This window comes from Cucumis sativus, chromosome 4 (assembly GCF_000004075.3).
Source record: "Cucumis sativus cultivar 9930 chromosome 4, Cucumber_9930_V3, whole genome shotgun sequence".
NCBI classification, from domain to species: Eukaryota; Viridiplantae; Streptophyta; class Magnoliopsida; order Cucurbitales; family Cucurbitaceae; genus Cucumis; species Cucumis sativus.
In genome coordinates this window covers 18,407,193-18,523,483 of record NC_026658.2, presented here as the reverse complement: position 1 = coordinate 18,523,483, position 116,291 = coordinate 18,407,193, and the positions used below count along the sequence as shown (strand labels likewise).

Below are 116,291 nucleotides of genomic sequence, written 5' to 3'. Positions count from 1 at the left end.
AAATAGATAAGATTTGGAAAGAATGGAGATGGTAATCTTATAAGAAATTTTCACTACAAAAATTCAAACATATTGAATTTTGGTGTTAATTATGTTCATCTAAACGTCGAGATTCACATAATTCTTTTAAAATCAATTGTAGCGACTTAGATGTCTTATAGTTTGGATACGTGGAAGTTCATAATTTAGGATTTGAAATTTGGAATTTAAAAACTTTTAAATTAGAATAAAGATTTAGAAAATTTATAAAATTTTGATATAATATTTGATAGAGATAGTCAAATAAAAAATTTTTAGAGGATTTGAAAAATTAGTTAAGATATATATGTTATATATTATTTGGAATAATCATGTAAAATTTTAGAAAAGTTATAGAATCTTGCTAATACTTGACGAAATTTCAACCAAACCAATTAATAAATTGAAAATGTCAAAATTTTCACTAAATTTTGGTGGTTGATCTGGAGTGAGATGTATTGAGAACAACTATTATTACAAGTTGAAAAAATGGTGCAAGTTTTTTAAGATAAAAACTTATGTCTTATTTCTTACAATTCTCCCTCGTTTGGTACTTCATTTCGATAAGTTAAAAGGAGTGTTATCAGTGAATCACAACCAAATTATTGAGTCAGACAGATGATGACCCAAAAATTAAAAAGAAAAAAAATAAATGATTATGTTTTGTAGAAAAATGTCAACAATCTTTTGTTAACATCAAACTTGAGTAAAATTATCAAAATGTACGTGTACACGAAAAAAGAAGCATACTCTCGCTCTCACTTATTTCACTCTATTATCTCTCGTTCTCTTTTGCTCTCTCTACCTCTCTCACACTTCACTAGAGTTGGTCTCATTGAAGTTGCTCATGTGAGCTGGTCGTGCTGGAGTAGAAGAAGACACAAAGGAAGAAAAAAAGAGCATAGGAAGAAAGACATGCATGCACAAATAAGAGGAATCGCTTTTTTTTCTGTAAAAAAAAGTGAGTCATTTGTCATTTTAGGCCTTTAAAATAGATCTTTTGAACAATTATTTTTGTTTGTCGATTTCTTCATTTCTTATTTTTCATTTAGTAAGAAATTGACTTTATTAGTCTCATGTTTTCGTTTCAATATGTATTTTGCTTCCTTGAATAACCATTACGAGGATGTTTGGAATAAAGTGTTGGTTATTCTAATAATAATCTTAGATTATTATGGTTGAACGGTAATAGTTTATGTTTAAGAAGTGAATTATTATATAAATATTTAAGTAGAAACCACAATGTCTTAGTACACAACTTTTCTAATTTGGCCTACAAAATACTACTTTGATCCAATATTGACTTAGGTGTTAGAATGTCTAGGGAATAAGCATCACATAGATAGATCAAGTATTTGACATAGAAGTGTTTATCACAAAGATGCAATCATACACATTCTAATGGAGCAATATTTGGCCTCAAAATTGTCCAATCAATACAAATTAAACCGCTTGTATGAGATTAGAGTTGGAATTGATTAAAATATAATATTAAACACCGTTTAGGGCAAATATTAATTATCTAGGACTATAATAACTACCTTTTGTCATTTGTTATAGTAAATACTATTTATAAATCTTAGCTAAACACTATTTCAAAGCACTCAATTTGCTACAATGTTTACCATTTATTATAGTTTTTACTATTTGACATTCATCATTCTTTTATTCTTTGTTACCGTCTTTACTATTTTCTTATCAAACCAAAAATAGTATATTACTATAACCTAAACTAAAATAATTTACACTTCAAATACAAACTATTCTAATCAAACTAAACTAAAATAATTTACACCTCAAGTACAAACTATTCTTACAATCACATTTTTCCAATTATAAGAACCTTTGACGGCCATTGTATGGTTGCACGCTCTCATACCACCACTAGTAGCCAATCACAACAACCATTTGTTTTAAACTTTTAATTCATTGCAACTTATTTTTGTAATTAGATATTAATAAAAGTACATTTACTGTATAACAAATCAAATAAACTTGTAATAAAAACACCATCGCTAAAAGATTTGCCAAACACTAAAAAGAATTTTATTTTAAACCATTTTTTTATCCAAAGCATTCCAATTAAAAATATTTTTTTTTCTAAAGTAATCCAAACAAACCCTAATTAACATGTTTAGAGTATTTATGAGTTTAATTCAGTGAGATTAAAATGATTGAAAGTGAACATGATAACACAGAAAAATCGAATTGATAGTCGGACAGAGATAAGAAAGAGTTTGAGTGGTGTCAGCTTGGAGAAAATATAAACCAACAACATTTTTTAAAACTTTCAAACTCTTAGTCCTCTGGTTAGGGTTTTTGCCGTTCAATTTGTCTTAATAGCAATATTTGTATGTTGCCTTGCTATTTTCACTTGTATTAGAAGAAGGGAACATTACATGTATTGGAGACATAGTCCATTCTTTTTATTATTGTGCATTGTGATTTATTGAGAATGAATTCTCTAAACTTGGAGAGCCTAAATTTATCTACAAGATATTAACAGTTTCAATTTGTGTACCATATTAGGACGGGAGATGAAAATATTTATGCAAAGTGGAGTAGACGACTGGAACTATTTTGGCAAAGAGAATACAGAGAGATAGAAAATGTGGTTAGAGAAAATCTAGTTTAAATTTTTTTAATATAAGGTAAATAATTTTGATTTTGCTTATTATTATGTTTTTAATAGGATAAAATTTTAATACATTTTCTAACCCATACATTTTTTTTCATGTAATTAAATGAATTGGACATATTATTGTATGGACCATTTACAATCATTTTATAAACTCGGGGACGATAACATTCTGTTAGGTGAAAGTTAGGTCAGAGACTATTTATAATCATTTTATAAATATGGAACTAAAGTGTATGTTTTGAAACCTTATAAGCCGTTTGGGGGAAGCAAAGAAATAAATGAGAAAAAGAATATAGAAAGAAGAAAAGATTAAGTGGAGGAAAAGATTATTATAATCTTTGTTTGGGAAATGATTACGAGAAGATTATATTATTATAATACTTGTTTGGTGGAAGGATTATGTACGCGTGATTATGACCAAAAGATTTTATTGTTTTTTTTTCATTTGTGTAAACTTTTTTTGCACCTAACTCCAATTGAGAAAAAAATTGAATTAATTTTTTTTCATGGATATGAAATTGTTGTTTGTTTTTTTTTACTATGTAAACCCAATACAAACTAGAAAATGTGATAATATTTTTTGTATTTGTGTAAACTTCTTTCTTTTGTTTGTATAGGAAAGCCAATATAATAAAAACGGTAATAAAATCACATTTTTATTTAATTTGTACCGTAACCCTAATACACACAAAAAAAAAATATGTATTAATTTTTTTTTGTTGATTTTGTATAAATATTTTTTTTATTTGTACTGTGAGCCTAATCTATAATAAAAGTGAAATATTATTTTTTTTGTCATTTGTACATAAGTTTTTTTTTTTGTTTTTTGTTTTTATTAAATCCAATACACAAATAAATTCTATTATTATTATTATTTTTATTATTTGTTTAAAATATATTTCTCAAATTTGTATCGTTTTTTTTTTTAATTTATAGGAAAACATGTTCAATTAGTTTTCGTAAATACGATGTCAATTTTGAACGTTTTGTATGCAAACTTCCTGTGCCAGTAAATTAATTGATGCTTTACGTGTGAAAGAAATTATATCTATTGTTTTAAAAATTGATGTTGTAAGTGCAATATCGAGATTTTTTTTTTTTTTTAAATTCGTACTCTTGTATTTGTTTTTAAAAAATTGTATTGTAGATCCAATACACAAATATTCGTATTTTTAATTTATCAAAATTTAAAATTTTTATCGAAAAACATGTTTCATTAGTTTTCTTAAATACGAGGTCAATTTTGATCGTTTTGTAGGCAAGCTTTCTATTCCAATAAATTAATTGATGCATTACGTGCGAAAGAAATTATATCAATTTTTTTAAAATTGATGTTGTAAGTCCAATATCAAAAATTATTATTATTTAAATTCGTACTTTTGGATTTTTTTTTTTCTAAATTCGTATTGTAGATCCAATACACAAATATTCATATTTTTAATTTACTGAAATTTAAATTTTTTATCAAAAAACATGTTTCATTAGTTTTCGTTTGGGGTGTAATCAGGTTGCGTTGGGTTGGAGGACATTTTCAACCCAACCTATATTTTTGGGCTATTTGGGTTGGCAACTTGAATAACCAGAATTTAGTTTCCAACCCAACCCATAAAATATGGGTTGGATTAGGTTGAATTGTTATTTTTTTTTTCGTTTATGCTTTCTAACGGGAAAGATGAGATTTGACGGAGACGACGAAGATGATCAAAGAAGATTGAAGAGGGAGAGAGGAAACGACGAAGATAAAATCTAATGATGAAGAAGACTGAAGAAGACCGAAGAGGAGTCGTAAATGGAAATTGTGAGTGAGAAGATGGGGGAATGAGGTGAGAGTGAGATGGAAGAGAAAAATCAAGAAGGAAAGGTGGACCTAATTTTTTATTTTATTTTATTAAATAAATATTATATTATATTATATAATTCAGATTGAGTTGGGTTGAACAGAATTTTTCAACCTTGCAATCCAACAGAAAAAATTCAATTTTTTTTAACCCAACCCTTATAATATAGCTTGGTAGTCCGGATTATACGAGTTCAACCCATATTCTTACACCTCTAGTTTTCGTAAATACGATGTTAATTTTGAAAGGTTTATATGCAAGCTTTTCGTGTCAATGAATTTATTAATGTGTTACATGTGAAAGAAATTATATCAATTTTTTAAAGTTGATATTGTAAGTATAATATTGAAGATAATAACATTGAAACAAATTAAAATAGGGAGAAAAAAAAGTTATTGGAAATGGAGTTAAAGTGTGAAGGTCAATTATTATTAATAAGAAGGATTGAGAGGAAAAAAGAGGGAGATTAAGTGGAAGAAAGATAAGGATGAAGAAGAATAAGGAAAAATAAATTGATAATCTTATGAAGACATAGAATCGTTGTCGCGAAAAGAATAGGAAGAGAGAGAATTTGATAGGGGTCACTTGGGCAGTGGTTACTATGCGAAGCTTTGTCAGAGAAGACGACAATGGCGAACCCTAGAAGGAACTCCATTTCATTCTCATCTTCCACCAATCCTCAAAGCTTAGAGAGTCCATTTCACAGCCAATCCCAAGCCCGAAGCCTTTCGCTCTCGTTAGCCTTATCATTCTCGCATCTGAAGAACTTTCTGAAGAAGCCTCACGCCTTCCCTTTCCTTCTCTCTGTTTTCCTCTTACTCACTTGGATTTTTCTTAGAATTCAGCACTCTTCTTCTCAATTCTCCTCTCGGTATCACCAGGCTACTGATTCCTGGAGCAGGGACGATGATCTCAAGGCCAACCTCGTTCGTTTCAATTCTGGATTTCCTTCCCCGATTGCCAAGGACAACAGGGGCTGGCTACTCGACCCTATTTCTCTCGCTCTTGGTTCTGGCATTACTGGTACTTCCATCGTCCTTGCTTATGATTTTAGTTCATAAATATTTCATTTAGTTTGCGCTGAATTCGGCTATTATGACTTATCTGAGTTTTAAATTATACGCCTCTGTTCATTTCTTTGAGCTTGAAACCGCATGCAATTCTACCCGCTGCTACTAAATCTCAAACCCAGTTGTTTATTAATCCTATAAGTGCTTCATACTCAATCAGTTATCGAATTCCAATTTCTTGTTTTACGGCATTGTGATTTCCAAGTGAAGCCCACGTTCATTACAGTGATCATTTCGTTATTCTTGTAGGTGGAGCAGTGACCTGTGCTTCTGTTCATATTGGAGAAATTCAACCTGGTGCTATGAGGGGAAACCACAGGCATCATACATGTAACGAGACATTTGTCCTTTGGGGGGCTAGAACAAAATTCAGGGTAAGCTAAGGACTACAAGATTGGAAATCATTTGCTTATTTTATCTCTTTTGTTTCACGCATTTTGTGGATGTGGCATAAAGTTGGGAACTCTTTCCTTGAATAAAAAATGCTAGGTTTCAGAATTAAATATGCCTAAGTTGATTCGTTGTCTTACCCTGTTGGCTGTTGCTAATTTGGATTATGTGTCTCCTTATGTACCCTATGTAGTTGGAGAACAACAACGTAGGTGATAAAGGATATGCTGAGGTGATAATTGGTGCGGATGAGGTTGCTATTGCAGCAAGTCCAAGAGGAACAGCCCATGCATTGATAAACATGGATCCCGTACGGACTACATTATTTCTGGGGTGTCAAGATGGTAGCATAAACTATAACAGTTCAACTTCAGATTTTAAAGTTTGGAAAGATCTTTAGTTGCAATACAATAAATAGCCTCTCTTAACTCAGCAACTAAAGGTCTTGACAAGAATGTTATTTGGCTTTTCTTCTTCCCTTCTATTTCCCTTTTCCTAACCTGTGGGATTTTTGCTAGGTTGAGGGGATATCATTGTACTTTCAAATCTAGGGAATTTGTGAGCCAAGTGGTGATGAGATGCGATAAACTCTTCGTATACAGTATTCTTTTTATACAGTGTGAAACTCACTGAAGTCTAAAGCACAATCGCAATCTGAATCTTTATTGTGAAGTGGAAAAATAGTGAGACCTTCAATTAGACTAAGTGTATAATAAATAAAATATAAATGCATAATTATACATAATATTAGTAACCAGTATCAATCATGAGATTGAGAAATGAAAGTTTAAGTATTGCTAAACTTTCAACCTCTACAAAATCCTAAAAGTACCTTACCAAATTACTTGGCAAATATTTAAAAAAATTAGAAGTTTTCATAACATTACAGGACTTTATCTCTGCTTCCTCCCATCATTAGACTTATCCCCTTCACATTCTCTTCTTCTAGTACAATTTTTATGTGCCTCCACAATTATTGGAGGGAGGGAGAGAGATTCGAGAGAGAGAATGTCAGATGGAGAAGATGAATCAGCAGTTCTTGTTTAAGCTTTTCATTCATTCATTTATTTATTACCTGTAGCTGCTATTGTACTTTTTGAAAAATTTGCCCTGGAGCGGTCATGTTCAAGCAATGCTTGTTGGAGCCTAGGTGTATACATTTTAAGGTTTTTAAAACAGTATATGTACATAAGGTTTCAGTTGTAAACTTTACAAAGCTTGTACAATTAGTGCAGTTGAAGATCAAACTTCTCTAATTCTCTCTTCTTCTTTTTTTATACAAGCATCTTCTTTCATAAATTGAACAGAGTAAAGGAGAGTTTGACATCTGAGTTTCTGGTCACTGAACTGAATTTGTGGCATATTTCTTGCAAGTTCTTTTCGTTTTAGCATCACAATGTTGTACAAAAATCTTGCAATTTCTCACATTCCCATGTCATATTCATATTTTTAACACCTCAATGTAGTTCTCCATCTTTCTTCTGGCACACGGAAGTGCTCATGTTCTGAAATTTTATTGTTAGTGTTTTCAGAATTCTTTCTGTTGTAGAAATGTTGAATCAGCCAGCTATCTTTTTTGGGATTATATTTTTACTCAAAAGCGACCTTGGTTGAAACTGTTCAGGGTTTGAAGTGCGATCAAGTTTCTCTAAGGATGTTAAAATTGCCATCTTGTGAGACATTGGTGCCCCTTGGAAGGATTTTCCAGTAAGTTGGCTCACAATTACCTGGAGAAGCATTGATCTTTTGCGGAAATTTGGTTGAAAAAAGAATAGAAGAAATTTGCAGAATGTCATAAGACAGACAGTGGGAAGGCATCTGGAATCTTACAGTTCTTTGTTGCTTCTTCCTCGTGAAATTTAAATTATTCATATAAATTTTAATCACGTATCTTCTTATTTATCAGCTACGTGGAAAGGTTTTATGTAATCCTTTTGCTTAGGACCTTTATCTACAGAGTGTCTTCCTCTCGTCCTCTATTGCTTCCAACTTTTCTATGAGAAAAAAAAGTCTATTGAAAATGCTTTTTTAGTTTCTTGTTTGATGAAAATACTCGAGTAGTGAAAAGGTTTTAGCAGGCACAAGCATGAATGAATGTTTTACCAAGATTAGCTGTGTAGAACTGTAGATTGGGAAGGTTCTATTATGCATGGAACTAATAGAACCTTTTATCTAATTGTCGTCTTCAAAGCTTTCCATTAGTGGTGAACTTTCAAACCTTTTATAAGTCAACGCCCGGCTTGAAAGTAAAGTGGCTTAAGTTTAGAACACCTGTTTCATTGGGACTTTACTTGTACGTATGTGAAATGTGCTGATGGTTAAGCTTGAAAGCTAACTAAAGCAAGGGAGCAAGCAAAAAGATTGCTTGTATGAGAATGCAAGTTAGACATTAAGATATAGTTGTTTTTGCATGTGTATAAAATAAAGCTAGATTCTGAAGCACATCATATCAAACTAGTGTGAGAAAGAGAGAGGAGAGAGAGATATTGGTGCAGCAATGGAGGTAAAGAAGAGAATGGCAGTTTTGGTGGGGTGCAATTACCGTAATACCAAGTATGAGTTACATGGCTGCATAAATGACGTGATGGCCATGCGAGAGAAGCTAATGAGCAGGTTCGGTTTCAAAGAGAGCAATATTCAGGTGCTGACTGATGAGCCAGGCTCGTTGCTGATGCCAACTGGTGCCAACATCAAACGTGCGCTGGGGCGAATGGTCGGTAAGGCAGAGTCAGGAGACGTGCTGTTCTTTCACTACAGTGGACATGGAACCAGAGTTCCATCTATGAAACATGGAAACTTCCTTGGGCAAGATGAGGCCATTGTGCCTTGTGACTTCAATCTCATTACAGGTAATTTGTTTATCTGTTGATTATTTAAAATTTTAGATTAGGAAACATAATTCTTGAAGTTGCAGTAATTTTAGCTGAAATCTTTGTTGTGTTTGCAGATATCGATTTTCGTCATCTTGTAAACCGCATTCCTAAGGGAGCAAGCTTCACCATGATTTCAGACTCGTGCCATAGCGGAGGTCTGATCGACAAAGAGAAGGAGCAGATTGGACCGTCTACCATCGTCAACGGTGAAAAGCTCTCACTCCCATCTATGCCAAACACTGCAAAGGAAAAAACCATCCCCTTCCAATCAGTTCTACATCATCTATCATCACTTACGAACATCAACACAACAGACATCGGCACCCACTTGCTCGAATCCTTCGGAGAAGATGCCAGTCTCAAGTTTCAGCTGCACCCACGTGAACTCGACACGGTGGACTTGCTGAAGCCTGATGCAGGGATTCTATTGAGTGGATGCCAAGCAAATGAGAGTTCAGCAGACATGAACCCGGATAGTGCAGGTGGGAAAGCATATGGTGCATTTAGCAATGCGATCGAGAACGTGCTCGAGAAGAACCCTACTGCGCTTTCGAACAAGCAGGTGGTGGTGATGGCCAGAGAGAGGTTGAAGCAGCAAGGCTTGGGGCAGCAGCATCCTTGCTTGTATTGCAGCGATGAGAATGCTGAGGCAGTGTTCTTGCGCCAGCACCCTTGAGCTAGGCTCAACTCAACCCATCATAACAGACTTGTGATAAAATAAATGAAATCAAATGAACTATGATTACTTTTACTAATTTTTAAACTTGATTGGTTTATTCAATAAAAGGGAAACTATACATAATGTTCTAAGATTTTTATTAACAAAAAGTATTTCATTGTAATCTGGTGTAGCAGTTCTTATTTTGATATATATCTATATATATGAAGTTTAAATTATTGGAAGCTTCTAAACTGACTAAATTCTAATGTTATGGTCACATAGTTTTTAAGAATATAAACAATTGAGGAAGCTAAATACGATCAAGTTTGTACTTAATTGGTAATGTTAAACGTTGTTCATAAACTTCTAAACTCTCAATTACTTTTGCTTTTAATAGGTTATAAAACTTTAAAATGTCTAATATTTTATTAAACTTTTCAATTAGTGTAGTTTTTATTGTATTCAAATTTTCTAAAAATTAATTGATACAAGTGATATATTCTAATGAAACTCTACACTTAAAATTCTATGGTGCTAATTGAACTTAATTTTAATAGATACAACATTGAATGTTCAAGAATTTTATAGGTACTTTTTTAAATATAGGAAACAAATAGATACGAAATATTGAAAATCCAGAAGTTAAGCTTGTCAATTATTACGTGTAAGCTTAGGGTCTGTTAAAAGACCAATTTCTAATGATTGACTTTAAAATTAACTTCATTCATAATTTTGGTTAAGTTATTGATTTAATGGACAGAATTTGAATGACTTTTGCTAAAAGGAAGTGTTTTTTTTTTTTTTTTTTAAGTGTTTTCATAAGTTACTTTTTTTTGTTATCGAACAAGTATTAAGAAAATTAAAGAGCAATTTTTAACATTTGACCAACTAAAATTGCCATCAATATATGATATATAGACATTCCAATTAATAATTTAATAATTTTAAATAGCTAGCCTTTCATATCATAACTACCTCTTGAGTTTTCCACTAATCTTTTTTCGATGCATATATATATTTGTCATGTAATGTAATATTTTTCTTAAATTTCATTTTCCTTAATTTTCCATTTCATAAATTTGTTCTTAAATCGTTAGTTTTCACCACTTTTTTTTTTTGTCGTACACATGTGATGGAAAACATGTAAACACAAACCGCTATTATTAAAATTAGTTTTCACCACTTTTTCACCGCTATTTTTTGTCGTACACATAGAGATCTCTGGATCGTTTCCATCATCAGTGGTAAATCCCTCGTACCCTCCAGACACATTCGATCTCACATTGGCAAATGTCTTTGTGCCTGCTCCTGTAGCACGATCTTTACCAAAAAACGTAACACATATCGTTGTAATAGGAAAATAATTTGTTTAGGAGGCCCTTGGCGGTAGGATGACTCTATGCAAATGTTTAAATAAATTGTCAGTTTTTTCCAATTATAAACGCATAGCGGTTGACATAGTGAATAACCTACCTTCATCCAATTGTCGAACAATTCTTTCTTAGCGACAATGCACTTGAGTCCATTATTCCAACCAAACCTACTGCACGATGGATCTTACATTTCTGGTATGACTTGGAACATTCTCTTGAGGGTCTTTATTCGATAGTCAATAGTTGGGGAACCCTGGATGTTGCATCCTGGCAGCTTCTATGCCACCATTCTTTGTAACTATGTTAGGTAACCAAGTCTAAAGATCCCGTTGTCTGACTTCCAGCAACCGATAGAGACCAACTCCACCAAGCACCCAACTAGGATGGACTCTTCCTCTTTCATCTAGATGTGTTTAGGGGTCCAGAAAGATCTTGCCATACTAGTAAATAAACATAAACATGTTAATTAAGTGAGTTACACAAGTCATAAACACATCCAACATATAATTCATCGTTGTTCAAGTGATTTGACAGTATTTCATTGATGTCACACCCCATCCGAGCACCTGCTTGCTTGGCTCAAGATGTGGTGTGATATCATCTAAAGTCGTCTACCTTCGAAACAACTTAAACTGATACATGACATGAACACTTGCAAAACTTTTAAACAGCAAAAGTCTTTCAATAAAATAAACATTTAAATTATACTTTGAAATTCGTAGTGCAGCCGAAATGAAATCTTTATAAAATGTATCATGGGAAATGAACAAAACATGAAGATATAAGTATTTGAACAATCACATTACTATTTGGAAACAAAACAATGTCCTTGCATCATAAAAACTAAGCTCACCTTGCAGTAGTAAGTTCAGAATACGGAGATCCACAATCTTCACCTGGAAAGATGGAAAACATTTTTGAAAGGGTAAGTCAAAAAACTTAGTGAACAATGATTTTATAAAACAAATTTTGATAAATATTTTAGTGTAAAATCGAAGCTTAAATACGTTTATCAGTAAACAGTCATAACATGAAACTTGAAATATTTGCATAGTTTTTCGAATACAGTCCTTCATAGCCACGAGCAGTATTTACCTCTTAGCCCGAAAACGGAATAGTCAATAGGTAGCTAACCCTCCTCCTTTCAGGCATAAAAAATATACTCTTCCTGATGGCCCATAAATTATAGGCTCGTCAACCCTACAATCAGTACGGACTTAACCACATGTATACAATAGGTCTCATGAAATATTCGGGCATGGATAAAAACATTTGAAAACATGAAATATTTTCTTGAAAGTATTGAAACATTTCCTTGAATTATGAAATCACAACGTTGTTGGATTTTATGTCTTAGAACTCGTACATAGTAAAATACAATTCATTGACTGTTATTATTTAATAAAATGTTCTAATTATTATTTCAATAAGCGTTACTGGTATTATTAGCTTTGTCTTAATAACCTAAATCTAATAAACTAACATCCTAAGTTGTTTGATGAGTCTTGAATAGTGTGTAGAAATATACATGGATCAATGTTCGAGATCAACTTAAAGGGTCTATAGTATAGGGATAAGGCTGGATAACTTATCTTGGTAACACTATGGATACGACTTACTTTGTATTTGATACAAACACAATGATCCAGCGTGTTTGTGTAGGTGACATACGAGTGAAAGTATCCTATGCAATGAGTTTGCATAAGATCAGACCACAAAATTGTAACTACTAGATGTAAGTACGTTGACTAGTTGTGTTTCTATTTTATTAAGATGACCTAGGTAACTAGTTTTAATCTTGACTGTATTATGAACTTCTGTTCATGAGGGATTGTCTTTTGATTTGTACGGGTGTGAGTGGCTAGATTGCGGACTCAATATGTTTTTAATTTTGGAGACAATACCGAGTGAGGAGCTGGAAACATAAACACACAAGATGTAATTCGCTCATTTCCGATTTTATAGTGAGTAGATGAGCGTTCCCTTAAATGGTGTCTCTGGGACTTGAACAAAGAGCCCTACCCTTTCTATGGCACGAGAGAGGTTTCTGTTTAGTGGTTGGACCATAAACAGCACTGGTATTTAAGGACTAGAAGTAACCTAGGGTAAAACGATAATTTGACCCACAAGATGTAATGAAGATGAATGTATTTTGTTTGTTAGAGCCCCACATTATATATATTATTTTTGTATATCAATGTACTTATATTATATGTATTAGTTGATTGATATACTTGCTACATGATTTTCATAAAAATGGGCTTTCTTGATGTTTGTTGTTTTAATTACTTGACGTTTTTTGGAAAAAAAACGTCAAGAAATGGGTTATTCCAAAGATAAAACGTCAAGAATTGTTATGAAAAGGCGGAGGTAGGCCAATTTTAAACTTTCTTGACGTTTTTTAAACGTCAAGTAATATGCATTTTTTCTTGACGTTTTAAAAACGTCAAATAATACCTATTAAATTCTTGACGGTTTTAAAACGTAAAAAATATTTATAAATTCGACATTCTTGACGTTTTTTAAACGTCAAGTGATAGGTACTTTTCTTTATGTTTTTAAAACGTCAAGTATTATCAGATGTCAAGTATTATCAGATGTCAAGATTTTTATGAAAATTCGTAATAGAGGTCATTTTTTGAATTTCTTGGCATTTTTTAAACATCAAGTGAGATAATTTTTCTTCACATTTTAAAAATATCAAGTTTTATTAAATAATATAATTAAAAAAGAAAAAAGAAAACGCATGGAATATTGGTTTTCTAAAAGGCCCTAAGACGCTTCAGCAGTATCCTTCAAAAACGAAATCCTTCCATTCGAAATCCCTTCACTTCCGTCCTTTGAAAACGTAGCCTCTAATCCGCTGTCCCTAACACTTCCGATGACCATTACAATTTCTCCTTTAATGATGAAGCTCCATGACTGACAGCGAACATCGACCACGATGACGAATACGAGTTCCCAGTGGTTCTCCCTTCTACAACTGACGACGACCCACAAATCCACCATTGCAAGAACAGATCGCCTCCAACGATTTTTCCCTTCTTTGGTCTTATGCTCTAACGCCCAGCTGTGGCAAGCCAGCACTCCGAAAATCTCACTCTTCGTCTGTCGATTAGGACTTCAAGGCGTGAAAAGCGATCTTGTCAGATCTCATCCTGTTGAATCCCTTTATAAAAATGTAATTTTCCTCTCTCAATGAGTAGAGTAGGAGCACTCGATTTCTTCTACAAAGAGGCTCAATGCCTTGGCTATGTTGCAAGATTGTCCTTCAAGGTATAACCCTACTTCCCCTCTTTGTTTTTCCTCCTTCAAGCCCTCATCAATCCTGTTTTTCTTCAGTTGCTTTAGATTCAGAACTAATTCAAATTGTGAAATTTGATCTCTTGTGAAATTTGGTAAATATATTTAAAGGTTACTTTTGTTTCAAGTTCTTGAGATATTGGAATTGTATATACAGATATATGAAGAATACCTGACGGTTCTTGTTATCAAGGGCAAGAAGAGTAAGATGGAGAAGTTTAATTTGTTGGCAGTCTTTACACCACAAGCGTTGAGGTATAAGTTGACTAAATGCTATGACTATTTTAGATTACATTGTATAAAACAATTTCATCATATGTGATATCGGGCATTTATCCAAAACACGGGTTGTGGAATTTAGGGTGCTACTTCACATTATTTGATCAAAATTTTGCAAAAATGTTAGAAATAAACTTTGAAAATGAAAAGAGGGAGAAAGCTATGGTCGAGCAAAAGTTTGGATTTGGTTTAAGTTTGAAAAGTTTTGATGGAAATATTTCCATTTGGACGTCAGCTTGTAGAGCCAAGTCATCATCAGTCTCCTTTTATTGTTGCTTGATTTTTCTACTATTTCTCTATAAAACCAGTTGTTTTGACTATATTTAGAAATTGAATGGGTTTAGTTTAAAAATCTGTCTACCATGTAATAAATTGTAGATTTGTTTTCTTTTGATATTCAGTTCCTATTTTCATGTATTAGATTAAGTTTAGATATTTTATTTTTTTATTTTTGTGAATTTGATTAACTACTCCTAAATACAAATCTTCGATGTGCTTTATTACAATATTTTATATAGTGGAAGGTAATACATTCTTTCTTAAACTCTAGTTTTAAAGGCTTGGATTATTAGATCAAGTGTTGAAGTGTTATGATTATCGTGTAGTTATAATAATTATATATAATCTTAATACATTGATAGTTAATTAATTAGTCAATTTACTTTTAAATTATCACATAACACATTTTAATGATGAGGGTGAAAGACAAGGGAAGAGGTTGATAAAGCTAAATATAGTTTGATGGGTAGAGCAATTTTAGGTACTTCTTTTGCTTAATTAAATGTGATATTGACTTGAGTATGAACAAACATAAGAGTGAATTATTATTAGTTAAATGTTGTATGAAAACGTTATAATTGACTGCGTGCTTTGTTTTTCTTATTTTATTATTAGTTAACTTTCTTTGCCTAGCTAATACACATGTTCTTGGCCTAAGTTTACCGGTCCATCAACTACTACTCAAGGTCAATTTTATCTACCTTTCTTCCTTTTGTTTCTGTTTTTTTTTCTTTTTTTTTTTCTCTTTTTTTCTCATATATAACCCATAAAACTCTTGAAGTATCTCTTTTAAAGGATTTGTAATGGTATAACCCATAAAAGGTATGAATCATTTAATTCGTTGAGACTTGAGTTAATTGATCTTTTTGGATTATAAGTTAATTCATTTATTTTGCATGTTTATTGGTATATAGATTGACACACGAAGATCATACTTATCGATCGAGTTGGACGGGGTGCAAGTTGAGCTGGTTGACCTTTTGGTTCTTTCATGTGATTTCTGACTTTTTTGTCATTTAGAAGTAGTAAAATTAATCTCTCACATTTTCTCATTTGTGAAATTTGATCTCTTGTGTGCTCTTGGGTGTCCTTTGTTTATCTAACACATCAAGAAAACATACAAGGAAACTTGCACGACTATAACCTAATAGGTTAGAACAATGCAAATAAGATAGGAAAATTCCTTTGGATATGTGCTACGTAGCTGATCTCTAGGTAAAGTCATTTTCTCAACTAAACTATAGGTTACTTTATGATGTGAATTGCCTTTAGTTTTTTTTAAAAGTATTATGTGTTGTATTTAAAGTTCTTGCATTTAGAACGGTTATATTTGTTGCCTTGGTTTGATAGCAAACTCATACAAATACTTTGAGCTAGACTGAGAAGCAAATAAACAAGGTTACTTTATGATGTGAATTACCTTTAGCTCTTTTAAAAGATATCATGTGTTGTATTTAAAGTTTTTTGCATCTAGAAAGGTTATATTTGTTGCCTTAGTTTGATATCAAACTCGTACAAACTCTTAAAAACTATTGTGTTTTTATTAGGTCATGAACCAATATCCGATCGATCTACTGTAGGTATATGAGAGAAATTGTGACGAGGGGAAGTAGTCATATCTGATGCAGTATGTTATATATCAAACTATTTCTTTTGTGAGTTAATTGGTTTATTTGTATAGTGTGAGTTAAATCATTTAATTTATTTTGCGGTTGAGTTAGCTCACTTCCTGGGTTCGTACATATGATTGTGACCAATAATTTGATAATTCTTTTGAATTGTTCATATGGAGGAAGGGGGGAGGGGTTGATTGGTATACTTTTGATTAGATTTATTATAGCTAGTCTGTTTTCTGACTTTTTAAGTTGAGTTAGATTCATGGCAATCTAATGGAATATTCATATCTATGTAAAGTCTTGGAATTGATTGTATAAAGCTTTGAAACTATATTTGATGAATATTGTTGATCATATATATACTTATGAAACTGTTGCTGGACAACTATATAAGACTATTAGATCAGCACACAATACATAGAGCTTTGAAACTATATTTGATGAATATTGTTGATCATATATATATTTATGAAACTGTTGCTGGACAACTGTACAAGACTATTAGATCAACACACAATACATTTGAAAACGGTTTTAAAATATTATGAACATGTACAGAAAATTGTACCAAAATACATCCAAGGCATCAAATTATATGAATTGTATAAAGTGTATTAAATTTGCTGGACAACTATATAAGACTATTAGATCAGCACACAATACATAGAGCTTTGAAACTATATTTGATGAATATTGTTGATCATATATATATTTATGAAACTGTTGTTGGACAACTGTACAAGACTATTAGATCAACACACAATACATTTGAAAACGGTTTTAAAATATTATGAACATGTACAGAAAATTGTACCAAAATACATCCAAGGTATCAAATTATATGAATTGTATAAAGTGTATTAAATTTGTTGAGTGTATATGAATTGTATAAAGTGTATTAAATTTGTTGAGTGTATTTTTTTTTTTTTGCAAAGCTATTGTAATAAATGCTGGGGTAGGGATTGTACCAAAATATTGTACCAAAATACATCCAAGACATCAAATTACAGGAACATACAAATGCCAATTGAGCTAAACTTATGTTGGCAATTTGTTGAGTGTATTGATGAAGTATAGAATGTTTATCACTAGTGTATTAAGTGTATCAAACTTATTGAGTGCATTAAATCCACCAAGTGTATGAACAAAACACAATAAGTGTATAAGCAAATGATAACAAGTGTATCAACATGGTGTGAAACCAAAGAGTTTTTTTTTTTATATTTTGTATGAATATCCTACTCTCAATGTGAGAGGATGTACTTTATTTGTAGGAAAAATAGATAGTAACTAACAATCTATTAATAATAAATCTTAAAATTAAAATATAAAAATTAGAAAGTAGTAGATTTAAATATAATAGAAAACTAGAAAGCATAGATCATTGAGTAGATTTAGGCTTATTTGATTTACACCATTCTACTCCCCGAACATCAAACTTGCCCCGAGTTTGCTATGAAAGCTGAAATTCATCTGGTGCATAGTAGCTTCTAAGGTCTGCTACATTGAAGATTGGGCTGATGTTAAATCTGTGCGGTAGTTCAATTTTTTAAGCATTTGGCTCATATTTAGCAAGTATTCTACATAGGTCAATATGCTTGTCCTTTATCTTTCCATAGGTTCCAATGGGGAACCTCTTCTTCTTCAAATGTGCCATTACAAGATCTCCAACTTGGAAATGTACTTCCTTTCGCTTCTTATTCTTCTCTTCTTTGTAAGACTCAATAGTTTTAGTGATATGGTCAATGACTTCTGTGTGAAGTTTCTGTATTCTTTCAGCTAACTGTTCAGCTTCCTCTTGGATTTCCATTTCCTTAGGAAGGCTAGTTAGGTCGAATGTCAACCTTGGTGCCTTGGTGTACACGATCTCAAAGGGGCATTTGCTCGTGGTTCTATTCATCATTTTGTTAAAGAAAATTCTGCCTATGAGAGAACTATGTCCCATTGTCTAGGATGGTTTCCACTAAGGTAGCGAATTAAATTTTCCAAGGACCGGTTAGTTACCTCAGTTTGTCCATCCATTTGTGGATGAGCAGTGGTACTAAACTTCAAGGTGGTGTCAAACTTCTTCCACAATGTCTTCCAAAAATGGCTAAGAAATTTAGTATCTTGGTCCGAAACTATTGTTTTTGGGATGCCATGTGTAGTCTAACAATCTCCCTAAAGAAGAGAGTGGCAATGTGCACTGTGTCTGTGATTTTTTTACAAGGGAAGAAGTGAGACATCTTGCTGAATCTGTCCACCACAACCATAACTGAGTTAAATCCCCTTTGAATCTTAGGTAGACCCACTACGAAATCAATTGACAAATCCTCCCATACGTTTTTAGGAATCGGTAGAGGAGTGTAGAGACCAACATTAGATGAAGATCCTTTTGCTCTTTGAAAAATAGGACATTTTTTCACAAAGTTATTAATGTCTCTTCTAGCCTGAGGCCAATAAAACCTCTTGATGATAATTTGAAAAGTCTTTCCTTGGCCAAAGTGTCCAGCTAGGCTTCCCGAATGAGCATCTTTTATTAGGGCTTCCCTTAAGGAAGTATGTGGAATGCATAGTTGGTCTCCTTTAAAGAGAAAACCTTCCACCAAATGATAATCTCGATCATGGAAATGAGTACAATGACTCCAAGTCTCACCAAAGTCTTCATCAGTCTCATATAGTGTTGGAAGATGGTTAAAGGTTGTAATTTCAGTTGAGAGCACAATGAGGAGAGTCTCTTTTATGCTTAAGGCATCTACAACTCTGTTTTCTTTGCTCGCTTGATGCTTGATTAAGAAATAAAATCTTTGGATATAAGATACCCATCTAGCATGCATTTTGTTAATGTTTTTTTGTGCCTGGAGATGCTTCAAGGAGAAATGATCAGTGAGCAAAACAAAATCCTTAGATAATAAGTAGTGCTCCCACTGTTTTAAGGCCCTAACAAGTGAATAAAGTTTATGCTCATATGTTCTCCAGTTTTGTCTAGAATGACTCAATTTTTCACTAAAGAATTCTACCAGATGACCTCCTTGGGAAAGGACAACACCAATTTCCACACCACTGGCGTCTATTGCCACTTCGAAAGGGTTGTCAAACTCTGGTAAATTGAGGATTAGTTGGCTGGCAAACTTTCTTTTAAGGGAGTCAAAATTGTGCTGCTGTTTTTCTCCCCAATAAAAGGCTCCCTTCTTCAAACAATCAGTCATAGGAGCTGTTATAGAACTAAAGTTCTTAATAAACTTCCTGTAAAAATATGCTAACCCCATAAAAGCTTGAATCTCCTTTATGATTTAGGAATCAACCAATTAGTTACAGCTTCCACCTTGTTTTCATCCATCTTCACTTGATTTTCAGATATAATAAAACCTAAGAAAGATATTTCTTCCGTGCAAAAAATACATTTCTTCAAATTAATGAACAACTTACTCTTTTGAAGGGCTTCAAAAACTAACTTCAGATGCTGCATATGATCTTGGTCATTCTTGCTATAGATTATGATATCATCAAAGTAGACTACTATGAATTTGTTTAAGAATAAATGTAGCATTTGGTGCATCAACCGCATAAAGGTACTTGGGGCATTTGATAAGTCAAAAGACATCACTAACCATTCGAATAACCCCTCATTAGTCTTGAAGGTCTTCTTCCACTCATCTTCCGACCTTATTTTAATTTGATGATATCCGCTTCTTAGGTCTACCTTTGAAAAAATAAGAGCTCATCCAAATTGATCAAGGAGATCATTAATTCTTGGAATAGGAAAACGATACTTGACCATAATTTTGTCGATGGCTCGACTACCTACACACATCCTCCAGCTGCCATCCTTTGGAGTTAATAGAGCTGGTACGACACAAGGGTTGGTGCTGTCTGAATATGCCCTTTTGTCAACAAATCTTCAATGTGCTGGTGTAAGAACTCATACTCCTTAGGATTCATTCTGTAATGAGCAAGGTTGGGAAGAGATGAGCCAGGTATCAAATCACTAACGTGTTGGATGTCTAAAGGGAAGGCAATTTAGAAGGCTCCTCCATTATAGGTTGAAATTGGCTCAATAGGTCTTGCACCTTTGCTGGAATCAAGCTGGAAATTTCTGTAGTATGAGGGCCTGCAATAACAAGTCCCAAAATATCAGATTCTCTGGTTTCTAGAAATTTCTTTCCACTTACAGGGATGAAAAGATGACTTTTAGCCTTCTTTTGATTGACTACTTCCTCATTCTTCCTGCTTAGGGGCATCAACACAATCTTCTTGTTCATCCATTGAAACTCATAGGTGTTCTCTCTCCCCTTATGAATAGCTTGAATATCGTATTGTCATGGTCTTCCAAAAATATGGCAAACATCCATATCCAAGACGTCACACACAATCAGATCCTTATAGGTCCCTCTAATTGATAAAGGGACTGAACAAACCTCATTTATTTGGGCATCACCACCTTTCTTGATCCACCGAATCTTGTAAGGACTTGAATGAGGCTTCATTTTCATCTTAAGTGCAGCCACAAGCTTCTTGGAGACAAAATTTTTACTGTTGCTGCTGTTAATGATATCATGCTGCACACTTTGCCTTGGATAATACATTGGGTCTTGAAAAGGCTATGCCTTTGCTGGTCAGAGGTGTCACTTTTTGGAGTAATTAAGACTCTTTGCAGCGCACACGATAGTCTCTCTCCATCATCGGGTTCTAATACTTCTTCTTGAGAGAGATCCTCTTCTTGTTCTTCAACATAATCTTCATCTTCTTCAAGAATAGCCACCGTCTTTCTTTTAGGGAAAGCATTTGAGAGATGACCAGTTTGACCACTGTGGAAACACTTGCTTAAATTCGATCTTTGATAGGCATTTTCTGCTTGCTTCTTTCCATTTGTCTCATTAGTTTTATCCTTCTCTTGATCTTTGTTATAACAAGTCATAGAGGATTGATTTGCAACTTATTTGGAAGTAATGTTCCATGGTCCCCTTCTTGTATTTTTCTTCAAATTCAATTCAATAATTTCTTCAACGGATTCTGTATAGGTAATAACATCAGCAAGATTTAAAAAAGGTTGTAATTTTACCTTTTCTTTGATGTCAAACCTTAATCCTCGTACAAACCGTGCAATAAGGTGCTGCTCATTCTCCATTAGATTGGTTCTTGCGCCCAACTGAATAAGGTGCTGCTCATTCTCCATTAGATTGGTTCTTGCGCCCAACTGGTGAAATTCCTCTATATAATCAGCAACTATTCTTGCTCCTTGCCAGCAATTATGGTACTGATTGTAAAGAGTTTGCTCATAATTGGAAGGAAGGAAACGTGTCTTCATTATTTTTTCATTTTCTCCCATGAGGCAATAGGTTTGTTCCCATTTTTTTGCCCATTAACCTCAAGTTGTTCCCACCAAGCCGATGCTCAAACCTTCAGTTTTAATGCTACTAAATGGACTTTCTTTACCTCTGGAGTATTCATATAACTGAAAGAATTTCAGTATTCTTCAACCAATCAAGAAAAATCTCAATATTACGTTTGCCATCGTAGCTTTGGAAGATCAACTTTCATCTTGTATTCTGTTGGTTCTCTCCTTCTTTCATCAAACTGAGGTCGAAATCTTCTGTTCAGATTGAAAAATGGCCTTTCTTGCAACTCATCATCAAAGGAACTCCAATCTTGAGGTTCTTGATACATTTCTTAGTTTCTTGATACATTTCTTAGTTTCTTAGAAAAAGATTTTGATAGTTTTGAAATGGCCTACTTCATTCTTGGGCATCATATCTCCTTTCTTGATGATTTCTTTCAGCCCTATGAATTCTAGCACCACGGATGCCACACTGCCCCCAGTCACGAACAAGTTCTTGATCTTGTTGATGAACATCTTGAGGGGGTACCAATGCCTCTAGTCTTTGCAAGACTTCTTGAAGTGTATTTTCGATTCTTTCCACAGAAGCTTCCACGAACAGCAAGTGTCTCGAGGTAGATCTTGAAGAGAGGATGGGGTCGAGGTAGATCTTGGAGAGAGGATGGGGTTGTCCTTTGCATCTTGATTTTGAGCATCAAAAACTAACTTTTGGTGCTCTGATACCAATTGGTGTGAAACCAAAAAGTCTTTTTTATTTTGTATGAATATATCTTTGAATGTGAGATGTTGTATTCTATTTATAGAAAAAATAGATAGTAACAAACAACCTATTAATAATAAATCTTAACTAACAAAAGAACTAAAATGTAATAGAAAAATTAGAAAGCAGGAGATTTAAATATAACAAATAACTGGAAAGTAGTAGATTTAGGTTTATTTGATTTACATCACAACAATACAACATATTATGCTTAGTCCATCAAGTATATATAATTGAATGAGTGTACTTGCAAAGTTTAACTAATGTATTCAACAACACTTCAAGTCATGTATCAAACCAAATGATGTGTATAAGATGTTATTTAATTCATAGTGTATCAGTAAAGCATAACAAATGTATAAAAAACACATAGGTGTATCAACAACATATTAAATGACGACCCGTGAAAATGTTTATAATTCTATATGGTGGATTTGTAATTTTGCATATTTATGTATCTAAATTTATCGAACTAATTTTGTGACATGTGCAATAACCCTTAAAAATATATACAAATATAACCAAATATCCCAATTTATTTACAATAAAGGGTAATAATATTTTTATATGTGGCTATCACGACAAAAAATTTCCATATTTGAAATCCAATAAACAAATACAGAAAACTTTATTGGAAAATAAATAATAAAGAATTCATGATATATATATATAGAGAGAGAGAGAGAGGCAGTTGCTTTAACAAACTCTCTCTCCGTTGCCGTTGAGCTTCATCATAGAAACAGAAGGAGGCTGTTAGAGAGGGAGAGTCTTGGAATCAATGAAGAGGCAGAACAGTCAGTTATCGTCCACTTCCCGCCGAGATCCTCCACCGGAGAGTCTTCGAGCTAAAAGCATCGGTTGCATGTCCGGCATTATTCATCTTCTCTCCAAGTACCAGAACCGCCACAAGAAATCCCTCACATTCGGTTCGTCAATTACTAATTACTCTCTAATTTCTTTCATTTTGATCCAACAATTCGTATGTTGACTACAATGAATTTCTCGATGTTTTCAGGAAAGAGTAAACAAGAGAAGGATATTATCGTGTTTTCTTCTACTTCACAAAATTCCGATCATACCTCAGTTTCTGCCGTCAGTATTTCCCCGGCTACTCCACCGCCACAGAGACAACGAAGGTCACGAAGTGACAAAAACAGAGAAGGAAAAGGAACGGAGGTTGTTGATTTCAGTCGGAAAAGAATCTCCTTCGATTTGCCGACGAGGAGTCCGACCCTTTCGGTGGAGATAAGGCGATCGAGTTCAGTGAACCCGCCGACGAAGATCGGAAAATCTCCCGCACTTGTAGCACGATTGATGGGACTAGAAGCTGTGCCGGCGGCGGAAGAAACGTCAAGAGAGAAGAGGAGGAAGCTTTTGGGAGCGTTGGAGAAATGTGATAATGATTTGAAGGCTCTGAAGAAGATAATCATGGCGTTTCGGTCACCGGAGATTGATCATCTACCGTCGATGGAAATTGCGGGGAACGGGGTGAATGGAGATAAAGTAGGAAGGATTTCAGTGCGGAAGTGTAGAGACTTTAGCTGTAGCGATGAGGAGAAGAAGCCTTGCAGTCGATTGCATCATCTGAACAGAATCAACCGTGCAGCCAAACAGCGTGAAAATGGTACGTTCCTTTCAGTTCTTTAACTTTAACTTTAATTTTCTTTTTCTAAACCCTAAAACTCAATTGAAATTTTAAGTGTCTACAGCTCTCCATTCTGTTCCCAATAATTATATTTTAAAATTTTCAGCTGATAAAAATTTGATTAAACTGTCAATTTGGTCCTTTTATGATCTAATAAACGTTATCTTTCTAAATACTTTATAAGGACAAATCATAGGGATTAGGATTTATTATATTTAGCTTAATTTTTGTTGTTGAAATTTCTAATATCAAAACACAAATATGTTTAATCAAACATTAAATTCCATAATAAAACTATTAATTAACTTTTTGTACAATGATCTTTTAATAGTATTACTCGATTGAAAATTCTTAACATTATTAAATATAAATTGAGAACTACACATTATTTAATTGTACTTAATTTATAAATATATATAAAAAAACTTGGATTAAGTTCTCTCAAGTCTCTCAACCAGGGATGATTAATAGCCATTTAAACTATTCATCTTTTTACAATGTTCGTGAGTACAAAAGATTCACTTTAAAACTTAAAAAACACAATAATATACCACCATTACTATATAGTTAACATTTGAAATTTGAAATTTTGAATGGTTAACATCAAGCTTTGGATTTTAATCCCTTGGGATATATATTTTCTCAATAATAATAACAATAATACCAGCTCGTAATTGAACATTGAACTTGAGTTTCTTAAAATGAAAAATATGTACTAGATCCATTTCCAACATTTCAACTTTGTGTTTTCTACTAAATTATTCAGTTAAAAAAATTCATGTGATAATTTTTTTTTTCTTTTATGAAATATTTTATGCTTCATTTGTTAACTATATATTTTTTTGTTTTAAAAATTTAAACCTATCTCTTTCTTATGACTTAACATGATACATTTTTCTGAAGTACAAATGGTTGAATTGTTAGACAAATTTCGAAAATCAAAACAATTTTTCAAAAACAACTTTTTTATTTTTCAAGATTTGACTTGGTTTTTTAAACTACGGATAGAATGTTGCTAACAATAAAAAGAAGTTGAAGGTGAAAGTAGTGTTTATGAGTTAATTTTCAAAAATAAAATGGTTATCAAATAAGATCTTAATTATTCGTTTAATTATTAAAAAATATGATCCAGGATCCTGGGTGCATTCAACCCACCCAAAGTACTATGCTTTAAGAGCATATCATTTGTTGTCTCTATAACCTATAAAACTGTGTTACACCACCTCCACAAAATTACAGGAAAAGTAGCTAAAGTGAAAAAGAAAAGAAAAGAAAAACTATATAGGAATCTCATGCAGGCAAAGAAAAAGATCAAACAAGGACAGCTTTATTTCACCTCATAATTCACACGAATGCAGTTGTTTTCTCAACTTTTCTTTCCCCTTGAGTTATTCTTGGAGTAATTTTTAAGAATCCAAATGCTTAATTACTGATTGGATGAAACACTACATCTGGAGGGGGTTAGAAAATTTTAGAAGAAAAGGAAAAGAAACTACGTTTTAATTAATCTAAGCCAATAATAATTAAAAACAAAATTACGAATTAAGCCAATTATTTTAAGTCACCGCCAAAGTCTCAATTGGTTTTTCATCCCTAGTGGTTTTAGAACCTTATAAACGTTCCATAATAATATTCCAAAAGAACAAAATTTAGGATTTCTTTTTTCAAAACTTATAATTTAGTCTTTATTTAATATCTGTACAGATTGTATAAAATATGCTTGAGCTTGAGGGTGGTGTCCATATTATTAGTCTAATAGGTACAAGAAAAAGACAAGAGAAATGGTTCTTGAAGGAAAAGTAGAAGGGGCATAGCATGCCAAAATGTAGGATTCCCAACATCAACCTTCATAGCATTTGTTAGGTTCAGTGCTTTTACTGCTGTGTTGGCATGAGGGGACATAGTAGAATACTTTTTAGTTCCATATGCAATTATTACATGTATGGCCAAATAACCATAGTGCCATCTACCATTGACTGACTTTATCAAAATTGAGACCTAAGTTTCTTAGGTCTCATTGGTCCAACTTCAATTGAGGAGAGTGAGACATTATCATTTGCTCACTCTTAAGGTCTTTAACAACTATTATATTATAAACTCCAGTTAATTATATTATTACTATTTCAATTTTCTCTTTTAACAGTATTTATCTATATTCTATTTCTATCTCTTACCTTCATTAACTCCCAACTACTTTCCACTTTAAATACAAATTATTATAAGTCATATTTTCTCTTGCTTAAAAGGATTATCCAAAATTCTAAAGGATAGTATTGAGTTAGTTTGAGGCAACAAACTGATGTTGCTGAGTGATTAACTATGTAATGCTTCTTAAAAGTGTAAAATATATTTAAATAATATAATAATAAAAAAGAAACTCAACATTAATTAAATTTATGTATATACTCACGTTGTGTAGATGTATTTATATGAATATATGATAGATTAGATTTTAGAATGATTATTGTTTGGAACTATTTTTAAGTACTGAAAAATATTTACTTTAAAGAAATATATTCTAAACACTAAGAAAGAAAAATCATTTCAAACATGCAGATAACTTTTTTGAGCTTAGTATAGAGACTGAGGATCACTTCTCCTCTATTCTCAATTCACATAGAATGCTTTTCGAATTTCGAGGTCCAACATGAAATTATTTAGGATAGTCGTTGAATTCTTTACGAAATGTCACTTTTATTCCTCTTCCACCACTATATATTTTGTTAATATTTTATCCCCAATTTCTTCTTCCTTTTCTTCTCATTTCCACTTTAGTATCGTTTATACCAAAGGATCCTTAGTATAAATGTGATAATGGATGAAGTGGACCACTGTTCCGCACAAGCCTAGAACAAACAAATAGCTAGCAACGACTTGTAATGATTCAGCCAGTCATATATTGTTTTAAAAAGGTCTAGGGGGAACATACAGCCACAGGCTCTTTCACTTTTTCAGAAATAAGAAAGCAGTAGATATATATATGGCTTTAATTCTTTTTCTTGCTCAGTAAACACAACCACAGGCTTTTTCTAAAGCCATTGTTTACAAGCTTCTCTTCCTACTCCCACTGGCCAATATCTGTCAGCCAATTATCCTATCCCCACCACCCATATCTCTAATCTATATTACCATGAGAATTTGAACTGCTTTTTGTTTTTTGTTTTATTTTTGTTCTTTTTCTTTTTTCTTTCTGCATTGAAGTTTCTTAGTCCCTCTTCAACCCTTTATCTTTTGGTGTGCTTATAGCTTACATATTATTAGTTGTCACTTTTTTTTAGTTCCTCTATCATGTTATTTTAGCATGTTTTATTATGATGCACATACTTTTCAGTAAACTTTTGAGGCCTTTCCCTAATATAAAATTCTTTTAAGCCAAGTCTTTCTTTATCTTAACCATATGTATTTTCATTATCCTTAGGATATCTCTCATTTTCGAATGTGATTTTAGTTGAAAAACTAAAATTGAAAGTAAGCATGTAGGGAATAAAATGAATTGATTTGAAAGTACATGGAGAAAATGAAAAAAAAAAAAAAAGGCTGAGGACTTATTTAGGTATTTAAACCTCAATTCATTGATCAGATTTTCAACTTATTTGAGACCAAAAAGTTAAAGTAGATCTAGCTATATTTCCAACGGTCTTGTTTTATTTTGATTCCTCAAAATTCTCACATTAATTAAACTATGGTCCTTGCTTTTGGACTAAGATTATTCTTTTCTTCTTCTCACTTACATGAGATTATGATTTTTCTCAACAAAACACATGTACTCTTGATTGGTTTCGTGGCCTCTCTCATTTATAGATAATATATATAACGGCGATTGCAAAAATAACAAAAATATTTATGATAATAGAATCTATGTTATTATATTTACTAAATTGCAAATATAGTCAACATGCCCACTTATGGTGAGTGTACCCACAAACTTCAGTCACTTTTGGATATAAAAAAAATTTGGACTATAACTTTCATTATCCATGGATGAAGCCACAAAAAGGAAAATAAGACTAGAATCTGGAATAGAGAAGAGAGTATATGGAGAAATTTGTTCGATAGAATGCTTTGGCACTTTGCTCAATTAGAACTTTTTCTAACCTACAAGGGGTGGAGAACACACCTCTGTTTAAGTAGTTTTTTGGGACCTAGAATGATGCATGGGTGATTCGAGTTGATGATTTGGGATACTATTCTATATAAATGCGACACATTTTTAATTGTAGCTAGAGATGTCAAAGTTTTTAAGGTGAAAGCTCTTTCCGTTCAACTTGCTGAGGCACTGAAAATTAATTTACAACCTAATTTTGGTTGAATCTGATTGTTTTGAGGCGATTAAACTCATAAATGGAAATGTGAGTCAATATTTCTGAATTATTATTATTATTATTATTATTTTGTTATCGTGTGGAGATTAGTGTGATATGGTGCAGATTTTGGAGATATTTCCTTTTCCCATATCCATCAATCTCACAAGGCTTTGGAGCACGCTCTTGGAAAATTCATTTTTTGGACGATAGAAGTTCCCTTTCATTTTTGTCTCTCCTAATATACTTCTTTGGTTTTCTTTTTTTATGATGTCCTTTCTATAAAAAGTTTCGATGTCATGTAAAGTAAAAAAAAAAAAAAAAACCCGATAATGTAAAAAACTAATGCAAGGTGGGTTTGGAATGATGACTTGTTCTTTGGCAGGTGGAGAAGAAACAAAGCAAGAGCCAAAGAAGAAGAATCCAGCAGCAATAATTGAAGAGGACAGAATAATCTCCATATCTTCCATAAACCCAATTACCAGATTACAGGAGCGGATCATGAAGTTGCAGCAAATGAGTAGCATTGATCACTTAGAAGCCAAGGCGTCATCAAGAATAATAATGGAGATCAATATGAAGAAAAAAAAGAAGCAGCAGGAAAAAGATGAAGATCAACCATTAACATGGAGAAGTAAGGCGATGGGTGAGAGCTTGGAAGAAATCTCAAAGGAAATATCATGGGGACTCAAACATGAGATGGCAAAAATAGGTATGGCTTTACAACATCACATTTACGGAGACTTGATTGATGAGATGCTCACTGATATTATGCATTTTTCTTCAACTTTTTCCTCCTTTCATTCTTCTTCTATCCCTCCATTTGAAGCATGTAGGAGAAGACTTCGTTTCTAGCTCTACCTATTTGCTTTTCTTTTCCTTCTTCTTTATATACAATTTATTTAGATATATATATATATATATATATATATATCCACATTAACTTTCCACTACTACTAAAGAATTATGCTGTTCTGACTCTAGAAACTTAGTTCATTTATGGTTTCCATGCAGCCGAACGTATTTTTATTTCGATTCTAGTCTCATGATAAAACTAATATTATTTACCTCTGTTAAAGCTTTGTTTGTAGTAGTAGTCTCTGGAGACCTTAATTAAAAAATGAAAGATATTAGGAAGTCTATCAATATTTATAATTAATATAAAATTATTATATTAATAAATATTTTGATTTATTTTATTATATTTTACTTTAATTGTTTTAGATATGTTAGAAATTTGTTTTTTCTTTCTTTCTAATCATTTAGTTTAGTTTGATATAAAAAATTTGAAGGTTGAACAGCCACTTAGTAATTTTAAAATTTTCGTAGTAGATATTTATAAACTATCGAAATTGTAAAGTACAGTTTTGATAAATTATGTGATTGACAGTCCTATTACGTGTAGAACCCACCATTATATAGTTTAACTATGAGGCAGAGTGTATTAATTCAAAGAAAGACAACTATATTATTAATTCATAAACTATATTATTAATTTAAAGAACATCTAGCATCACTCAAACTAAATTGAATGAACCTTTCAATTTTTAAATTGTATTCTCTTCACATACTGTTTTCCGTCATCCATCACTTATTCATCGTGTAAATGTATAAAAATCCAATCTTCTAAATTGACTTCTAAATAAACTTGATTACAAAGAGATTTTGAACAACTTTTAAAATTTAAACTTTCAAAATGGTACATAATCCTTAAATATACCACCCTTAAAAAGCTTAAATGTCAATCAAATTTACAGCACGTTGAAGAGTATTATTGTCCCGAAATAATTTATTTGATATGCATAATACAAAGTAGTACTATATAGAGAGCTAAGTTTGATTAAATTGTGGCAAGAAAAACCACCACACACACAAACACACACAAAAGTATATCTCCAAAATAGCTAATCAACTCATAAAAAAAAAAAAAAAAAAAACAAAAACAAGCATGAGAGTTGAGAGTTGAGAGCTAATGTCCATAGCATACCTACCAAAGCATGCCTACACAATAATAGTTCGCGCTTTTAATTTATTAGTTTTTGCAGAAACTTCGACATTGAAATTATCATGTTTTAAGAGAGGGGATCACTGAAATTAGCGTGTTTTAAGAGAGAGGTCACAACTCAATATTGAAATTTCTAAAACATTATTAAGAGAGGGCCGGGGTCGCTACTCGGTAGGAAACTAGGGCCGGGGTCGCTACTCGGTAGGAAACTATATGACATGAAACATATTAGACTTCACAATATTGTCATCAACTACTCTACCGAGAAAGTATTTTAATCAACATCAATCTTAGTCTTAACCGTTGGTTTTCAGCTTAATCTCAAAAGTATCCTAAACAATACTTCATAATTCCAATGATCCTCTAAATTTCAATACCAACTACTCTAGCAATATTTTTCAGGTTTTCAATCCACTCAAAATTTCTCACCGTCCTCGAAGTTCATCAAGTTGAGAATTGGAAGAAAAGTAGAAAAACAATCCACCTCCACATTTAACAAATTGAAAAAAAAAAAATCATTTGTTTCTCATTCTCAACTGTAACCCCTTTTTGGTATATCAACTTTGCCTCTATTTTTTTGTTATGACTTCAAATATTATATTTTTTCATTTGATCAATAGAATAATGACTTTTATCATTATATATATATATATATATATAAAGTTTATTCTAAAAAACATTGGAGAAGAAACCTTATCCTACCCCATCTCTCATTAATTAAACCAACTAAATTGTAAAAATTATAGAACCAAAAGTTTCTATAACTTATAATTCTCATTCCAATTTATAACAAATAAACAAATAAAATAAAAGATTAACACAGTATCCACAAAATGAATAAACAAAGCATCAAGATCTTGTGTTTCATATATATAAAATTCCACTTCAAATACACGGGAAAACAAACCAAATTCATCACTGAACACAACTCCATAAGCAACCGAGAAAATGAAATCCACAACTATAACAAAATTATAAAGAAAGCAAACAAATAAGAAAAACTCATTTCACCCATTATCATAATAGGCAAGAACAAGATAAGAAAAACCTGAGAAATCCCATACATCATGTACGAATGTTTGCCTAAAAGATGAAATTCAGACAAAATTGAAAATTGCACACCTTACAGATGACCCATGGAGTTGAGGGAAAAACTAACAGAGAACAACTTCATAGAGAGAGAGAGAGAAATAGAAAAGGAATAGGCGACTTGCCAGTAGAGGAGGTGACGACTGCTGATTAAATGTTGAAGAGATTGTGACAAATTGGAGATTACGGGCACGAATTGAACAAATTAGGAAGAGGACGTTTTGTCGTTCAGTAGAGGAGGTTCCGACGGCGCTGAAGTGAAGAGACGAGCATGAGGGGACGATGGCAGTGACAGAACTGGGCATTGTCCAGAGATGAGAACTAACCGACCAATAGAGTGAAGAGACGGGCACAAAAGTAATGAGGGTTTTTTCTATGAAAAGTATTATCTGAAAAATTTCGCATTTTCCCGTCAAAACACGTTTTTTCTTCTTTTATGACAATTTTTTTTCTTCCTCTATTTTGTGATATAAATAACTATCAGAGTAGAGAGTTTTTGTTGTAGTGGGGATTTGTCAAGGTTGTTACGAAATTGTCACACTTCTTTTATGAAATCATTTGAGTTCCTTGTTTCATGGTGCTTCGGTTGTTTATTGGCTCTTTGATATGCATGTCTAAACAAATTGAGAAAGATAGTCCCATGGGATAGTTTGTTAGAATATTTGTGGACTCGTGAATATTTTATTTGCTCAGTTTTGTCTTCTTGGTTGTTGTGGCAAAAAGCATTTGTTTAAGGAAATATTGTGAAGAATATTATGATGGAAAAGAGATTTTGTTTGGTTTCTTTTTTTAAAAGATTATTTCCTTATTTATTGAAGATTTTTCGTTGGGATTGTTATACGCGTGTGGACATTATTCTGTATGTTCATTTTGCAAGATTGAGAGAGACGCTGTTGCTGTGTAAGAAGATAGTTTTTGTGAGGAACGACTTTGCCATTGAACATCCAGTTTCATGAAATCCAAAGCGTGTAAGTCCTCTCTCAATGTTGTGATTTGTTGTTGATACTTGTATCAGTTATCGTTTAGGCTAAGATTACAATATCCGAAGTTCAAGCTTATGTAGTAGGATGATTTAAAAGATCTTTTTGTTTATGTCTTGATGAAGGACATGATTCAGGGAGAGTTCCTCTATTTACTACCTGAATCTATTGGTTGACGATAAACTTGATTAAGGGGGAGATTTTGGTTAGCCAAATCTATCTTTGAAATAGTTTAGTGATAGTGTTACTTGTTGTAATATTGTATCACTGATAGTACTGAGTGAAGAAGTTTAGTGTGAGACTCTGTACCCAGACTCATAATAAGTTGATTATGGTTTATATATCAAAGAATTAAAATCTTTGATCTCGAGTCAAGGATCTCCCAAACGTAGATGTTGTGTCATCGAATTGGGTTACTAATGTTCTGTGTTTCAATTCTCTCTCTACTTATTGTTTTGTGTGTTATATCCTTTATTGTTAACTATTGGTTCCTTCCATCCATTGTTGTTGTTTCTTTCACTATTTTATCATAATAGTAATTATCCTAGTTTTTTCCGCTACTTGGTTGTGAAATTTGTGTAAGCTGAGTCGACCGTGTGTTCTTAACTACGTGAATGTGGGTGTGTTGGGCTTGGTCATGGTGTTAGTATTTTTACGTGGTAAGTTAGGTATGGCTACAAGCTAAATGATTTGAACACTTACAAATTTGTTATGAGAAACTACTATGATGTTTATAATAGGGACATTTGCAAAAAAATGGCAAAATAAGTTAAAATAATTAAGTCCATAGCACACATACTTTATTATTTTCGAAAATGGCAAAAACAAAGCTCAACTCACACATCAATAGGTAAAATATCACAAATGTCCTTGTTACTAATATACGCTTGATACACCTTATACACGTATGATACACCTGATATATTTGATTAACACACCTGATACATTTGATTGATACAATTGATTCATCTAATACTCTTTGATACACTCGATACATTTTTATACACACTTGAAACATCTTGATACACATTATAATGCGTTACACTTGATTCTTCTTGATACACTTGATACCCCTTAGGTTTTGATAATTTGATACACTTAAAGACTTCACTTATAAGTTTGATACACCGCTAATAAATTTGTTATGCTTCATTGGTAAACTCAACAAATTTGATATACATTTGATGTACATGATATGTTTGATACACCTGATTCACTACAAATACACTTAGTATTCTTCACTTATACATTTGATTGATTAAATACACTTGATATGCTTGAGTCCTACTTATACACTTGATATACTATTGATATACATTTGTAAACTTGATTCATATACTTGATAATGATTCAATTTACTGATATGATTTAACAATATATTGTTGATATACTTGATAATGATACACTAAGTTAATTCACATACTTAATAATACACTAATGAACTGCATAAATTTTGAAAAAACAAAAATCACGTAGTAAATATATTAACTAATAAATACATATAATATAAGTATATCACAACACTAATATACAAAACTGAGACAAAGCGTAAAACCAAAACAAAATCAATGTAAAAAAATAAAATAAAATCATTTCGAATCAGATATTCAACTCAAAATACACTTCGAAGAAAGTAAAAAAAAAAAAAAACAAATGAAGTTAAATCTCTTATCAACAACCATTAAATTTCATATTGCATTATTGTACTATTCATATTCTAAAATCAAGATTAAGACAGAAATTAAGAATAGATATTTGGGATAGTTGCAAATTTAACAATTAGATTCAAAATTGTTAAACATATATCAACATTTTAAATTTTTTGTAAATATAACATAATTTGTCAAATTCTATCAATGATACAAGTCTATCACCAATAGGCTATATTGGTCTATCACTGATAGATCATACGAATCTATCAACTATACAAGTCTATCAACGATAGTTTTGCTATATTTGCAATTTTTTTAAATATTACTATATCCTTAATTATTATTCCACAAATGACTATCAATTACAACTACCCTAAATATTTTTTTTAGTATAAGGATAAACAAATAATTAGGGTCTTAAAAGGTGGGAGAATAAATAAATAATGAGTATGAACATTAAAAGAGGAGAAGAAATAATTTATTGAAGGGTAGTTTAGAAATAATAACAGTGTTTTTGTAAGTGACAAATTTGCCGTATTTGCAAAATTCTAAAACAATTTACTATATTTGTTATATCATATTCACAAAATGCTATTATATGCAATTTCCGTTTATAATATTTGTTTTCCTAAATTATTTTGAAGATTTATTTCCAAAACTTTTTATAAATGTTTATCTGATTTGGAACTTTAAAATTTAGTATCCTTCCCAGTTCACTCTTTATTTAAAATATTTTCTTTTCCCTCCAACGGCAGAAGAATAGTTCCAGGTTCCTACTGAGATCTTAATCTGCCTACATACTTGAAGTTGGACATTATTTGAGACACTATTAATAAAATTAGTCTTTCGTTATCAAGTTTTAGTGACACAATAACTGATTTTAGTGGCTTTTCTTTAGCAACTTTATATTTATATATAACACTAAAAGCTAATGTTTTTGTAGTGAGAACTCAGGTATGATAGGAACTTTATGTTGCATGTAACTTAATTTAAAGAACTCATACGGGGGGTGGTGCTTGTGTTGATTGAAGTGTTGTATGTGAGAAATATTATAAGTTGGTTTTAGGGTTTCTAGTGTAAGTTTTGAGTTGTGGATGAAAGTTCAAAATTATGCTGCTGTAATTTTACTGTGAATGTACGAATGAGTAGATGTTTTATTGTTACTTAGATGTGGTTCAGGTTAGGCAGGGAAATGTTAGAGAATTAAAGGATGAAAAAAAGTAATAATTGAGTAATTTTCATGCCTCTTTCTAAGTTAAAACAATGATCGGGGAAGGGATGAGACATCATCGAATTGAGTTATCAATATTTGTATCTTTATATTTATGTTTGCTTTCATGATTGTTCACCTATCCTACATATTCTCCCCAACATCGTGTCTAATATTATGTTCTGTATTAGATCCACTTGTTTTTCATAACCAATCCTTCGTATATATATAATTCAATTATATTAAAAACGTTTGTGATATTTTGAAATTTCAAAAACCAAAATAAGCTCCAAATGGTATGAAGTCGTAATTCCAAACTTGTGTGCCGACGTCTTCAAGTTTGCATCTACAGATTGAATTCTCGTGGATTATTTTTTTTTAGCTTGGTGGATATTTTTCTTAGCTTCCTTAAACTACCTTTTTTTTGTTGTTAATGTTAAATTTAGTCATTAGAATTAGGTTAAAAATGATAGTAAGTATTTTCTTCTTCTTTCTTTTTAAGATATTGGCAGTCCAATAATAATATCGGATAACAACAAATATATTGAACAAATGCATCAATAGACCTCCACTTCACCAAAATATATATTATTGAAACGATGAATTTGAACATAGTTCACATAAATAAATAAACTATTATAACAATAATCTTAAAGTCGATGATTTGTGTTCTACCTTGAAAAAGTGTGCTATGAACTATTTATCATAAATATATGTAATAATAAAAATAAAATTTGATTGATATGTGATAAGAACAAAAGGTATTAAGGAAAAGAAGATAGAGTATAAGTTGTTATATATTGATCATCCCTATCTTGATCAACTCATATTTTTGGATAAATACACAAGAAATATCATAGATACCATCCATATTTGTAACCATATCTCAAGAGAGATTTCTTCAACTTGCAGCCAAGATGTTGTTTCTAAAAGGAGTAGCAGGCATGCCAAAGCTATTGGAAGAGAGATCATCTTAGCTTGCTAACTCTAGCTTCAATGTCAATGTCGACATCATTTGATAGTGATTTTAATACCATTGAACTAAGAAATGAACATGTGATATTCAAACAAAAAACTAAAGGAATTCAAAAGGAATTTGTTCACCAAAATGAGACTAGCTAGGGCTATAAAAGTATATGGCTTGAGTTGGAAGAGGTTTGGTTTGGCCCACTCTGTAAACCAAACTATTTGATTCAAGTTGAATCAATTATGATTTTTCTTTTCACTTGCAAGTGATTTGATTTTACTAAAAAGACATCTCCATTTGGGGAGGTGGTTAGAAGATATTGTATTGATTCTTAAACATGGTAATTAAGAGTTCATGTTATTATATTAGTTGCATTGAAAGTTATTCTAGTAAATTTGGTATAGTTGGTGTACGAGAGTTTGAATAAAAAAACAAACAAATAAATGTTTGATGAGATATAAGTAAATTTATAATTTTTGGTCACTATATATATATATAAGCTCTAATTTTCTATGAAAAAAATATTTATACTCATATTTAAAAAGGAATAAATAAGCAATATCATTCCATAAGTGTATTACACTTCAACATCCTCTCCTAAATTATTCCTCTAAATTATTGAACCAAGTTAAGCTTTATTGAACCAAGTTAAGCTTTAATAGAGTGATAACAATTACTTATTCGAAATTGCTTGCCATGTCTTTGGTAAGAATAAGAAGAAAATGAATGACAGTTATAAGAAAACACGTAAAGGTAGAAATGACAGAGATCAATTTCAGTTAAAACAAATTTATGTCAAGTGAAAGATTGTAATTGTTATACAAATTTCTATAGGTGTGATTCCCACTCTTGCTCTTTTTTCATTCTCAACAATAAAGGAACTTAACTAAATTTACCACATCAAAGCTCAAGTGAAGGTGTTTTAAATATATGAGGATTTAAAATTGAAGTAATAGTCGTTTTATAACGCACTTAAAAATCAATACTCACTTCATTAACATACTTCTTAATTAATTACTGTGTTCTATGTTCTATAATTACAACGAAACAAAATATATAACCTAAAATGAAAGTGGTAATAAAAAACGCAATGAGAAATTTGATTGTATTTGAAACAATTACATGAGATGTTAGATATATTAGTACCAATATGAATATGATTGTAATTAATCTGTCACAGTCAATAGTTACAAAATAAATTTACCTGTTATTAAAAATCATTACGATTTATAGAGCAGTAAAAAAGGAAAATGACAGAGTAGAACATTTTTTAGTAAAAAAGGAGTAAATATGAGTTAATTGGTTGCAAAAATTAAATTAAGAAAAAAAAGTTGAAAATAAAAATTTCCTTAAATGGGTTATAACTAAGACGAAAACAAAATAGATGATAAAACAAAATAGATGATAAAACAAAAAGAAGGAAGAAGAAGAGAAAACATGGGATTCTCCAATTCTCTTTTGATTTTATATCTTTTGAGGCCGTCCTTGTAATGTGGTTCTGAAAGCATACTTCTGCCGACTTCTAATGAATTACAAAACACATGAAATAAAGAATGGCCGAAATTAGTGAAATCAATCACATCATTCACCTCGACCTATTTTGGACGTGTTGTCTTTTGTGAGCCCTCATGATTCTTTTCTGGGCCGTTCTTGTAACGTTCTGTTGTCGACACCTAACCATGGCCTTCTTTATATATATGTGTGTGTGTGTCTCTCTCATTTAGATACAAAAAGTTGCATCTTTTCTATGCATTTTTAACAAATATTGCTAAATACGAGTGTACGTTGTTTTTTAAGTTATTTTTTATTCTTACACTTTTAAATACATTTGCTTTCCTTTCTAAATTTAAAATGCAAATAATCATGTTAACTATATATACTATATGTGAAGCAAACCAACTTAATCAACATCAGAAAAAGCTATGTATTTTAATTCACACATACATATATACGTTTTAAGTATTACTTATTTCCTTCATTCTCCTCCGTTATTTTCACATATTTTTTTCGTAAAGAAATTAAAAAAATTGAAACATTCAAGCCAATCAAATCAATTTTCAGTAGATCATATAAAAAATAAACTCTAAAAGAATGAATAACGTAACATATGAGTTCAATGAATATGGAAGTTAGTTCATCAAAAAGAAAAAAAATATACATCACACTTAACTCGAGGGAACAAAAGTAAAATACCAACAACCAACAACAACCAATGAATAAAAATAATAAAAGTTCAAAATCTTAAATACAAAGCGATTTTTGAGTTCTCAATTAATTTTGTAATGGTAGGAACTAAAGTATCTTTAAAAGTCGAAGGAATTTAAACATTTTTAAAATTTAAAAACTAAATAGGAATACGACTTAAAGTTTAAGTCACGTAGCCAAAATTATGAACAACTACAAAAATAATTTTCTATAATTTAAATATGTACATTATGAAAATTATTTTAAATAACAAATGTTTTGTTTTGACATTTTGGTAAATATTTTGGTAAATTATTTATTATTTATTATGTTTTTTAAAAGATGATTAACATGATTGTTAGGAGGTGATTAAATCAATAAATTCACTCGCAAAATTGTTATATAAATAAATGAAAATATTATGTAAAGAATTTGTCTAGTATACAAGAATTTAGCTGGCAAGGTTAATATGGAAATTTTAACTCTAACAAATCCAAAAAAATATTTATGGCTCTGGTAACAAAATGAAAATGTTAATAAAACTGATCATTTGTTTAATAAAATTTAAGTTTGTTCTTACTTATCCTCGTATTTTTTCTCTTCTCTATTACGATTTTTTTTCTTTTCTTCCTTTGAAATTTTTTCCATCGAGCTTTTCTCTTCTTTCCGTCGTGCTTTTCTTTTCTTCTCCAATTTTTTTCTTTCAATCCTCTTTTTCTCTTCTTCTACATTTTTTTAAAAATATATTTTTTTGTCATTCCTTTCACATTCTTTTTTTTGGAATTTTTCTTTTCTTTTCCATTGTCTTTTTCTCTTCTTCTGCAATTTTCTTTTCAAATTGTTATTTGGTTGTTAAATATAAAAGATCGTGAAAAAAAATCGTTGAAATATTGGATTGTCAAATGTAAACGATCACGTATAAAAAATAGCCAAATCTAAACGATCGTTGGCAGAATATAAATGATAATGATCTAAACGATCGTGTACCAAACACTTTTGAAAAAAAATCGTTGAGATTTGGCTATATAAATTTAAACGACCATGTGTCAAATCTAAACGATCGTGTAGCAAAGAATTTTTAAAAAAATCATTGAGATTTGGATATCAAATTTAAACGATCAAATCTAAACAATTGTGTCAAATCTAAACGATCGTTTGTCAAATCTAAATTAAGTGATCCTGTACAAAGAATCTTGAAAAAAAATAAATCATTTAGATTTGGCTCGTCTAGAAAAGAATAGTCAAATCTAAACAATGGTTTCCCAAATATATTACGCGTTGGATGTCCATTAATTGTATGACATTTTTGGTATTTTTCATGTTAGGCTTTTTCAGTTTTTGAAGTTGTTCCGTAGGATATAAATATTTTGTCGGTTTGTTATATATTTTAAAAGACCCATGTTAATATGTAGATACATAGCAATTAATGATACATAGCAATTAATGATGTAAGTCGTTAGACAAAAAAAAAACAAGATTTAAAATTTTGGTTATACTCAATTTTACGTCCTTCTATATTTGTAGTCAAGTTAACCAAATTATTTAAAGAAAAATTGCAATATATGACAAAAACATTTAGAAAAAAAAAGTCTATGATACCTCTTTTTTGCATATTGAGAACATGACAAATATAACAAGTAATTACTGACATCGAATATCAGACGGTTATTAAAGGACTATCAGAGAATTATTGATTTTTAAATTTTCTACTTTTCCAATTTAGAAAATGGAGTGACATATACCTTTTTATCATAATTTTTTTTTTACTATTTCTTCAAATACCCTAATTTAAATCTTTCACTTTAAACCCTTGACTATTGGTAGATTATATATATATATATATATATATATATATTCTTTTCTTTTTTCGAAATCACCCCCTAACTACATGGGTAGTTAAGTTAACTAAATCGATTAGTTATATCCATGATTGGTTCGGCAAAAGCATAACTAAACTTAATGTTGCCTTTTTTTTTTATTATTATTAATACTTTAATAGTATATGTGTTGAAAAGTAAAGTTAAATAATTGTGCCTTCACTTTTTTACCTTATAGACATTTCCAAACAAAAATTGGTAATATGGAAGATATGTAAGTTTAGAAAGAAGTTGAAAGAGTAGGAGGAAATTGAGAAAGATCCCAAATATCACATGGGCAATGTTCTCAGCAATCACATAATAATTTTCTATTATTTAATAATATACTTTATTCCCTTTTCATAAAATTATACAAACATACACTATCATAACAACTTTAATTTGTTGTTAATGTGATAAAAGAGGAAATGAAGACCAATTATTGTAAATTAGATCCTATTTGGTTCATACAAGAACAAGCACTCATTTTCTTCCCTGATTTCTTTTTTAGACAATAATATACTTTTCTTCTATTATTAATTGGCAATAGAATCCCATAATTTTCATTTGAGATGGAAAGAAATCTTGTTAGACCCCACTCACATTAATTGATGTACAACAAACAAATAAATAAAACTCTCATCTCAATAGTTATGTGAGTATTAATGTAATGACCCATGTCATGTCAAGGAATTTGGTCACGATTTCATATCTGAATTCGTTAATTGATGGTTTCGACATATCCCTTATTAGAGTAAAAGTCTCACATCCCACCTCGAGTACCTACTTGTTCGGTTTGAGATGTGGCATGAAACCGACCTACGTCGTTTTCCTTCTCTAAACAACACCAGTTGACCTTGACTACTTATTTTTTTCAATGCTAAACATCTTAAGTAATTTAAGAATTACTCAACGGGAAAATACAAGTACAAAACTAACATAACTTTTAACATTAGAACAAAACAATTTTAGGCTAAATGTCATTACATACAGACTATTCTTTTTTAGAACCAAACAAAAACTATAACTGAACTTATACCCTTAACAAAACCTATGTACACAAAATAAGTAACTTTATCTATAACTTCACACAACATATTTGAAGACAGCAGTCAGATTTTTAGATCACGGTTTCTTCTTGGAAAGTGGAAAAAAATTTGGAAATGGTGAGCTAAATAGCCCAGTAAGTGATGGTTTTATAAAATACATTTTAAAAAACATACTTAAAACTCTTTTATCTGTGTATACTCTATACCTAGACAAAACTTAGTCAAAATAGTAAAGCACATTCAGTCTTATTATCCTGTCAAAACTTGATCAAACTAGCAGAGCACCTTTGGTCATGCTATTTATAATAAAATCGGTTAAGATATCAGGGCACCTTTAGTCTTACTATCCTGCCTAAACTCAGTGGTAATGGCTAAGTGGTCAGCGTAACCCTATACCCCTAATTGTGCACATTGACAATCGAGAACTTGGTATATAGAGTACTATGATTTTCTCTTTAAAATCATTCTTTTTTAACTCATGCTTTTAAACAACTTTCTATTGCAATAACATTTCAATTTCAGAACTGAAATGATGCGCGTAAATCATGGCTTTGCAAACATCAATAAACTTTAGAATAAATACATTATATGCTTTGGAATCATCTCTAAATAGCATACTTTAATACTTTCTGAAATATTCTTATAAATTAGTAAGGTAAACTCAACATTAAATCATCAAATTTTCTATGAACATTTGACACATAATCAAATTTAGAAATCAACTTAATCTCATTTTATCACTCACAAATAGTAATTCAAACCCTTGGTCGATAAACTTATTTGATTCCTTCTTGTCCTGGAATAATGAAAAATAATTCCAATTAATTCTCTTTTACCCTAAAAACATCCAAACTTTACTTAAATTTTTTTAAAGATAAAAACAGCCCATAAACACCAACTTGACATGGCGGCGCACAAGGGTGAGCAACAGAGGTTGCACATGTGCTCATGCCTTGGCAGGTCGATCGCATGCTAACCTCATAAGAGACCTTACCAGCGTGCGCAGAATCTCACGCTTCCTATATGTCCAACACAGGCCCAAAACGCCTCAAAAACCTCTTGGAGTCCAAAATTCACCCCCAGCATTTGAAGAAACCACTGACACTCGACCAACAACCTCTAGTGCTCAAAAACTCATAATTCGGCCAGAACCTTACTCCACTTTAAAGCTTTATAACATAAAATACATAAGTCAAATGAACTCAAACTCACACTTCCCTTTCTCAAATTTGTTTAGTAGCCCCAACTTAGAAAATAGACTTTGTTTTTTTTTTTTTTTTTTAAGACTAATTGCAGCCAAAATGTACGGGTGGTTTGGAAGAAATGTTCATCCCAAGTGACCTATTTATATTGAGATCTAAATGAAACTTTATTGCCACCTCCTTCAACTAAAATTTAAATTAAGCATGCAAGGACACCTCGAATCCATATGACCAACTCTACCTCTTCCTCATCTTGCCAAACCAAAAAGCAAAAGTATCTAGGATATGCCAAAATGCCAAACTAAACTCTCTAGCCTTAACGTTAACCTCCAAACACATAACTAATCTCTAAACAAGCCTTCTTGCCAAGTGGTTAAGTAAATTCAGTGCTAGGACTTGAGAGTTTCAATTGTAATTAATGCACTTGCAATACATCACTGAGTCAGGTCATTGCGTGTATTGCCCTTACCATAACTCTCTGTAGAGCGTGCTTCATTTGCAGCGATGGGTCATAGGGTATGATCATAGCATATGAGGTGCTCACAATGTACCTCTTCATCGCGTGATTCTTAAGTCCTCGTTGAGTACAAGTTTTTCTACTATTTGTCTAAGTGCAAGTGAAACAGTAGGTTTACCTAGGTGATCTAGGGTTGAGCACAGGAATTATTTTTAGATGTTAGTTCTGGGGTCTACTCTTCATTTAGGCAAGTTGGAAAAATTAAAAAATAACAAATGTAAGAATTGGCTAATTACACAAAGAAATTCTGTAAGGCGATGTGAAGAGAAAGATAAAATAGTGTATCTAACTCGTATTAAGAAAACGAAGGCAGGAATGTCCACTTGGTATCATTTGAATAAGTAGAAAAATAGTCTTGACGTAATATAACTTGCTAGTTTTGTGTTTTATATATAAATTAACCTTTTAATAATTATATCCATTTTTTTATTTTTTACTTTTAAAAATAATAATGATTATTGTTGTAAAATCAAGAAACAAGCTAAATATGGAAATAAAAAAAATATGATATTAAAATAATAAAATAAAATATATAAATAAAATAAATAAATAAATAAGAAAATAATCTGAAAATTAAGAAAACGCAAGGGGTATCTTTAGAAATAGCAAAATAATCAAAATATTTAAAGTTATAGCAAAATTTAATTTTCTATTAATGACATAAACTAATAGACTTTTATCATTGTCTATCAATGTCACTAATAGAAGAAAACTAGTGTCTATCAATGTCTATTGTTGATAAAATCTTAAAATTTTGCTATATGCTGTAAATATTTTGTCAAATTTGCTATTTATGATAATTCAAAAGAAATCTCATTATTTTTCACTTTCTACCACTTCCTCCAAATTCTTTGGAAAATCCTCCAATATATGTATATCTTACCAATCCACCAAATGTCACTATTTATAGGCAATTTGACAAGTAGTATGTGACATCACTTGACCACCAACGGTGCATGGTTACTTGACACATGCATAAAGGAGGTCACCTTGTTAGACACTAAGAGTGTCTACAATTATAATAAGACACATGTCACATGGACATCTATACCATATTACTTATTTATAATAAATATTGTTATTTTAAGCTAATAACAAGAGCATTTCATTCCCTATAAAAGTTGCACACCTTCAAACTTTATAGTTTTAAATCATTGGCAACACAAATGTGTGTTTACTGGTATGTGTGTGTATAGAGTAAGATAATCTTTTGTCATCTTTTGTCTCTGTCTTATTTATAAATTCTTAATTTATTATTAATAGACAAGGTCACAACTCTTCATGTATAAGTGTTTCTCGAGTCTAATAGGTACTACTGATATCAATATGATACCATTTTTCAAGATGAGTCATTGATATTATTTATTCATTATATTTTTTTTTCATATATTTGTATTTGAGTATTTCAAGACAGTTAAATATTATATTAAAATTTTAAATTAAGATTTCGACATTTTCAGGTGCAATGCACATGCTAAAGAATGACTCACAACTACTTTGGCTTATTGCCCATAGCAAGTCCTCACAACAACTTCAACTCATTGCTCATAGTAAGTCTTTCACATGGGATAGGATTCCTTTTGTTCTAAAATTAGAAGAACAATAGTTAGGAGGTGGGTCGACTTCAAAAGGGTCCTCGATTGAGTTTTTTAAAAAAAAATGTTTTCTAAGAAATTTATTTTTGTTTAAATTATAAAAATTGTTTAAAATAAAATTAAAAATATATTTTAAGTGACTTCTAAACAATTTAGTTTTTTTTAAAAAATTAAACAAAATCTAAATACATCATTAGTATATCGAGTGGTAACCATGTCTCTCGTTGCAAACATGATGTTGCACATCTAACTAGACACAACTTCAAATAACTGTGCTCACATGAAGAAAAGAAATAGTTCTTCCATCTCTTTTTTCTACTTTTTATTTCAATGTTGCTAACTTAATTTAAAAGCATATGTCATTGTTCCTGGAGATGTGAAAAGTAATTGCATTGAATTTATCATATCTAGACATTTTTCATCTTCCTCTTTTCATAAAAGAGTAACCTCCGCTGGTTCACGTGGTTTCGTTTTGATTGTGAGTTTGCTTCTCTATTCATTCCATTCCACACCCACTTTTAACAAGATGAATGTTGAGTTAACTGCAACCGACGTAATTTTAAGACAATAGTTTTCATGTGCAAAATAACAAAATGGCTAAATTACACACATACAAAAACGCTTCTTTAACTTTATGGTTTGTATCAAAGTATCTTTAAACTTTCAAAAGTTTCGAAAATATCTTTAAACTTTCGAAAATGGTTCAAAAACATCTTTACAGTTAGTTTTGAATAGAAACTGCTAATGTTTCATTTAAAAAATACGCCTAAGTATCGAAAAATTCTATAAATACCTTTAAACTAAAAAAAATTAATTAAAAATTAGTCTCATTAATTCAATTTTTACACCAAATTTATTAAGATCGAAAATAAAAACCAAAATTTTAAATTAAAACTATAGTTTAAATTTACATCGATATGTCAATATATCTATTAATATTTTCACATTTTCACGGGTTAGATATCGATAAAAGAGGTGAATTGATAATTTCATTACATCGTAGAAAAACACAGGATAGTTGTAAATATAGTAATTAAATTCAAAATAATTAATTATATAGCATCATTTTTAAAAAGTTGTAAATATAGCAAGATTTGTTAAAATATATCCATGATAAGAATCTATCACTGATAGACCATTAGCAAATATTGGTCTATCACTCATAAATCATAAGTTTTTATCAACAATAGAAGTTTATCACCAATAAACTTTGCTATAGTTATAACTTTTTTAAAATATTGCTACATATTTAATAATTAATCTAACAATTGCTACTTGTTGTAATTACCCAAAATTTATTAATAAAAAATAAACTTCAAAATAACATTAATATAAATATAATATAAATAATACACATGTTTAATTATTTAAAAACAATAAAATATTCATTTACTATTGCAAATTTATTTTTATAATTTTCCGTTCTTATAATTTTTCAAGAAATATCCATTATAATTAAAATTAGGGTTTGAATTGGACCAAATGGACGGAAAGATAGTTTTACGATTAGACTAACTTTTGAAATTAGTACTATTTTTGTTTTTTTTATATTTGTAATAAAAGGAGCAAAGAGTCGAGGAGTTGGATCTATGCTAAATCTGTTGGTGCTAACATTGTTAGATCTATCAGACTACCACTTTGTGTAATAATCAAATACATTTTTTGTTTGATAATTAACTGCGCGTTAATTACAACAATAACTATTGAGATTGGTTGTGTTCGTGACCTATCATAAGTGTTGATAGTCAAATAAATTTAAAACTATGGTTTTAACTTAAAATTTTTGTTGGTGAGAAAATTAGTGTAAAATTTGGATAGAGTGTTTTTTAACTTTTTCTAAGCTCAATGTATTTATGAAACTTTTCAATAGTTTAAGGACATTTTTGAAACAAAAATTTCCATAAAAAACTAAAGATAAGATATTTTTTAAAACTTTAAAAAAAAATTAAAAATAATTTTTAAACTTTTGAAAATTTAAGGTATTCTTTATCCAAAATACAAATGATGAAATAAATCATTTTAGAAAAAATACAATCATCTAGATTTTAGAATAAATGTTTATGTGGTGTTTAATGAGAAATTTCTTCCAAATATGTATTTTTTCTCCCTATTTTTTTATTCTTTTTTACTATCTATTTTTCACTTGGTCGCTTTTTTCTTTAAATACTTTGAATATTTATTCAATTTGTGTTTATATACATTTAAATATAGAGATTTAATTTCCAAATGTTTCTCTTTCAACCAAATCTACTTCGCCTTAACATCTGTGAAAGAAATCATGAGAACGTCAATGAAGAACATGATGGTTCGGTTCATGAAATTAAAATGAATTAAGAACATTACTTATCTTATTTATATTTTGTTGTTGGAAATCAATTAATTTTTTATGTAGGTATGTATTTACATTTCAAAATATTTGTGCTTTTAAAATTGAATTGTCTAAAATAATAATAATAATGAAATTAATATTTAGTTTCAAGTATTTAAAAAATTAACAATTCAAAATAACGTGCAATTAATTTTAAAAAGTATTTTTGAAATGTGTGTATTTTGTTATGAAATTAATTAATAATGGTTAATAGCATTTTATGGTAATTTAATGTACAAATAAAACATTATTAGTATATAACAAACTAAACACATTTAATCAAATATGTATGTGTTTAGATTTTAAACTCATTTTAGTGAAAAGTATTTTTAAAAAATGTATTATTAAACAAACTTTTATTTTTCAAAATCAATCCAAACGCCCTCTAAATAATTTAATTTATTTTAGTATTTGAAAAAAAAATGTTTTGTATACATGTATAAAAGATTGATATGGGTGACATCATAGAAGTGAAAAGGTGAGGGTCGGCGTATTCCACAAGAGAGCTTTCGTTATTCCCCAAATATTACGGCTGGATAACATGTTGCTTTTTTCAAAGCACAACCTTCAAATTTACCCTTTCCATCCAACCAATATGGGTTTCCATTTATCTTGCACCCCCAAAAAAATAAATCAATTATTTTGGTTTCTATAATAATTATTACAAAAAAATATACCATTCTTTTAGAACTTACTATTCAAAATATTATAGTTTTGTTCATCTTGATTGAGTGTTATATATTGTTAGAAATGACGTTGCCAATGGATAAGATTTGAAAGAAAAACAAAAATGATAATTAACAAGGTGACCTTCATAAGATGAGAAAGAAAATGTAAATAATTCATATGTAATTGCCATATCCTCCATCTTACAATCGTATGCAAATGTAACTCTAAAAATGGTGAACCATAAATAAATTCATTCATTTAATAATCATAGTCAATTTTAAAATTTTGTTTAATCTTTTCAATATCAAAAATTGTTTAACATACTAATGCCACATTGATTTGGACTGTGTTGGCTAAATTTAAATATTTATTAATTTATCTAACATTTATTCTTCTTCAACATTATTAATCATTTTTACGGATGTTCCGTGTGGTAATTGTTAATCATTCATATATAATATTTATTTTACCACATTTTTAAATAAGCAATTTCCTCATTTTTCAATCTCTATATTTTTCCATATCATTCCAAACATTATCCAACTAAATTTAAGATTTATGGAATAGTAAAATATTGAAACTATTTATAAAATATATAAAAAAATTAAAGTTTGATATTTTTCCTTCATTTTCGTTTATAATAATTTTCATTTATTGAAAGTATTATCAAGACTAAATTAAGTAATTAAAAATATTTTAACCTAATATTTATTTCAGGGACGATATTATGAAGTCTACATCAAACCCATCAAATTGTTGAAGTAAATTCTGGCTGAATTAATTAAATATTTTACAAAATAATAATCCGTTTTATTTGCATTAGTAGAAGTAGGTAAATCTTAAACTAAAAAAAAAAGAAAAAGATTAAACATTCCATCCACCATCTAAGAGGTGTCTCATTTTGTAATAATATATCTAAGAATCATAGATTCAATAAACCAACCTATTTTTAAACTAACAATAATATTTTAATCCATAGACTTTTTAAATGTCACACTTTCTCCCATAAAGTTTCAAATTGATTTCATCTTGTTTTTTTAAACCTCAAAATTTTAAATATCATCTCACTTTTAATACTTATATTTTTAAATTGGCCTATTTGAAAAATTTTAGAGATTTTTTAAATATAGTAAAATAAATTAAAATATTTATAAATATAATAAACTATAAAATTTGTTATATTTATAAATATTTTACATAGTTTTACCATTTAAAAACAACTTTTTAAACTTTATGTTTGTCTATTAAAAAGTAAATTCAATTCATACCAAGAACTATATATATTACAATAAAATAAAATATTTATTAAATATAGTAGGTTTGGTTTAAATTTTTAAATGTTAATTTTCAAACTATGGCATATTTAAAAAGAGATTGAAGTGTTATAGTTTCTAAAATATTTACGAAGTGTATTTAAAATAGTACAAAGATTGTGAAGATGAGGATCAAACCTTTCACTCTAAGATGAAAGTCAGAAATCGGAAGGTTATGTTACTGAGTTGGACGTTAATTAAAATTAACCTTAAACTAATATCAATTTAAATCTTAATTGTAACATTATCAATTACGCCCTTCTCTAAATTCCAAGCCTGGTAATTGTTCCAAACCAAGTCATAAATGGATTAATATAATGCGTTGAACCTGTTTGGTAAAGTTTTAAAAAATAATTAAATATAAAATTTTAATAATACACCTCTAATATAAAGTGAAAATTTAAAAATAATTAAAAAACCATAAAAACCAATATCTTAAAAATTAAAGAATAAAATAATAATCAATATTTTCGAAAGAAAAATAAATTTAATCTTTCCAATGATAATAAAGTTAGCGTGGATATCCATAAAACCATAACAAATTTTTTAAAAATATGTGTATAAGTTAAGTATGGTATTATAGATTGAAAAAATGTATAATTATTTAATTTTTTTATTTAAATTTGTGAATATAGTTATATAACTAATAACTTAATTGTCCTGAGAAAACTAATAATCTTTAATTCAAAATATTTGTCTCCAAAATAAAATTTTAATAATGGTGTAATGGCTAAAATAATATTGGTTTTTATTTACCTAATTAATTTCAAATATTATTGTGTACTAATATAGTTTCTAGGAATTTTTAAAAAAAAATATAATAAATTGGCAAAATATTTAAAAATAATTTCGAAAACGAAATAAGTTTTCATACCTACGATGTGAAATACAAAAAAATGTCATAGTCAACAAGCGATTAATCGACCACACACATGTGTGTAATTCTTCTTCTAAATGATCATGATACACAATTGTATAGGAAATAACACACGATCGTATAGAAAATGATATATGATCGTGGAAGTAGTACCAACACACCGACCATAGGCGCGTCATTCTTCTTCTAAACGATTGTGAACTAAGATTGTTTAACTATTGGTACACGATCATGTATAAAATCTAAACAATCTTGGTTCACAATTGGTGTACCAAAAATCTTTTATGTTTCGTACAAGATCTTGTACCAATATCATTTAGAATTTGTACACAATCGTGTACCAAGAGATAAATGATATCGTGGACAAAATCTAAACGATTTTGGTTCACGATCATGTACCATGATATTTTATATTTGGTACAAGATCTTATACTAATATCATTTAGATCTTGATAGATGATCGTTTAGGTCTGGAAGAGAAAATATATGAGAGATGATGAAGATCTTTTACTAAGTGGAAATTTGAATAAGTGAAAAATCAAATAAGGAATAAATTTTAGAAGAGAAAATGAAGAAATCACGAACAATAACAAATAAAAAAGGAAGAAGAAGTAGTATAATATGAAGATGATATGAATAAATTACAAAGAAAAGAAAAAAGAATAAAAAATCGTCTTGCAATATTTGAGAGCCTGAAATTGATGAAAACACCACGAACTTTTTTATTTTGTTACAGATGTCATAAATATTTTGGTGTTCGGTTATATTTTTGAAAAATTAGGCTATTTTATATTAATTAGTTAATAATTAAATGCTAACTTTTTTGTATTGGTTATGATAGAGAAGATTTTTCTAATGAGATATATGTATGCAAATTATAACCTCCATATGTTTAATTTTTAAATTACTTAATTTGTAGGTGTTATATGATAACTAAAATATAGAAACAATTATAAACTATTTTAGATTTAGATATATAGTAAGTCATTTTTTTTTCAAAACTCTGTTTGATTTTCAATGGTACAGTTCTTTTTTTAGAAAATAGTTTTTTCTTTTACTTTTACATCAAGAATCTTTTTGTTTTCGTACCCCTTCAATTTATATAATGGTAGAATTATAGGATACTATGTGATTTTTTAAGATAATTTTTTGTAGATATAAATAGTATATATATATATATATTTTTTTTTTTGTTTCTTTCGTGAAGATTTTTTTATTCTTTTACGTGATGTTTTTTTAAAAAAAATTAATTTAATAATTAAAATATAAAATTACTCCAAATAGTCTTATAACGAATATTTCACCCGGATGTGTTTTTCACTTAACACTCTTTTATATAGTTTAGTTTAGATTAGATATATATATACTAATAGATATAGTTTCACATCTTTAAAAAAAATTCAAGTGAATACATAAAGAAGAAAAAAGAGTAAATATATTGCTATTTTTTAAAAAGAAATTACATATATTTTTTCAATTTTTTTTGATAAGAATAGTTTATATTTAGTAGATTTGATCGTTTAGATTTAACTATTTAATATTTCACCTATTTTTTCACCAAACAAACTATCTTAAAAATGAAAAGTAAAAGAAAAACTATATAAGAAAGAATATAAAAAGTAAGGCAAACCAAAATATTTTTAAAAAAAAATGGAGGAGAAACAAATGATGAAAAAAAATTTACAAAAGAAGTAGAAAAAAGATGATGAAAATAAATGACAAATTTAAAATATTTTAAAAAAATTAACAAGTTTGGTAACTTTTTTTTGTTTAATTTTATTTAATAATTTAGATATAAAATTACATCAAACAACCTTATAACAAAATAGTAATAGGAGCAAAAGAGAAATGAATATGTTTTTTGCCTTAGCTCCTTTTATATAGTTTAAATTAGATGATCTTAATTAAAACCCATTAATGCTTCAATTCTAACGTGTACGTCTCTTCAGCTGTTAAATTAAGGAAATAAACTATTACTAGAATGATTTTAAAAATAAAATTATATCTAAGAGTCCAAATTGTTCCCTATAGTCTAATATATAAAATTATATGTGTCATACAATTTTTGTTTGACGAAATATGAAATATAATATCATGAAGAGCATAAATTGATAGAGTTAGAAGACTCCCAAATTGAAATTTGTACAAAATTCTTAACAGATACTACCCGAGGAATTATTGATAATTTAAATAATAATAATAATAAGTAAAAAAAAAAAAAAGAAGCGCGGCCAATTTTAGTTATTCAATATTTAAATATACATGGTGGACCATAAGAAAACACAATGAAATTTTGATGTGGGGGCAAATATATATAAATATACAAACTTGTTCTTGGATTCCTTGCTATCATCACACTGAAACACTTAGAAAAGAGTAAAACGCGAAGCCTATCTCTCATCTTTTTGTTATACAATGAATAGTGAAAACCATGTCATGCTGTCCAACAAAGTGGTTAAAAATTCAAACGACCTTCCTATAGTGGTTGTTATGGTTCCTTTACCTGCACAAGGTCACTTGAACCAACTACTCCACCTCTCCCACCTCATCTCCACCTTCCACATCCCAGTCCACTTCCTTGGCACTCCCACCCACAATCGCCAAGTCCAACTTCGTCGTGTTCATGACAACAATAGCCACCCATTAATTCAATTCCACGACTTTGATATCCCTCCATTTCCCTCTCCTCCTCCCAATCCTACTGCATCACATAGATTTCCTTCCCATCTCATCCCCTCATTCATTGCTGCTGCTCTCCATCTCCAACGCCCCCTCGCTGCCTTCCTACGCACTCTCTCATCTAAAGTGAGACGACTTGTCGTCATCCACGACTCACTAATGTCGTCTGCCCTACAAGATGTCAACGCCATTCCCAACACTGAATCCTATTGCTTTCACTCTGTATCCGCCTTCACCGTTGCTCATAGCTTGGAGCGTAAAGAGCTGTTTGTAAACGACGGATACAAAGATGGTGAAATAACAACACCCACTTACCAACAATATTTTCCTAAAGAACTGAATGTAGTATCGATGGAACAATGTTTTCCACCAGAATTTTTGGAGTTCATTGGATCTCAGTTTCGTCATCTCCCAAAAATGGGAGCTGGAAAAATTTATAACACTTGTAGAGTTATTGAAGGAGAGTTTTTAGAGGTGATTCAAAGGATTGAACCTGAGTTTCGTCATTGGGCTTTGGGTCCTTTCAACCCTCTCAAAATCTCCAAGGTTCGTTTTGTTTTGGTTTTTCAACACCTAATTCAAAATAACTCATTTTCCTTATTAATTTTGAGATCAAATGCGGGAGTGTGTGTATACAAATCATATATTCGGTGGATCCAAATATTGAGTATGTGAATAAATAAGTGTTTTTTTCCTCCTCGTGTATATCCATATTTTCCCGTCAAACTAGGTGGCCCAACCGAAGTTTCCCATGAAAATTTTATATATTTCACATTTTGGCCTTTTTGGGTGTGTGCCTGGCTCGAATTGCAAAAATAGCTGAACCCAACTTAAAATAAATAATTTTATTATTTTAAAAATTAAACCTTTACGTATTTATTCTAACTCTCAATTTCTTATTTTCTTATTTATCTTTTATCCTTTACTAATCTCAACTTAAACTTTCAACTAAAAATGTTTTTATTTATTTTTGTTCCTTTTAAATATATTTAAAATTTTAATTATTGTACTTAATAATCTTCAAATCAGGATAAGAAATCAGATTTAACTTTAAAAAACAAAATACAAATAATGAAATGTTTATTAAACACAATCTAAATGTGAACAAAGCTTAAGCAGGTTATCTCAATTAAAATTTGATTTTGTGAAAATATCATTTTAATAAAAGATTATCAATGAGACAAGGATAAATATACATGGAATAATTTAATTTAGTTTTTTTTTTTTTTTTTGTTAGATGGTTTGTTTGTTAATTGATTTAATTTTTCCTTTATTCCAAGAATGGGGGCAACAACAAACAGTCATCTTGTAGCCATAGCTGCATGGCATGGCTGGACCAACAAGAGCCAAGATCAGTGATCTACATCTCATTTGGGACAACTACAGCAATGACAGACGAACAAATAAAAGAAATAGCAATTGGGTTAGCAAGAAGTGATCAAAAATTCATTTGGGTCCTTCGAGATGCGGACAAGGGCGACGTGTTCGATGTCAATGAGATTCGAAAATCAAATCTGCCAGAGGGTTATAGCAACTTAATTGGCAATCAAGGGTTGGTAATAAGAGATTGGGCACCCCAATTAGAGATTCTGAGTCATTGGGCGACAGGAGGGTTCATGACGCATTGCGGTTGGAACTCATGCATGGAGAGCATAACGACGGGGGTCCCAGTAATTGCTTGGCCAATGCACTCTGATCAGCCGAGGAACACAGTGCTTATGACTATGGTCTTGTGTGTCGGGGTGGCACTCAAAGAGTGGCAACAAGAACTGGTGATAGCAGATGCTGTAGAGGAGGTGGTTAGGAAGTTGATGGCGTCGGAGGAAGGGGCGGAGGTGAGGAGGAATGCAGAGAGATTAGGGAATGTTGTGCGACAATCGCTGGAAGAAGGCGGTGAGTCTCGTCAGGAATTTGAGGCTTTTATAGCTCATATTACTAGATAGATTTTAGTTCAAAATTATATGTGAGGATATCAAAGTTGTTTGTTTATTGCACCAGCTTTCGTAAGTGTATCCACTTACACACTCTACTTTACATAACTTCTTTTACTGGGGTTTATTCTACAACAAATATTGTGTGAAACTTATCATTTTTGCATTGGTTAAATTCTTATTTTTCTCATATAATTATTTGAATCAATTTCAATTCATTATTTGCGATCTATTCATATGTTAATTTCACAAAATAGACTATTAGATCCCGAATGAATAATTCATTATTAGTAGCAAAAAGAAGACAAATAAATATTAAACTTTAAATGGGACCCACACTAGAGCAGTTTTCTACAACAAACAAAACTAAAGAAAACTAAATTAAATTGTAGAGATCTCCTAAGCGTTCCAAAACAAAGAAAAAAAAGAAGAAGAAGAAGAAAGAAAGAAATTATTTCTTCCTATTAAGGATACTTATCCAAATCTTTTTCTTACAATGGATCTCCCCACCACAAAACTTCGGTTTGTTCTACAAATCATACATTTATTATCCTCAATCTTTATTCTTATCTCCCTAAATTGGATTAATCCACAACTCTATTTACTCTCAAGTTGAAATGAAAGTTTTCTTTTCTTTTAATATTGTATAAACGGCAAAAAGTTCAACTCACAATTATTTTGATATACAGTTAAGATATACTCTGCGTTATTTGGATATTATGTTAGCTTCACAAATCAAATTTGAAGTTTTCTCCCATAAATAAAACCAATATTAATGAGTGAGATTCAATTAAATTTTATTTTGGCTCAACGACACCAATACTAAGGGTTTTAGAAAATAACGACAAAAATAAGATCTTTCTAAAAAAAAGCCAATAGGTTATTGAGATATGCTTTAATTAATAAGTGTTGTCCAAATCACAATAATTCACCCAATACACAATAATTCACCAACACATATTACAAGCAAAGTACAATAATCCACAGACTTAACAAGATAAAACATCTCATGTTAGTAGAACAACAATTTTAACCTACTTGAATTTGATAAAATACTTCGATATTTTGCACTAAACTCCGAAAAAGAAGAGGTGAGATTGAACTCGTCAAAATTGGAATGAAATACTTCAAATGAAGGAACAAAACGTTTTTGTTCAATTTTTTTTTTATATATGTATAAAATAGGCCGACACCAATGAATACTTGCAAAATGATATTGATTCTTTTAAAATACTAGACGATAAAGAAAGAAAAATGAAATCTAAAGAAAACAAAGTACAAACACATAACAAGTTACAAATAAATGAAGAATATCAAAATCTAAAGAAATGTTATTTTCTTTTTCGAATCAAAAGGAATAGAGAAAAAAACGAAGAAAAGCGACGAAGCCGACTTTTTTTTTTCTCTTTTGTGGAAGGAAGTTTTAACTATAAACAAAAATCTCAAGAGTTCACAAAACACAACACATCACAAGAATAGTTTGAGGAAAGTGATGTGATTGATTTTATTAATTTCGGCTCTACATTGTTCTCTATTTCATAATTATAAGTCGGCAGCGCTACTACTATGCTTCCCAAAACACAGGACTTCATTTTCTTGTCCTCTTCTTATTCATAATCCATTTTAAGAAATTGTTCCTATTTTAAGTCTTCTTTTTTTTGTTGTTCTTAGACAGTTTAGGAAATTTAAGCTTATAAATATTATGATTTTTTTAATAATATTACTTCTAACTTGTGTTTTAGAATAGTTAAGTCAAATTTTGAAAAAAATAACTTTTTAATAAAAAACTTATTTTTGTTTTTGGAATTTGGTTGGGTGGATACAATCGTAAGCATACAAAAAAAGGTTTAATTTTCCTAGAAAAATGAAATAGTTATCCAAATGAGCTTTCAATATGCTTTTAGAGAATAAGAGATTGAATTGAAGTCTTTTGTTTATCAGGAGAACATAAAAGGGAATAGACTAACTAATTATATCTAGATTTGTAACTAATAAATAAGGTAACAAAATTGACTAGGTTATAAACTGAAATTGACAACAATCACTAAAGCTCCATCTGAAGATAGGGGTGTGTGTATGATTAAAAAATTCATCTTAGACATGAGAATGTAAACAGGTTGCGTATACCTTGTAAACATATTTGTAAGTTGAATGAAAGATTGAATGAGAGATAGTTTTAGGAATTTAGAATCATGTTTATAGAACGATAATGAAAGTTTTAATTGATGGATAATGAAAATGAACTTGACAATTTTTTATGTTATCATAATTGATTAAGTTTACCTACATAGTTTACAAGGTTAATTTAATACTAATTCACGGTTTTCACACATGATTTGTAGTTGAAATAAGAAAGCAATATTACGGAATACCTCCATTATAGTTCAAATTTTTGCTGAAGTGGGAGGTTCTCCCATCTTCGCATTAATTATTTTTTAAGAAACACAATTGAATCTCATCGTTTCTTCTCCTTCTTCGTGCTGGATCATTCGGCCACGTCTGTAGGGTTTACCAACTGGTCGTTTGACCATCAGTAGTACACCGTTTTTGGTTAATATGTTCCTTTCTTTTGTTTCACCATGAAGACGTCTGATTTTTATATGAAACTTCTCCGCTAGGGTTGCTTTTCGTTTGCATACATGATTATAATCTGTGTGTTATTTGCAATGGTTCCATGGGTAGTGCAACGTTAACAATCGGTAACGAGATGGGTCAACAAGGAACTGACTTGTAATCTGTGTATTATTTGTAGAACATGGCTCACATTCAGTACAATATTCGTGAGGCTGAGCAGTATCCTACTCACACTACAAGAAATTTTGGCTCTTCCGACTTCGGATTAGATTGTCGGAAGATATAGTATATCCCGACGCCATACACGGAGCATTGGGGTACCCACCAACTCCCGATGTATAACTTCATGTGTCAAAAGATATACCGGCATTCCTGATGCAACGAAGAAAACGTAAGAAAATATTGGAGCACACCCAATGTTTTGTTGCCCACTTCAGGAGATGTGGTCGCACTCCCGACGCTTCAAGTCATGCGTCGGTAGATTTCAAAGCATTCAAAAAAATCAGCAGGGTTCTTCGGACGACTGAATTCTAGGGTTGGGAGTTAGTAGGGTTGTCGAATGAGTTAAAGCGTTTGGCAGTGGAAGATTTAGTGGAAGATTTTATAGATTTTATAGAGACCTTAGATCAATTTAATTGGAAACTTAAAAATATCGTACATTGACAATAGCTACAAAAACAATTTTCTAAAGGAGGCTAAACATGCTTTAAAATTATAAATTAGAGAAAGAAAAACTCACATAGTTTTACGCCTCTTAATCTACTAAAACTATAAATTTGTGATACCACCGATCAAAGATCTTCCTATCCTCTAGGATGAGATTGATTATTTGTAAGATCCAATTGGAAGAAAATCTTTTGAGAGAATCTTAAGAGAATTTGCAAAGAGGCAAAATAGCTGAGGTTGAAAAACTTGTTTTGTTCCGTGTATTTATAACTCCCTCTTCTTGAAGAAGTGGGAGAGAATGATTGATGTGATTTTATTAATTTAAAAAATATTTAATTAATTAATTAATTAAATCATATTTAATTAATATACCATTCAAATCATTTTTAATGAATATCGATCTCATATCTTATAGTTTTAATTTAATTAAATAAAACTATATTATTAATTAATTACTAAACTAAATATCTTATATTTAATTTAATTCAAATTTGAATCATATTCAAATATAAATTTTTCTAACCTTTAGTTTTAATCACTACACGAAATAATACTTACAATAGTTAACGAAAAATATTATATAAGATCTTTCATAGCCTTTTTCGAAAGTCCTGACAGTTCATGTTATTAAATGTCTGAAACTTTTTATAGCCTTCTCGTACAGCTATGATGGACGCTATAATAGAGTATACATATATAGCTTAAATATGATGCTATAAACCCATTTGATAGTTTTTATAGTAAAGCTATAATATATTTACGTATCTAAAATCAAATGTTATCTTTGACATATAATGACATTTTTTTAAGGTTATAATATATTATTTCTAGCTATAATTATATGTTATAACAATGATATTTAATCCATTATAATCCCTATTATTATTATTGTATTAACCTTTTGATAGTTTTTTTTTTTTTTTTTACAAAAGTTCCTATAACGTTTGCTCATGGCTATAAAATAGGTAATTTCTTTATAACAATTTTTAAATTAATTAGATTTTCATAAATTTTACAAGTACTCGTTTTTAATTGAAATCCAAACACATGAAATACTCCATGACCAAACACCATAAGCATAATTTCCATTGATAACATCAACATTGTAGCCATCTATTTTTATCCTACCAATATTTTTCTTTAAAATTAATATTAGTAATAATGACTAAACTTTTATTTATTTATTTTTAAAGAAAAGGTAAAAAGAAATTAGTAATAACATAATATCTTATAATATCTCATTTTTATTATTTTAAGAAATAAAAATAAATCAATTTATTTTAAATAAAATATTTAATATCACATTTATCTTATTTGTACTATTTTAGGAAAAAATAAATGAATTTGTTTTAAATAAAATCTTCTAATATTAATTTTAACTTACTAAAATCATTTTAGAAAAAAAGAAAATCAATTTAAAATAAAAGTATTTTAATATCCATTTGATGTATTAATTTATGTAATAATAACAATAATAATAATAATAATAATAATAATAATAATAATAATAATACCATAGATCACCTAGTTAAACCTATTGTTTCGCTTACACTTGGACAAGTAGTAGAAAAAGTTGTGCTCAACGAGAACTTAAGAATTACATGGTGAAGAGGTACATTGTGAGCCTTTCACATAACTATGCTCATGACCGATGAAGCATCACTTAGAATAAAACATGTGGTACAAAGAGTCATAATGAGTGTGTTACACGCAAGGACTTGACTTGGTGACGTATTGCGATTATATCAAACATAAATAGAAACTATTAAGTCCAGGCACTAATATACACAAGCGATTAACTCCAAGGTAGTTGAAACACAGTCCAACAAACAATTTGACCAATTCTTAATCCATCTTGATCAATGATTTTGTATGCCCCATTTTTTAAAACTTCTTTGATGATATAGGTCCGTCCCATTTAGGTGTGAACTTATTCTCCATGTCTTGTCATGATGATAGGTTTTCTTACTACAAGCACTAAATCATCAACCTAAAATAACCAAGCTTTACATGTTTGTCAAAAGCCTTAGACATTCATGCTTGATAACATTTTAGTGCATGTTGAGCTTCTTGTTCTCTTTTCATCAAGTGCTTCTAACTCTTAAAGGCGTAATTTAGCATTGTCCTCAGTAGTTAGCACCTCTTGAATTGCCATTCTCAAGGATGAAATTTCTCTCTCTAGTGGAAGAACTGCTTCTACTCCGTAAACCAAAGAATAGGGTGTAACACTTGTAGAAGTACGATGGGTAGTTCAATAGGCCCACAATTCTTCTCCAGTTTTTTTTCACAAATATCTTTTTGTCTTCGAGACCTCCGTTTTTAGAAGATTGCACTGAGTTTTGTTGAATGCCTCTACCAACCCATTTGATGCAACATTGCACATGGAAGACTTATACTATTTGAAGTTAAACTTCTCACACAACTTGTCCATGAAAGTGTTAGTAAATTATCTTCCATTACTAGTCACGATGCGATGAGAAATACCATATCGATAAATGATGTATGTTCGAACAAAATTTACTACGATGTTTTCATTTTTTGTTTCTCTTAATGGTACAACTTCAACCCATCTAGAAAAATAATCACTCTGTAAGGATGTAAAAATGACCAACCAATGACTTAAGCATGATAGGTCAAACAAGATCGTGTCACTAGACTTCAAAAGACCATGAAGCTATTGTTGGATGAAGAGACTTTGATGGTTTATGTATAAAATTTGCATGGAATTGACAGGCTTCACAATGCTTCACATAATGCATCTTGGTTAAAACATAAAATTGCACAAAATATGATAAAATTTCAAAATAAATAAATTATCCTCAAAACATATAGTAAAACAATAATAGTCAAATAAAAACATCTCACACTGATAGATCTATAATAATATCACTATGTATTAATAGTCAAACAAATTTTTTATTTGACAAATAATTGTTCGTTAATTTTAACAATAACTATTGAGATTGGTTGTGATTGTGATCTATTATTTTGTGTTACTAGTCAAATATGTTTAAAGTTGTGGATTTGACTCAAAATTTTAATTGGTTAGAAAACGGTGTAAATTTTGGATAAATGAGAGTACCTTTGAACTTTTTTCTAAGCTCAGAGTATTTGTGAAATTTTTAATAGTTCAAGGATACTTTTTAAAGAAAAATTTCATAGTTTCCATCCAAAACTAATAGTAGAGTACTTTTTAACTCTTTATGAAATTTTGACATTTTTTACGTAAATTATTACAAAGTTCATGGTCATTTTAGGTAACTGTAACCTAAAAAAACAAATAAGGTTGATTTGTATGAGTGTAGGCATATCCACGCTTACATATACATCATATAAGGAAAACATAAAGGTAAACGCAAGATGCCCACAATATGAGAATATTTGGAAACTTGGTTGTAAAGGACACCAAAATTTTAGCTCTTACGATGCTTCCCTCTTGAGCATCTTAATATGTTCAAACATCTTGAGATGCTTCTGTGCTCTATACTTTTATGAAAGAAATTATGGATCACAATATTAAAAGTGTAGTTGTCTCACATCAGTTAGTTTGTAGAAAGGTGGGTGACTCCAAAGTCTATGAAAAGAGTCCACCTCTTTTTTTTACAAAAGTTCCATTTAGTAGCATTTTAATATTTAGTGTGCTAATTCTGACTAAATTCTTTTTGTTTTCTAGAAGAATGGGTAAAGGGTGTGAGTGGCTAAACGTTTTGCAAGATCGTTCATCTAATTAGGACAGGAAGAGAGAAAATTATATTCTTTGTCATAACAATTTTTCACATAGTAGATATCTTTTCTTGATGTGGTTTTTTTTCCAAATTGGGAGTTTTACAAGTAAATTTTTGTGTTTTTAGCTTTTATTGTTTTCTTTAATTTCTTTGTTATTTTTTTTAAAATTGAAAGGTTTGGTTCCAACAAGAAGAAAATGGTACATAAAGAAAAGAACCTACAGCTGTTTAAAGTAGTAAAAAAAACATGATAGAAAAAAATTACATTTTCAATTTAGGTCAACTTTATATTAGAGAAATTTTCAAATATAGCAAATTTTACAAAATATTTACAACCTATAGCAAATTCTATCACTGATAGTCATTGATATATAGTGATAGAAGACTATCATTGATAAAATCCAAAATTTTGCTATAACTTGTAAATATTTTAATTTATTTTACTATTTTTTAAAATGTCCATTATATTATTTCATTTGTCAATATATTGTGCACCTTCCTAAAATATTTAAATAAATCTATGGTTAATTTTCATAAATACAACCAACTAACAAAATATTTATGACTCGTGTAATAAAATGAAAAAAAAAAACTCATGCAATTGATCATTTTTTAAATATTCCATGTTTATCCTTTTTTCATGGTCTTTCTTCCTCTTCTTCTGCGATATTTTTTTATTTATTTTCATGGTCTTTCTTCCTCTTCTTCTACAATTTTTTAAAAATATTTTTGTCTGTCTTCCTTTCCATCTTCTTTCTTTTGCAATGTCTTTTTCATTTTTGCAATTTTTTTACAAACAAGATCGTGTAACAATTTGATTATTTAAGATACTGAAAAGAAAAATCATTGGAATATTGGATTGCCAAATCTAAACGATGTGTACTAAAAATAGTTAAATCTAAGTAATATCGTGTACCCAATAATCTTTAAAAATTTGTTTAGATTTGAACAGCCAAATTTAAATTATCAAATCTAAACAATCGTGTTTCAAATATAAACTATTATATACCAAATCTACAAAAAAAATAAATGGAAAAAAAATCGTTTAGATTTGGCTACCTAAATTTAAACGATCAAATCTAAACGATCGTTTTTCAAATATATTACGTGTGGAATGATAATTAATTATGAGACATTTTTTGTATTTTCCATGAGGTTGTATGAGGCATTTTTTGTATTTTCCATTGTGAGGTTGTTGGCTTTTTCTGCTTTCGAATTTGTTCTCGTAAATATTTTGTCTTTTTATTATATTTTTTAAAAAGATCCCTAAATCTCTTAAGGAATAATTTAATATTTCAAAAGTATAGAAACTAAATATATAGAAAGCATTATGAAAATTTTAAATACGTAGGAAAAAATAATGGAAGTTTGAAAAGTTAATCTTCCTTTCACATGCACGTCAATTTATCGACCAAAGAGTTTCATATTTCTCATCTTCTTTGTACTAGAAAAGTAACAAGAGATAGATATTAAAAGAAAGCAAATGACAGCAAGGAATAATATACATATGGAATTAAAAACTCATTGTCAATGTAGTTAAATTAGTTTGAATGGGTGCTTGAACCAAGTAAACTTTTGAAATCATTTTATTGAAATGTGAATGAAAATATAAGTATTTGATTGATGAATGTTTTCTAAGAGAGATCAAATAATAAGCAAACATTTTTAAACAAAGTCAAAATATTTATTATTTATGTTATATTCTCATATAAGTGACATTTTATTACCTATTTATTTATACAGAATGAATACCCTTTTGCCTGTGTCAGAATATCAACTAAATCTTTGATGGGAAAAGGATAGTTGAATTAAGTAGTTAACTTTGATGTTAGAATTTAGTATTTGTGAAATGGGTACTTCAAAATTTTAAAATTGCATACTCCTTCATGAGAGAAGGATAGTTGAATTAAGTAGTTAACACGATATATTTTATAACGATCATAAACAAATAATATGAAAACAAAAACTTTTTCATCTACCGTGTAATATGATTAACAAAAGCCTCCAACTCTTTGCGAGAATCTCCACCATCTTCTATCGACCGTCGCACAGCTTCCCCCACCCTCATTGCATTCATTCTTATCTCTGCCCCATCCTCCGACACCATCAATCTTCTCACCGTTTCCTCCACGGTCAATGCCGACACCACCTCCTCCTTTAGCTCCCAGTCTTTCACCACCAACCCTACTCGCAATATCTCCGTCACAAGCACCATGTTCCTTGGCTGGTCCGAGTGCATTGGCCATGCTGCCATTGGCACTCCCATTGTTATGCTCTCCAAGCACGAATTCCATCCACAATGCGTCATAAACCCTCCAGTCGCCCAGTGGCTTAGTATCTCCAACTGTGGTGCCCACTCTCTTATTATCAACCCTCGATCACCAATTAAGTCATTGTAACCTTCTGGGAGCTTGGACCTTTTATTATTATCTTCGTGAAAGATATCGACTTTATCAGCATCTCGAATGACCCATATGAACTTTTGGTGGCTTCTTGCTAACCCAATCGCTATTTCATTAATCTGTTTGTCTTCCATTGTTGTTGTTGTCCCGAACGAGATGTATATCACTGATCTTGGTTCTTGTTGATCTAGCCATGACATGCAACTGTGCTTAGACGATGACCTCTCCCCATTCTAAAATAACCAAATACAACTATTAAAATATTACCATAATCAATTACAACCTTTTAACCCTTTTAGGTTAATTTTTGATTTAATATGATATTAAAGTATAATAAGTTTTTGAATAGTCGAGTAAATCATAAGGCTTCTTCCCTGTCCGACCCGGATCCTTCTCATTACCTTGCTCGAGAGAGAGATTCCGCCATGTTTTGTTGTCAACTATTATAATGTCACTCTTGTTATTACTAATTTTTACTTATCCTATAAATCTTCAAACCCACTTGTAAGGAAAAGTGAAAGTATCAATATAAATAAATTTAATATAATTAACCGATCACCTAAGCCTATTAGGTTGATTATATATTCGTGAAATGTATACAGAGATAGAGAAAATCTATAAAAACCATATTAGTGAAATGTGTGTAGTACCTTCAACTTTTTGACAGGGTTGAAAGGACCTAATGCCCAGTTATTAAGCTTACTTTCAATTCTTTCAATCAACTTCAAAGACGAGCCTTCAATAACTCTACAAGTGTTATATATTTGTCCACATGTCTTTTTTGGTAGCTGACCAAACTGTGACTTAATTAAATCCCAAAACTCCACCGAAAACCAGCTTTCCCATGAACGAGCAGTGTTCAATTCCTTCAAAACATACTCTCTGTAAAATGTTCTACTTTCACACTCTTCCTCGTCGTCGTCGCCATCGCCAACTACAATCCCTTTACGCTCCAAGTTATGGAGAGTGGTAACGAAAGCTGAAACACTATGGAAAAGGTATGATTCGACATTGACAATGGAGTCTACGACTTGAACCACAGATGACATTAGGGAATCATGGATGACAATGAGTCGTTTTGCTTTTTGGGAAAGTGAAGAAAGAAAGGCAGCGAAAGGGCGAGGAAAGTGGACCAACACTTCATTTACCATGGGGACGAGATGGGAGGGGAATTTGTGGGTTGCATTGGGGTTTGGAGAAGGGAATATTGGTAAGTCAAAGTCATGAAATTGGATCAGATGGTTTTTAATTTTGGCACTAATGCGATGTTGCGCTTGGCGGTTGTGTGTGGCGGTGCTAACGAAGTGAACAGGGATGTTGAAGGCAGAGAGTAGGCGAGAGAGGTGGAGGAGCTGGTTTAGATGGCCCTGCAACGGTAAAGGAACCATGACAACCATAACAGGAAGATGATGAGTATTTTTTCCGACATTCTCGGAGATTACATAGTTTGAGTTACTCATCAGAAAAGAAAAAATGGGAAAGATTGCTATCAATATTTTAGAAGGATTAAGTTAGATGATTGCTTGAATGTACACCATATTCTTATATATTGACAGAGAAAAGTTTTTTATTCCTTTTTTTTTTTCCCACATAATTTTCTATCATGTTTCACATGTCCATAATAATAGGATTGACATTATCAATATGCGTACATATTTTCCTTTATTAAATAGGTGGTACTCTTCTTTATTAACCCAATAATACCTTATTCTTTTTATTTTAGAGAAAAAAAAATGCTTTGAGCATCTTCCTTAGTTTAGAGGTCAAATAAAATTTGGAGGAATTTTCAAAAATAACAAATTTTAGAAAATATTTACAACCTATAGCAAATTATATTCCTAATAGTTATTGATATTCTATAGTGATAGAAGACTATCATTAATAGAATTATAGCTTGTAAATATTTTAATTTATTTTGCTATTTTTGAAAACGTCCCTGCAATTATTGAAATAATAATATATATATATATATATATATAAAGTTAGAAGCATTTGTCATGAGATAATTTTTTCTAAGCTTTCAAAATAGGTCACGAGCTTAATTCTTTCTTGTGTTTGCCAGCATTAATCAAAATAGAAATTTCAAATTTAAAGATCAAGATAAAATAAATTTAAAAATTTAGAAATAAAGGAGAGATTTTGTGGGTTTACAAATAAAATGAAGAAAATTTTAAAAGTTTAGATAAAATTAGAATATTAAGTTAAGAAATATATTAGTTTTATGGTCATTCTTAAAAATAGCTAAATAAATTAAAATATTTATCAGTTATAGCAAAATTTTGGATTCTATCAAGGATAGAAATCAATAGAGTTCTATCACTGTTTGTAAATGTCACTAATAGAAGCAAATTTGTGTCTATCAATGTCTATTATTGACAGAATCTGAAAATTTTGCTATATGTTGTAAATTTTTTGTAAAATTTGCTATTTATGACCATTTCTACTTTGGATATTATCTCTATGAGCTACGTAGGAGATTTATTATTATACGTGGGATTTGTTCGAGAGTATGTGCAAAGTTTAATGGTCTTCTTACATGTCAAGCAAAATAAGTTTTAAAAATTAAGCTCATAAGAACGACTAATTTTTTTACGAAGATGGCAAAACACAAGCACTACACAAGAAATAGGGGATCTCCCGACGCCCAAAATCGTCGGGATATATACCAAAAAGTGTCAGAAAAAGATCTTTTAACACATAAATACCCATCGATTTTTTTTTTTTTTTTTTTTTGCCATAAGACAGACTTAATTAGTCGAACCCATGTGATACACCTAATATACACTTTACCGTTTGATATACACTTGATGCTTTCGACACGACTTGATATATTACTAATATACACTTGATACATTACTGATATTCACTTTCATACACACAATAGAAATTTGATATATACTTGATACACTTGACACCATTCTAATACACTTGACAGATTTGATATATATTTGGTATACACATTCGAGACACACTTTATATACTTTATATACTTGATATACCATAGATATACCATATCTTAGGATTTATGATAAAGGATTTTGAATTTTTGTTAAAATATTTATATATATTATAAAAATATATAGAAACCACAAAAAAAATACTATTATAAACCAACTAAAATAATCTACACTCTAAACACAAATTATTATAACTCAACTATAATAATCTAGGACTATAATAACTCACTCCTGACTTAAAATGCACACACCCCTTAAAAAAGTATTTCACTTTTAATTTTTTTACCCTACAATTTATAAAGATCAACTTCCCAAAACTGTCAAATTGTTTTATTTACCCAAATGTCATTACGCATATTCACTTAATTGCCACTAAAGTAAAAGTCTACAATATTTGGCTATTTTCATCATTTATATTTTATGATAACATATGTATCAAGTGTATAAATATGTATATATGTGTATCATGTGTACCAAATGTATATTGAGTGTATCATGTGTGTCACACCCCATCTCAGCCACCTGTTTGCTTGTCTCGTGATGTGACCTGATGTCAGCTGAAGCCATGCGCCTCCAGAGCAACCTAAACTAACACATGACATGGAAACGTGAAACAATCAATAGCAGAAGTCTTTTCACTTGAAATACTTTAAACTGTAGTGTGACCCATTTAAAATCTTTTATAAAATGTATCATGGAAAATGAACATAACATGAAGATACAAAATATTTGAACAATCACATTACTATCTTGAAACAAAACAATGTCCTTGCATAATGAAAACTAAGTTGGCCTGCCAGCAGTAAGTTCAGCATACAGAGACCCACAATCTATACCTGGAAAGAGGTCAAACATTTTTGAAAGCACAAGTCGAAAGACTTGGTGAACAACGTACGATTTTATAAAACAAGTCTTATAAGTATTTTAGTATAAAATCGAAGCTTGAAGACATTTATCAGTAAACGATCACAACATGAAACTTATAACATTTGCATAACTTTTCGAAGACAGATCTCCACAACCACTGGCAGTATTTAACCCCTTCTTTCGAAGATGGAATAGTTAACCCCTTTAGAGATTGTTTTCCTTCTTTTGGCCGCCCAAACCATTTCAAGCGTCTATGCTTGGAGGTTCTCAAGCCTCCTTTTGTCACCAAATGACGCTTTTTTGGAGGTTTTTCTTAGCCTTCCTTTGTCATCATACAACCTCCAAACGACTAATGACTTAATTTTGACACTTGTCAAAATTTTCAACTTTGCTCTTTTCCTCAACTTAAAATCTAAATTTCAAGTATTTTTTACCTTTTTTTCCATAAATTTCATTTTCTCTTGACCTTGACTAAGCTTAACAAATTCCAAAGGTTAAAGAAATTTTGAGTTTCACAATTCTTATCCCCTTAAGAAATTTTGTCCTCAAAATTTTAAATATCAAGCAATAAACATAAAATGATACTTTTATTTACATAACATAGAACTTGTTACATACTTATAACACAATAGTTCTTAATTTCTCATAACTCCTTTTTATTTCATATTTGCTAGTTCCTTCTCCTCTCGGAGTTATTTTTGGTTGATTTACAGATAAAGAGATAGTACCTTGATCACTTGGTTGACTTCTATTCATCAAAGGAAAATTTTTCGCAAAATGTTCTGATTGCTTACATCGAAAGCAAATGTCTCCTCCTTTGAGACATTGTCCAAGATGGTACTAATTACATTCTCCACAAACATGTTTATTATTGTTGCTTGCAATCGACCTCTGATAACTGTTTTATAAGTTTAGAGACTGGAACGAGTTTCCTTTCTTGAATCCATTCTTAAAATTATTTCCTTTCGATATTTCAAGTCTAAAGCTCTTTTTAGTTTCTTGATTCCTTTCTTGATAGCTTATTTTCTAATCAGTTTGGTAATCCGTACCATCAAACTTTCTTGATGATAAACTTTGTTCCACTCTTAAAGTAGTTTCAACAAACTGTGAAAAATCCTCCCACTTTGATGTTGTTGTTACTGGAGTCTGAATTTCTTGCCTATGTCCTTTCTCGAATTGTTGGCATCTATCACTTTCGGATGCCACAATTGGTTCAACATATCAAGAGAGTTTTGTTATAACCTTCTTTTGTACTCAGCCACTGACAGTGAATTTTATCTTAATCTTAGGAATTCATCCCTCTTTGTTTCACAATAGACCTTGGAATAATATTTATCTTCAAATAGTCCTCGAACTATCAAACTCATGGTATTTGTATCTCTTCTTCTAGCTTTAATTGAAATTTGCCATCCTTTTGCTTCCTTTTACAGTAGGAAAGTTGCTAACTTGACTTTCTTCTCTTCGGGACAGTCCATCACTTTTAAACACTTCTCTAACAGATTTAACCACGCTTCAGCGTCAGTCGTATAACAAAAAACCGTAGCTATGTTTTGGGAATGTTTTGGGAATGTTTTGGAATGTTTCTTCAAAGTGATTTACATGATTTCAAGCCTTCTTAATAAAGTGTTTATTGGTTTGAAATACTTATTTCAATACGAATGTTTTCAAGAGATTACTATGGAAAGCTTATGCTATGTTTTGAAGTATGTTTTACATGTATCAATGTTTATGAAATGTTGTTCAAACCATTAGTCTACTTCCTATAAATGAGCTAATTGTTATATGCACATAAAGAATAAAGGTAGCCATGCATAAAAGATGTGCATTGTGACATGAGGCAAGAAATTGTATAAAATGTTGGAATTTATGTCCTAAAACTCACAGTTTATAATAATATTTTATTCAATAAAATCGTTATTGATATTATAATCTTAAAGACAATAAAAAAATGTCCCAAGTCTATTATTGAGTAAACTTGAACTGTATGTAGAGACATAAATGTGGATCAAGTTCGAGTATATAGCCTAAATAGTCTATAGTATAGGAATATAGTTGGACACCTTGTTCTGGGGAGTCTATGGACACTATGGATATGACCCGCTTTATAGTTAGTATAAACGATGTGATCATGAATCGTTCATGTAAAGTCATGAAAATGGGGGCATCCTATGTAAAGAGTTTACATAAGACTGGAACCATAGAAATAGTCGCTTTTAGGTTATAACACCGTTGACTTTAATAAAACTGACTATTTTGTTTATAGATATCCAATATAACTTAATCTTAATCTTGAGCTAACTATGAACTTCTGTTCACACGAACTTATTCTTATATATGCATAGGTGAGGGCAGCTCAATGGCACTGGCCCAATAAGCCTCTCATTTTGGGGTAAGATTGGGTGGATAGCTAGGGACATAGGGTGCAAGACGAAATTCACTCCTACCCACTCTAGGGTTAGTAGATAGATTGTTCCCTTAAGGACTGAATCCAAGTCTTGAACAAGGGGTCCCACCCTCTCATTGGCCTAAGAAGGATTCGGTTTAAACGTTGGACCTTAAACTAATTGTTCAATAGTGGATCGGTGGGACTTAAGGAGAAAAGATATAATCTCGACGGTAAAACGGTACTTTGACCCAACTGAGATTATAAACAACCTGTGAATGATTAACTTACTTATCATGGTCATATCACATGAACACAAATATATCTATAATGAGAGGAGTGCAACTACAGGACTTTAGTGGAATGACCCGTTAGTTAACGAAGGTTTATTAACTCGGTCTAAAGAGTTTAGCCAGTTAATCTCGGATCGTTGGAGCCCATGATCTATAGGTCCATAAGGATCCTCCGCTAGCTCATAAGAAATCAACTTAGAATATTATGATGGAATAATTCGAATTGTTCGAATTAGGTAAAGAGAGAGAAACCGACAAATATATCTGACATAGTCATCAGTTATAACTTAAGATAGAGTTTCATGTTTAAATGTGATTTAAATGTGATTTAAGAGAGAGAAACCGCTAGCTCATAAGTTTGCTTGTAAACAAGTTTTAAGCAAAGGTGAAATGACTCTTAGATTTAAAAATTGAAAATTAATTTTGTAATTGAGAATTACAAAATAAAACCAAGAACTCTTTTCATTTGAAGTTTGGAACATCAAAAAAATTAAAACAAAATTAAAACGAAAAAAGAAACCTAAAGGTTAGGTTCCTCCAAAGGATATCAGATATCTCTATTTCCTCCACCATTTTTTAGTCTCACAACTCTATTCTAAATTTGGAGAATAGCTAGTCAACGCTAGTGGTAGTTCCGGCTTCAATTTCGTGAGGAGATCGTTAAAAGCACGTGAGGAGATTACAAGAAAAGAAAAACATCAAAAGTGAGTTTTTCTATTAACCCTATTTGGTTTCATTTAAGGATTGTAATGCATGTTAATCACTAAAGTGTTTAAGTTGCAATCAGAGTAAAAATTTGATCATAATTTTGTTGCGCATGTCTACATTTTCCATCATAAAAGATGTACATTGTATCTCGGCCCGAGCAACAAGAAATGAATCAGGATATTATTGGATGTTGATAATGAGAAGGCCATCTCAGTAGTTTAAACTTGAGATGATGAGTCTTTGCATAGAATAATGATTTAGGTCATTGGCAAAAGGAATGATTGTTGACTAATGTGTGTTATTGTGAAATTATTTATCTGATTTATTATATTAATATGAAAAGATGTATTTATGCAAAATGATATGTTTGGCAAAATAATGTTTACGAAAGGCAGTTTGCGAAAAGGTTTTCATAAAACCTAGCGCATGGAGTCTTTTAGACTTACGTTTTAAAGATTACCTTCCAGGTTTCATGTGTTAAGACCAAGTAAGGAAAAGGATGAAGGGCTTGCTAGGCGAAAAGAACTATTAGGCGTTTTACTTTCTAAGTCTTAAGAGTTGTGTTTATGTAATCTTGTAAAGCTTTTGTAAAACGCTTAGTAAAGTTTAATAAATGAGTTATTCATTATCCCCTTCATGTTAATTATTCTTATAGCCTAAAGTATATCATTTTAGTTAAGTTTAAGAAACTAGGCGATTAAGTAAAGCTAAAGGACCTCAAGTTGAGTGTTTTGATGTTTAAATGTGTCCGAATACTCAAGTTATACAGCGTCTCGCATGGCAAGTAAGAACGCATGTGAGGCGAGGTGTGACATTGCAAAAACGTTAACATGTGTGGTGAAAGCACCGAAAGGTTACTCACCTTAAATTAGGATAAATTACTTGAAATGTAAACAAACTAATCAGATGCAAATCATACCTTAACTTTAAATATTTGAATCCCAAGAAGCGAGCAAGTATGGTAAGGTGTTGAAAGGATGCTTGCCTTAATTCTGAAGTTAATAGATGCTTTGTATCACCTCAAAATATTAATACACAATACGTTACGATCAGTTAATTAAATATTCCTTCATCTTGTGCCTGCAACTTGACCTCATTATCTATTGCTATGATTACCTTGCACCGCCAAATACATCTTAGTGTATATAGTTAAGGTAGAAGTATATTGTTCATATTCAGACTATATAGAATATACAACATAGGTTTAGTTGCGCGATAGGTTTAATAGGAACTTTAATTTTCTGTGCTTGACCTTGGACTTTCCAGGAAACCGCTCTTCGCTTACACTTAGACGATAGAGAGAAAAACTTGTATTACACGTAAATTATGAGAAGTTTAGCAACACATATATAGAATTTGTTTCTTTTACCACATCTCATCCTAGTCTAGTTTCCTCATAAGTCATTCACTTAGAACTTAATAGAACATATCCATGAACAATTGTATGCACATATTAAAACAAGCATGAGCCAACCATAGAATTAGCTATTTCAGCACAAAACATTTCTCTATTGTGTGATTGATGATTTGATGATATTTGTAGTAGTTGGAATTATCTACTTTTCCTTCTTGCTCCAATGGTTTATATTCTAGTTGTTGAATAAGTTGCTTCTCTAGTATATGTTCTAACATGTCTGCAATATTTGAACCAAGAAATGGTTAAATCTTTTTCTACCTTTCTTAAAGAATTGGATGATGCTTCTCTCTGTCATTTCTCCTTTTAGCTTTGATCTCTTTTTTTGGAGGAAAATTTTAGTAGGGTCGTATGGACGACCATAGATTATTTTATGGCGCTGTCTCCAATCCCTCCAATTCCTTTGATTTCCTTCTTTCCTTTTTTTTCCTTAAGAGATTAGGAAAACTTTCGTTCCCCTATTGGCAATGCTTAGCTCTATATCATCGGCGGAAGTTGCCAACTCTTCAAACATGTGGGGCCTTATTCCCTACAAGATGTAGATAAGCTCTCAATGCATGCCTTAGGTCCACGTCTCCACTACAAAGAGTTTCGACCAATTTATCTTTGCAATTCAAACTCAAAGCTATTTATCGGTTTATGTAGTCAATGGCTGGCTCTCCCTTATGTTGTTTGGTGTTTGTTAGCTTCATCATGCTGGCGATGGGTCTATTGCTATAAAAGTGGTTGAGGAACTCTTTTTCTAGTTGCTCCCAACTATCAATCACTTTCGACTCTAGATTGATATACCACTCGAAAGCATTTTCTGTTAAGCTTCAAACAAACTGTCTGACCAGTTGGTCTCCTCTGCTCCCTGCATTTTTGCATGTTTCAACAAAATGAGCAATGCGTTCTTTTGGAGTGCCCTTTCCATTGAATTGTTGGAACTGTGGATGTTGGTTTCCAACAAGCATTTTCAAGTCATCGATTCTCCTAGTATGTGGTTTGGAATACATAAAAGTGGTTCTCCATACTAAGCCCATATGGAGCTTGTAATCATATTATATAGTTGTTGAACTGATAAGGAGGCGATAAAGATGTATTGTTGCACTTGGTTTTCTTGCAACACAACATTTCCTCTATCATTAGCTTTGATAGGAGAAGTTTGACTCGACTCAACAATTTCACAAGCCTTTATTTGATCTCTCAAGACAACGATTTCATGATCTCGCTCCTTCATATAGCTTTCATTAGGAGATCTATTTTTCTCTCTATCTTTGCCATGACTGCCTCAAATATTACTAATGTCATCATGACAGACACTATTTCAAGGTGTGATTCTTTCTCTGGTAGATCAGAAGCAAAAACAGAATTGTCAAATAAAGGATTCTTTCTTACGACAATCTCTTCTTTAGTAGACTAGTTATTTCCAACTTTTCTTTGTGAGAATAGAACCTTGTTCTTGCATTATCCTCTTTGAATAACTCTGGATATCAAGTCTCATGCAGAAGTCACTTGCAACAGTTTCTTTGGATACAACTTTCTTTATTGTCATTGATTGATTCTTTTATTTGGATTTTGAAAGAGAGATTGCAGGTAGAAATGTCCCAATTGACATGCTAATTTATTCACACACAAGGTTTACGAAGAAACATGTTTCATGGAGTTAAACTCGTGTAGATTCAGGTTTGATGCGAGTGTGGTTCGATCTCTAGTACTTAGACCTCTGATTCTCTCTCGGTTGAATGCTTACTTGATGTAGTTCACTTCAGGAACTATGAAATCTTCTATTTGTTGGGAGAATTCTCTAGACTATTTAAGAGTAAAATCTTTTGAACTTGAAATGAAGAAAACTTATCTATTTATATGATTCTCATATGGGCTTTGCAGGTGTGGATTTGGTTGGCGAACACAAGCCCTTGCATCCAACTATATGGACTTGGGTCTTATTTAGCATTTTGGTTAAAATAACTTTTTTTTCTTAATTGAACCAAAATAGATGGTTTTAGACAATTTAGGATTAATCGGAAATTTCTCATTCGACGAGAGCAAAAAACACTTTACATTAACTATTAAGAAGATTAAGAGACTAGATATTTAACAAAACACTGAAGTTCTAAATTAATTCACCGTGGTATAAAGACAAAAGATCAAATGCTCAAACGCTATTATCGTATGTAAATTTTCTGATAAATATTAACAGATCATTGTAAATTAAACCGTTGAAAAGATTAATGTTGGGTGGCCAAGCTTTTTAATCCTGTAGTGATAATAGCAAAATATATTGCTGAAAGCTTTGAAAAGAAAACAAAAACATGAAATATACAAAAATAAAGAAGAAAAAGAAATATAATTAAAAAGAAGAATAAGATGAACAAACGGAAAGCAAAGTCGAAATACCAACCAATCTTTAAACCCTTAGGGAGCCATAAGAACCGCTAAAAATGGGTGTAAACTTGAGGCAAATGCTAAATGTTGATATTGATAAAGTCATGAGAGCATCACAAAATTTTGGACAACTTTTCATTGTGAATGAGGTGAAAACTATGGGGCAAGTTTGGGGGGGAGGGGGGAGGGTCATTTAGAATTTCATAATGGCAATAAATCTATTTAGAAAAAGGAGAAGCAGAAGGTGGAGATTTTCTTTCTAGCAAATCTCAAAGAGTTTTAAGTACAAGAAGGCTAAAGAAAAAGAGTAACTTCAATTTTGATTAAATTCCCGTCATACGTCGTTGTCGCTTTGCTCTACATTTTAAGGACTGCAGAGGTTCTTAAGATCCTCCTCTTTAGCATACCAACCCGGTAATATCTTCGACACGTGTGGATAGAGATCTTTATATGAATTTCTGATTGTTCCTTCCGCAACACCGGTAGCTACCGATATATCTGCACTCAAATCAGAGCCACACATTTAATGCATAAAATTCTATCAAATTTCATATCAAGGCTGATGACAACTATGCTAAGGAATATAGGGGTCAAATTTTGTTTCGAGTGGAAAACCAAAGATTCTAGAAACAATCGGTAGAATCAGTATCAAACATTTTGGCAGTTAATATTTACCTTTCAGAGGCTTCTTATCATCTGAAAGCTGAGTAATAATATAAATAACTGCTGCTGCAATGGAAATTGGGCTTCTCCTGGAAAGAGGAAAGAAAATACTCTTAAGCAAGAAGTCAACAAAAATAAATTCCAGTCCTAGCAAAACATTTAGCACCAATAGTATATTCTACAATTTGGAAATATACTGAATAGTAAGCCTCGGAAGGATCACAGTTAGACCCTCAAATGCCAAAAATTCATAACCCCACCCAAGAAAAGGGTAAAATTGAAGGGGTAAAATTGAAGACTTGCAGAAGTTGTTGGGGGTGTGGTGTATTCTAGTTGGTTCAGCTCAGTTTGGGTGCTCAAGTAAAACCGATTAGAATATCAAAGAAATGTTAAGGCAGAACCAAACAAACACATTAAACCAACCTAACCGCTCAACCGGTAAATTGACGGTTCAATCGGTTTGGTTTGACAGTAATAGAACACTGATATAGTGTTTCTATTTTACTGATATCTCAAACAGAAAATTACAATACTAAAGAACAAACAAGTAAAAGAACCCTAACCCTCTGCCCTTCCTTTCTTTCAAGGAATGTTGCAGCCCATTAACTTCACCAAATTCTCCATGTCTTTCTTCCCTCCCCAACTTCCTATTTATAACCATCGAATTGCCTTATGTAACTAACTACCCTTAACTCTATCTAAATCTAGGTACCTAACAGACGGTTCACCATTTATTGAATTTTCTGACTTGTTCATCATTCCATGGGCTTGGCTGGAGGTGAGCCTGCAAAACTGTGGACCAGTCAAATAAAGATTTGGAATTTTTTCAGAGCAGCCCGCTGTAGGTGATTAACTAATGGGAAAAGAACTGGTGGTACCCTACGCAGTTCCTAAGGGGGCTTGCAACCATCTGCATTGATGTGCCCTTTCAGAGTGTACTATGATTATCACAATACATATTATCGGTCAGTTTCAAGTTTATTCGTTCTGATTCATGCAAAACTTGGAACCAAACAAATTTGACCAGTTTTCTCTACACAAACCGAAACGACCAACCTAAACTGGTTACAAACCAAACCACCAGCAGCTAGCAGTTTGCTCGGTTTTTGGTTCTTTCCCTGCACTTGCACCACTTGTAGTTGTTTTTAGGCTTCTTTCTCTGTGAAACCATGCTATGGGGTGGAGCCCTCAGCCTCAAGAGAAGGAAGTATATCAAGTTTGGATTTTGATTTGAAATGGGAGCCTTAACTTAAGAACTTCTACATAGGGATGGGTGCCTAAGCTTAAAAACCATACTTAAACTTCTACATTTTCTAATAAGCATATCAAGTTCAATATTCCGAGAATAGGCAAAGCTAATAATCGTGAATGATGAAAATATGAAAGTATATTCTAAAGCTCTGCTCAGAGATAAAAATATTTCAATTCTAAGTTAGAGATCAAAGAGATCAACATGAGGCAGTGAGCAAAGCAAGCACCTATTTAACTGTAACATTCAACCTTAGGTCTGCCCATAGTCGATAAGAGACTGACTTCATGGAAACCAATTATAAATATTTTTTTCCCTTTTACCCTCTTTTTTTTTTTTCTTTTTTTGTTTTGGAATGGGAAAAAGCTTTGGCTACTACTGCCAGACCAGAAGAGGGATCTGTAGTTGTTCACAGGGTGAATTTTGTCAAACATAAACACAGAAGTAACTTCTCAGAGTTCAGAGAATACTTAACTAACCAACCAAACAAATGACCATAAAGAAGAAAGCTAAAACAATAAATTCATAATCTCACAACAACCAAAGAAAACAAACGTTACCGAATATCAAACTCTTCAGATTTCTGTACAGCTTCTTGGGCAGCTTTAACAGCTTGATTATTCATCCCAAGATTTGAACAAAAACGCCTCTATATTCATTTAAGAAAAAAATGACATAAGAAGAAACAAACGACATATTGTCCATGATCAAGGTCAAAAACTCGAAGTGAATTTTTTTCACCAAAAGCCTCACCATAAAGTCTCCAGCGTGTATTGTCCCCATCTCTACAGACTGACCTGTCTCCAACCCCAACTGTTTCACAATGTATTCTTTTGCTCGCCCAATCTCCTTCTTTGTTGCCCCATTGGCAACAGAGCAAATTTCTAATCAAAATCAGCATGGTTAGTTAAGTATAGAAATTAAACCACAAATGCTCCGGATATCAAAGGAGCAATACCCTTGACCGTGCGGGGTTTATCTTCTTGTCGACAAGCAATGTATAAGCAAGCAGCCAATAAAGCATCTTGATTTCTTCCTCTACTAGATTTTTGATCTTCTACTCTTTTATATATCTCATTGGCCCGATCCTGTATGTAATTAATAAATGAGAAAATCGTTTAAGAAAATTAAACATCTTCAAAGATCACTTGCTAGAGAAATGAATGATATAGAGAAAAGCAATCTAAAACTAAGCTGATATCCAAATCATATAATACCGGTATATAATTTCATGTAAACCTATTCTGGACCAGAGGAATTTTCCTTGTTTGAATAATTAGTCTACGGCACTTTACAGTTTGGAGGAACAATTTCATTATAAAGTAACTTGGCCAGAAATTCAAAGACTTCAGATTGTAATCTTCACAAGTTATCCTATCAATGGTTGCAACTACAATCACATTAGAACTGTACCACAGCATGTAGCAACTGCGAAGAATAAATTCATAAACATTTAACAAACTGAATAAACATAATTCCAAACTTGAATATTTTTTTCTTAAATATTGCATTTGGATCCAATAACAGATCGGATGTAATTATTATTTTTTTGTGTGTGAGTGTTCGACCTAGATATACTCGCATCCCAACTAATCTCACGTCACCTACCTGACTCTACGACATTTGGATGTCAAAGAAACTCAGAGAAAATTGGTGGCTAACCATGGATTAAACCCATGACCTCTTAGTCAATCAAAATCAAATGTAAAACATTGAATCACCTCTTTTGATAGGAAGCAAATCTATTTTTTAATGAAAAACTATTTATTCGCAGAGAGAATGCAAAAAACACCATGGAAAAAAAGAAACGAAAAAAAAAGCCCTTCTACAAATACATCTTTATAGGAAAGACAAAAGTACAATTGCCACAGATAACAAAAGTTAAAATTTAGTAGACACCCAAGAAGAAGCAGTCAAACTCTCCACCCCCAGGCAAAAAATTCTAACACTCTCATTATTAATCTGTTGATGATGTTAAACTCAGTGTCTCATCTACCCAAAAGGTAGAACGAATAACAGAAAATTCTTTATACAGGTATTATCTAATTGGCTACAAGTATTATCTAATTGGCTGCTTCTAGAGAATTCTCCAATATTATAGACAATTTCTTTTTCTTTCACCCATTAACCAGTGTAATTTACTGTCTCCTACGTTTTCTTCTGATAATGCTCAACTTCCTCACTCAATCACCAATATTCATTCTTCCAGATGCCACAAGCCTCTTCCTTAACTTCCTTACGCATTTGTCCTCATAAAGACTTTTTCTTATATAAACTAAATATTTTATTAAAATATCTACGTGGTATAAATTCATTAGTCGTGTTTAAACACAATTAAGTCCTGTCTTTACTCAATCTATAACATACACTGATTTATCACAACAGCTACAATGTGTTTTTAAAAATTCTACCAAGTTTCTTTAAAAACACACTGTACTTGTGATAAATCAACAGTCTGTTGTAGATGAATAAAGACGGGAATTAATGAAAGTATACAGAATATTTTTTCCCGTAGGCAGAACTTAATGTCCATGTATTCTTCTCTCTTTTTAGGGCTCTGTGTGAGGTATGAAATGTTTGGAGAGGTTGATGTGTGACTTCCTCTAGGAAGGGATTTGTGAAAGAAGAGGAAAAGGTTTGATTAGGTGCAAGGTTATTGAGAGACCAGTATCTTTCGGAGGTTTGGAAATTGGAAACTTTAGGATGAGTAACAAAGCCCTCCTTTTAGCTAAATGGTTGTGGCTTTGAAGTTTCAACCTCCTTATTCAGTCTCCTCAATATTTGTGTTGTTAATTTTCCATAAATTCCTCTCCCTTTTGCTGCTTTCAACCCTTGATCAACAGCATTCTACCTTCAAGATGTGTTTTGTGACCACAAACAACAAAATGAAGCCATAACACACTTGTTAGTCCTGAGGCTAATACCAATAAGCCAGTGCGTGAAGTGACTCAACTATTGAGGCATGCATAATCTAGAAATTATAGAATTTTCTGTCTCTCTGAAAATTTTGGTTATTTTCTATTCTAGGCTTACATCACACAATTCGCATGGTCTTCAATCCCACGTTCAGGGCTCACACTTTATGCTGGTGTTTAATCTTTAATAATGTTTTTCTTTACTTTCTCTTCAAATTTAAACCAACTGAAAAGCATTTTGTAATCCACATAGCTAGGCAGGGAAACACATCTCCCATCCTTTATAACCTCCTTTTTCATAGTGAGTGTTGTTCCTTATCTATATGTGTGTGTGTGGGTATGTGAACTTGAACCGTATATATCTGACGATTCCTTTGGTCATTCATTCATTGTGCATCACTTCCAGATAAATGTTATCAAAAACTATGAAACATACATTATCTCAAACCTTGAGAATACTGCATGATCATTCTATACTGACAACTAACCTGAATGCTTTGAGAAAATACATGAAATGGAAACTCGTGGAATTATGTCATAATGGGTCGAAAACTGCATACCTTTATGGTTGCAACAAGGCCCAACCTGAAACACAATAAAGCTAGCTGTATTAGTCCTTTCTAAATGTGGCAAACTCATATATTTATTAAACATTATAAATCAGTTTCATCTTATCATAACTCAAAGTTGGGGTACTTATACTAAGCAGCCCAAAAATTATAATTACATTACAAGAAGACCATAAAATGAACTAAAATATGAAAACCCCAAAGAACGATCCATGACCAGTGGCAAGGACGATAACAGAAAAGTTTATTCACTACTTAATTCCAATTAGAGAAGTGGCTTCCCCCAGTATGAATAAAAAAAAATTCGGAACTCCAAAGTGACAAGGTAAATCAACCTAATTGTGTGAACTTAAGATATACCATTCCCATTCCACCAACAAAGTTGCTTGCCAGAATATTGAAGAAATAAAGCAAAAGCTACAAGAAAATTCAACTCAAAACGTTTTGTTCCTGGGCATTCCAGACCTGAAGAACCATTTCATTAAATTCAGCTCAACCACATAAGTGCACATCTACAGCATGGGTATATGTTTCAAGTCGATATTCTCCTCCAAAAGATCTACCCAGATTGGCTTTTCATTTACATGACTTCTTAGCTCAACTCCAAGTTTCTAAATTCCGATTAGTCAATTCCACAAATAAGATAAGATCACTAATCCAAAGATTTTAATCAATTTCTCTACCAAGCATAAAAAAAACGTTTCTTTAAAGGACTAAAGTTTTTCCAATAGCCCCAGCTGCAGGACCCGAATCCTAAGCAACCACCGAGCCAACAATCAGTTCACAAAATTTGTATCCATGATCAGAAGTTCCCCCACGAATACAAGAAAACCTTAATTTACTACGATTTCCCAATTCCCACCCCTCCACAGTCCCAATTCGATCTGTTTAAGCCTATATGGGTTAGGAAAGGAAATCAAGATGCAGCTCAATAAAGAGAAATCCAACAAATTCCAATCTTCCTCAGCAGCATCCAAAACATCAAACCCCCTTACCTATCAGACATAGTAGCAATGGTCTTGAAAGCAAGAATCAACCCTCGATCTGGATTGGAGCCACGATTCTGCCACCGACCCAACGACGAGGACAAGAACTCCCCAGTGGTACCATTAGGCTTCGCAATCACCGTGGAAAGTCCACCATCAGCCAAAAGAGGATTTGTGGGTCCACCAACACGAACCGGGTCGTTATCCCCAGACTCATTGGCAAAAGTCCTCCACTCGGAGGTCTCATCGATGGAGTGGGATTCAAGGACAAGACCACACTCGGAACACACGGTATCTCCGGCGGAATGGTCGAAAACAACCTCAGTCTGACGCTTGCAGTCAGAGCAGAACGCATCAGACATTGTTCACAACCAGCTCCTCCTCCTCCTCCTCCTCCTCCTGGGCTCTTCTAAACCCTAAAAAAGCTTGAGCAAGCGGGGAATTGGGGAGCAGAAGAGAGATGAATGTTGGTTCCGGGGAGAAATTGGGATTGGCTGCTCAGGTGAGGCGTCGGTAATAGATTTTTCGACGATGAGGGAGGGAAATTGAAAGGGGAGAGTTGAAAGGGAAGAAGAAGAGGGTATTTATAGAGAGATGATTTTGGGGAATTTGGGGAATTAGGAAACTCATGGAAGTTTCGTGGATGAGAAAGCTTAGTTGGACCAATAGAATGTGTTTCAATATAGGGTTTGGCCTTCCCCTACTTTTCCTTCCAATCAAAGCTCTTGCAATTTACCTAATTATTATATTTGCAAGTTAGTCCTTCTATTTTCGACTTCTCGTCTATTTAGACCTTTAAACTTAAGAAATGTCTAACAAATTTTTAAACTTTTCGGTGGTCTCTGTTTGGTATGTCATTAAACTTTTCACTCTTTTATTTATTCAATAGGACAACTTTGGCATTTTTCGACATTTTGTTCCAATCAAAACTCTTCCAACACGTAGGTGTAAAAAAAAAACATAATAATTATTAGTTAGTCCCTCATCTTTTAAATTCGTTTCTATTTAGTTCCTTAAACTTTGAAAATGTCTTTGAAGAAATTTGACAACCATTTAGTTTTTTTGTTTCTGAAGAATAAATCGTTTAACATTTCTTCTACCTCTAAATTTATTGTTTTATCATCTACTTTCTTTTCCTATGTTTTCAAAAGGCAAATCAAATTTTGAAAACTAAAAAAGTTTGTGTTTTTTATAACCATTTGATTTTTGTTTTTTATTTTGTGAAAATTAAGCTTACAAATTTCACTTTCATTCACTGATTTACAAGTTTTGTTGGACTACATTTTATGAGTGTTTTTAGAACCAAACCAAAATTTGAAAACTAAAAGAAAATAACACTTGTAAAAAGTTGTTTTTGCTTTTGAAATTTGGTTAAGATGCCAACTTTTGTACTTATAAATTACGGAATATAAGATTGTAAGAGAAAACAGGTTTAGTTTTCAAACACCAAATACTAAAAACGAAATTATTATCAAATAGGTCTATACATTTTGAAAACATATTTTTATTTTTGAAATTTGGCTAAGATTTCAACTTCTTTACTTAAAAATGATGCATTGACATGTAAAAATACGAGAGAAAACGAGTTTAATTTTCAAAAAGCAAAAGCAAAAGCAAAAAATAAAATAGTTATGAAACAAAATCCAAACTCTTAAGTTTGTATTTAGTAGATATTTAAGGAGTCGTTTGGGGAAGGAAAGGAATAAAGGGGAAAAGAAATAAGAAAAGTGACAGATTAAGTGGAGGAAATGATTATTATAATGCTTGTTTGGAGAAATGATTAAGTGAAAAGAATATAGAGGATTATTTATAATCCTTGTTTGGGAGAAGCATTATTTGGGATAAGAATTACGACAAAAATCTTGTATTTTTTTCATTTGTGTATTTTTTTTTTATTTGTACGTTAATCTCAATATGAGAAAAAAATACATAATTATTTTTTGAGTGGGAATGAAACTATTGTTTTTTTTTTTTCGCGAACCCAATACAAAATGAAAAATATGCTAATATTTTTTGCATTTTTGTATATTTTTCGTACTGTACAACCTCTAAAACAAAAAAAAATTGTATTAATTTTTTTTTTGTTGATTTTGTATAAATTTTTTTTTTTACTTGTAACAATCACCTAATATACTTTCAAAAATAAAGATTTTTTTTTTTCATTTGTATAGTAATTTTTTCTTTCTTACAAAATAAAGTGTATTAATTTTTTTTTGGTTGTGTAAAATATGTTTATGAAATTTATACCGTAAACTCAATTCACACAGAAATTGTATTATTTAATTTTTCATTTATCTTCAATTTGTAGTTAAATTTGATCTGTTAATTCAATACATTAAAAAAATATCCTCTTTGTTTTTTAATTTATGAAAAATATTTGTTTTTTCTATCGCAATCCATATGAGAAAGAAATTAAATTACATTTTTTTCAATGCCTAAGAAATGCTTATGGAATATTTTTCATAAACCAAATACAAATAAAAATTGTATTAATTTTTTTTTTTTTTTTGTGATTGTCTAAACTTATTTATTTTGTTCGTACTGTTTTCCAAGACAACGAAAAATTGTATTAAAACAATGCTTATATTTCATTTATATCGTAACCCCAACACACAACAAATATGTATTAATTTTTAAATTGATTTTGGATAAAAAATAATTTGGACGGTACACACAATACAAACAAATTGGGATTTTTTCTAAAAATAATGTAAAATTTGAAACATATTTCAAAAATAGGGTGGATGCAAAACTATTTTAAAAAATAGGTGTTTTGAGGTGAAGTCTTCCACGTAGTGGACCCCACATATTCTATTTTTTCCTTATTTTTATATTTATACTACACTGGGCCCCACATTTTTTAATTTTCTCATTATTTATATACGTGGGTCACACACACTTCACTTTTTCTCATTATTTATATATACATACTCACATATAATATAATATATATATTATACATTCAAATTCTAAAAATATCTTTCTTTATTAAATTAATTATTTTTTTATTTTTTCTTTATATATATTTAAATATCACAATCTTCAATCTTCAATTTTTCTTATTAAATTCATTTTCTACTTGAATTTAAATTTTTCTTAATCAAAATTACACATATCTTCTTTTCCAATTTTTAATTTTTTTAAAAAAACTCATATATTAACAAATATGTTATTAAAAATATATTAAACAAATAAAAATAGAAATAATAATAATAATTTATATATATATATATATTTATTTAATATCTCAATCTTCAAATTTTCTTATTAATTCATCTTTTCTAATTTAATTTAATTATTTCTTAACCAAAATTATATATATCTTTTTCTAATTTTCTGTTTAAAAAAACACATATATTAACCAAATATGTTATTAAAAAATACATTAAACAAATAAAAATAATAATAGTAATTGAAAGAAGTTGAAACGTACTCTAAAAATAATAATAACAATAAATTTGCAATTCAAAATTATCCATTAAGTTTTTAAATTTAATTTGTAATCGAACCAATTCTTGTTTTTTTCCTTTTACCATAAACATGAATTTCTTTTTATTCAATTATCAATATGTGTGGCTTCAAGTGTTATTATTATTATTTTTTTTAGTAATTTTAACTTATCTCAATTATTATTATTACTCTTTTAATTTGTTTAATATATTTTTAATAACATGTTTTGTTAATATATGAGATTTTTTTAAAAAAATTGAAAATTGGAAAAAAAATATATGTATAATTTTGATTAAGAAAGAATTAAATTAAATTAGAAAAATGAATTTAATAAGAAAAATTGAAGATTGAAGATTGTGATATTTAAAAATATATAAAGAAAAAAAATAAAAAAAATAAATTAATTTAATAAAGAAAGATATTTTTAGAATTTGAATGTATAATATATATATTATATTATATGTGAGTATGTATATATAAATAATGAGAAAAAGTGAAGTGTGTGGGACCCACGTATATAAATAATGAGAAAATTAAAAAATGTGGGGCCCAGTGTAGTATAAATATAAAAATAAGGAAAAAATAGAATATGTGGGGTCCACTGCATGGAAGTCGTGTACCCCGTACACGACTTCACCTCAAAACACCTATTTTTGAAAATAGTTTTGCATCCACCCTATTTTTGAAATATGTTTCAAATTTTACATTATTTTTAGAAAAAATCCAACAAATTGTATTGTTCTTTTTCATTTATGTAAAATATGTTTCTTTAAATTGTACCGTAAGTAGAATACAAAAAAAAAAAGAAAAATTTGTATTCTAAGTTTGTATCATCAATCATATACAATAAAAAAAATGTATTCTCTTGTTTTTATTTTTTCTTTTATTTTTAATATTTTTTCTTTCATTTATTAATTTTTTTTCTTGATGAGAGTGATAAGCAACATACTAGAGAGATGACTAATTCGTTTGACACACGAAGAAGAACAAAAGAGAAAATTAATTTGTTTCGAAAAGAGAAGAAATAAGATGATTAATTTGAAGAAAATAATAAATAAATTAGAAAAGAGGAAAAAATAAATGAGGAAAGAGAACAAGGAGAAGAAAGAGAATTATATTGAAAAATGAAAGGATTAAGTGCGGTAATAAATAAGGAAAGAGGAATAAAGGGATTAAGGGTAGTAATTTCTTTCCCCTTAACCCTAAAATTTACAAACAACCCTAACAAAGTTGAAAGTTAAAAAAAATTGATAGGCAAATTAATTGTTATAAGATTTGAATATGTTAACGATGTTTAGACATTCTTAAAAGTTGAGAGCCTAAAAATATTATTTATTAAAATAGTCGAAGTAAACTAAATCTATCAACTAAAACTATATAGTAGTAGATTTTAATTATAACTCTAAACTTTTTTCGACTTTTTTGTTAAAGTAAAAAAATGGTGAAATGACATAGCATAAATGAATAAAATAGTGATACATGTGACTGTTGACAAGTTTCAATTATGCTCATAGAATTTAGAATAAATTCTAATATGTCCTTATTCATTTCAAAAGTTTCATTATAAGTATGTAACATTTAGAGGGTCATTTTGTTAAAGGTCTAAATGTTTGAGAATTAAAGATATATAGGAATAAATTGTATGGGAGTCAACAATAAACGAATGGAATGTGATGATTTTTTTTTACCCTAGATGATGTCTATGTGTTTTCTTTATCTAACTATACTACTATACGTACTTACGTCCCTTGAAAAAGGTTCATACTATTTGGTTAATGGTAATTTTGTCATTAAAAAATAAATTGTTTATTTATGTTTACTTTTTAATCAATTTTAGATGAGAAGAATTCTAATTTATATAGAACTATGTGTCATCGAGGGTCTATTTCAGGTTTGACAATGTTCCTATTTTCGGTTTTTTATTTTTTAAGAATTAGATGTGTTTAATAACTATTTTCGTTTCTCTTTTTCAAAATTTTAAAAACGTTTCTAAAAATTAGACAAAAATGAAGAAATTATGAAAGATAGTTTCTGTTAGTTATGTTCCCATTTTATTTAATTCTATTTCCTTTCTTTTATCCTAAAATCTTTATTTGGCTCATTTGGTGAGGTAACATCCTTATCATCACTTATAGCCTAAAGGTGAAGGGCATAAATTCAATTCCCAACTTTTATGATTTTTATTATGTACATATTAGCTTATTTTATTCTTTTACCACCTTTATTAATTTTTCATATTTCTTAATTTATTTTTTCTTTTATTTATTAATAGTTCATATATATATATGTTAAATATTTTTTTTAATTGTTTTTATTTTAGAGAATGGTCAAATTTTTTTTGACAAAATATAACAAAAATTTATATTCTATTAAAAATAGACATCGATAAACATTGATATGTTTCTATCAGTTAAGTAGTGATAAAAATTTATCAGTTTCTACCTTGGATATGATCCAAAATTTTGTATTTATAAATATTTTAGTTTATTTTACTATATTTGAAAATGTGTTATTTGTTTTTTTTCTTCTCTCACTTTTCCATAACTATTTCTTAATTTAAGTTTAAATTTTAAAAGTTTTTGTTTGATTTTTAAATATTTCTTTTCTATTTAGCTATATTTATTTGGTAGGAGAATTTTTAAAACAAGTAGATTTTACAAAATATTTACAACTTATAGCAAATTCTATCACTGATAGTCATTGGTATACTATAGTGATAGAATCTAAAATTTTGCTATACCTTGTAAATATTTTGATTTATTTTGCTATTTTTAAAAATGTCCATTTCTTTTAATTATTTATTTTTTCTTTTGTTTTTTTAAAAACCAAATAACATATGTATCCAAGATTTTTTTCTTTATTTATTATTTTTTATAAAAAAAGAAAAGCCAAATATTTTTTTAATTCAATAATTATTAACTTTTCTTTTTTGTTTAGATAGCTAGATCATTTGTTTTTTTTTTTTACAAAAATGTTATATTTTTCCTTTTTGTTTTATTTATTCTAAACTAATTTTTTTCCAACTTACTATTTTTTTTTTCACCCAAGATCCTTTACCAAAATGTTAACTCTTTATTATTATTAACAATATTTTTTTTTAGCTATTTCTTTGAAGGCCCTATATAAGCATCTTGGTTTGCTCGACGTCCTAGCTTCTTGGATGGAAATAGACATCTTAATAAAAATCGAGATACATTTCTCTAAAAGAAAGAACACATGGGCCTTGCAATTCTCTGCCCATGATAAGGCATGATAAGGCTCCTAATTCTGAAAGAGTACTCTTTCTTGGACATTGTAATGACTCAACTCTTTATACTAAGATAGGTTATTACCTTAAAAGATAAATGATAATTTTGACAATTTCAAGAAAAGAGAAAAACTAAATTTTCATTAAAAATAGCATGAAAACATATTGCGCAGATAGTTCTACAATTTTAAAGATAATAAAAATATTTAAATTCAAAACCATGAAAATAAATAATGAAAAGTTGAAGCAAAACTATGTTCCCATATGGCATGTCAAGGATCCTTTCTGTCACTCATTTTCTCTATCTTTACCTTTGCCTGAATTTTTGTCGCTCATTTTTCCTCTATCTTTACCTTTGCCTGAAATAGATAATAGAGTATAAACACATACTCAATAAGGGACCCACTACTTGTCCCACTAGGTGTCTGTTAATTTTTCATTAGGGTTTCGTGATGAAGTACCCTATAACTATCGTCCACTCGAACACACGTTATCTAGTGAACCCGTAGGAACACATCTAGTCTTCAATGAATTTGAAGGAACACCAAAGAGAAACTGGACTTCGACGACTCAATGGAACACCAACGAGAAACTGGTCTACGGTGACTCGAAGGAACACCTAAGAGAAACTGGTCTTCAACGACCTAAAGGAACACCTAAGAGAATCAGATTGTAAGTAACCCCGTCGGATCACTAAATCATCTCGAGGGACACCCATATGGGTACGACCCTAATAGACAAAGTTAACAGAGAATCACAATCTATAACATGTAAAATAACATAACATCATAACATGACATGAATATCAACCATAACATCTCTATCACGTGATTAATATAACATGCATCATAATATAGTCATCTTAATCATAACATATCTCAATCATATCAGTCATAATATATCAGTCATAACATATCTGTCATAACATATCAGTCATAACATATCAGTCATGTATGGTAGCTATCTATATCAATTATGCACTTTGCTACATCAATGTATAATGAAAAATACATGCAAGCTCTTTAATCTATTTTCAAATGTCTAGTAGTAGAATCTCTTACGTGAGATATTAACTAAATATATTCATTTGCTCACAGTAAAAAATCTCCAATTAATTCAATCTTAATCATAAAAGAAAAATTCAATATTTTAATCAATAAAATTAAAAGTTGGCTTTCATCCAAAAATTCTTCCAAATTAACTTTACCCAAAATTGAGGTCGAGAACAATTTAACATTAATGGAAAAAATCTGTCATTTAAATCTTCAACAAAAGGACTTTTCAAACGCATGCAACCAAAATCAATTTAAATATGAATAACCCTTTCTTTTTCAGTTTTTCTCTTCAATTTAAGAATTTCAATGCTACTTAATATTTATCATTATTATTTTCTTTTCACCTTCATTTTTAATTTTTCTTGTAGGTTATATGTATATATCGGTATTATATATATATACACAATAACAATATATACACATATTTTTATTCTCATTATCTTTTCTCAATAAGTTCCTTATTTGCACAAAATCTTGGCCATTTATAACCATATATAATAATAATACTTCTTTATTATTATTTTTATTCTTTCACTATATCCTTCATTATGATGAAACTAAGTCAAGCACAACGAAAAAAGAGCGGAACAAACAGGGCGTGCTTTGGAAGAAGCGATCTGTTACCGAGCCGTATTATTGGGAATAACGAAAGCATCTCTAAATACTCAAAGTTTCATATCGGAAGCAAGTTTTCAAGAAACTGCTCGAGTTTTAGCAAAAGCCGCCCTCCGAGGTCGTATCGATTGGTTGAGAGGTTTGAAAGAGAACGTTGTTCTAGGAGGCATGATACCCGTTGGTACGGGATTCAGAGAATTAGCGCACCGTTCGAGGCAACATAACAATATTCCTTTAGAAACCCCCCCAAAAAAAATTTTCGAGGGGGAAATGAGAGATATTTTGTTCCACCACAAAGAATTATTTGATTTTTTCATTTCAACGAATTTACATGATACATCAGAACAAGAATTTCTAGGATTTAATGATTCATAAAAGTGGAGTCATCCTGTTAACTAGCCGCGTTGATTTGGTAATAAGATAATAACGAATAGAAAAAAAATTAATGGCTTGGATCGTGTATCAACAGTCAATCCCCGGTCGAGGTAGAGGATAAGGTTCCATGGGAACAATTGAATCAAAATTCCACCCTAATTACTCTTAATTAACTAGTAAACCATAAACCGAAAAAATAAAGTTTTAGAATACTTACATTTGAAGCTTCGTTTTTTTTTCGAACAACCACTAAGGTTGACTTATTATCCTCTAGACTCAGAACTGGGTTGTGGGACCCGTCGGATGAAAGAACAGAGAGAGAAATAGATGGAAAAAGAAATGGACTTGGTAAATTTCCTTTCTTTTTTTTAAAAAAGTAAATAAGAAAAAAAATCAATTTGGTGTGAGTTCAAATTCAATAGCCAACCCATCAAATGAGTTCAAAGGTCCTATTTATAAGGATTTTTCATGCAAAATTGCATGTCTATGCAATACTAAAGACCAACAACTCAAAGTATCTAGTAGATTTTCTATCTTCATCAAAACACAACACTTAGCCACTAGAGTTAGTAGAATTATCCAACAAAATGTTGGATTTTCCCACTAACTTTGGTCAAAGGGCAAAATAGTCATTTGGTCAAAAGTCAAAGTTTAGCCTTAATCAACATTTTGACTTTTTACTATTTGTCTATCTTTTCGAGCATAAATCCACATTCATTTTCTCAAAATTTAAATCATATTTGAATATATTGTCGGTCAAAGTTTGACTTTTCAAAGTCAAAAGTCAACTATTTGATTTTTTACAACTTTGACTATATCCATCATTTTCGAGCTTTTGAGTATGAATTTGTATTCATATCTTTAATATTTAAATCCCATTTAAACATAAAGCTCTATTTTTAATTCGATAATCAATTGCTATATCACACATACTTATCGGTTTCTCTCTCCTTATCTAAAAGGAACAATTCAACTCATTTCAACATTTTATTCTAAGTTTATTCCATATGAGCTAGTAGAGGAATATTTTATAGAATCATTCCTCAAATTAATTTGAGAATGCTAAAATACTAGTTCGACAAAAATAATTAAGAAACTAATTTTCTTATTAAAACTTAAAAACTAAGCATACTTTCTAATTATAGATTAGAGAAAGAAAAACTTATTTGTTTATGTTTCTCAATTTACAAAGTAAATCTCCAAATTGAGATTAATTTGGAGAAAGTAAGTGGGATAAAAAAAATGTTTAGAGAGAAACTATTTTTTTTTACAAAAAGTAAAAACATTTTTTTTCTTGATTAATTAATTAAAGAAAATTGTTTTCTTCTAGATATTTATAACTATATTTTCTTCTTCAAATAGAAAAGGGAGTATGAGAGAATCATGAAATTCTATTAATTTTAAAAATATTAAATTAATAAAAATTTCAAATCAACTAATTAATTAACTATTAATCTATTAATCAATCAATTAAATTCGAATAAAATTCAATTATAAGTTTCTCTCGTAATCAATAATTTTAATATGAATCAAATTCACATTAAATTATGAGAAATTGCATTTAGATAATAAAAAAAATAGCTACAACATCTATTTTTTGCATGTTGTAAATTTGGCAAATATAACGGTAATCTGCTTTTAAATTTGCTATTTGCAATTTTAAAAATGTAAGTGACATGAATTCTATTATCATTTTTTTTTTGTTTGCAAACTCCCCTTAAATTAACATTTTAACTCATTCAAATATTTTATCTCTCATAAATTAATCTTGAATCATATACAACTTATAAAATAAATTTTGATAAACTTTATATTATAATATATCACTTAAACTAATTCTCGTAGTAATTTTGAACATTAAATTACAACTAATATAAATAAATCTCATTACCCTTTACAAGCTAGCAATGAGACCTAATAGACCTACAAATCAGAAGCTACAACGATATGAGATTAATTGACCAAATTCATTAACCACATTGATCAATATTCGTTGACTGTGACTACACTCCACTAAAGACTCACAACTGAACTTTTCTCACTATAGATGTATTTATGTGTCCACGAATAAAGACCAATAATAGTTAGTCCTTCACGAGTGTTCGTAACACAAGCTGGATCAAATTACCGTTTTACCTCTAAATTACCTCTAATCCTTAAATATCAGTGCTCCTCTAATAGACAACCTTTTTATGGTCCTACCAATAAACAGAAACCTCTCTCATGTCATAAAAAGGGTTAGGCCCTTTGTTCAAGTCCCATAGGCACTATTTCAGAGAACATTCATTTACGTACCATAAAAAGTCTTCAGGCTCGCAACATTACCAAGAAGACATCGCTAAGATCAATCTAGAGAAAACCTCGAAGCAGCTGAAAAATGGTTTGTTCAAGTCCTAAAGACACTATTTCAGAGAACATTCATTTACGTACCATAAAGAGTCTTCAGGCTCGCAACATTACCAAGAAGACATCGCTCAGATTGATCTAGAGAAAACCTCGAAGCAGCTGAAAAATGGGCAGATAAGAAGTGTCACCCCCTAGACTTTCATGTGGGAGATCAAGTACTTGTTAAACTGTGACCTGAACATACTCGGTTCCAAAGATAGAAAGACCATCACCTTGTGAGAAGATACGAGGGACTAGCAGGAGTGGAAGAAGTCCTTGTTGAGATAGTGAGGAAAGGTATAAGACCCACGATGAGGATACATAAATTCCTAGTGAAAGTGGAAGAACCTCTCCATGGAAGAAACAAGTTGGAGACGTATCGAAGCCTTGAAGCGTGGAAGCAAAAGATCAAAGAATTCCAGTTTTGCCAGTCGACGGGGACGTCAACTGTTTAATTGAGGGAGAATGTCACGATCATACTTGTCCAAGATGTTGTTTGCCCAAATACCCCAAATTTATCTTATCTTTATGTCATGTATTTAGTTTAGCTAGCTGCTTTCCTTTTTAAGTCATAAAGCTTGGGTGCGATGTTTCGACATTTTCATATGCAAGCGTACCAGAGCTGAAAATGTTCAAAATGTATTATAAAAGAGGTAGAGTAGTTGAATCCCCGCTCAAGCATTGTCGCACTCTTTGCAAGCAATTTTTTTTTTTGTAACTGACAGTCTTCATTATATATTATAATGTCAATTTCAATGTATTTCTTTCTTTCTCATGTTTTATACACAATTTTCTTAAGAACGCGAAAAAAGATTACATCATACACTGAGTATGTCCGTGACTTTCGAATTCTGACGACTGACTTGTTGCTCGAGTTCGAACAAGTGCCGCACAATCGTCTGTCCGAAACTTGAAAGACTACGATTGTGACACCCGATGCAGGGTGTGACACTATGAAATAGTGGGATTCAAGCTACGTGCAAATTGCTTGACATTTGTCGAGGTCAAGGTTAGCTTTTTGCCAAACAAGACATGCCAAATGCATTTCTAATCTGAGAGGAACCAAGGATCATCCCAATCCAGGTCCAGAGCCCTAAGTCAACTCTACAATAAATACTTCTCATGAATTCCTTCCCTACTTCAAAGTTCTTAGCAGCACTATTTCACTAAGTTAAACATTAAATTATTTGTGGCAAATACCACACCAATGTACAAGCTCTACGTTCTTTGGTGAGTTATCTCTTTCCCTAAAATTACAAATCTTACATCGAAGCATTGTGAAACAAATGAATATCCTTTCCTTGATTTGCCATCAACAATCCTAATTCTAACTTCTGCTGATCCTTCCTTCCCTATTGCTTTTTTGTATATCTCTCATGTACTTCAAGCTTTAATATTAATAATAGCAAAACTTGTATTCTTTTCTAAAAAAAATTCAAACTCAATACCTATAATCTTGCTTGAATCTGCTCCTTCCTATAAACATTGATCTCACGAGCTTCTCCATCAAAATATGAATACTCACATCAGTTCATCAGAAAGAAATAGGGTCAAATGCACTAATTCATTAATTTGGGGTTTTTTTCGTTTTTTTAATATCTAAATATGGTATTACAAACATGTAATTTAGAGTGGTATATCTCTTAGACACCATGCAGCCGTTTAGAAAACAAGTTTATTTGATAACGTTTATGATTTTTTTTTGTTTCCAGTTATTATTTTTCTTTTTATAAGAAGCAAGCTTGTTTGATAAATGTTTTTCTTTCTTGCTTCTAAAATTATAGAAACATTCCTAAAAAATACACCAAATTTGAAAAACAACCAAAAGTAATTTTTTCTTGAAGAATTTGTTTCATTTTCTATATTTGTAATATTTTTTTATTAATTTTTTATTTACATATATAATTTTTCCAATATTTATATTTGATTTTAATTTTGAAATTTTATTTTTTAATATTTAAATTATATATTATTTTAAATCTCTAATATGTATATTAATTTCTTTATATTTCAAATTTCAACTCCCTTGAAATCTTTTGTTTTTATTTTTTCCCTTTTATATTTTTACATATTTTAGAATTGTTTTTTTATTTATTAATTTTGCTATTTACAAAATAATTGTGCTATATTTAATGCATTGATGTCTTTTCAGCAAAATCTAATGAAAGATGAAGATTTGATACTTTAGAAAATTGTTTGATTTGCCAACACAACTTAGCTTAAGCTGGCATCGGTATGTTTCCGAGAATAAGAGGTCTTGCGTTAAAATCTCTCCACTTTTAAGTTGTAGTTATAAAAAAATTCAAAAAAGATTATTTTTGTTTAAAATAATACATCCTATAAAGTTGAGAATAAATTAATTTTTTTAATAGTTAAGAACGGTTTAAAAAACATAACTCAACTAGCATATAATATGTTTTTAGCAACAAAGAGGTATGAAGTTAGAACTTTTCCACCTCCATGTACTGAAAAAAAAAGTTGGAAACAATTATAAATTCTGTTATAATTACTTCTAATGTCAGAAAATATAATCAATTGAGGTTGAAGAAGAATGAACAAGATTGAAGAACCATAAAAGTGACTAAAAAAAACAAGATCAAATAAACAAAACAACACAAGCACCGGAATAAAATGAAAATCCTTCCTTAACAATTTGCTTCATCTGCTAATAGAAATCTCATAATCGAAAACAAATCTCTCATGAATACAATTGCAAAGAAACAAAATCTATTAAAAGAAACAATGGACAGACAGTTTTACCTTGTAATGAGATTATAAACCTCGTATAAGGGTTTTATTTTCGTTTTTTGGATGTAGTGAGGGGGGGTATCAACCTAATTGAGATGCTCGGGTGTGCCTGCTAATCCCCCTCCCCTTTATTACTTTTTGTATAACCCTCATGTACATTAAGATTTGTCTCCCTATTATTCAATATTAATAATAGCGAGACTCTATCCTTCAAAAAAAAAAAAAAGAAACAACAAACAGTTTTGATGGATGAATGATACAAATATGTGACAATAAGACTATAAAATAATTATTGTAATAATCATGTGATTAACAGGTTTCGACATAAGAATGAGTGGAAACATACCTTCTTAAACTGTAATAGTGCCCTCTTCGAGATGTTTGAAAAGAGAGCTCCATGATGATAGAAAAATGATGTATTTAAGCTACAAGGAGCTTGTGAAGGCTAAAGACGATCAAGGACTAAAGACTCGAAGATCGCAGGGTACAATGCGTAACAAATTGTCACTGGAATCTGATCTGAAAAGATGGTCACAGTCGCATATATATAACTCTTGTTTATAGACTAGCTTTAGAAAGATTCAAAATAATAATCAAAGTAACATAAACATGTTCTCCATAGATTTCTATTCATTGAACAATCAAATGAATATTACATGTCCAAGGGCCTTCATCACGTAACGAATCTACAAGAACTACAGAACAAAGTCGTAACAATTTTATTTTAAATTTTTTTATAAGCAACTGAGATAAATGAGCTGTACAAACGTCTAATACCTTTTCATTATTACAACCAACCATCTGAATTTAATATTATGTAACAATGTATACCTCCAGTAATCTTATGGGACATCCGCTTGATCCTAATGCATTTGGTTACTAAGGGAATTTGTGATAGAAATCTCGAGTAAACTTGCAATTCTACTAAGCTATAAGCCCTTTATTTTTTTTCTTTTTTCTCTTAGTCTCAATGACCACAAGACCCCGCTATAGTGGTCTATAACATTTTTTAGTATTCCAGGAAAAAAGAATTCAATTCACACAGACAAGTAATAATAACAAATTCGTAAAATGATATAATTTAAAAGGAACAGACGAACAGTTGCAACAAACACCAAATAATAATAATCCTACAACATCCCCAACTCTCCCCAATGCTTTCTTGATAAATTAATTGAGCATCAAAACATTTTGATTACTTAAACATTGAACATCATCATTAAATATATCAGAAATACTAATAGGATAATAACCTTTATCAACTCCCACTTCTTGCCTGTATTCTTGATGCCTGTTCAAATCTCATAAAACCATTTCAAGCCTACAATTGCAGAGGAGAGAAACGTTAGTACCAATTATTCTCTTATTTCAGTGATGCAACCACTTATCTACAAAGTTGGAGTATTCAAGTGGCGCCATGTACTTCACAAAAACTAATGCATATGTTTGTCAAGAACTGTAATAGACCCTAGCAAAAAGATTTTATATCGCAAATTATAATAAACAAGATCTAAAGAGCAATCACCCAAACTAGTGCATATAAGGATTTTAATTGTCAATAAAACAACGAATTTGTTTTTCATAATCATTAGTGGAGTAATGGGAGTGTTGCCAGGATTAACAATGAGAAACGAAATTGTAGAGAGATGTAACCACTGAGGCCATGTACTTCGGAAAGTGAAGTGAATGGAAGGAAGGAAAGCTTACAACAGATCTTCTGCTAAAAAGATCCAATGATCGATTAGATACCTCCTAAAGCTTCTTGAGATCGGCATTAAGCAATGGCAATGACAATGGCTCTTTGCATATCTCAATCATAATGCAAATAAAATCTCCTCGTAATTCCAAGAGATTCAAGAAAAGAACTTTAAAGAAAAGCAAGAGTGTAGCAATATGAACAAGGCCATAGTTGAGAGAGGATGAATGCAAATAGCCACAAAAAGGCACCACCTCTGACCATCAGTTCTGTCAGTGACTCATTCATATCCTTGAAGATAAACTGTACTCAACTAAGAAACTTTGCACTGGAGAGATCTCATTGAGTCAGGGAGATGGAAAAGAACGTACTTGCACTTTGAAGAAAAATGTAGAAGTGACCAAGCAAGGAGCGAGAGAAATTATAACACGTAAGTAAATGAGAGAGGGTTTTTTTCCTTTTCTTCTCTCCCATTCTTTTGTAAAATGAATACCAAGGAGATAGGCAATCAAAGATATTTGTCTGAAGGCATCAATTAATCAATGACTCACATTTCAAAGAAAAAGGTTATTACAATTACCCAGTTTTGCCGCTTGATTACCAATCGCTCTTGTCAAAAAGACGAAGTAAGTTCATCAATGTACAAGTTTTGATGCTTGTTACTCGTCAATCTTTGGAAAAAGAGAGGTTAATGCAATCGTACATGTTACCATATCTCAATATAAATTCAAAACTTCATCTAAAATGAATCCAATATCACATAGTTGATTAGTCAATGCATTCAATTCTGAATGTGTCCTATCTCCAGTACGGAAAACATGCACCCCATCCTTGAGTTCAATCCAACTACAACCAGGTGTCTTCTTGACATTTTGTTCCTTCATCGTTTTTCTAACCTCCAACACCTCTTCGTATCGACCTATAACTCCATAAACATTGGACATCAATACATAACTCCCACAATGCTCTGGTTCTAGTTGCAGTACTTGTCGTGCTGCAATTTCTGCCAACTCTGCATTCCCATGAAGTCGACATGCTCCCAATAAAGCCCTCCAAACAACGGGATTGGCTTGAATAGGCATTTTCTGCACGATCTCATACGCGTCCTCTAAATGCCCAGCTCGACCAAGCATATCAATTACACACGTATAATGCTCAATAGTTGGAATAACACCAAATGTAGATTCCATCTGAGCTAAAAACAAACGCCCATGAGACACAAAGCCTGCATGATTGCATGCTGATAGAACTCCAACAAGCGTAACTTCATTTGGCTTAAATTCAGCCTCACACATTTGAGAAAACATACCCAATGCCTCCAAAGCATAACCATGCATACCATAACCCATAATCATGATATTCCATGATGCCACGTCCTTTTTGCTCATTGAATCAAAAATCTTGAGGGCATTGTTCATACTACCGCATTTTGCATACATATCCATAACAGCATTACTTACAAGTAAATTATCTACAGCTCCATTTTCATCATCCTTTCCAAGTCCATTAATGATCATGTATCCATGAATTTCTCTACCGTGCATGAGCGCAGCCAAATGAGAGCAAGCTGGAAGCACAGTTGTGATGGTTACCAAATCTGGTAGAATCCCAGAACCTAACATCTTATCAAAAAGCCTCAAGGTACCATCATGATCACCACATTGTTCATGAACTGATATAATCGAGTTCCACGAGAAAATATCCTTCTCATTTATCATCTCAAAAATTATTAACGCATCTCCAATATGTTTGCATTTCCCATACATATCAATTAATGCATTTGAAACTGAAACTCCTGAATCATAACCCATTTTCATGACAATCCCATGAACTGTTTTCCCATTGTCTAAGTCTCCCCTTGAAGCAAAAACAGATAAAATGCCAGTAATTGTAAACCTACTAGGTGCAACCCCTTTTACATGCATTCTTCTGAAAACCTCCAGTGCCTCGTCAAGGCAACCAATTTTGGCATACCCGTTGATCATTGCATTCCAAAGTACAACATCTCTTATTGATAGTTCTCCAAACACTTTTTGTGCATCCTCCATCGAGCCATTCTTCAAATAAGTATTAACCAAAGCACTACCAACAAACACATCCAACTCCAACCCCATTTTAAGCAAACATCCATGAATCTTCTTCACCTCCATAACCTCACAACAAGTTCTAACTACACATGGAAAAGTGTATTTATCAGGCATTACACCCTCTAACCTCATTTTCTTATAAAATTGAAACCCTTTTGAAGCCAAACCGTTGGAGACAAACCCAGAAATTATAGCATTATATGCGAACACATTACGCTCATGGCACGGATCATAGAAAACCAAAATGGCCTCCCCCATTTGACCACATTTGGAGTACATGTTGATTAAGCTAGTGATGGATGGAGGTGAGGGAGAAAAACCATAGGTGATCATTAGGGAGTGAAGCTGTTTTCCTTTGTTAAGATTCTGGTGGTCAGCACACGATTGTAGAAAAGCAACGCATTTGGTTACATTATTCAGCATTTGAATTGCTGAAAGCATGGAAGGTGGTGAAGTAGAGAAACTAAGAAAGGAAGAAGAAAAAAAGTAGTGCTTCTTGGAGACAATTTTGGAGAAGATAAACTTTCTGTTTGTTAAGCACCAAGCTAAACTATCAAGAACGTTGTCAAAAACTTTGCTAGGTTTTAACACATTTGACATCATCACCTACAACGACAACACACCAACTAAATAAATAAATAAAATCAACTGGCAACATACAAATGAGAACAGTCACTTCAAAAAAGAAAATTTTCATTAAAGCCTTTTCCTTTTTACAGTAATTTTGTGAATCTACAAGAGTCCGAACTCCAAGAAAACACATCACTCAACCTTCAACTCATTGCCTCTCTTTCAGTTTTTCGTGTACAAAGCATTTCTATAATCTTGATCTGAATTTAATACAAAGATTTATGAGTTAAAAAGAAACGGACTAACAAACAGGAAAACTCAAAATGTTGTGAAAAAAATTGAAGTTTGTGTCCCACCCAGCACTAACTCTGCAAACAATCCACAAATTTCAGGTTTCAAAGCATGGTCAATTTAACAGTGGCATAAATAAATAAATAAATATAACCCAAACCATCGATAATCCAAACGATTCTATTGAACAAATAAAATAGGAACAAAAATGGAAGGATGAAACTCAACCACTTTTTATAGCAAGCAAAATACTTCCTTTAGCTTTGCAGCCATTTTTCACCTTATGAAAGCATTTTTAAAGAAGGGGCATTGCCAAAAATAGGACAACATAATTAGGACTATAGAAATTTAAGATGGATTCTAGTTCTATAAATACATAGGACTTTCTGAGGGGCAAAATTACCTTGTTTTCATTCTACTCTATTTTCATGCTCTGTTTTTTAAAGTTAATTCCCTTGCTTCTCAAATTACATTGCGAGAAAACAATGCAAGAAATGGAACAATCAAGCAACTAACAAGAACTTATAATAAATATTTCAAATATCAATAAAAGAAGAACTAAACAAAAAATTGAACCCGATTAAGTACAAGTGCTAAAACGATGCATAATCTCGCAATGCTTTGCACTAGCAAAAACAAGCAAACGACCAATAATTGATAGTCAAAAGAGTGGAAGAAAGTTTCTAACTGGTAAAACTCAGCAAACAACACAATATTTGTTCCTTAAACAAAAAATGTAACAAAGAACTAAGAGTGGAAGAAAACTTCTCACCAAAACTCAAACAGAAATCGGTAATGCTGACAAAAAAACGATCAATGTTGTGGTTCAGTTTGAGAACGGAAAATTGTAGCTGTAAGGAGAGGTGAAACGGCGTTCTGGAATTTCTTTTTTAAACAGTAGATGCAGAGATGAAAGGCCTTTGTCGCGAACTGCTTTCATTGTCAGAGCTGGGTACTCGCCGTCTTCGTAAACTCAACGTCGCCGTGGCGTCAGCTGGAAGCCGGAGATTGGTGAACATAACAGTGAGCGTGGAGACTAGAGGGAGGAGGCAACGTGCGTTTGAAAGTAGGAGGTAGGGTTTTCATTTGAAGGGTAAAATAATCCACTTAAATTATTAATCAAAGCTTAGAAGTATATATATAAAGTTCTACTCGTAATTCATTTAAAATTACATTAATTACTTTTAACAAAAATGTTAATTTAGCTACTATATTCTCTCACATCCTAACTATTTACGATTGTATTATACACAAACAATATGTATTTCATATGACATTTCCATTATACCAATTTATTTGATGTTACGAAATTGTATTTAATTTAAATAATTCCTCTATTTTCATTTAATTTGAAATTAAAATGTAACTCAATTCTAATCCACACACATCCTATATAATTTTTCATGACCAGAGACTATAATATTATGTTTAATTTTTAAAAAATATAATTTAAAATAATCATTGAATTTAAATGCATCAAAAACAATATTTCCATTAATCTTTATTAAATTTTAGAATAAATATAATGAATAGTATCTTATCTAGATTATTCCAGAAAACTGTGATGGACAGTAAAATGATGAACAATTTACTAAGTAAAGTGAAAGTTTTAAATATTACGCCGATGAATTTTGATTATATTTTTTAAATTACAAAAATAAACGTAACCGTGCAAATATAACAAAATATTTAAATATTTTCGTGGAACTTTATAACAAAATAAAAACAACAAACAAGTCATTTTTAAAAAAATATTTTATATTTGTATTTCATTTCCATCTTCTTTTTTATATTTTTCCTTGAGCAATTTTTCTTATAAAAGAATTTTCACTTCTTCGTATATCATTTTGTCTTAAATAAACACTTCAAAATTGGTTTATTTTCACGATCCCCAATTTTTTCAGCGTTAAAAGAGGATTCACATTTATTTCATCAAAACCAAAAAAAAAAGAAAAGAAAAAAAGACCTAAACAAGCCTTGTAGCGCCCGAATTTGGAGCTAAAAACGCAAGGCGAGGGTCTTCTTTGTAGAGTGCGGAACTCACGGCGTTGTGTCTCAGTTTTGGAGGTTAGAGCGGCGGGGTCTTTTGCTCTCTGTTCAACGGCGTCGTAGAAGTCGAGTTTGTTTATTCTCTTTCAAGAGAGTTTATTCTCTTTCAAGAGAGTTTATTCCCATGGTGAAGAACGACGGAGAAGAAGGAGGCGAGCTTGCACAGCCTCATGCTCGACATATAAAGAAGAGAGCTCTCAGGAACAAAGCTCTTTCTGTCTCTTTCAATGAGAAGGACTTGAGGTTTTTCTTCATTAATGGGTTAATTTGGACTTCTGTTTGATTTCGATTACTATCGATTTTCCTTCTGTGGTTAATTGCTGTTTTCTTAGGGACTATGTAACTGGATTTCACAAGAGGAAGAAGAAAAGGAGGAAGGAAGCAGAGAAGCAAAAAGAGGAAGCTATGCGGCGGATGCGCATCGAAGCACGAAAAAAGGTTTGGAGAACTTTTCTAATTTTGAGAACCAACTGCTGAAAAAATAGATAGCTCTTTTATCCTTTGGAAGACAGCTATTTAGAGTTTATATAGGAAGAGGAATCTACAAAAGAGAGTTGTTTTCTTTGAATAATACCACTAGCATTCGATGAGCTTAGGATAGAGCATGAGAGAATTCCCCTCTGTAGATTGTTGATTTCCCAGCAGAACTGCTGAGCCAAGCACATTATTAATTTTTTGAAACGTTAATTTTCTTCGGGCTATGGAGATGAGGCTGTCTGTAAACTAAAGGTGCGGGAATTTTTCTAGTAGTATGGAAGTACTATACTCCCTTTGTTCACACACACTATAAATTTACCTTATAAATACTATGATAGTACCCGGATATATTGAATATAAAAATAATAGAAATACACGGTAAACCATGTGATTCGAGGTACTTGGACCCTCCTTTCTTGAGATCACACTCAAGCCTATATTGAGATAACTCTTAAGCCACAGCTCATATACCAAGTATTGTCTATCTTCTCCATTCCCGTCTCCCTCTATTTTTTTTATAAGAAACAAACTTCATCAATGTATGAATTTTGTAAAAACGGTCAAGGTTGAAGCCAATTGAGTAACATAATAGCTCTCCAATTTGTCAATAGGGAAGAAAAGGTGTATGATTTAGAGAAAGATGTGCTTTTACACCACCTTACAGCCTGATAGATAATGACGTCAAAGTAGCTATCAAAAGAGCTTCTCTTATCGTTGAAGAGGCGGTTGTTTCTGTCCTTCCAAGTGGTCCATAAGAAATCACAAATCATATGCATCCACATGTGTTGCTTTTGTTTAGTCAAGGGGTGTCTTGGGAGAGCATATGAGAGAGCGGCAATGGTGTCATTTGGGAGGGCTGTGTACCATCCTAAGGAAAGGAATATTTCCTTCCAAACCCTCTCGGAAAAGTGACAGTCTAAAGAAAATGGTTAGATGAGCTGGGGCAAACTTTGCAGATGAGATAACAATGAGGGAGATGGCCTTACAGGGAAGCTGGGTTTGTAACCAACAAATATAAAACTCACTCCCTAACTGATTATTATTATAGCTAATAAATATAACCCACTTTCTAACTGATTACTATTATGCCCTTAATACCCTAATAACCCCCAAAACCAATCCTATAGACCAAGTTAGTGGGTCTCCCTCTATTCTTAAAAACCTGTGTTCATTCTCCCATAGAATAGAAAATTTCGCCCTACAGATGCCAATTTGTTCTTCCACCTTGTGTTTGTCCAAGGTTATGTGAGTTGTTCAATCCTTAGTTGCAGGGGTCACATTGTATTTGGAAGATTTGCACTTACCTATCTGATAATTACAAAAGGCCTTAGCCATTGAGGCTCATTACTAAGCACTGAACCAAATAACCTGCCACAACTCTCCCTTTTATCTCTCAACACCTCCATGTCGCCTACCATCTCACTCAAGCCACTTTGCGCATTCTTTCATTTTCTTTCTGAATGTAAGTTTTTGTTTCCATTAAAACAAATCATGTATCCTTCAAATAAAATGCTACAAATTAGTCATCTTGTATGTGTTGTATTTTATGAAGACTTTTATAGCATAAGTTGTGTCAAATATTATTGATTAGAGGAAACAAGGAAGGGAACCACCTTTGGTGCATCTATCTTTTTTTTCCATAACATCTGGGACACATTCTCTGAAAGTTTCGCGTAATCTTGCAGAGAAAATTAGAAAAGGATCTGGTGCTGCATGGTGGTGTTCTTCCAGCTGACCGGGCGGTTGATGACCAGAATGATGATCAAGGGAATGAGGAAGAGGAACCATTAGCACCACTTTCTGGTAATTTTATTAACGATTGCATTGCACATTAAAATATTTAGTGCATGTGATTAGCCATCTTACTAGCTTTGGTTAAAATACAAGTATGTTCAATTAATAAAAATGGCACACAATGGTTAGTTACAAGTTTTTTCTCTTGTACAAGTGGAAAAACGAAGTATTCATCTTTAAGAACCTAATCAGATATTATTTATGCTCACAGAGAAGCTAAAAGTCAGTTATATATGAAAAATTAAGTATGCAAGTTGATTACATTGACAATGATATGCATTCTTTCAGAAAAACAGTAATCTTCATTTGTATTAGCTTGAAACATGTTTCAATAATTAACCTCTGGATGCTAAGAAACATGGATACAAATATGAGTCATGAATATGCGATATGGATACAACGACATGCTAAGAAGCAAGGACACTTTAGTTTGGCTAACGTGTTTGTGTCGGACACTTGGACATTCCAGCACTTGGTGGACACCTATCGAACACTTATTATTGTAACAAATGCATTAGACATGCATAGAACACTTGTTGAGCAGCCTGTAAAGAGACTTATATGACAACAATAATAACTTTTGAGTGTGGAATACATCAAGCTAAGTCTTTTAAGCATATAAATGTATCAATTCATTTACTAAGAATTTTCTTCTACTATAAAAATGATATATTGTTAAAAATGATATATTTTTAAAAATGAATATTTTAATAAACGTGTCCTTGTCATGTTGTGTCCTAGATTTTTTAAGAATGACGTGTTGCTATGTCCGTGTTGTGTTGTATATGTGTCTGTGGTTCTTAGGTGACTTATAGACCCCCTAGTTTACATCATTATGTTCGTAGAGGAAAAAAAGGCAAGGAAATGGTTACTAATGAGTAGGGTAAGTCATCAATGGATAGGATAATCATCTTGGGTAGTTTCGGGTGGTTAGATGTTGGTTATACCAGGAGTTATTTCACAGTTATTTATTTCACCTTCGGCCACTGCATAGGTCGATGTGAGGTCTTGAACCCTCTATTTGTATAACTTAGTCTTTGCCCATTGTTTCAGTCCTTTGACAAAACAGAGGACTGTTTTTTTTCTGACATATCACTTATGTCTAACATCAGTCCCACAAATTGCTTCACATACTCCCTAATATTGGCAATAAGTTTTAATTCAAGCAGTTTTCGCCGAGCCATAATTTCAACTTGTCGAGAAAAAACTGCGAGTCGAGTTCTTTCTTAGAGTGTCCCAGGTGTCTATTGTGCAACGTTCTTCTTGAATGTCAACATATCAGGACCTCGACCATAACTTTGCATCTTTAGACAGATGCATGGTCACCAACGTCATTTTGGCCTCTTCTATAACTGTACTTGTAGCCTTGAAATACTGCTCAAGATCAAAGATGAAATTCTTTAAGGCATTCACATCCCTTGCCTCACAGAAGGGCTTGGGTTCGGGAATCTTTATTTTGCCAGTTGGGATTGCTCCTCCAGTTGGAGCTTGGTTTTCCATTACTCGCACTGTGAGGTTCACCTTCGTGTTTACCTCTGTGATTTCATTCCTAACTACATCGAGGGTAGCTCGAAAGTCCTCTGACATGCCATGTATCATTTCCAACATCGTCTTTTGAGAGCTATCTAGCTCAATAACACGTTCTTCTGTATGGGTAACAAAGCACGTCAAACTGTTCCCATGCTCATGGCTACCAGTTCTTACCACTTTTGTCTCCAGAGTGTTGACTGTTGCCAACAACTTTTGTATGGATAATCCGTTGAGGCGATTGGTCATCGCGTCAATAACATCGACTTTCTCTGAAATTTCTTCAAGTCGAGACTCCAAGAAACAAATGGAGTCAGAAACTTCAACTAGGTAGAGTATCTGCTCTTCAAGCTCTACTAGTCGGTCTGCATAGGCCTTGCCCGGTTGTTTCGTCGTGGACGTGTTTGTGTCTTAACCGTCAATAAGCCAACTTGGCTATGATACCAATTTTCACAATTGCATCTTTTCAAACACTAGACAGTCGATTGTGCAGCACTTGGTCAACAAGTCAATCGGTCAAAATCCGAAAATCGTGGTCAAACTCGCGGTATGATGATGCCTTCCTTCACGTTCTTGAGAAAATTGTTCTATAAAACGTGTGAGAAAAAAATTCATTGAAATCATCGTATAAGAAAACATTGAAGACTGTCAATTGCAAAAAGAAGACTTTAATTGCAAAGAGCACGACAAGGCTTGGTCGGGGATTCAACTACTATGTCTCTCATAAAGTACATTTTGAACATTTCCAGCTTTGGTAGGCTTGCATATGAAAAAGCTGAAACGTCACACCTTAGGTTTATTACGTAAAAAAGAAACAAACAAGCTAAACTAAATACAATACATAAAGACAAGGTAAATTGGAGTATTTGGGCATGCGGTCATAGGCAAACAACGTCTTGGGCATGCATGCTCGTTACAATCGGCACCCATGTTTTAAATTGGCCATTGTAATTAAATTTAAACGAAAAATTGATTAGATGCTGAAATGGTCCGATAAGTTGGAACAAAAGCTTATTTTTTATTTTCTCTCTCCTCTATTTTCATCCTCCCGCTTTCTCTCTCCCTAATCTTCATCTCTTTTATTCTCTCTCCTACCCCCATAGCCTATCTCCTAGAACAAAACTGAGGAAAAGAAACACATTTTTTGTGTGTTTCTTCTCTCATAACCTATCCTCTCTCACAAGCCTGCACCTCCGTCTAAGGAACATTTTTTTTGGAGATCAATACCGTTTAAATTATCCTCCTTGGAATCCCTTGACCAAGATAATTCATTTTCAAAGAACGGGGCATATGAATACGATTTTCACATTCCCACTCTAAATTACCATCTACAGAATCTGAACCACCTGTATACCATCTCTGTAGGAGATAATTGGTACAAATTGGGGCTATAGTGTTCGAAAAAGTTTCTCTCATTGGACACTAGATTAAATTCTAATTGACTTTGATTGTTGTTCAAGAGTTGTTGTAAGAACTTGAAGCCACTGTCTTGGCCAGTTCCCACTGTTCGGAAAATATTGATAAATGTCTAAGAAGTCAAAGGTTCAATCCATGGTGGCTACCTACCTGGAAACTAATTTCCTATAGATTTTCCTGACAACAAAATGTTGTAGGGTTTTATGAGATTAGTCGAGGTACGTGCAAGTTTGCCTGGACACTCCCGATTATAAATAAAATTGTCAATTTAAAACATGAGGGAGTAGATGCACTTATTTTTCAAAACGTAGGGACCACATTTGATTATTTTTGTCAATGTGTCTATTTATTGTACTTAACAAGTGTTTGATGTGTGTCTAACGAGTTGGTCCTATTTTTTACTTTGTGCAACTAGTGTTTGAAAACACGTCTATTTTATGAACAAGTGTCCAATACATATCTCATGGATATTAGAGTGTCCAAATGTCTTGACATGCTAGCTAAGTTAAAGTGTATGTGCTTCTTAGACTAGAAACGTGAGTATCATATTTGATCCAAACATGCCTTTGATTCTTTGTAGAGGCAACAACGTATGACAATGGAAATGTCAAAGTCACTGTGACAACAAGTGAGGTATCTCGGGAAGACGAAATCGATCCAATTGACAAGCCACAGACAGCAACAGTAACAGCTCAGTTGCTTGGAAAGGATAAGAAGCATAACCTGCCAATTACCAAAAAGAAGCTATTCAAGAAAGTTGCAAAACAGAGGGGAAGGCCAAAACTTCGAAGTAAAAGAGACAAAAAGAAAGGAAGGAAAAAGAAATAGATAATAGCTTCTTACCTACCTCTGTCCTAAATGTTCAATGCGATATGATTTATTTGTTTTATCATGAGAATATGTAGTGATCTTGAGCATTGGGTGTCTTTGAGGGTTTTGTATTATTACATTATAAAAGCTTTCCCGTTTTGCAAACTGACTGCAATTTTTCTTTTTATGTGCAGCTCGATTTGTTTTCATTCAGCATTCCTAGAAAGAAAAAAATCATCCTAGTAAAGAAAAATTATCGTATTGCTTTACAAGTATCATGTTTGATAATTAATATATTTTTGGAATAACAAATTAGTTTTCTTTAGCCTCAAATTTCATTTCTTATGGTAAATGGGAAAGTATCGTGTATATCTAGTCTCGACGTTCACCGTTTGGTAAAAGTTTAGTGGTTGAAGAATCTAGATCTACTTTCGCTATTTCAAGAACGTGACAAATGAGATTCCTCGTCCTCCTTACTCATTGCCCAACAAATTTGCACCTTTTATCAAAACATGTGGTCTCGAGTTTTTGGAAAATTGTTTCCACAAATTCAGTTGAAAACAATGTTGGGAACTCATGAAAGCTTGTTATTTAGTGTTTGGTTTTTCAATTCTTTTGGTACCCCTTTTGAATGTTTTAGTTGGCCTCAGTCTAGTTTTCAGTGGGTTGTTTTTGGTTTTTGTGTTGTTTCTTATGCTCTTTTATGCCATTTCTTCTTTGTTTAGGGTTTATAGTTTGTTTGGTGATATTCTCATACTTTTTGTTGTTTTGCCATTCTCCAAATTATATCTCTTCTTCTCTTAGGTTCTTTAATTTGTTTATCTTATTTCTATTGTAGAGTTTTTCTAAGTAGAATTGAGGATAAAAGGATTCAAACAATAGGTTTCGTGGTAACTAATATATTTATATGCTAATTGAGTTGTGCTTAGTACTCAGCACTCTTTGGTGGAGTTTGTAGGGTTGAGATTTTTTTTTTAAATTTTTAATTATTTTTTAAATTTATTAAATATAAATCAATTATAAAAAAAACAGCGTCTTAATAAATGACATCATGGATTCCAACCTGTAATAGTTTTACCTAGAAATTTGGATTCCAACCTAGAATAGTAAAGAGTTATATGGTGAAAGATGTATGATGACATATATTTTAAAATTATTATGAAAAGAAAAAGTTTAAAAGTTTAAAAATGCTATATTTTAAAACAATAAAATTTAAAAGCATGTAATAGAAGTTTTGTAGTACTGCTAGGAAAAGGTCTGAAACAGGTCAGTTTAACTATTTTCCTTTATTAAACGTCTCTTGTAATATGAGAAATGAAAGAATCAAACTCCTCTCGAGACACTCCATTCTCTTCCACCGATTGTCGCATGACAACGGCGAGCTCCTCCACCGTCTTCCTCATCCCATGACCTTCCTCTGATGCCATAAGCTTTCTCACTGCGTTTTCAATTGTTGTTGCCATTACAAGCTTATCTCGCTGACTCCATTCCCTTATCAGCAAACCGACTCGGAGCACCTCCGTCATCAGCACAGAATTTCTCGGCTGGTCAGAGTGCATCGGCCACGCTACCATTGGAACCCCCATGGTTATGGCCTCCATGCACGAGTTCCACCCGCAATGACTCACGAACCCTCCTGTCGAACCATGGCTTAGAATGGCTAACTGTGGTGCCCAGTCTCGGACCACCAGCCCTTTCCCTTCCGTTTTCACTCGTTTTTCAAAGCCTTCTGGTAGCTCAGATTTTCTAACTTCTCCATTGAAGATATCTCCTTTGTCTGCATCTCTTAACACCCATATGAACTTCTGCTCACTTCTTTCCAATCCACCTACAACAGTAATAATAATGAAAATATAAAGGAAAGGGAGAAGAGAGATAAGAGGTTGTCATGATTTTCCCGTTTTGTTCATAATTGTAATATATGATCTCTTCACGTTATTTTAAAATAATTATAATTAATTAAGTCGTTTCACCACGTTAAATTTAAATTATTTTTCTAAATAGTTAATAGAGATTAACACAAAAAATCGAAAAGGTAATATTTAAGTGACAAATGGGAGGTAAAAATTAATCTTAAAACCTCTCAACTTCATTGAAGCATAACTTAAATAGGAGGAGTGAAGTTGTCATATTGTGAAACCTCAAGATTAAATATAACTTAAATATGAAGAGTAAACGTTGTAATATTTTAAAACCTCCAAAACTAAATTATTGAAATAACCGAATTCAAAAAATAAGAATACAAATTCAACATTCTAAATTGATAGGAACGAAGGTACTTCTACATACAGAATTAATCAACATAAATAAAGGTTTGATAAGATCGAGGAATACATAATACCAACTCTAGTTTAATAACAAACCTACCAAAATAATTAAGCCCGGCTTAGAAATTATTTTGTTTTTGTTTTCGATTCAAAATTAACCTTACCGATACTACTTCTGTCTTCAATTTTTTTCACTTGGTTGTTTACATACATGCTAAAAATAAAAATAAAAAAACAAATGGTTTCCAAACAAACATGAAATTTCAAATCTATGATCACAAATAAAAATAGTTATACCATACAAGTATCTTTTAACTCTAAATCTAGATGTTAAGAAAAGAATAAAATGCAATTGTATTAATAACAACATTTATATTAAAACAGAAGTATATATACAACTAAAAATGTAGTTTAATTTCTCAAGTACATCCTTACGTGCTATTTCAGCGATTTGCTCGTCTTCCAAGGCGGTGGTAGTCCCAAAGGAAACATAGACCACAGAGTTAGCCTCTTGTTGATCCAACCACTCCAAGCAAGGGTGAATATTGTGGCTTGATGAGCTCAATTCCAAAGGATTAAATGGACCAATAGCCCAATGCTTAGTCTCATGGTTGATTCTTTGAAGAATCTCTAAATATGGCTCTTCAATAGTCTTGCAAGTGTTGTAGAGATTCCCAGAGAACTTTCTTGGAACTCCAAATTGCAATTCCACAAACTCCCAAAACTCTTGAGTGAAACACCCATCAAGAGATGGAATATCAAGATCCTTTATTATGGACGTTTCCATGCCTTTTGTTTGTTGATCTTCTTGTTCAAGTTCATAAATTGCCATTGCAAAGGCTGACACACTATGGAAATTGTAAGACTCAGCATTTGGTATGGAGTCAATATCTTCAACGGTTGAGGCCATTAGGGAATCATGAATCACAACGATTCTTCTTGCATGGGGAGAGAGGGAGTGTAAGAGATTTTCGAGAGGGCCCCGAAGGTGGATCGCTGCGGTTTGAAATGAAGGGATGAGGTGGGCAGGGAACTTGGTCTCTGCCGCGGGGTCGGGCGGAGGACATGGAATAGGAGGGATGGAGAAGTCGTGGAAATGGAGGTTGGCGAGTGCCGATGGATCCCATCCATGGATGCGGAGCTTGGCTTGGCGGTTGTGGTTGGTGGCACCGATGTAGTGGACGGGGATGTTGCGAGCCGAGATGAGGCGGGAGAGGTGGAGGAGCTGATTGAGATGACCCTGTGCCGCCAGTGGCACCATGACGACCACCACTTGGCCGTCTTGGGTCATGGTTATGACTTGGTATGGTAAAAAGGGTTGAGAGAAGTTTGTATCAATAATAATGGAGGTGGTGGTGAAGAGAGAGATGATGTTTTGTGTTTTGATTGGTTTTATAGCATATAGTACTCCAAGGGAATGAAGTTAATTTATCATTAACTTTAATTGTAATTGGCTTACGTCTGCATTGTTCATATCCTTCCAGGATTTGGTAAATATTAATCAATTCATGTTGGCAATAACAAAGTTATATGTTGTTCAATTAAAACTACTTAATCTATTGATGATGTATGCATACTTTGGCATGTAGTGAGTGGTGAAGAAAAGTGTTAGAATTTTCTTTTCGGGCGTAATCTTTATTTTATCTCGAAGATCACGTCTCAGATTAAAAGTTGTATATTATAAACGTTCAGGTTTGGTTATTTTTCCCCACTTTATACATTTATATAGGATAATTGTTCTACAAACTATTTCGAAATTATGGAGTGTTTGTGACAAAACACACATAAAACAATCTTTACAGTTTCTTAATTGATAAAGTTGACAAAATAAGGTGAACTGGAATAATTTTAAAGTAAGATTAAATATTATTTCTAATTACAATAACTTAAGCCCGTTATAAATTAAATATCAAGGGCGTTTTGGTAATAAAATGAAGAAGACCTCGACACGCGTCAGCCTGCCAATCGCCCAATCAACCTCCAAGTCACTATTTCGAACTACACGAGATGCAACAATTTTTAGATTATTTCAAAATAGTCAATAACTTCACCAACTTTTCTGTCAATCTCTTTGCGTACGCGTCCCAAAGGTTACAAGTTGGAACCTTGTGAGAGGTTATTGGATTTCTTCTCTATATAAAACCCTAATTCCCTCTATATATCTTTATCTACAACAATTCTCAAACTGTTTCTTGCTTCTAATCAAACATGTCAAATCTTGAACATTCATTTTCTTAATGCTTCCGTAAATCATCCTTGTTCTCCACAAATTATGAATTTAATTCTACCAATTTTATGTGCACAATTACATTCAATTAAATCATAATTCCAATTTACTTTTAAAAGGTATGAAAGATACTTTGATTTCTTTAAAAGAACAACAATTGGGCATGAGTTGTTGTTGCAAGAATATACAATAAATGTTTGTGTGTGATTATCTCTTGCTCTTGCAACAATCAACCAAGTTGATTGACCAACAATCTCCTTTTAAACCAAAAGTCATTCATATTTCTTTTAATTTGATGACAAGAATTGAATAGCGCCCATTGTTCATCACCTCATTTTTCTCATAGAACTTACTTTCTACCATTTGATGTGGATTGAATTTGCATATTTTCTTAATTTTAGGTCACAAATTCATATTCTCGATAATTTCTTTTATGTTTTTCTTTTTCTACTGAACTTTTCTTTCAAGGTGTGATTTCAAGAAAAAAAAAATTGCGACCATTCCCTTGAGTTCGACTCCCTACTTACTATCGAGGTACAGTAAAATGTAAGGATAAATTTTAAAATACTTTTTGTCAAGGTAAATTTTGGTAAGCATCCTACCCTTAGCAAGTTTCATTTCATTTGTTAACATATTATTGCTTGATTTTGACGACCTTACCAATACATTCTTTCACACATATCATTTATGTCTAGTCAGCACTACATCCCTCAATGAGGTTAGCACACACCAAGACCCCCCAGGCCATGCCAAGCTTAACCACTATGCCATTGAGTGTCAGAAGTCCATTTTGGACTGTTTTGAGCTGTTTTGCTATTTTTTGGAATTTTAAGGAAATTTTGGAATTTTTTTTTTTATCAAGAGATTAATTAAGAATTTAATTTGGATTTTTCAGATGAATGAGACTCTGAAGGATATTCTCGACTAAAGATCAACTCAAGTACAGTGAGTGATATATTGATTTAAAATTTATTTATAAAACATGATTTTCAAGTTATTGTTCAAAGTTATGTTTTATGATAAATGATTATTGAACTGATTTCTCAAGCTATGCTATGTTTGAATGATTTATTGATGAACTATGAAAGCAAAAGAAATGTTTCAAGATTTTCAATTTTTTTTATCCTAGCTGGAATATGCGAGACCTATTGTATACATGTGGTTAACTCTATACTAATGGTAGGGTTGATGAGCCTATAGTTCATGGGCTATCAGAAAGGCTATAGCAAGTCTTAAAAGAGGAGGATTACAGTAAAAGTTGTTTCCTATCGACAGTTTTGTCCTAGAATGAAGAGTTTTAACTGCTTGTGGTTATGGATCATGTCTTCCAAAAGCTATGCAAAAAGTTCATTGTTTCAAGTATCATGTTATGAAATGACTGTTTATTGATAAATGTTATTTAAGCGTCACTTTTATGTTAAACTGTTTATGAAAACTTATTTTATAAAATTGTTGTTGTCACACCACAATCTACAAAACAACCAAAACGTAGGAAATAATGTGAATATGATACGATTTAGCTTAAAACTTTGGAATTGGTCTTATCACTTAGTTCAACCTCAACTCCTGTTTACACTACCAAGCGAAAATCAAAACGCAACAAAAGTCAACTTGAACGACAATTACATTAAAACATGTTTTAGATGTTAAATCATAAATCAAAATTAAACTTCATTAACAACAAGCATTTTATACATAAGCATTTTATACATAGAATACAATGCAACGTTTAACCAAAAGTTTACAATTTAAACTAAAACTTTAAACGCATGTAGCTTCTCGCCTTGAAAACTTTCCTTCTTCTCTATTTGGCCTTACCGCCAAATCCTTGAAGATAAAATCTAAAAACGTAAATCTATAACACTTAATGAGGTTTTATGAAATCCTTTTCGCAATACCTTTTCATTAATCATTTCGTAAAATAAACACACATTAGTCACAATCATTCCTTTCGCCAAGGATCCTGAATCGTTCTCTACGCTTGGTCTCATTATCTCGCATTTAGACTATTGTTTCAACAACATCCGAGAACATACATATTCGTCTTTGTTGCTTAAACCATCTAACACAATACAGTCATTTTAATTTCTACATTGGTCGGCTTCACTCTACCATGCAGACCTTTTCTACGTGGCTGTCTTTAACCTTATGTGCACAAAATAGTTAGCTCATTCAAATGAAGCAACTAATGGTTTGGAAACCATTTTATAATCATTTAAATTGCAATAATCATAATCATGCTTTAAACATTTAAAAACAAGTTTAAAATCATATAAATACTTTAAGAGAAAAGATCACTTGGAAAGAAATACTCACAAATACTTAGCCTTCTCTCGAAACCAAAATGGCAGCACTTTAACCCTTCAAAATTTTCCAAAACTCCCCCTTACTTAATGTTCCAAACCCATATAAATACTCACAATGTATTTATACTATTCTTTAACCTGGATTAGTCATTCTCAATTCCTTGTTCAATTGCCAGCTCTTGCTTAAAACTTTACACGTGTAAAATCAAGATTTATCTTAATCATGCTTAAATTCGTAATCTTACACGTTAACCCCTTTCAAATCAGATTTGACACTTTCTCGCCTAACCATTTTGCGAATAACTTCAACCACTTAACATAACTTTCATAGGTCTTAACGTGTAACCCTTCTTGTAGACTACCCAACTTTCTCAGAAAGATTCTTTCTCTTGTGAATGTTTTAGATTTATAGGTTCTACCGCAAATCCTCTTTTTTTCAAAACTTCCTCACTGACTAATTACTTCTTAATTGCAAAACTTATACTTAACCATATAAGATTTTATCATTTAATCATTTCCACGGATTGTTTCAAACGTCAACTTCTTATTGCGAAGTATTATTTTAACACGCGTCCTCTTATCTAGAACGCAATTTTCAAAACAGTTAGCTAGATTATTCTTCTTATACTGAAATCAGAAACAAGTCTCATAGTTGCTCACTAAGTCTTTGACATACTCTTTCAAAATGTGTTTTTCCTCTTTCTAGGTACAGATTGTGAATAAGATAAGGAAAGACATAAAGTAGACACGTAGGGAGGTTATCCAGTACGTTATTCGAAAATAGAAAGTAGACATCAACCAGAGGATGGGAACCATCAAAAATAAAGAAAGAAAAAAAAGTTATGCCAATCAAAGGCAGCGAGAAGGGCTCTCAATAATGAAATGTGTTAAACTTACTGCTACCAAACCAAATCAGTTTTCAATAATGAAAGAAAATGATTTATTAAAATTTATATGTCCACGTGTTATATAATTTACTTGGTAATTATAAAGGTCATTTCTAATTGGGTTACACTACAGTTTTAAGTTATTTCTAAGCTTAAAGTCTTCCGCTTGCAAATGTTTTATGTTTTCAAGTTGAAGGTCAGTTTTAATTGTTTCAAAGGTGAATGATTTCAGTTGACATCACGCCACCTTTCAGATCATAATCAAGTGATCTGGGAGGAGGTGTGACAAATGACCTTAGCTTAGTTAAAATTTTGGGTCGATACATGAAGCCAAGCTAGGAGAGAGAGGAATTTTCAAGGAAATTTCCTAATTGAGCTTAATTGATGGGCTACGTCTCAAGCTTAAGCTTAACTATGGTCATGAGAAATATTAAACCGACGCGTGTAGCACTTCAAGTAAGAGTTGGTGAATTAAGGGAGCTTAAAGAGTGAATAATCCAATTTAGGAGTAGTATAAATAAGAGAAGATGACAAAAAAGAAGGAGGTTATTTTGAGATTTTGCTTAAATAAAGAGTTAAGTGTTGTGTTGTTGAGAAGCTATTAAGCGAGAAGAAGGTTGAGTTAGGCGTTCAGAAAAAAAGAATGGAACTTAGGGTAGTGAGTGATTTTTCAAAGTCGCCTAAAGATTTTAAAGCTTTCTCGAAAGTTCTTAATGTTTTTTAATGTTGTATTTCATGTTAATATTTGTAAGAAAGCTTTTATGTCT

The 116,291-nt window shown here is 31.4% G+C and overlaps 9 protein-coding genes across 17 annotated transcripts; 5 read left to right on the top strand and 4 right to left on the bottom strand.

Moving 5' to 3' along the window:
* The first annotated feature begins 5,017 nt into the window (after nt 1-5,017).
* Nucleotides 5,018-6,629, top strand: LOC101212156. Its single transcript, XM_004144254.3, has 3 exons — nt 5,018-5,520; nt 5,817-5,941; nt 6,151-6,629. The coding sequence occupies exons 1-3, from the start codon at nt 5,127-5,129 to the stop codon at nt 6,355-6,357; spliced, it is 726 nt and encodes a 241-aa protein (XP_004144302.1). The 5' UTR covers nt 5,018-5,126; the 3' UTR covers nt 6,358-6,629.
* Nucleotides 6,630-6,817: 188 nt separating this feature from the next.
* Nucleotides 6,818-9,733, top strand: LOC101211913 (metacaspase-9). Its single transcript, XM_004144253.3, has 2 exons — nt 6,818-8,806; nt 8,905-9,733. The coding sequence occupies exons 1-2, from the start codon at nt 8,455-8,457 to the stop codon at nt 9,504-9,506; spliced, it is 954 nt and encodes a 317-aa protein (XP_004144301.1). The 5' UTR covers nt 6,818-8,454; the 3' UTR covers nt 9,507-9,733.
* A 13,234-nt stretch (nt 9,734-22,967) lies between these two features.
* On the top strand, nt 22,968-29,397 carry LOC101223146. Its single transcript, XM_011655533.2, has 3 exons — nt 22,968-23,344; nt 23,434-24,042; nt 28,750-29,397. The coding sequence occupies exons 1-3, from the start codon at nt 23,197-23,199 to the stop codon at nt 29,217-29,219; spliced, it is 1,227 nt and encodes a 408-aa protein (XP_011653835.1). The 5' UTR covers nt 22,968-23,196; the 3' UTR covers nt 29,220-29,397.
* A 22,851-nt stretch (nt 29,398-52,248) lies between these two features.
* On the top strand, nt 52,249-54,702 carry LOC101210219 (zeatin O-xylosyltransferase). The gene is made up of 2 exons (XM_031883831.1): nt 52,249-53,122; nt 53,857-54,702. The coding sequence occupies exons 1-2, from the start codon at nt 52,313-52,315 to the stop codon at nt 54,517-54,519; spliced, it is 1,473 nt and encodes a 490-aa protein (XP_031739691.1). The 5' UTR covers nt 52,249-52,312; the 3' UTR covers nt 54,520-54,702.
* An 8,611-nt stretch (nt 54,703-63,313) lies between these two features.
* On the bottom strand, nt 63,314-65,397 carry LOC101209480 (zeatin O-glucosyltransferase). Its single transcript, XM_011655532.2, has 2 exons — nt 64,525-65,397; nt 63,314-64,107 (listed from the first exon to the last, which is right to left on the bottom strand). Exons 1-2 carry the CDS (start codon nt 65,332-65,334, stop codon nt 63,448-63,450), a joined length of 1,470 nt encoding a protein of 489 aa, XP_011653834.1. The 5' UTR covers nt 65,335-65,397; the 3' UTR covers nt 63,314-63,447.
* Nucleotides 65,398-74,926: 9,529 nt separating this feature from the next.
* LOC101209725 (transcription initiation factor IIB-2) lies at nt 74,927-81,866 on the bottom strand. The gene is made up of 7 exons (XM_004150562.3): nt 81,255-81,866; nt 80,251-80,275; nt 77,734-77,863; nt 77,529-77,659; nt 77,336-77,424; nt 75,539-75,615; nt 74,927-75,361 (listed from the first exon to the last, which is right to left on the bottom strand). Exons 1-7 carry the CDS (start codon nt 81,605-81,607, stop codon nt 75,228-75,230), a joined length of 939 nt encoding a protein of 312 aa, XP_004150610.1. The 5' UTR covers nt 81,608-81,866; the 3' UTR covers nt 74,927-75,227.
* Nucleotides 81,867-88,055: 6,189 nt separating this feature from the next.
* On the bottom strand, nt 88,056-100,861 carry LOC101210471 (pentatricopeptide repeat-containing protein At3g14730). 8 transcript variants are annotated; one of them, XM_031884517.1, is made up of 5 exons: nt 100,537-100,861; nt 97,397-99,509; nt 96,374-96,441; nt 95,467-95,639; nt 88,056-88,598 (listed from the first exon to the last, which is right to left on the bottom strand). In XM_031884517.1, the coding sequence occupies exon 2, from the start codon at nt 99,504-99,506 to the stop codon at nt 97,533-97,535; it is 1,974 nt and encodes a 657-aa protein (XP_031740377.1). In that variant the 5' UTR covers nt 99,507-99,509; nt 100,537-100,861; the 3' UTR covers nt 88,056-88,598; nt 95,467-95,639; nt 96,374-96,441; nt 97,397-97,532. The 8 variants fall into 8 exon arrangements, 6 of the variants coding, with proteins under 6 accessions (XP_031740377.1, XP_031740379.1, XP_031740380.1 ...); XM_031884519.1 differs by having other exon boundaries at nt 88,056-88,301; XM_031884520.1 differs by lacking the exon at nt 88,056-88,598 and adding an exon at nt 91,775-93,870.
* An 839-nt stretch (nt 100,862-101,700) lies between these two features.
* LOC101209969 (ribosomal RNA-processing protein 17) lies at nt 101,701-108,100 on the top strand. Of its 2 annotated transcripts, none has more exons than XM_031884928.1 (4): nt 101,701-102,056; nt 102,146-102,251; nt 103,976-104,093; nt 104,373-104,678. In XM_031884928.1, the coding sequence occupies exons 1-4, from the start codon at nt 101,938-101,940 to the stop codon at nt 104,381-104,383; spliced, it is 354 nt and encodes a 117-aa protein (XP_031740788.1). In that variant the 5' UTR covers nt 101,701-101,937; the 3' UTR covers nt 104,384-104,678. The 2 variants fall into 2 exon arrangements, with proteins under 2 accessions (XP_031740788.1, XP_031740787.1); XM_031884927.1 differs by lacking the exon at nt 104,373-104,678 and adding an exon at nt 107,608-108,100 and having other exon boundaries at nt 101,705-102,056.
* A 974-nt stretch (nt 108,101-109,074) lies between these two features.
* LOC101210715 (zeatin O-glucosyltransferase) lies at nt 109,075-111,447 on the bottom strand. The gene is made up of 2 exons (XM_004150566.3): nt 110,540-111,447; nt 109,075-109,665 (listed from the first exon to the last, which is right to left on the bottom strand). Exons 1-2 carry the CDS (start codon nt 111,393-111,395, stop codon nt 109,127-109,129), a joined length of 1,395 nt encoding a protein of 464 aa, XP_004150614.1. The 5' UTR covers nt 111,396-111,447; the 3' UTR covers nt 109,075-109,126.
* Nucleotides 111,448-116,291: the final 4,844 nt, after the last annotated feature.

What these genes read in the sequence shown, in the direction of transcription:
- LOC101212156 (XM_004144254.3), top strand. Translation starts at nt 5,127, where the DNA reads ATGGCGAACCCTAGAAGGAACTCCATTTCATTCTCATCTTCCACCAAT. An exon ending in TCTTGGTTCTGGCATTACTG is followed by an intron (nt 5,521 to 5,816) that starts GTACTTCCATCG and finishes TTATTCTTGTAG; the next exon opens with GTGGAGCAGTGACCTGTGCT. An exon ending in GGGCTAGAACAAAATTCAGG is followed by an intron (nt 5,942 to 6,150) that starts GTAAGCTAAGGA and finishes TACCCTATGTAG; the next exon opens with TTGGAGAACAACAACGTAGG.
- LOC101211913 (XM_004144253.3), top strand. Translation starts at nt 8,455, where the DNA reads ATGGAGGTAAAGAAGAGAATGGCAGTTTTGGTGGGGTGCAATTACCGT. An exon ending in TGACTTCAATCTCATTACAG is followed by an intron (nt 8,807 to 8,904) that starts GTAATTTGTTTA and finishes TTGTGTTTGCAG; the next exon opens with ATATCGATTTTCGTCATCTT.
- LOC101223146 (XM_011655533.2), top strand. Translation starts at nt 23,197, where the DNA reads ATGAAGAGGCAGAACAGTCAGTTATCGTCCACTTCCCGCCGAGATCCT. An exon ending in CAAGAAATCCCTCACATTCG is followed by an intron (nt 23,345 to 23,433) that starts GTTCGTCAATTA and finishes CGATGTTTTCAG; the next exon opens with GAAAGAGTAAACAAGAGAAG. An exon ending in AGCCAAACAGCGTGAAAATG is followed by an intron (nt 24,043 to 28,749) that starts GTACGTTCCTTT and finishes GTTCTTTGGCAG; the next exon opens with GTGGAGAAGAAACAAAGCAA.
- LOC101210219 (XM_031883831.1), top strand. Translation starts at nt 52,313, where the DNA reads ATGAATAGTGAAAACCATGTCATGCTGTCCAACAAAGTGGTTAAAAAT. An exon ending in ACCCTCTCAAAATCTCCAAG is followed by an intron (nt 53,123 to 53,856) that starts GTTCGTTTTGTT and finishes CTTTATTCCAAG; the next exon opens with AATGGGGGCAACAACAAACA.
- LOC101209480 (XM_011655532.2), bottom strand. Translation starts at nt 65,334, where the DNA reads ATGAGTAACTCAAACTATGTAATCTCCGAGAATGTCGGAAAAAATACT. An exon ending in ACCCTGTCAAAAAGTTGAAG is followed by an intron (nt 64,108 to 64,524) that starts GTACTACACACA and finishes TGGTTATTTTAG; the next exon opens with AATGGGGAGAGGTCATCGTC.
- LOC101209725 (XM_004150562.3), bottom strand. Translation starts at nt 81,607, where the DNA reads ATGTCTGATGCGTTCTGCTCTGACTGCAAGCGTCAGACTGAGGTTGTT. An exon ending in TACACGCTGGAGACTTTATG is followed by an intron (nt 77,425 to 77,528) that starts GTGAGGCTTTTG and finishes AAATGAATATAG; the next exon opens with AGGCGTTTTTGTTCAAATCT. An exon ending in TGATAAGAAGCCTCTGAAAG is followed by an intron (nt 75,362 to 75,538) that starts GTAAATATTAAC and finishes ATTTGAGTGCAG; the next exon opens with ATATATCGGTAGCTACCGGT.
- LOC101210471 (XM_031884517.1), bottom strand. Translation starts at nt 99,506, where the DNA reads ATGATGTCAAATGTGTTAAAACCTAGCAAAGTTTTTGACAACGTTCTT.
- LOC101209969 (XM_031884927.1), top strand. Translation starts at nt 101,938, where the DNA reads ATGGTGAAGAACGACGGAGAAGAAGGAGGCGAGCTTGCACAGCCTCAT. An exon ending in TTCAATGAGAAGGACTTGAG is followed by an intron (nt 102,057 to 102,145) that starts GTTTTTCTTCAT and finishes CTGTTTTCTTAG; the next exon opens with GGACTATGTAACTGGATTTC. An exon ending in GCATCGAAGCACGAAAAAAG is followed by an intron (nt 102,252 to 103,975) that starts GTTTGGAGAACT and finishes GTAATCTTGCAG; the next exon opens with AGAAAATTAGAAAAGGATCT.
- LOC101210715 (XM_004150566.3), bottom strand. Translation starts at nt 111,395, where the DNA reads ATGACCCAAGACGGCCAAGTGGTGGTCGTCATGGTGCCACTGGCGGCA. An exon ending in GCAAATCGCTGAAATAGCAC is followed by an intron (nt 109,666 to 110,539) that starts GTAAGGATGTAC and finishes TTACTGTTGTAG; the next exon opens with GTGGATTGGAAAGAAGTGAG.